The sequence below is a fragment of the Schistocerca serialis genome, chromosome 4, assembly GCF_023864345.2.
Source record: "Schistocerca serialis cubense isolate TAMUIC-IGC-003099 chromosome 4, iqSchSeri2.2, whole genome shotgun sequence".
In the NCBI taxonomy this organism is placed as follows: domain Eukaryota; kingdom Metazoa; phylum Arthropoda; class Insecta; order Orthoptera; family Acrididae; genus Schistocerca; species Schistocerca serialis.
In genome coordinates this window covers 90,243,989-90,371,074 of record NC_064641.1, presented here as the reverse complement: position 1 = coordinate 90,371,074, position 127,086 = coordinate 90,243,989, and the positions used below count along the sequence as shown (strand labels likewise).

The 127,086-nt window shown below is 42.4% G+C and overlaps 2 protein-coding genes and 1 pseudogene across 7 annotated transcripts; 1 reads left to right on the top strand and 2 right to left on the bottom strand.

Annotated features, from left to right (window-relative positions):
- Positions 1-26,596: 26,596 nt before the first annotated feature.
- On the bottom strand, positions 26,597-126,500 carry LOC126474091 (cuticle protein 65-like). Of its 6 annotated transcripts, none has more exons than XM_050101509.1 (3): positions 101,036-101,080; positions 96,054-96,260; positions 26,597-26,856 (listed from the first exon to the last, which is right to left on the bottom strand). In XM_050101509.1, exons 1-3 carry the CDS (start codon positions 101,045-101,047, stop codon positions 26,668-26,670), a joined length of 408 nt encoding a protein of 135 aa, XP_049957466.1. In that variant the 5' UTR covers positions 101,048-101,080; the 3' UTR covers positions 26,597-26,667. The 6 variants fall into 6 exon arrangements, with proteins under 6 accessions (XP_049957466.1, XP_049957464.1, XP_049957467.1 ...); XM_050101506.1 differs by lacking the exons at positions 26,597-26,856; positions 96,054-96,260; positions 101,036-101,080 and adding exons at positions 95,755-96,053; positions 123,504-123,692; positions 126,357-126,500; XM_050101507.1 differs by lacking the exons at positions 96,054-96,260; positions 101,036-101,080 and adding an exon at positions 126,357-126,403 and having other exon boundaries at positions 26,597-27,045.
- Positions 67,463-72,489, bottom strand: LOC126474097 (cuticle protein 65-like). Its single transcript, XM_050101517.1, has 2 exons — positions 72,415-72,489; positions 67,463-67,916 (listed from the first exon to the last, which is right to left on the bottom strand). Exons 1-2 carry the CDS (start codon positions 72,424-72,426, stop codon positions 67,539-67,541), a joined length of 390 nt encoding a protein of 129 aa, XP_049957474.1. The 5' UTR covers positions 72,427-72,489; the 3' UTR covers positions 67,463-67,538.
- LOC126475786 (5S ribosomal RNA) lies at positions 75,274-75,391 on the top strand (annotated as a pseudogene).
- Positions 126,501-127,086: the final 586 nt, after the last annotated feature.

Genomic DNA, 127,086 nt, shown 5'->3' with positions numbered 1-127,086 from the left:
TTAACTGTGTAAATGCAATTCTGTCAAAGATTTGATGTTCGACATGTGTATCAAGTAGTAGTGGCAGCAATGTATAACAGTCGATAAAAGTTAGTCAACGTCATAGTCATTATGTCAACACCAATGTTTGCCAAGCCAAATCAAATGTATGGTTGCTGAACAACTGTCAGTGTGCCAAGATATGCAAATACTTCCTCTCTCCAAAAAAATGTATATACTGCTTATTGATTTAAAAAAAGTGTGTGTGTAGACAATCTTCTTTCTACTTGAGTGTTCTAGTCTGCCATCTTCATCTTCCTTGTTCCATATAAACCAACAAAAAAACTATGCTCCTCACTTATTTTACCTCTTATCCACCAAAACTCCAATAACCATCAGCATCACATAATCTCAATACTTCAATAATACCTCTTACGTCGATACATATAAACCTTATCATCAATATCATTTACCTTACCTCTTGCCCACCAAAACTCCAATAATCATCAACTTTACACAATCTCAATACCTCAATAATACCTCTTCAATACGTCGATACATATAAACCTTATAGCCAATATCATTTCACTTCCATAACAACTCTTTCCTCTAGTCAGTCTCCTCAAACAAGTACAGATAAAATCCTAGTGCAAACTTCAATTCATCATCCCATACAATCCGAAGACACAATGTCCACACACAACCTCTGTGTAATCCATCTGACCCAAATCTTCTACTCATTATGAATTATAAAATACATTTTGGTTACCTTGTCCATCATTAAATAAAAGAAATGCATACATGACCTCTAACAGCCTTTAGTTTGAATAACTCTCAGTAAGTAAGTACGAGTACAGAGTGTGAATGATCGTAATATTTCACAGTGTGTACACCACTTTAAGAATCATGGCAATACAAAAGCAAACATGCCGAGTATTTCTTGTGTCAAGTGTCACTTTCTATTTCAATTGCTCATGAAGAATGCAGTGTAATAACTGTCAGTGGTCTAAACCTAGTGTTGGTATGTCATGTCGTTAGCTTCCTTTCTATTAGCACAAATTTATACAGCTTCCATAAGACCTCCAGCTCATGTGACTTCAATGAAGTTTCTTATACCAATGTCGTTCGTAGAATTACAGCAGTTCATTTTCTTATCTTAAAATATAAAGCACTGAGCGTAAGCAAAACATGCAATAGCGAGTAAATATACCAGTAGGAACAGAATGTCAATGTCAACAAGTGGATGCAGCACAATCCCTACAACGAGGCTCTGCCAAGCAAACAATCTATAATTAATACCATAGTGTGACTAAACTCCATGTTCGTACACAGTATATCAGCATTTCTATATACCAAATTAAAGAGTAGTTATGACAACAAACAGAAATGTATAAATATGCAATCCATACGCAAAGCAGGAAATATGTATCTTACATAATAAACAGGTCAATAGCATCATATCAGAGAAGCAAATAAATGTTCATATGTAATCTTAATAAGTAAACATGAAGGCGCAAGCAGATAAATCACAAAGTATAACCTACACATAACCATATCAGCACAATTAATCAGGTGACAATTATAATTTAAATAAATAAGCACAGCAGGCACATAATAAAAAAATGACATCAGTGAAAAAGCAGAGCAGCCAAGCGATGCATAATATACATAGTAACAACCCTGTCCATTAATCAATCATTGTCAAAATCAGTTAACACAAAGTATAAATCACGTATTCGCGAGCAGCAAATTACGTCTAAAGTACGTACCTAAGTGGAAATATGTTACCTGAAAAATAAACTCAATTAATAGTTACCTTTTTAATTTATTACTTTCGTCTTAGAAATTACATTCTTCCCGAAATTTTCTCGAAAGCAAGTCCTCTTAACGTCGGACACACACAGAATTTACCTGAAGTTCTTAAATATTTTATACAACTGTATCCTGAAAAATACTGAACGTTAATAACATAATTTATCAAGTCACTATAGCTTTATACTGAATTTAATCAGAGAAATTAGACTGTGTATTTGTTTACGGCTGTCAGCACTGAGCGCTCGATCAGCTATAGGTACGCGTGACGTAGGAAGTAATTGTTTGCGGTCAACGACTGCCTCGTGCGGCGCGCAGATTTGACTGTTGCTTTGAGTATGTGCCGCCGCCGGAACACGGCGCGGTATCCTTGTACTCTCCGTGTGTTTACGTATAACTGTTAGTTTCTCAAATGTATGCCATTCCACAAAAATTTTAACGTTCGATATATGATGTATTCCCTTAGAGCGCTGAGATTTAAGAGTTTCTACTTCGACAGTGTTATCATGAATAATTTTGCGAACTCTATATGGACCGTTATAAAGCAGAAAAAAATTTGCGACACAAGCCTTTTCCTTTGTGAGACAAAAGATGAAACTTAATTAACACCTTTTGACCAACTGACAAGGTTTTTAAACGAGCAGGACGTTTAGCTGATTTCTCTCTTCTAGCAGCCGCAGATGCAATATTTTGTAGAGCCAGGTTGACAACTTCAGAATGCCGCAGTTTCCGTGAAGGCGGAAAAGGAACGATTTCAGAATTGCGATTTGTCGGTGCTTTATTTTTTAATATCAATATAGGCGGTAAAGAAGTTGAATCATTAGGGAGTTCATTCAGAATTGGTTGGTTGGTTGGCTGGTTTGGGGAAGGAGACCATACAGCGTGGTCATCGGTCTCATCGGATTAGGGAAGGATGGGGAAGGAAGTCGGCCGTGCCCTTTCAGAGGAAACATCCCCGCATTTGCCTGCAGTGATTTAGGGAAATCACGGAAAACCTAAATCAGGATGGCCGGACGCGGGATTGAACCGTCGTCCTCCCGAATGCGAGTGCAGTGTCTAACCACTGCGCCACCCCGCTCGGTGTTCATTCAGAATGTTTTGAAAAATATGAAGATACTGATCCCATGTTCTGTGATTCTGATGACAATAAAGTCGACACAATTTATTGATTTCCTTCACCCATCTCTCTGAAGCGTTAGATTGAGGGTGAAAAAGTGAAATGAAAATTGGTTTAATCTTACGACGCCGTAGAGTATGAAGCCAAATTTTAGAGCGAAACTGAGATCCATTATGTGATATAACCTTATCAACATGACGCACTTCTTTAAGAAAATGTTTGATGAAAGCATTAGATACTGAACGAGCTGTTGCTTTGCGTAAAGGTGTAAAACACACATATTTTGATGTAAATTCCACTGCTACGAAAATGTACGCAAAACCATTAGTAGAACGAACCACTGGACCGAACAAATCGACTGAAGCCATGTCCTTTAATTTCACTGGAATGATAGGAAACAACTGTGCTCTGTGAGAAATAGTTGGCGGCTTAGCCTTTTGACAAAATTTGCATTTGGCAAGAACAGATCGGCAATAGTTTTCTGTTCTACAACGCCGTTTTCTTCTATCTCTTGAAATAAATGTGCACCTAGGCCTTTGTATGATGAGTCCGTCGCCAAACAAAAATCTTTAGATAAATCCGGATGTAAAAGAAGTGGAGCAGCAACTAAAGCATCACGAAGTTGTTCAAATTCTGATTGAGCTTCCTCATCGCAACACCAATTAGAATTCTTTCCGGATAGTTCACATAAACGAGGTGTGGCCAAATCGTCCAATCGAACAAAGCGTCTAAGAAAATTACAGACACCAAGGAAACTACGAACATCACGTTTTGTAGTAGGAACAGCATAATTACGAACACCGTCTAGTTTCTCTGGATCAGGAAGAATACCTTCTGTAGAAAAAATATGACCAAGAAATTTCAACTGAGAACGACCAAATTCAGATTTTTCCAAGTTCACTGTAATGCCAACTCTTGCAAAGATACATAATTATGAATCCAAAATTTTGTTATGCTCACTCCAAGAACGTTTAGCAATAAGAATATCGTCAACATATGAAGTAATATTGTCACGAAGATAAACAGGTAAAATTTCGTTTAAACTACGAATGAATGCTGCAGAAGATATAGTAAGTCCAAACGGTAATTTCCGAAATCACTTTTGGGTAAAACAGTCATATCCAGTTATTCTTTACCGAGTCCTTTTCTAGATAGATTGATAGTTCAAGAGTTTTTCTGATAGATACAAAGAATAGTAAAAGAGTAAGCAGCAGTGCAGAAAACTAAAAGGGAAATAGCACCACTACAGCTCGGGGCCCTGTGCATGCTACGGCACATATTCACTTAGTGTAGTGAATCCCCTGAGGACATAAATAGCCGCACATAAATTCCAGTTTGTGACTTAGTGGCCAACTTGGTGGAAGTGCGTACATAAATTGATCTAATCATGAACATGGATGTATGTCATTCTTAGAATTGCGAAAGATCTTAAATTTCCGAACAGTTAAAAAGTGTTTATAGTCAAAGTTTTCGCCTCGTGGCGACAAAGACCCACCGTGTCTATCCCAGTCCGAAAGTCGATTATTGTCAAGTTCGCGCCTGGCGCTCTCTTGTTGCATCTCGTAAATGAAACAAATAATTTTCTTCAAAACCCTCTGATATCTGAGTTTCTAAATTTCTTCTACTGTCTTTTCATACGATTTCGCCTTCAATTTGTTTGACTTGCTTTCATAATGCCTTAAATTCCCTTTTAACGCGTTCATTAAATTTTCCCTGATTTTCGACATGTTTATTTACGTTCTGGTACTCTTCGGTTTCTGCAAATGGCAATGGAGCTGTATCATCTGAATCTCTGTCCCCATTTAAACTAAGACTTGTCAGTTTATCTGAAATCTCCTCAACTCTTTCCGATAAGTCACCTATTTGTTCTTTCTGTTTATTTACGTCTTCCGTAAGTGTCGCGACTCTGGTTTCAGTATTGACATATTTAGTAGTTAACTGTTAATACTCTAGTGTTAGGTTATTTATTCTGTCATTTGGTACGGATTCCTCGATTCTCTCTAATATTTCTTCCTTATTGTGTGCGCGTTGTAAATTTAACTCTGAAAATTTTTGTACTAGCACGCTCTCTCTTTCTTCCTGTTCTCTATCCTGTTCCTTTTGTCTAATTTCTATTGAAATTAATCTATTATTGTGAGCAGTCCAAATCGGTTGTACTTCTTCTCTAATTTCTTTCTTTAATTCATCTTTCATATTTTTGAAGCATGTCCCTATTCGTGAGTCTAACTGTGTTTCCATTGTTTCCATCTCTGTTTTAATTGTTCCTATTTGTGAGTCTAACCATGTTGCCAAAGTTCCCATCTCTGTTTTTAATTCAGATCCTATCTGTGATCCCAGTGAGTCTAACCATGTTTCCATTGTTCCCATCTCAGTTTTAATTGTTCCTATTTGTGAGTCTGACCGTGATCCCTAATTTAATATTGCACTCATCAACTGCTCCATATTAACTTGTTCGAAATTCTTTTCGCCCCTAACATTTCCCATAAAACTAACTCCCTTCGTCATAGCAGTAAAGCTATCTGTGTTCGATACTATTCCGGAATCTTCTGTCGTTAATCTCGTATTCTGAAAATTTTTTGATTGTGAAAAATTTTGAACTGGTTCCGGACTATTTTCCCGACTTAAAAATTGTTTTCTACTTCATTATTCATCATACTGTGCTCCTGTGTTGGCGAGTTCGCCATGTTAACAATTTCGTCATTTTCACTATCCATCATTTTTGCCTTTTTCATCGATCGCGTAATCATTTACAAAACATACAAAACTCGTCACTATACGAAAATTACACACAATATAACGCTTTATCACCAACAATACCATTCACACGAAATGCTTCCCGACAAACACGCCTAACGAACAATTAAAACCTTCACAATTGCACAAAATTGTCAGACCCGTATAGAAGAAATCAAAAATTAAATTCTGGAAAAATACCATTAGAAGAAAGACAAGACAACTGCAAATGTTCAATTACCAAATCTACACATGCAATATAGACTACAATTACTAAACTGCAGATTACTACAACAATACTACTGTCTGCTATTTTTACTATCAAAAGAATTCCAAGGGACAATCCGAAGCAGCGGTCGCCGCGAGCATGGGGGCTTAATTATTTATAATGCAAATAATTTTTAATTTTAGTAGCTGTCTGTCCAGCTACGAAGTCTCGTAACCGGTTGGCCCTGAGTAGTATTAGTACGCAATCTGACTGCATAGAATAACAATAAGGAATGAAAGGAAATTTCTGTTAACACAGTTAATTAATTAAGTCCCCAGCAACTATAAAAGCTACGAAACAACAAGCTACAAAACAACAAAGCACAGGTGTAGCTGTTCTGTGTGTGGAAGTGTGATTCAACGTACACATCTGGCACGGTTCTTCATCAATAATACAAGGCATTTTAAACACCATTTACACTGCAGTAATTAAAAAAAAACAGAAATACTATAATTGCACATAGAAACCAGAATTACACTCTAATACATGAACACAAGCCAGATGCTTTGTTGACTGAACCTGTGACCAAGAGACATTGTTAGTTACGAAATTTGAAATAAAAAAAAGGTTTTTTTTACCTTCATATATATTGACGAAAAATACACTCTGATCATTACAACATCCCCATTCGAACAGCATCGGCTGTCTAGCCCATCAGAACAACTGCACACGACATGCTCACAACTAGTACTGCTATCGACATCCTCTCAACAAGCGCTGACTACGGCAACGTCAGAACTACCACTTCCCACAGCAACTTCTGAACAAGCACTGCCAGTGGAGGCGGCGGAATAAAACTCTCTGGCGCAATCTCTGGCGCTGTGACTCAGTGTAGCCACCTTTCAGCGTATAGGCCTCGTAAATTTGACACGGTTCAAACATACACTCCTGGAAATTGAAATAAGAACACCGTGAATTCATTGTCCCAGGAAGGGGAAACTTTATTGACACATTCCTGGGGTCAGATACATCACATGATCACACTGACAGAACCACAGGCACATAGACACAGGCAACAGAGCATGCACAATGTCGGCACTAGTACAGTGTATATCCACCTTGCAATGCAGGCTGCTATTCTCCCATGGAGACGATCGTAGAGATGCTGGATGTAGTCCTGTGGAACGGCTTGCCATGCCATTTCCACCTGGCGCCTCAGTTGGACCAGCGTTCGTGCTGGACGTGCAGACCGCGTGAGACGACGCTTCATCCAGTCCCAAACATGCTCAATGGGGGACAGATCCGGAGATCTTGCTGGCCAGGGTAGTTGACTTACACCTTCTAGAGCACGTTGGGTGGCACGGGATACATGCGGACGTGCATTGTCCTGTTGGAACAGCAAGTTCCCTTGCCGGTCTAGGAATGGTAGAACGATGGGTTCGATGACGGTTTGGATGTACCGTGCACTATTCAGTGTCCCCTCGACGATCACCAGTGGTGTACGGCCAGTGTAGGAGATCGCTCCCCACACCATGATGCCGGGTGTTGGCTCTGTGTGCCTCGGTCGTAAGCAGTCCTGATTGTGGCGCTCACCTGCACGGCGCCAAACACGCATACGACCATCATTGGCACCAAGGCAGAAGCGACTCTCATCGCTGAAGACGACACGTCTCCATTCGTCCCTCCATTCACGCCTGTCGCGACACCACTGGAGGCGGGCTGCACGATGTTGGGGCGTGAGCGGAAGACGGCCTAACGGTGTGCGGGACCGTAGCCCAGCTTCATGGAGACGGTTGCGAACGGTCCTCGCCGATACCCCAGGAGCAACAGTGTCCCTAATTTGCTGGGAAGTGGCGGTGCGGTCCCCTACGGCACTGCGTAGGATCCTACGGTCTTGGCGTGCATCCGTGCGTCGCTGCGGTCCGGTCCCAGGTCGACGGGCACGTGCACCTTCCGCCGACCACTGGCGACAACATCGATGTACTGTGGAGACCTCACGCCCCACGTGTTGAGCAATTCGGCGGTACGTCCACCCGGCCTCCCGCATGCCCACTATACGCCCTCGCTCGAAGTCCGTCAACTGCACATACGGTTCACGTCCACGCTGTCGCGGCATGCTACCAGTGTTAAAGACTGCGATGGAGCTCCGTATGCCACGGCAAACTGGCTGACACTGACGGCGGCGGTGCACAAATGCTGCGCAGCTAGCGCCATTCGACGGCCAACACCGCGGTTCCTGGTGTGTCCGCTGTGCACTATTTTAAAGATGTTGTAGCACTAATCAGTTAGTAGAGAAAAACGACATTTCAAAAACGTATTGAGCATTTTAGGTCTCTTCAAACAAATATATATTATTACAGTTATCACCACTAGTAATTAATTACTCATTTAAATATTATATAAGTTGCCAACGCCAAGCAGTGCACCACATCACGGCACCACTTTCCTCGCATCTTTAGTCCCACAACAGTAAGTATCTGACGACAACACCAATTGGAGAAAGAGGTTTATAGATACGAAATATTCAGACTTGTTTTGTCTTGCCACTAAAAATGTGCATACTGTACTTCCCTCACCCACTTTCCTCTTTGGGTGTCTAGGAAACACTTTTGCTTGGTCGACTAATGTCTGAACATAGACGTGGGAAGAAAATGGTTTAGGTCCAATACGTTATATCTTACACACAGTTCTTTGAAATAAAGTACTCCAAAAATTACCAAACTTTTTCAGTTCTAATATAGCACTTAGTTCAACCAAATTACCATAAATTTTACATAATATTCAATTTGGTCATAATACACATGAAAATAGCGAATACGTATTACGCAAATACAAGTTGTTGCAACACCCCGTTAAGTCAGGAAAATTATTTGTCTCCCTGATACAGGGTGGTCCATTGATAGTGCCCAGGCCAAATGTCTCAAGAAATAAGCATCAACCGAAAGAACTACAAAGAACGAAACTCGTCTAGCTAGAACGGAGGAACCAGATGGCGCTATGGTTTTCCCGCTAGATGGCGCTGCCATAGGTCAAACGGATATCAACTGCGTTTTTTTTTAAAATAGGAACCCCCATTTTTATTCCATATTCGTGTAGTACGTAAAGAAAAATGAATGTTTCAGTTGGACGACTTTTTTTGCTTTGTGATAGATGGCCCTGTAATAGTCACAAACGTATAAGTACGTGGTATCACAAAACACTCCGTCAGTGCGGACGGTATTTGCTTCGTGATACATTACCCGTTGTAAAATGGACCTTTTACCAATTGCGGAGAAGGTCGATATTGTGTTCATGTATGGCTATTGTGATCAAAATTCCCAGTGGGAGTGTGCTATGTATGCTGCTCGGTATCCTGGAAGACATCATCCAAGTGTCCGAACCGTTCGCCGGATAGTTACATTATTTAAGGAAACAGGAAGTGTTAAGCCACATGTGAAACGTCAACCACGAACTGCAACTAATGATGATGCCCAAGTATAGGTGTTTTAGCAGCTGTCGCGGCTAATCCGCACGTCAGTAGCAGACAAACTGCGCGAGAATCGGGAATCTCAAAAACGTCGGTGTTGAGAATGCTGCATCAACATCGATTGCACCCGTGCCATATTTATATGCACCAGGAATTGCATGGTGACGACGTGGAACGTCGTGTACAATTCTGCCACTGGGAACAAGAGAAATTACGGAACGATGACAGATTTTTTGCACGGGTTCTATTTAGCGACGAAGCGTCATCCACCAACAGCGCTAACGTAAACCAGCATAGTATGCACTATTGGGCAACGGAGAATTCACGACGGCTGCGACAAGTGGAACATCAACGACCTTGGCGGGTTAATGTATGGTGCGGCATTATGGTAGAAAGGATAGTTTAGCTCCCATTTTATCGATGTCAATATAAATGCTGCAATGTATGTTGATTTCCTACGTAATGTTCTACCGATGTTACTACAAGATGTTTCACCGCATGACAGAATGGCGATGTACTTCCAACATGATGGATGTCTGGCAAATAGTTCGCGTCCGGTTTAAGCGGTATTGAATAGCATATTTGATGACAGGTGGATTGGTCGTCGAATCACCATACCATGGCCCGCACGTTCACCAGATCTGACGTAGCCGGATTTCTTTCTGTGGGGAAAGTTGAAGGATATTTGCTATCGTGATTGACCGACAACGCCTGACAACATGCGTCAGCGCATTGTCAATGCATGTGCGAACATTACAGAAGGCGAAATACTCGCAGTTGATAGGAATGTCGTTATACGTATTGCCAAATGCAATAAAAGACCTATGTAAAGATTGTTTCTTCCAAAATACCAAATAATTTGGGAAAACAGGAGTAACTGCTGGCTACAGTTTTACGTTTCCGAAGTTGCAACTTGTCAGTATACACTGTGATCGCATCCTGGATCTCCTCCTTGCAGTGAGTTGAATTAGTCGAAATCATCTGACAGGTAAGCCAACACAACTTTCGTAGTTACAGACACAATTCAGTTTGCTTCTGAATTTAAAAAAAAAAAAATCTAGCAAGCATATTTCCTTTCTTGAGAGGCTGCGTACTTCCGTATGGCATAGCAATTTGCTGTGTCCTGCTCCTAAATCTGTACAAAGGGCGTAAAAAGACGAGTATTTAACGCACTATTTTTAATATCATTCACAATTTTTATGCATACAACACAGTGAACTGAAATAACATTTGGATTCTTTTTTCTGACCACTGCAGCCACATCCAAGCATTGACGGGGCGTCGTTTGTGCGCACTGTGGTCGGCGTATGCCACGACAGTTCATATTTGCAAAAGAATTCAAATATCGCTGTCACTGTTTGAACTGCTTTTGAAGTATCGTTAGCTCCGTAGAAAATAGCATCTCGTTTTTTATTGTTTCGTTTCATATGCATCGAACCAAAACTAACAGTTGACAATAATTTGCAACATCTGTACTATCGACTAACTGTATTGAGAAAATTTCTGACTCTTTCACGGCCTGCAGTAACCGATTGTTATGTCTTCGGTCATATCATCTATCCGACGTTTCACTACGTTGCCAGAAATCGGTATTTGTAAAGTTTTTGTTTACTTTCTTGTTCAAGAACAAAATCAGCTACTTTCAGAAAACAGGGTTTGACAATTATTTCGCCAACAACATGAACTCTCTTTGGCTTCGCTATCAGTAGCGATAACTCACAGGAAACTTGGATCGCTTTTTCAGAAGACTGTGTTATGGATCCAGTACTATCCAACTTCATCTGTTTCAAACTCACCAATTTTGCACCAAAAAAACTCCATCGGGTCACCGTCCGAGACGACAAGGTTTCGTCGTATCATTTCTCAATACTTCATAACAAATAAAACTTGACGGCCGGTTGACACCATTGTTCTGTACAGCAACAAACATCTACATCTACGTGATTACTCTGCTATTCACAATAAAGTGTCTGGCAGCACCACCTTCAAGCTGTCTCTCTACCGTTCCACTCTCGAACGGCGTGCACGAGAAACGATTACTTAAATTTTTCTGTGCGAGCTCTGATGTCTCTTCTTTCATCGTTTTGATCGTTTCTCCTTATGTAGATGGTTGCCAAGAGGATGTTTTCGCAATCGGAGGAGAAAACTGGTGATTGAAATTTCATGAGAAGATCCCGTCTCAACGGAAAACGCTTTTGTTATAATGATTGCCACTCCAGTTAACGTATCATGTCTGTGGCACTATCTCCCCTATATCGCATTAGTACAAAACGAGCCGCCCTTTTTTGAACTTTTTCGATGTCATCCTTCAGTCCCACTGATGCGGATCCTACACCGCACAGCAATACTACACAATAAGGCGGACAAGCGTGTTGTAAGCAGTCTCTTCAGTAGACCTGTTGCACCTTCTAAGTGTTCTGCCAAGGTATCTCAGTGTTTGGGTTGCTCTACCCACAACATTATCTATGTGATAATTCCAATTTAGGTTATTTGTCATTGTAATCTCTAAGTATTTCGTTGCATTTACAGCCTTCATATTTGTATGACTTATCGCGTAATGGAAATTTAGCGGGTTTCTTTTAGTACTCATGTGAATAACTTCACGCTTCTCTTTATTCAAGGTCAATTGCCACTTCTCGCGTCATTCAGATATCTTATCTGAATCATTTTGCAACTCTTTTTGGTCATCTGATCACTTTACAAGACTGTCAATGACAGCATCATCTGTAAACAATTTAATAGGACTACTCTGACTGTCTCCTATGTCGTTAATATAGATCAGGAACGATAGACGGCCTATAATACTTCCTTGGGGAACGCTGGACATAGCTTCTGTTTTACTTATGACTTTCCGTCTGTTACTACGAACTCGGACCTTTCTGACAGGAAATCAAGAATCCAGTCGCACAACCGAGGCAGTATTCCATAGGCACGCAGTTTTGTTAGAAGACGCTTGTGAAGAATGGTGTCGAAATCCTTATGGAAATCTAAAAATATGGAATCAATTGCCGGCCGGTGTGGCCGAGAGGTTCTTGGCGCTACGGTCGCAGGTTGGCATGCTGCCTCGGGCATGGATGTGTGTGAAGTCCTTAGGTTAGTTAGGTTTAAGTAGTACTAAGTTCTAGGGGACTGATGAGCTCAGATGTTAAGTCCCATAGTGCTCAGAGCCATTTGAACCATTTTTTGGAATCAATTTGACATCGCTGTCGATAGCACGCATTACTTCACGACTATAAAGAGCTAGCTGTGTTTCACAAGCACAATGTTTGAATGTCTGAATGTCTGAATCGATGCTGTGTCAATAAATCGTTTTCTTCGAGGTAATTCGTAACGTTTGAACACAGAACATGTTCCAAAACCCTACTGCAAATCGACGTTAGTGATATGGGCCTGTAATTCAGAGGATCACTCCTATTTCCCTTTTCGGGTATTTGTGTGTCTTGAGCAATCTTCCAGTCTTTAGGTAGGGAACAAAATCATATTTAGTGTAAACATCACTGTATTTGCGTTTAGTCGACAAAATCACGACTAAGTATTGCTCTAGAAGTCGACAGTTCACTTTCAGATCAAAAGTAGACCTGAATAAACTGCTTATTTGATCGATGCTGGCTGAACAACTCAGTCCAACTAAGAATCGAGTGCCAAAGAAAGTCACTTCTGGCAACAATTTCTATATCGTTGAAGCGGTGAGAAATCTTATACAGAAGACAGTTGGCACGAAGCGTTCCGAATCGGGCAGACCTTCGACGATCGGCCAGGTTTTCGCACGTCTATTGTGCTCATACGCTACGAATTCCAGAGGTCGGATTGGATACGGTCAGGTACTGGGCTTGCATTTAGGCTGATTATCTAAGACCTCGGAATATAAAGGAACTACTGGGTACCCAGTTGGCAGTTCGTCGTAAGTACTAACACATTTGTCTTGATTAAACAGCTAGCTTTTTAATAATATAATGCGTCAGTACCTCTCGCGCCGACTGCGCTCCGTGTTCTACGTCCCCACGCATCCGCCCGCATTCCCCCCACCCTCACTACACCCCTCTCCTTGGAGGGTGGGTGGCACCACTGCACGGTTTGAAACCCAATGCTGTACACAGAGAACCACGTCAAATTTGAATAGCTTATTGTTGACGCATGGCGAAACGCTTCAACAGTGAGGATGTGTGAGTAGGAGCATTTTCATGCAAGATGACACTGAACCGCACATTGCAGAGGCAGAGAAGCGGCAGCTGCAGACGCGTTCCCGAAATGCTAGAATTATCAGCCCTCCTTTCCTATTGTAAGCGTATTGTCATATCACTGGCTTAGTTGTGGAGTATCTTTGCGGGCAGCCACGTCTGCAGAGTCGATCACGGAACACGTAACTGTTATGTTGTGTAGTGTGTAGCTCTGCATGTGAGAGGCATTGTTAACAGGGAAGTTGAAGTGTTGCTACAAGTGTTATTACAGTAAAGTGATAAAATATTCAAGTGATTCAGAGGAAAGTGCGTCAAGAACTAATTTAAAAATGAGCAGTGCTGCTGATAACGTATTTGTGTATCCTCTCGTTGCATGTCGTACCGTACAGTATCAATTATCCGCGCCGTGTTCGGTCTCTCAGAATAGACTAATTTGAATCAGCAGAAATTAGTTACCATAAAAGAGTGCGAACAAATGCCAGTGTGTTGTAGCGAGTGTGAGAACGTGCGTTCGGTCATCTCGCTTCCGCATCATCAATAATCAGCCGCGCCGCGACGGTTACGCGCACGCTCGTACAACTGAGAATTGTGAACTGTAAATATAAATTCGTGAACAGTGTTAAAATTTATTACTAGTGTCAAGGAGGACTGGTACCAAATATCTGTGTATGACAGACGAGCGTAAGAACTTTCGTGCAATCATTCGGGTTCCGCAACATCAACAATCACCCGCGTCGTGTCGGTTACGCGTACGCTCGTCCGAATGATATTGTGGACTGGTAATCATACATTAACTGGGATAAACACTTGTGAATTAGAATGTAAACAGTGCAACCTGCGATTTTCTTTAATCGTCTCAGAATATAGTATTTCATACCAGACGTCGAATAGTGTTGTGTTTTGACGTTGAGTATCTCCCTTAAACCCGCTTGCATATATCGATAGATAATTTCAGGCAAGCCAGCAGCAGTGTGGAGCAGGACAATACGACCACCACGGGATTATCAGGTACGTGGTGTGGACAGCGTGCACGGTCAAGGAACGAAAACCACTTTAAGGTACCACCCCACCCAATTGTACCCCCGGGCGTGTTACACTATGGATTGGCCACCCACATCGTCTAAACTCAATGCGTCTGACTTCTAGCTTCACACAGAGTACTGTTTACGTGCCAAACTTGCAAACGAAATGTTGCTGCATGACGATGAAGATTTTGTGTATTGTGTCGTCTCCAGTGACTAACCGATACTTCATCTAAGAAGAAGTGTGAACGTACGTAATGTACGCGTCTGAAGGTCAACAAATCCCCACGAGGTGGTACAGATGCAACGAGACTCCCCTAAATTGACTGTTTTTTGTGTCACATCGCAGCGGAAAGTTCACGAACCTTTCTTTTTCAGTGAAGCAGCTGTAACAGGTGTCCTTACCTCGATGCGATAGTACTATAGGTCTTTCGCCAGTAATGGAAGAAGGTGAAGCACAGAACTTTATTTGGCGGCAAGGTGGCGGGTCGCCTAAGATATTAATTAAAGGACGCAAATGATTAAGGACGTCGTTCTCGACCACTGAGTTGGCCGCAAGGGGACGGACGATGTAGTTTGTATCGCAGGGCCTCCACGTCGACCCGATCTGACGCCATGCTAGGATTGTGTTTGGGGGTTCATAAAGGTTAATGTTTATATACCTCCGCTCTCAGGTGATCTGCCCAACTTAAGACACAGGATTGTAGCAGTTGTCCAAAAAATTACTCCAGATATACTGACCAAGGCTTGGGAAGAATCCACCAGTCGACTCGATGTGTGCTGTGTGAGGAATGGTGCTCACCCTGAACATTCATAACTGCTTGGGTTGCTCTTTCATTTGATTTATTATTTATAATTATGAGCTGACAGTAATAGATGCTACTAAGTTTTAAAATCCCGATATTCATTTCCAAACGCCCGGCATTTTGAGTTTTTTTTCTTTTTTTTGCGGCTTTTTATTCATCTGCAATCAAACAACGAAAATGAGTACACATTACTGTTGCAAGCGATGCGACTTCGTGCTGTACATTGGACCTTTTGCTGCGATTTGTGTCATATAAAAATAGCTGTTTAAAAGTGAACCATTTTGGCTTATTTAGTCCTATTGGTCGCAGTAAAGGAATAAAAAGGTAAAGCAGCGACGAGGATTAAACAAACAAATGGGGTAATCTCCATTATTATTATCCGGTCTGTTATGCCGTGGTCGGTTGATGAATTCTGTGTCAGTTTCCAACGTTTCGTCCCCGTCTGCGGGTGACATCTTCAAGGGGGTCTGTAGCTCGATGGAAGGTCCTACACACCCACTGCCATCCCTTGAAGATGTCTCCCGCAGACGGGGACGAAACGTTGGAAACTGACACAGGATTCATCAACCGACCACGGCATATCAGCCCGGATAATAATAATGGACATGACATTTCCGGCCGTGAAAGTCTACATTTTAGTAAATGGGGTAATGTCGGAATAGTGCGGAGGTGGGATGGGCGCAGAGTCGAAGTGTGGTCATGGCGGCAGTTATCCTAGTTACACCAGCGCTTCGGGTATCAGGTTATTTGTTCATCAGTTAACATTAAAGGGTAATATCTGACAGAATGTTATAGATTTATAGCTAACCCTGTAAGTGGAATAACGGAGATACCCGTCGATGACCAGCTCGCTCGTCAGCTTTTATGGCTTGCAGCTAATGGAAATGACGTGTTTCGCGGAGACACGTGTTATAACGCTCTAACTTGTAATTGATGTTTCCTCGACTAGTAGTTACCCCTCGTCAATCAAGATAATGTATTCTCGGCCAGTTACACCGATTTTAATTGTTTGAAATGGTAAGGACATAAATAATGTCAGTCATTATTGTGAAGAGAAAAATGCTAATGTTAATGATCTACTCTACACAGCAAATATCGTAATTAGGTCCCCCACGTCGAACAACTAAAGTGACTCGCGGTATAGGTAGGCATTGACCAGATATTTTTGCTAGTAACTACGAAGAACAGACCAACGAAGAAGTGTGGAGTGTGCTCGAAAAAACACATCTTACTGGTGTGCAGAACGTGAAGTCCCTCTCAGTGCGGGAGGACGACGGTTCAATCCCGCGTCCGGCCATCCAGATTTTGGTTTTCCGTGATTTCCATAAATCGCTCCAGGCAAATGTCGCGATGGTTCCTGTGAAAGGGCACGGCCGGCTTCCTTCCCCGTCCTTCCCTAATCCGATGAGACCAATGACCTCGCTGTCTGGTCTCCTCCCCCAGACAATCCAATCCAATCCCTCTCAGTGAAGCGTCATATTTTAAAATATTTTACTCAAAAAACGTCATATAGTTATGTTACAATTAAATTTCATCCTCTCTTTTAATGCGAATATAACAATAAATTTTTTAATGAGTGAGAAAGGCACGTAGCGCTATTTCGGCAGCCAAAACTACATACAAGTACCAACCGAAGCAGAAGAGAGCGCGCAGAAAGTAACTACTTAAGGGGTTAATGAAAATAATATAAAATCAAAACGATAAAAACAAAGTAGAACAATAAAGAATATAGAAAGGAAAGAAGAAGAGGAGGAAAAAGGGACACGCTGTTAAAACGTACCCATGTTTTCAGGTTAGAAAAGCCTAGAGACTGCAGATTGTACAAGTAGTACTGAGGTTAATTAGAGACAGGAACGCATGATCCACCCATTGGCGGTACAAGGGGCCAAGGAAAGTAATTTAGAATTGAAGATCGAAATGCTTCATGAATGTTTATGAGGAATCATAAGTTTGGGGAGGTTATTGGGATTATTATTGAAACGTACCCTTAGAAAAATTAATGAATTACTGTGCTGGTAAACCCATTACTTTATTTTATTTTCATTCAGCTGAGCAAAACTGCACGTACTCTGGCATTTCTCTCTATACTTCTTCTGATCAACACTAAACTGACACACAATATTTTTAGCGCAACGCAATATGACTTGAAATAATCCCTACAAAAGAATGGCCGTGACGAGAAATAACCCATACCTTTCATGAATCACTTACCTCACAAAAAATAATCTTCGTTTTTCGAACTACAGCAATACAGCGAGCGCCACTACTGCCAGCTAAATAAATGATTCTAACTACTGAAGGCACTAACTACTGATAGGCATAGTCAGCAAATGAAAGATTTTTATAGAGAACAAAGAATGTATTTACCTTAAGAAGGTTCAAAAGTCATTATATATATATATATATATATATATATATATATATATATATATATATATATATATATATATATCAGTTCATCATATCCAGTATTACAAATTTACTCTTTCTGGCGGACACACGTCCAGATCGTCTGCTCTTAAAATTCTGCCATCTCTCTCCCCACATCCACCACTGCTGGCGGCTCACCTCCAACTGCGCAACGCTACGCACTGTTCACATCCAACTGTCCAAGACTACAATAGCAAATATTCCAACAATGCGAACCAGCCACAGACTGCCCACAGCACAATCAATGATTTTCATAGAGAGCGCAATGTGACGTTACCAACGTAAAAACCTAAACAGCCTACTTACATTATTACTAACTAGATGACGGACAGAACATGTTGAGCTATCCTGCTGTCTTCCCTTTGTCCTGTATCGTTCGCACAATCGGCCGGAGAATATCCTATTTCGGACTCTTAGAATACCATAGTTCGCTTCAGATCCTAATATTTGCTTGCTGGAAAAACGGTTGCCAGTCCTTTGCTGCACATTTCTTTCTTTCGTGTTCCTATCGCAATGATTGCTCTCGTACTGCCATAAAAAATGAATTGTCTGCAAACTGTCAATGAACCATTGTCAATGAAAAGATTAGAAATGTATACGTGCGTTGGTTTCTGCCGCCGTTGGCTGCCACGATAAAAAGAAAATACCTCGCCTGCACGTCTGTTGTGGCTACAGCTTGTCCTTGCAGCTAGTGGTCTGTGTCAGCTCGGAACTTCATCCACTTGGCAGTGTAGTGGACTCAAGTCTTCCACGAGAGCAACAGCCCACATCCGATGTCTTCCGCCCTGTCAGCGCTGGTGTTCTATAACCGGTCAGGCCTTGGCTGCTAAAACGGAGCTTAATATGTAGCACCGTGTTAGCGGTGGAAAGTATCACTGTCTGTTCACTGCTCTTTGGTGTATCGGGCTATCAACAAAATTCTTACTGGTGTCATTATTCCCCAACTGTCTCAATACGTCGTAACACGACCGTCTGACATATAAGCGAGACTAGTTTCCGGACGCACCCGAGTGATTTAGTTCCACGTAAGTAAGTATTCACTCGCAAATGACTGGTTCAAATGGCTCTGAGCACTATGGGACTTAACAGCTATGGTCATCAGTCCCCTAGAACTTAGAACTACTTAAACCTAACTGACCTAAGGACAGCACACAACACCCAGCCATCACGAGGCAGAGAAAATCCCTGACCCCGCCGGGAATCGAACCCGGGAACCCAGGCGTGGGAAGCGAAAACGCTACCGCACTACCACGAGATGCGGGCTGATTCACCCGCACTAGCACTGCAGAAGTACAACTTAATATCACAATAACTCGACACTGTGATAGCTGATCTGCACTCAAGTTTTTAATGACTCTAAATTTTAAGATATGTTTTTAACCGTAGCCTAAAAGTGGTAGGTTAGTTACTAAGGCAACCGAGTTACACTACTCGCCATTAAAATTGCTACACCACGAAGATGACGTGCTACAGATGCGAAATTTACCCGACAGGAAGAAGATGCTGTGATACGCAAATGGTTAGCTTTTCAGAGCATTCACACAAGGTTGGCGCCGGTGGCGACACCTACAACGTGCTGACATGAGGAAAGTTTCCAACCGATTTCTCGTACACAAACAGCAGATGACTGGCGTTGCCTGCTGAAAAGTTGTTGTGATGTCTCGTGTAAGGAGGAGAAATGCGTACCATCACGTTTCCGACTTTGATACAAGTCGGATTGTAGCCTATCGCAATTGCGGTTTATCGTATCGCTACATTGCTGCACGCGTTGGTCCAGATCCTATGACAGTTAGCAGAATATGGAATCGGTGGGTTCAGGAGGGTAATAAGGAATGCCTTGCTGGATCCCAACGGTCTCGTATCACTAGCAGTCGAGATGACAGGCATCTTATCCGCATGGCTGTAACGCATCCTGCAGCCACGTCTCGATCCCTGAGTCAACAGATGGGGACATTTGCAAGATAACAACCATCTTCAAGAACAGTTCGACGGCGTTTGCAGCAGCATGGACTAGAAGCTCGGAGACCATGGCTGCGGTTACCCTTGACGCTGCATCACAGACAGGAGCGCCTGCGATGGTGTACTCAACGACGAACGTGGGTGCACGAATGGCAAAACGTCATTTTTTCGGATGAATCCCGGTTCTGTTTTCAGCATCACGATGGTTGCATCCGTATTTGGGAACATCGCGGTGAACGCACATTGGAAGCGTGTATTCGTCGCCGCCATACTGGCGTATCACCCGGCGTGATGGTATGGGGTGCCATTGGTTACACGTCTCGGCCACCTCTTGTTCTCATCGACGGCACTTTGAACAGTGGACGTTACATTTCAGATGTGTTACGACCCGTGGCTCTACCCCTCATTCGATCCCTCTGAATCCCTACATTTTAGCAGGATAATGCACGACCGCATATTGCAAGTCCTGTACGGGCCTTTCTGGATACAGGAAATGTTCGACTGCTGTCCTGGACAGCACATTCTCCAGATCTCTCACCAACTGAAAACGTTTGGTCAATGATGGCCGAGCAACTGGCTCGTCACAATACACCAGTGACTACTCTTGATGAGCAGTGGTATCGTGTTGAAGCTCCATGGGCAGCTGTACCTGTACACGCCATCCAAGCTCTGTTTGACTCATTGCCCACGCGTATCAAGGCCGTTATTGCGGCTAGAGGTGGTTGTTTTTGGTACTGATTTCTCAGGATCTATTCACCCAAATTGCGTGAAAATGTAATCACATGTCAGTTCTAGTATATTTGTCCAATGAATACCCGTTTATCATCTGCATTTCTTCTTGGTCTAGCAACTTTAATGGCCAGTAGTGTATTTTGAAGTGTCTACTTGATGTTAGTTTTGCTTGTTCTATAATACTTTACACACATTTCACTCTTTTACTTCAGTTATTATTCAGATGGCTTTGAAACATCCATTACACAACAATGCTTGTATTCACTACGGGGATGAGAAACAGCGAAACTTTGCCTTTTGCCTTTACCGTCTAAGAAAAAACATAGTGTTAGCAAAAGAATTAGGTCGTCAGCCCTGAAGGAACGAAACTGAGAATTGTTTTTAGTCTGTATTAAACTCATTAAAGGAATTTTTCTTGAAATCTTCCAATTCCGCTCCAATGAGAAAGCTAAACTAGGCAGCACAAACTTTTCTGCTTTCGCACACAGGATTTCCAAACTTATTCAAGGAGAAATGGTACCAATTGTTAATTTTCGTGTTTCACAATAATTTTGCAAGATCTTAATTGTCAAATTAACCACTGACTTTCGCAAAACGAGCAATTCTACACATAAGAAAACTTTTCTTTATCTCTAAACTAGGACTTTTTAATTCAAAAATGGTTCAAATGGCTCTGAGCGCTGTGTGACTAAACTTCTGAGATCATCAGTTCCCTAGAACTACTTAAACCTAACTAAACCTAAGGACACCACATACATCCATGCCCAAGGCAGGATTCGAACCTGCGACCGTAGCGGTAGGGAGATTCCAGACTGAAGCGCCTAGAACCGCTCGGCCACACCGGGCGGCCTTTTTAGTTACAGTTCATAGTAACTCAATAGCAATTTTCAATAAAAGATCAACTAACCATATTTTCTGGACGCTGAACAAGTTTAATTAAGAGTTCTATTAAGTCACTTTAGCAATAATGGACAAACATTGCTTTTTACATAAAAATATGACTCTGGAAAATGGTATGGGTGAAAGGAAACAATAAGCTTCCATATAATAGTAACTCACTTTATTAAAGATCAAATCAGTGTATTGATCAGAACCAAATAATAGCTTTATCACATATAACTAATGTTACAGTTATAATGCGAAAAGGAAACGTTCTTGCCTTTTAACAGAAGTACAGATGTTTAAGTAGTGAGAAGTTAATATTTTACTGTATCTTCACGTCTCATATCCATGCAGTAACCACTGCTCGCTATATTGCACTTCTTGAGCACAGTAATTGCTGCACTAATCTCCATCCAGTATTGTGGAATACTTTGCTGCACAAGACTGAATGTTTGTTGTGCACACTAGCCATCGACTGGACTGCACCACTGTCCAGCTACAGCTGACTCCCAGTTTCATTACGCATTCCGCGAAGAAAAAAGGCATCAAAGTAAAAGACTTCCTACCGCGTTCGGAAATTTATCAATCCCTCTGGAAGAGATCAGTTATTTGTAAACATATTTGTAAACATTTAAAATATAAAAAGCTTGATTAACTACACAGCTTCGACAAAGCAAATAATTAAACACATATTCCACAATTATTAATAGTTAGTCAATAGCCTCACAGTTAAGGCATACAAAACATAAGTGATATTAATTTATGATGGCAAAAATACACGATATAATAAGATAATGTAGTGAGCCGTGTGCGACTCGCGTTGATGCCGTTAATAACTTGGCATCTTGTAATAGCGATAGTGGCATCGCTTTTCCTTAGCGTGTTTAATGACGCCACTACGTCTGCTCGTCTTGTCTGTCTGTGAGTGGCAGCAGCAGCGCTTATCGATAGCGCGTACTCTGGTACCGTCTTTGGAGCGGTCTCTAGTATTTCCAGGTCGTCGTGTGTCGAGCGAATTGAGTTGGGACGGAGCAGCAGTGAGGGCTGGACAGACAGTATTCGCCCGACCGCCGGCCACACACATGCACTGTCCCACGGAAGGATGTGGTCGCGAGAATGCACGACCACGTCAAGGACCAGATTCAGAGAGTCTTAGTTGAATGGACAGTGATATTCGAGTGGTTCAACTTTTACTTGTGTGTGTACGTCTGCCCATCGAAGTGACCTCATGACAATAAGATGTCAGTCGACATTTATGCTGCGATCTTTCTGTAAGAGAAAGTCAGGGACCTGGAAGCCCAGTTAAACAGAATGGACAGTGTCTTGGAAGAAGGATATAAGATGGACATCAACGAAAACAAAACATTTATAAGGAAATGTAGTTGAATTAAGTGAGGTGATACTAAGGGAATTAGGTTAGGGAACGATGCACGTAAAGTAGTAGTTGAGGTTTACTATTTGGGAAGCAAAATAACTGATGATGGCCAAAATAGAAAGGATATACTATAAGACGGCAAAGGCAAGAAAAGCATTTCTAAATCAGAGAAATTTTTTAACAGCGAATATAGATTTAAGTGTTAGGAAGTCTTTTCTGAAGAAATTAGTCTGGAGTATTTCCATGTATTGAAATGAAACATGGACGATAGACAATTTAGACAAAAAGAGAATAGAAGCTTTCGAAATGTGGTGCTAGAGCAGAATGGCGAAGATTGGATGAATAGATGAAGTAACTAATGAGAAGGTACTGAACAGAATTGGGGAAAAAAGAAATTTTGGGGGCAATATGACTGCAAGAAGGGATCGGTTGATAGGCGATATTCTGCGACATCAAGGGTTCACCAGTTTAGTATTGGAGGGAAGTGTGGGGAGTAAAAATCGTAGAGGGAGATCAAGAGATTAACACAATAAGCAGATTCAAAAGGAACTAAGATGCAAATAGCATGGAGAGGTGCACCAAATCAGTCTTCGGATTGCAGATCGCAACAGCAACAACACTTACAATTTTACAATGCTTACTACGAATTAGTGGAGAGGATGTTATATAAATACCAATGAGGACTAAAATATGTTCGTCTCTATACAGTTGTTGCCCAACTCCACATCAATAACTGAAAACTTTTTTGGCTACTCTTGAGCACACGTAAGTGTGCCCAAGGGCTACGTTATGGTTGCAGTATGATACATCTTAGTATCCAAGGGCGCGCAGAACTAATGGAGGCAGTCTAATCCCAGAATGTGCCTATGATGGACAAACCGTCTGCATGGTTGGGCGTGTCGATATCCATTGACGATTAGGATGTCATAAGACTCCAGTTTCAAACAATAAATATTATTTTTATTTGTTTGACATTATATTTTTCATTTGACATGCTGTCTGTGTGAAAGCAGCATGTATATGACGTACCAATATTTTAGTTTGTTAATAACTCAAGATGAATGAGAGACCGAATGGCACTGTGTAATCGTGCAGTTATTCACATGCATGGTACCACATACTTAATGAAAACAAGCAACTTTTGGGATTCTAGAAATAAATTATTTACTTTTGTCCTTAAGGCAGAAGAAATTATTTTCGTTTTGGGAAGTACAAAGTTTGGTAAATGATTGACCTAAAATCGAAACTAAGGAACCGCTAGGAATTGATTGGCTACGTTACATTCCAGCCACTCAGAGAGGATAACTATCACGCGTTGTGGAAGCGAAAGCGTTTTGTGCGCTCCCGTCTCAAGTATTCACACTTCAGCTTTGGTAGCGATATAAAATATTGTTTGGTGTCCTAATAAGTTTGCAGAAATGTAATTTGCCTTCGCGAGAATTTGAGTGGTTCGAAAATGATTAGATCTGGTGAAAACAATATTTCCAGAACTTTTGAGATTTTTTTTTTTTTTGTCGGCAAAAATGAAAAAAATTTAGCGTGAGATACTACGTAGTTGTACTTAACAAACGTCAGATTACTGAACTGTGTAGTGTTGTACGAGAGTACTAAACTGACACCATCGCGTGAACCTTACAAGTGGTTCTCTGCTACTTTAAGTTGCCGTTCTACTGACAGCAGGTCGTTAATTCTGTACTTCCACTGGCTACTAGTGGGGCAGTGTGCTATGTTTTTATATTCCGTAAGATGCCCGGCGCCCAGGCAGTGCTTAGCTATAGCAGATTCTCCCGGCAGCCCATACACCGGTCCTCCACGCCCCCGATGGCCTGACAAGTGTATGACATTCCACGGCTGCAATCAGTACTGTAGAAACCTGCCTTGCGTAAATCAAAATCATCCTTCACAGTTGGATGGTGGCTAAAACGCACACTTCCTCAGAATACAGCCAATCTCCTAGTATGGGTTGCCTGTGAAGGGCAAGAAAGCCGTGGGCTTAGGTGCCATTTCGTTATTTGCGTCACTGACTCGTCTCACGGTTGGTAGGTAGCATAACGAGCCTATATTTGTCTTCCACTATGACCATTCTGGCGGAAGGTGGGTTAGCTCAGCTGACAACTTTCAGGGTCTAAAATGACATGGACCCCATGGACCAAGGTAGGAAATACCCCACCACGCTCAGTTCGACAGCCTTTTAGTTTTATATTCATATCTTTTTCTTAGGGTGGTTATTGTGCCTTGGATGTTTTTAGATTCCAATTTTGAAGATGTAGTGCTGCTGGTACCTTCGTCCTCGGCTGATACTTTCTGTTGTCATGCCGTTGGTCCGGCGGAAGAGATTTGATATTTTTAAGTTAAGGCCTTCACCCATCTTAAATAAAAATTTGAAGATTTATTTGTGTAGAACGAATTTTTTTTAAAAATTTGCTCTATCTGACCTTCAGCCGCGCGTATTCTTTAAAGCCATTTTTTTATAACTTGTGTTCAGGCCTTCAGACATTCTTTTTTTGGCGTGGTTTTGGGCCTTAGCCCAGGAGGTATCTCAAGTTTTCTTGACTAGGCCTTCAGCCATACTGTTTTATTTTGATCCTTTTAAAGCAATGTGTTATTAAGTGGTTCTTATTAAAATAAAAGTTAGTGTGTTTTGTGCAACTGACAGTAACTGATTACGGCCCGCTCCACAACCATAACTTGATCAGGTCTAACCTGCGAAACCAGATTTCACCCATCTTCGTCACCATCGTGAAGAGAATATCCAGGTAGTGTGAATTCAGATGTTCTAAACAGCAGTTCAAAATATCGCTTCCGACAAAAGCATCGGATATATTCAAAACAAGAGAAAAAGAAAAGACACGTGTGCCTTAATGTTTCCGGCTCCAGGGCGTTCATTTAAAAGCTTGCGACATTTTAATGAAGAGTGATTGTGTCATTTTTCTTGATATTTTGATTATAATCTTCATTATTCTTTCTGAACTGAATTTCGTACAACAATTTCGAGAGAGAATTGATAAGAATAATCACAATGCTAAACACTTTAAATCAGGGGTGTCCAACCCGCGGCCCATAGGCCACATTCGTCGCAAAGCAAGTACTGATGCAGCCCAAGAAGAGAGCATCTATCACACGACCGATAAAGAAAACTGTTTATATAAAGTTACGATAAATTGAGTATTTTCAATGTGACTCTTCCACCAGACGATACTACTCTCTCTCTCTCTCTCTCTCTCTCTTTCAATCTCTCTCTCCCTCTCTCTCTCTCTATCCCTCCCCTTCTTTTCACTCGGCGGTTTGTTAGTACTGCCAAGTATATTACGTGCCCAAAAGTATTCGTCTTATTTCAATGTGGTACAAGTAAGGTAAAAGTTGGGCACCACTGCTTAAAATCCGTAGATGTCTACAGGACATTTGCTGGAGACTACTACGCACTATTCGTACAGTGTGCTTTCCTGCAGTCAGTATTTTCTCCATTACGAACGAGTTACGTGCTCGTACTACAGTGCTAGCGACGTGCTTTTACCTTCTTGAATATGGCTATATGTTCTCGATATTTGAAACTGTTCTTGTGATTTCCCCTCACTTTAGGGAACGGTCCCATGTACATTCTAAATTATTAGTACTTGCCCACGACATGTATCACAGACTTGATACGAGGAATTGCCATTAATTTACAGATGTATTTTTGCTACCAGATAGTCAACAAGCATAAAAATCCATGCTAGTTACATGGGCATTCCTTCAGTTTAGCTGTCTACTTGATATTCTGGAATAGCACACAATGAAAATATTGCCATTCGTGTTTTTGTTATTGACGTACGTTTTCCAGTCAGCAGAGCCAAATTGCAGATTTTCATTTCAGCGATCGTTTATGGGTTCAGATGTAAGGTAAAAAGAAAAGAACTCTTGTCGGCGGTAGTGCTTTTATTTACAGAAAAAAACCTAACAGTGCAGCACAGCTAGCCTGCGAGCGCAGTTCAGCCGTGGTAGCCATGACCGTAAGCCAGGCCGTGTCCGTACGCCAGTCCGTGCGCTCCGAGCAGAGCGGGGGCGGCGAGGGCGGCGTGGGCGGCGGCGCCGTTGACGATGGCGTCGCGGGCCTGCGTCTGGGCGACGGCGGTCAGGTGGGCGGCCCTGGCGGCGGCCACGTCGTGGGTGTCGGCCAGGTAGCCGCCGGGTCCCACAGCCACGGGGGCGGGGCCGTAGGCGGCGTAGCCGGCGTGGACGGCGGGGGCGGCGACCACCGCGGGGGCAGCAACCACTGCGGGGGCGGCGCCGAGCAGGCCGTGGGCGGCGCCCAGGTAGCCGGGCGTCGGGGCGGCGGCGGCGGCGGCCAGAATGGCGCTCACAATGACCTGAGTGGACGACATTGCCGTCAATACATGAAAATAGATATTCCTACAATTTCTTCAAGAACCATACGAGATGTGATCAAAAAATAACTGGATATTTTTTAATTTCTTGGAATTTTCACGTACGATTTTCAATATTCTTTTTATCTTTTTGGTACACATGTTCGTGATGTATGTACTTTTTTTTCATTTTCGGCTGTCTTGAAAATTTAGTTTACTGTTGTCAATCGAAAAGGTTATACGTGTTTTCGAGTGTTCGGCGAATTTTTACTTTGTAAAATTGATGGGTCGTAGAATTTGCCCTATATTTTGCTTGAGAAATGAAATGAATTGCAGTAACGCATTCGAAACGTGGACTGTGGCTTTTGGTGATTCTGTTAAGAGTAAAACAAGGCTGTAAGACTGGTATGAACGTCTCAAAGATGGTCGAGACGCCACGGAAGGTGACGATCGTCCTGGAGTCCCTACCACACCATAAATTGGTTCAAATGGCTCTGAGCACTATGGGACTTAACTTCTGAGGTCATCAGTCGCCTAGAACTTAGAACTAATTAAACCTAACTAACCTAAGGACATCACACACATCCATGCCCGAGGCAGGATTCGAACCTGCGACCGTAGCGGTCGCTGTCGCTCGGTTACAGACTGTAGCGCCTAGAGCCGCACAGCAACTCCGGCCGGCCCTACCATACCAATTAGTATCGACATTGTGGAAGACGTAATGAAAATGATTCTGGAAAATCACCGAATCACGATCAGAGAGGTTGCTGATGATGTCAGCACATCCTTTCGTTCACGCCAAGCCATTTATCGAAAATTTGGGCGCGAAATGTCTAGCTGCAAAGTTTCTTCCGAAATTGTTGAATTTTGACCAAAATTGACGTCACGTAGTCATCGCTCTGGAATTGCTGATCCAGAACTTCTAAAGAAGGTTATAACAGGCCCATTCGTCCCCAATGGAAATCGCCTGAAGAACAAAAACCGAAATAAATTATACAAGTTCAATCGCATATGGAGATTTTTCGCAACGTTTTCTCCGATTACAGTGGGATAGTAGTGCATCATGAGTTTCTGCGTTACGTTCGTATGGTGAAGAGGGAATGCTACGTGGAAGCTATGCACTATTTACGTGACGCGATCCGAGGAAACGACCAGAGCTGTAGCAAAACCACCCGTGGAAATTGCATCACGATAATGCTCCTGCTCACGCCTCTCTGCTTGTTCGTGATTAAGCGGCAAAAACCAGAACCGCTACGTTGCCTGAACCACCTTACTCACCGGGTATGACCACCTGCGACTTCTTTCTATTGCCGAGGCGTCCGCAGTTCGTGGTCTAGTGGATAGCGATGCTGCCTCTGGACCACGGAGCCCCGGGTTCGATTCCCGACCGGCTTGGGCAATTTCTCAGTCCGGGGACAGGCTGTTTGTGCTGTCCTCATCATCTCATGATCATTCGGGTAGTCGCGAGACTGAAAATGGAAATACTGGAACTTGTAAGGGGCATTGATGACCACGATGTTCAGTGCCCGACAAATCATCATCATCTATTCCCGAGGCCGTTGTTTTGCCACCACTGATAAGATAAGAACAGAACTGCTGAAGAAACCATAACGAAAACTAAGTTAGAGATATTCTTCGAAAATTGGAAAACGCGCTGGCGCAAGTGTATTATATATTAAGAGAGTTACTTCGAAGGAGACAAAGTTGATGAATAAAGAAAGACTCTTTAAAAATAAAATTAACGTTATTTTCTGATCATACCTCGTACTACACTAATAATTATTCACGCTCGTATTCACGAAATCTCTCAGTCACTACTTCATTATCAATATCTCTACAAATTTCTCATTACATCGCAAAAGCAAGAATACCCTTGAAACAGAACCCTGACACGAAGTAGAGATGGCATGGGAGATCCACTGTACTGGGACGCACTCGTCCTAACTTTTTTTTTATTTTTGTTGTTCTCCATCGTTTCAAGTTTAAAGCGGGGAAAACTTTTTGTGTTACTGGTGTTCTTACGGGTGCTCTGCCGACTTGTTTCCGTTTCATACAAAATATTTCTACGACCGACCCAACCACTCTCTTCAGGTCCTGCGAGTTTTGCTGTTATCAGTTCTCACTGCCAGTCTGGTTGGAGTTCACGTAGCGAGTACACATAACAGCACAGCAAGCAGTATCTGATGAGGACGATGGGGTCGTTCGTCGAAATGCTATGCATGCAACGGAAACAACTCGACAAAACACTCTCAAGCACACCATTAATCAATGAAGCTGTTTTAGCCGGCTAGACCAAACCTATATTGATTTCACCATATTTACCTCAGTCGCTGCCCTTACTTCCTTTTTACAGTATTGTTATATAAAATTTACTGCAGAGTTATTTCCATTTTAATTTGTTCTGTAGTATTATCAATTAACACATCTAGTTACCTACTTCTTCGAACACGACTTTTCATCTACTTTGCTGTCACGTTTTGCCGATTTGGAAAATTTCTTTCACGTGTGTGCTTGGGTGAGGTTCTTTCTTCCTAGGGCTCAGTCCTTTGATGCACTTACCAATTCATAAACTGTCATTACGCTACAAACCTTCAAACGGTTCAAATGGCTCTAAGCACTGTGGGACTTGAGGTCGTCATTCCCCTAGAACTTAGAACTACTTAAACCTAACTGACCTAAGGACATCACACACATCCATGCCCGAGTCTGGATTCGAACCTGCGACAGTAGCAGCAGCGAGGTTCAGTACTGAAGCGCCTAGAACCGCTCGGCCACAGCGGCCGGCTACAGATCTTCACTTTGCCGTATTTTATAATACATATTCTTACGGAGAGGTCTTGCAGAAGTATCTCGAATTTCCGTTAACGGGTAGAAAAAGGCCGGCGATTGCTTTCTAGACAGCAGATGAACGATTTCGTAGGACTCAGTTACTTTACAGCAGTTCCCAAAGTCGATGTATTAGTCACGTTATCATGGGGGTGTGTCGCTTATGGGAGTCTTCTTGATGTCAATTTTGTGCCACCAGCGATCTAGCGAAGGCCACAGCTAGATTAGTGGACACATCAGTCTTTCAGGTAGTAACTTGGCAGTTTGACATCTTTCATAGATGCAAGGCCTTTCGACGCTTATCTCGACAGTTCTGCATCTCACTGCGATTTTGTTGTCACAGGATTACATGGTAATCAGGTTACTGATATTTCCAAGATCGGTAGCTGCACACACACATCATGTGGCCGGATACAAAGCAGATGTGTCCCCCAAGCGGTTGAAAGTGTAGCCTTTGCGCCAGTTTTAGAAATGAAGCACTATGTGTCGTTCCGAATGCGATGTTGTGCATTTCTTCAGACTATGCCATGAACCAGTCATCATCTGATGAATATCTCACGGCCCTGCGCTCAGGTATAGCTACCTGAGAAGGACATACCTTTATTTATTCCTCGCATAAACCGTCGAAACGATGCGGCAACGATTCTTATTTCTGAACACGTATTACATCCAACAAGTCAACATCGTTTGTCTGACTTTTCTCTATACACAACTAATTGTCACTATTTGTATTTCTTATAGTTTTGTTAGTGGACTCCTACGAAATCACTTTCCTATTTTCCTATATACTTATTATAGATTCATTTTCTATTTGTCTTCAACCTTGTCACGCCGTATACTGATAACAACAGCAATCATGTCTCACGCTTTTCAAGTATATATATTGATCTTTCTGAATGAAATTTTTATATTTTATATCGTGTTTCGTCTGTGAACAGCAGTCCTCCGTCCCGAATTACATTGTTCACACATGTAACGCGTTACTTTCAATATTTTAAGTGTATACCAGTAGCAGTTTGAGATGGTTAAAAGCAAATAATATGGAAATATCAGTGATACGTATATAACTATTGTTACACAGATCTGGATACACTGAAGATTGCGACTCATCTCGATAGTGTGATTGTTGAAGTTTCCCGGTGTAATCAGTATTTCATATGGTTCGGCAATGCACCCGCATGAAGTAGTCACTTGACAACGATTTCTCGGTTGAAAACTATTCAGCCATTTTCAAATGGGTGACCACCCACAAGACAATGAGGTGAAGGAGCTGTTCAGGTCCAGAACGCTCCTCCGATATGTGGAATATTTTGAGCCTAAACTAGACAGAATCATAAAGAAAGACAACGTTTAAGCAAGCTTTCGCCCACCTACAAAGACCTCTGCTCGTCTCTGCTCTGTAAGGGATCTGTTGGGTTTTCGTAAAGCTGAAATCAACAAACTACATTCCAGAGTGGCAAAGCGTACATTACTCGGACTTCAAGCACAGTACAGGAAAGATGCGTGGTGCGTGACTGCAACATTGGCCCTTGGCTTCTCGGTCAGTCAGCCAATGTTGAGTCTTGTATCTCCTGTGGGCACGAAACTCTTGGTCACGGCCAAATCCTTGTGAGATCCAACTATCAAGGGCTTTATGGAAATGCGTTTAGTAGAATATCTTATTGATTGTGGTGGCGTATTTTAACTAAATAAGGCATGGAACCTGATTAGTCTTTAATATTTTCAGAAAGACGAAACGTTACCGTCTTCGAATTATTGCTTCCGTGGGTCCAGTAATTCGAGAAAGAGCATGCATGTAATATCATTGTTATTCATGTGCCTCCGTGTCTGAAATGGAGCAATGTTCGACAGAGGACGCTGTACTAGTAAGAGGGTAGACACGCAGTGGTAACTCAAGCGCATGCGCATTTGCGCTGATTTTTCGGTATAAAAGTAACGACGCGTCACCTCCGACGTAAAAATCACCTGAAGCCAGCTGAACTGTTGTCATTCGAGATACAGTGGCAAAATGCCGAACTTATTCGGCTACGATCGTTGTGCCCGAGCGGTTCTAGGCGCTTCACTCCGGAATCGCGCTGCTGCTTCGGTCGCAGGTTCGAATACTGCCTCGGGCATGGATGTGTGTGATGGCCTTAGGTTAGTTAGGTTCAAGTAGTTCTAAGTTCTATGGGACAGATGACCTCAGATGTTAAGTCCCATAATGCTCAGAGCCATTTGAGCCATCCGGCTACAACCCTAAAACTTCATGGAATCTACATCTACATTTACATATCTACATATATACTCAGCTAGTCACGAAGCGGTGTGTGGCGGAGGGGACAATAAGCGCCAAAGTCATATTTCCGCTCCTCTGTTCCACTCGCGGATAGCAGGAGGAACAAACGACTGTCTGAACGCCTCAGTACGAGCCCTTATTTCCCTTATCCTTGAATGATGATCATTGCGCGATTTGAAAGTTGGTGGTAATGATATATGCTCTACATCCTCGGTGAAGATTGGATTTCAGAATTTAGTGAGCAGCCCCTTCTGTTCAGCGCGTCGTCTATCTGCAAGTGTGTCCCACTTCAAACTTTCTATGAGATTTGTAACGCTCTCGAGATGGCTAAATGTACCAGTCATGAATCTTGCCGCTCTACTTTGGACCTTACCAATCTCTTGAACCAAACCCAACTGGTAAGGGTCCCATACAGAGGAACTAACGTACTGTAAGCTATTTCCTTTGTTGAAGGACTGCATCGCTTCAGGATTCTACCAATAAACCGCAATCTAGAGCTCGCCTTACCCGTTACTTGTGTAATCTGATCACTCCATTTGAGATTATAGTCGCACCCAGATACTTGACTGATGTTACCGCTTCCAAAGACTGATCATTAATTTTGTACTCATACAATAACGCCGATTGGAAGCACACAGAGCATAAAGTAGGTCTTCCACGACAGTTTTAAAAATACGAAACACTCTGCCGTGCGATTTAAGATTATGCAACTGTTGGAAGGTAAAGGGTACGAAACATCAAGATGCTGATTATTAATATGAAGTGAACGAAAGTACTCCCACTTTTACGAGCCTATGAACTGGCGCAGCACTAGGCCACGCCCACAACACAGTAGCTCCGCCTTACTCACCAGGACCTTCATGGCTGTACGGTGGGCTGGTGGACTGTCGCGAGCTGACTAGCTGAGGACTGTGCCTCGGCGCCGTGTCCACCCCCATATATAGGACGGGCGGCGGTGAAAGGCCCAGCGTCCTTCCGGCCTATCGCAGGCCACGCCTGGCGGCGCAGGCTGCACTTTCCTACCACTGGACAATAGTCGGCTGTGACCGCGGCCTTCACTGAGGAGCATGTGTAAATCCACAGGATTTGGACGCACACACGTACTGAGATAGTTACTTGTTTATTCATCCATAAATTATCTACATAACGATATCAGATATGTCAACTTAGTTTGAGAAAGAACAATTACTTTTTAAAAAAGTAACAAATAATGGATATCGCATACTACCTTATCAAAAGTATTTCACTACTATTCATATGTATGCAATCACTCATCACTGGCCACACTACACGCAGACACACACTGCACTGCACTGCTCTGAGCAGCACACCAACCCATCCACCCACCCACCCACACACACACACACACACACACACACACACACACACAGGGAGAGAGAGAGACAGAGAGAGAGAGAGAAAGAAATTCGGTTGGCATCAGGACCACGAGGATACTTCCACCATTCTGCTGAATTCATCGCGCTGTCCCCTATGTAACACCACATCTCAGTGCTTCACGTATTTTTCAGCTACATGATTTCGCGAATCTGCAACCATTACCTTATTATCAAAAAGCCAGTATAAATTTGAAAACTGAGTAATCACGGAATAATGTAGGTAGGGAGGTACAAATTGACACACATGCTTGGAATGACGTGGGGTTTTATTAGAACCAAAAAATTACAAAAGTTCAAAAAATGGCCGACAGATGGCGCTTCATCTGATCAGAATAGCAATAATTAGCGTAGCAAAGTAAGACAAATCAAAGATGGTGTTCTTTACAGGATAAATTCAATATGTCCACCATCATTCCTCAACAATAGCTGTAGTCGAGGAATAATGTTGTGAACAGCACTGTAAAGCATGTCCGGAGTTATGGTGAGGCATTGGCGTCGGATGTTGTCTTTCAGCCTCCCTAGAGATGTCGGTCGATCACGATACACTTGCGGCTTCAGGTAACCCCAAAGCCAATAATCGCACGGACTGAGGTCTGGGGACCTGGGAGGCCAAGCATGACGAAAGTGGCGGCTGAGCACACTATCATCACCAAACGACGTGCGCAAGAGATCTTTCACGCGCCTATCAATATGGGGTGGAGCGCCTGGTTCTAATAAAACCCCATGTCATTCCAAGCATGTGTGTCAAATTTTACCTCTCTATTTACTTTATTCCGTGGTTTATTAAGTTTTCAAATTTATACTAACTTTTTGATCACCCGGTATATGGTGCAAATGGCTCTGAGCACTACGGGACTTAACTTCTGATGTCATCAGTTCCCTATAACTTAGAACTACTTAAACCTAACAAACCTAAGGACATCACACACATCCATTCCCGAGGCAGGATTCTAATCTCCGACCGTAGAAACATATGTATAGAGGAAGTTTGTTACCAATTGGTGTTTAGGCAAATGTATGTTGATAGCACATGTAAGAATTCTGTATGTCGCATCATTATAGCAGACATGCTGACCAGGTCAAGGAAGCTTTTTGTATAAAGCAGAGACCACATCCTCCGCGCGACACTTTAGTCGTTTGCTCGAGTGCGCACAGTCGTGGAAGTGAAGCCAGAGAAGTAGTTGTGAAGCATCTGGGGTGTCGAACTGACATAATGCGCAAGTGCCAGAGTATTTTGCGTCGAAAATGTAATATGTGGCCAGGCAATTATAAGTGGCTGAACAAGTATGTGGGCGTAGTATACAGTCGCAAGAGGAATTTGGAATTAATGAAGAATATTGGGCGGTGCAAAGATATTCAAGCTGCTTGCTAATAAAATAGAGATCGTTAATAATGAATCTCACAATAAGAACTGCTTCACACCACAAGCAAATCATCGCAAAGTGGTATCCAGTCAGTACTTTACAGCTGTGTAATTGTCATGCGAAGGTCGTAGCAACTTTTTGGACATTATAACGTCAAAGAACGAACTTGGTTATCCCCACTCGTTAACCATCAGCGGGGTCCTATCCTTCCATTATAAATTCCGAGAAAGTCACAAGTGAAAGAAATAGTTAAAACAGACAAATATAACAAAATTTACAGTTCGTTTTGAATCGACTGACTATTTTAATAAAGTGCAGTACTAATTATAATTGCTCATATAGTACTGCACTAGTACTAGAGAAAGTAAGTTCTAATCAAGAGTGGTTTAATGTGAAATTCACATTCTTTTCCAAAAGCATGATGGCTTTCACGTAGCCAAACTACGTTTTTGAATGTTATGTTGCATATTGTAAATGATACTACCTGCTTTAATCTATGTTACACTTTTCAGAGTGCGGCTTAACGAAAATGAAACACGTGAAAGGACTGAGCCTGGGTTTTAAGTACACATCATTTAACATTTGCCTAACCTTATTATCATTAAAAAAACACTGTATATATGCTCAGAGGAATTGTTTCTGAGTTCAGTAACTATTAAAAAGGAAACAACAGTTGGGATACCAACAACAGTTGTAAAATGAAACAGGGTCTTTTATCAAACTATAACCTGTTATAGACAAGTTCATAAACCGCAAATCTTTAATGTCAAATCACGACCAAATTTTAAGATAATTTCAACCACAGAGTGCATATATTTTAACAAAGGGCATAGTTTGATGACTCTGAACACTATGGGACTCAACATCTGAGGTCATCAGTCCCCTGGCACTTAGAACTACTTAAATCTAACTAACGTAAGGACATCACACAGATCCACGCGCGGTTCCGGACTGAAGCTCCTAGAACCGCTCGGCCACCGCGGCCGGCGGCATAGTTTGAGAAACAGTAACAGACGCAAATACGTTAAATACTGAAACACGTATGTAACGCAGCAGCGATGGCGAGGCATTGTAGCATCTGTGACCAGAGAGTATGCGCTTGACCGCGCGAGTGTTGCGAGCGGTTCTCAGTCAGTAGTAGTCTTTGCGAGTTAGTTGTCGCTATGCAGAGTAGCAGTCAGTCAGTCGTTCCGAGTCTGTCAGTTCAGTCGTTGCGAGTCTGTAGCTCTGTCTAGTTGAGAGCAGTACTCAGTCTGTAGTCGTCATGCAGAGCGGTCGGTCAGTAGTAGCAGCCCAGTGCGGTTGTGTGATGTAGGCGGTCGGCAACAATGGTCAAGATGAGGAATAAGGTATACTGTTAATTAATATAATCATTAGATAATGGAAAATTTTATTTATTGTAATGATTCTCCAACAAGTCTCCCAATAATAATTTTTTATTTCAAAAGCATTTTTTCAAAAATTTAATTTTTTATTGAACTCAAGATTTCGTTGCACTTCCCATTTCATTCCACTTCTTTTGAAGAAAAACTCCACTAAAATCACAAAAAAAGAGAATATTATTATTTGCAATGCAGTTCCTCCAAGCGGTGCGCAACAACAAGAGCAGATATGTGACATCCATTTATTCTGAGGTAAGACTTTAATTCTGATTGTTTTACACAGGGCCAAAGACCGATATTTCGGTTTAATTGAATTTTCTTGTCACTGAATGGACTTTAATTTTTTGAAGGATTTATATTTGAGTCAGATTGCGAATTTCACATTTTTTGTTGCCATTGTCAGTACATTTCATTGTGGGCAGGTTACGCATAGAGCCATGTCCATCAGCATTTCTAATTAGTATCGTTATTTTCTTTTAAAACTTTTGTGGGGAGGTTACGCTTGGCTCCCATTTCTATTAAGTATTGCTAAATTTTCTTTAAAAAATTGCGGTGGGGAGGTTACACTTGGCGACACCCAGTCCAGGATCGTATTTCGTTGAGAGTCTTTTGAGCGACAGTCAGATATCTGCTCTTATTTGCTTAGATAATTAGGATTTGGCGCAACGCTTTTAATAATATTGTGACTTTCTTTCTACAGGTCAACGGCAATTTGCTGCTTTGTTGTATTTGTGTGTTGCTTTTGCATTGTGCTTATTTGCTTTGTGAAAAATTTTGACTATTGTAAAAATGCCGCGAAAGACTGTGAATAGTGTATCGCGAAGTATTGTGAATGAAATTACCGACTTAAACAACGTGACCGATAGTAATTGTGATACGCAACGTAATGATGACAATCCTGCGTTCACTAACAATCAGTGCATTCCAACCACTAATGATGACTTTCACCTTAATGATGAACAAACGAACTCAATTGCCTCGTCTGTTAACTTGACGACAATTGATGACGCAGAATGCTCTATTGTAATGAGCGCTGCAGAGCTTAACACACCTGATTTGGAAAACCCAAGTGACGAACAGACAAATTTGTCTAATGAAAATGAACAGGATACACAAAGTACGACGGATTTATTTAATTCCGAAATAGTGAGTGACAGTGTAGGTCCGACTGATAAACCTTTTTGTAAATCTCAAAATGACCAAAGGGTTACAGAAAGTGAAACAATTCCAGATCCACTATTGAACAGCACAGAGAATAGAAATGCTGACCTTGAGTTGAATCCAATTATGGCTTTGTTGCGACAAATGAGTAAACAACTTAATGAAAATAGTGTAGATGTCAAACAACTAAATAAAAAACTTGACAATAATGACAAAAAACAAGACAAACTTAGTGAACAAATTAGAGACGTTGCCGCGCAGTGCCATGACACTAAGGAACAATTGCGCGTGGAAATTGAGGCTTATTCTCAAAAAAATAGCGAAGAAATTAAGTCTGTTGCGCAAGAATTAAGAGAAATGCAAACAGCCGCAACAGAAACACTCAGAGACGAAATTAGCGGAGTCGCTAAACAATGCTCTGAAAAAGCTGCACAATTACGGGACGAGTTTAAAGCAATGACGGTAGAACTTTCGCGCACTATGGACGCAAAGATAGACGCGAAATTCGAACAGCAGAACACTCAGATTAACGAGCGCTTTAGTCAGCACATACAGAACAGTGATACGCGTTTCCGCAGATTTATTCAAGATCAAAACAAAGTAAAACGACAAGTCATGGAAACAATCACTGCACAGAGACAAGAGGACAAACGTAAAATATTCGCGAAAGCGAAGACGTATGTAGACAATAATATTACTACAGTGTCCGACAAAATTAATACCATAGAACAATTGAACGCGGAATTACGGGATGAAATTTCTGATCTTAAAGCAAAAACGGATACACACACAGTAAATATTCAAACAGTGACAGATAGATTCGAACAACTAGATCTAACACAGGATTGTGATGTTATCAAAGCTGATGTTAAAAAACTGAGCGAAACTACGCGCAAGTTGCAAAAACAGATTAATGCGTCTGATTCTAAAACCGATGATCAGGTTAAAATACTGACTGAAAAATGTGATGAATTGGCCAGTCGTATTGATGTTATCGAAAATACTAATGACAATAAATCAGACGATACTGCACCGGTTTCTTTTATCAAAACACCTGAATTTCAAAATTTACAGCTGACAATTAATGAAATCGATTCATCTAACAACACGTTACGTAGGAAGTTATCAAATTTACAACAAGAAGTAACAGAAATGAAAAACACTTCTGTTAATAATACACAACAGACGCCACTTTATGAACATGTGTCAGAGTCACGCAGCGTGTATAATGTGAGCAATTTACAGCAACTACGCGACTTAAAATCCGAAAAGCCACGCGACTTAAAATCTGAAAAGCTACGCAACTTGAAATCCGAAATGACACAGACGAACAGATTCACACACAAACCTGAACGTGTTATCAAACTGAGTGACGAGAACGTAGATTTCGAGCAATTTGCATTTGTAAGCAAATGTAAAGAATTTAATAATGACAGAACACAGATACACGATTTGCACTGTATACGACAATTTATCTTTGTACATTCACCGCTATTATCTGTAATGGAGAAACTAGCTTTGAACCAGATGCGACAATTTATTTTTGTATTTACAACAGCATTGCCTGTAATGAAGAAATTTGAATTAGCACGAATACAACAATTTGCCTTTGAAATTTTACCGCTATTGCCTGTAACACAAAAGCTAAAATTTATTTGCAGTGCGTAAAAGACCTCAGGGGATTCATTACGCTTTAATGAATATGTGCCGTAGCGAGCATAGGGCCCCGAGCTGTAGTAGTGCTATTTCATCTTTAGTTTTCTGCACTGCTGCCTTTTCTTCTACTATCCTTTATATCTATCCAAACTGCTCTTTAACTATTGCTCTTTGTAGTATTAAGAAACATGTAATGAATATCCGATGTGACTAACTTTTACCGAATGTGACAATTTTCAGTAGGCACTCCCGTAATGACAACTACCGCCGTAATTTTAATTACAGATAAAATCGTAATCATCAGTATGTGTAAAAGTAAAATTAACAGCAAACGCATTTTTTGGTAACAATAGATGTTTTTCACCACAATAGCATGAAAGTCAGCCGCTTAGCATACCTAACCAACAATGCAGTCTACAAGGTCAACCAAACTTTAATGTTTCGCCGCGTGCACGTATAGTCCCAGCCCCAACAAATAGTAACGCATGGCAGCAAAGAAATAACTACGTACAGACAACACACTATTTCAACTCGCATCGCTATGCGCCGTATAGAAATTACTATCATGACAGACGTAAAAATGATGAGCACAATTTTCAGCGTACATTTAATAACAGTCGATCTTTTCAGCAGCAAGAACATCAGCAACAACAAATAATCATGAATGAAACAGACAATAGGTGTCATCCGTAGCGTAATACGTCAGTAAGAGTTAACAGAGCAGTTCAAATAGTGGATATGTCACAGCATCCTCCCGTAAATAATAACAAGTACGACAGAATTTAACCAGATACAGCACAGATTGCATACTACAGTAACGCAAACATTACTTTTGACAAGCAGAATTTTGCTCACGAGAATGTTATTTGAAGCATGCTTTGTTGAATGCTCCACTATTATCGCACCCAGATCTTACTAGAAATTTTTCCATTGCTACCGACAGTTCCAACACCGCTTTAGGCGTACACATTTTCCAGGAAATAGAAGAAGATGGTTCTACAGTAATTAAAAACATCGCATTTGCAAGTCGCATTTTGTCACCTGCTGAACGAAATTATTCCGTCACAGAACTTGAAACATTATGTGTTGTATGGGCTTTCACGAGATTTAGGCACTTTCTTTACGGCAGACATACCACCGTCTACACAGACCATAGAGCGATACAATTTTTACTTTCAGCTAAATTCACTCACGACAGGTTAAGCAGATGGAAACTATATTTACAGGAATTTAATTTTACAATTGTTCATATTCCCGGCACACAAAATGTTATAGCAGACGCACTATCGCGTTCTCTCGGCAACAATCAGCAAGACATAGCAACCAACTTCTGCAAAGCAAATTTCAGTGTCATGTACATTCAGCAGGTTGCATTTGAAAATTTTATTTCATCGTCATTACAGGACATAGCACAAGAACAAAATAAGGACAATGTGTGGAAAGAAATTAAACACCTTTGGCAAGATAGGAAAAATGTTACGATTAGGAACCACTACACTGTACGCAATGACATTCTGTTTCGCCGCTCTCATCCTGACAGCAACATTTGGTTATTATGCATTCCTGACGAACTGGTTAACAAACTAATTTGGTACACTCATTTAAGTTACGCACATTACGGAGCACGAAAATGTTTTCTTATACTGAGACAGAACTGTTATTTTACCAACATGGAAAAACGTATACGACGAGTTTTAGCGTCTTGTAAAATTTGCCAGAAAGCTAAATCAGACACCACTTCACATATTCCTCCTTTATATCCCATTATACCTGTTAAATTAAGACACATGGCCGCAGTAGATATTTTTGGTCCGATTCCGAGAACTAACAGAGGTTTTTGCTACATTTTTGTCGCTGTTGAGCTCACTTCAAAATTTGTTACTTTCACTCCGTTACGCAAAGCTACTGCTAAAACTGTTTCGAAAGCATTTGTAAAACATTTTCTATTTCATGTAGGGCATGTAATGAAAGTAATTTCTGATAATGGATCTCAATTTCGTAGTAGTGTATGGACACGCATGTTACGAGCTAGAAACATTTCTCCGATCTATATATCCAAGTACCACGCTTCTTCGAACCCTTGTGAAAGATTAATGAAGGAAATTGGTAAGCTGTGCAGAATATACTGCCACAAAAGACATATTGATTGGGATACACACATACTCTCATTCCAAGATGTAATTAATTCCATTCCAAATGAATCCACTATGCTATCTCCGACTGTTATACTGAAAAACGTTGAACCACCGAACAAAATTAAAGAATTAATAGAATTCCCCAAAAATCGTCGCCTACGACACCACGAAATAATTGACATTGCGCTGAACAACATCAAACGTGCCGCAGAGCGCCGGAGAAGACAGCAAAAACAGGTTTGTACACGCCGCGACTTTCACGTTGGACAGAAGATATTGATACGTACACACTATTTATCCAGCAAATTAAAAGGTAAGTGCAGTAAATTTGAACTTCTATACGCAGGTCCGTATCGGATTCGCAGTATCCCTCACCCCAATGTTGTACACGTCGAAACTTTGAGAACCAGAAAATCGAAAGGCAATCACCATATCTCAAACATTAAACCGTTTATTGAGTGAAACCACTGTATGATTCAACACACTATAATGCCATTTACTAATGCAATTAATTCACCTGACTAATTATTGATGATTATCGTATTTTTTTTTCTTGGCAAGTGCCCGGCAAGGTAAGGTTAGCAGGTCGCTCTTCTTGTCGTTACACATCAGACCGTGCACATTTTCCATTTTTTTGTGTATATGACTGTACTCCAGTTTTGTTTGTATGCACTATGAAATAGTTAAGATATAACACACACCAGTCGACTTTGACATTTTTTTTTGCCTTATGACATCTCAACATCGTGACTGTTTCACATTTTTTTTTGCTACTGCATTGTATTATTCTGTGTACATTTTTTCGCATCCGAACACTGTCAATGTCTTGGACATATTACGTTTTCTGTCATGTTATGCTGTATGGTTAATTGTGTCACCATAAACCAGTCATTATTTAGTGGGTATAGGATTTAAATGCAAGACATTAATCTTTGTTCATCAATTTCAGAAAGGAATGATGATTCTAAGAAATAAATTTAACATAAATGGGAATTTCACCTACGGAATAAACGAAAGGAGATGCAATAACTTTATGAGGAAGAGTAAATGGATCAGGATTAACAAACATTAACAAGAATATACTATACTCATCGAAGAATAGCAGTCTTAACTAATTTTTTCTTTCAGAATACAAGGTGATTGATGCAGGCTGTCAGAGAGAACTACACATCTTAGTTTTAGTGATGAAATATGGTAGAGATAAGGAATAGTTAGGTAATGAGTAATGAAGTGATTTTTTGCAGATGATAGTGAATACTGATGAATAATGATGAAGGATATGATGTTATGAATAATGAAGTTTTTCTTTACAGGTGACAGATGAGGATAATGTTGAAGTTATGTATTTATGCTACGTAGTTATTTAAGTATTTGTTGCAGTTTGCTTTGACAGCAGGTGTTACATTGCATAGTAGGATGACGGAAAGTTTTGGAAAGGACAGCTATGGAGCACATTTTATACACATTTCACTACCTGTTAATTTGAAGTTCACTACTTTTCAGCATAGTGTGCGTTTCTTCTTTCAGGTCAATAATCCGTTTTTGTATTTTTTCCAGGAGAAGTTTTTCATGACACTTACTAAACCTGTTACTTATTATACCTGTTCTAGTACTTGCATTTTTATATTTTTTACCCATTTGTGTTTATCATTTATAAATGTGATCACATGTACTGCCTTGTTACATAATCTTGCTACAGCTGACTCATGACGAATGACGTTACCTATCCTCATTTGCAGCAATAGGTCAAAAGCAAAAAGTATTATGCCTCAGCAATTAATTATCGATCCCAACGCAATGCATTGCTACCAAAAAAAAATGTATTACCAGTCCCACATAATGTCACTAGTTTATGATAATTCTGAATAATACTGATCAACTCTGAATAGCATGTCACTCGAGTAATGACCTCTTAATGAGACTATATTCAAAATAATGCTTTGTCACTAGCTAATAACTGCCACTGTTTATTGTAATGCCTGTGATTACTAATGATTTGACTGTAATTAACTGATTTTTAATAATGACTTTGTAATGATCTGAATAATACTGAATGATGAACTATGTTTTATTCTATTCAATACTTGATGGCCACTGAGTGCCAATAATTAATGTCAATCAACGAAATTGTTATTAATTATGCCATTAATTAGCTCTTGTTTCCAATGTTGATACTTTGTTGTTGGAAATGAATGTGACTGTTTCATAATGCTTTGTAATTAGGAAAAGACTAATGATTCTTAATAGATTGGAATGACACATAATTAATTAACTATGGTACTGTTTAATAATGCTTTGTAATTAATTAAGGCTAATAATTCTTAGTATATTGAAATGACAAATGATTAATTAATTAACTGTAATTAGACAAATGATTAATTAACGACAAATGATTAATTAACTGTAATTATACAAATGATTAATTAACTGTAATTAGACAAATGATTAATTAAAGACAAATGATTAATTAACTGTAATTAGGAGAAGGTTAATGATTCTTAATTATACTCTGTAACTGAAAAGAATGCGATTATTTCATAATATTTTGTAACCAGGAAAAGAAGGCTACTGATTCTATGTAAAACAATTAATGAACATTTTTCTGTAATACTACATACTTGGTACAGAAATGTTCAATAACTGGGCTATGAATGCCACGAACTATCAATGAAGACTGTAATTGTCAATATTATGTGACTTGATGTCCTTCACCTCATAAGCTGACTACCCTGAATTACTGCAATGTCCATTTGTCCTGTTTATCCCAGTGATCATGGAGCACTATATTTGGTTTTGCACTAATTCTACGTTGGTGTGCCTTGTAAGAGTGTGGTGTTGACACGACATGCTGTCCACCACCATGAGCGATGAAGACATTATTATGGTCCCACTGTTTGGTGTACCTAATGTACTGCCAAAATGAAAACATGGAACATTACTACGACAGTTCAGTGTCTTGGCTACACTGATAAATTCTGATGGGAAAAGAACTTCAAGTTGTGTCACTTGGTGTTGTACTACTGTGGAAAGATATGGACTTTCAGAGCAGCTGTGTGCAATCTAAAGTGCTACAACCATGATGCAATCCTTCCCTTTCCTATCCTGATTCTTGTCACATAAAGAAAAAATTTTTTTTGGTAACATCATTTATGTTCATAGGTTATACATTTTTCGATTCGCTAAACTCCAGTGTGAGTACACTTATGTCACTGGTCGACATGATGTTTGCCATTATGTTTATTTGTTGTGAAAATACTAAAGACATTTTTCAGTGCATGTGCACTTTGGACATGAATTTTTTTTGCCATTATGTTTATTTGTTGTGAAAATGCTAAAGACATTTTTCAGTACATGTACACTTGTCAACATAATATTTTTTGCCAGTCTGTTTATTTGTTCTGAATATGCTAAAGAATTTTTTCAGTGCCTCTGCACTTTATCTGTCAAAAAGTTTGTATATACTTTTCTGATTTGCTACTATGTTTTGTACTCACATTTTGTCTTTGTCTGATATATTTTGTACTTAGTGCGTGTGCACAACATTTAAATATTCTGTAAGTTGTAGGATTTTGTTAATTAAAGAAAAATTTTGCCGCGCTTGGCAAGTCCAAATGACTCACCATCGCTGCCAAATTTTTGCCCCCCGAGTGGAGGGTTATGAAACACGTATGTAACGCAGCAGCGATGGCGAGGCATTGTAGCATCTGTGACCAGAGAGTATGCGCTTGACCGCGCGAGTGTTGCGAGCGGTTCTCAGTCAGTAGTAGTCTTTGCGAGTTAGTTGTCGCTATGCAGAGTAGCAGTCAGTCAGTCGTTCCGAGTCTGTCAGTTCAGTCGTTGCGAGTCTGTAGCTCTGTCTAGTTGAGAGCAGTACTCAGTCTGTAGTCGTCATGCAGAGCGGTCGGTCAGTAGTAGCAGCCCAGTGCGGTTGTGTGATGTAGGCGGTCGGCAACAATGGTCAAGATGAGGAATAAGGTATACTGTTAATTAATATAATCATTAGATAATGGAAAATTTTATTTATTGTAATGATTCTCCAACAAGTCTCCCAATAATAATTTTTTATTTCAAAAGCATTTTTTCAAAAATTTAATTTTTTATTGAACTCAAGATTTCGTTGCACTTCCCATTTCATTCCACTTCTTTTGAAGAAAAACTCCACTAAAATCACAAAAAAAGAGAATATTATTATTTGCAATGCAGTTCCTCCAAGCGGTGCGCAACAACAAGAGCAGATATGTGACATCCATTTATTCTGAGGTAAGACTTTAATTCTGATTGTTTTACACAGGGCCAAAGACCGATATTTCGGTTTAATTGAATTTTCTTGTCACTGAATGGACTTTAATTTTTTGAAGGATTTATATTTGAGTCAGATTGCGAATTTCACATTTTTTGTTGCCATTGTCAGTACATTTCATTGTGGGCAGGTTACGCATAGAGCCATGTCCATCAGCATTTCTAATTAGTATCGTTATTTTCTTTTAAAACTTTTGTGGGGAGGTTACGCTTGGCTCCCATTTCTATTAAGTATTGCTAAATTTTCTTTAAAAAATTGCGGTGGGGAGGTTACAATACAAGTTCCCATTGTTTTTGACAAGAACGTTACAAAGTCGACCCACTGGCCTGACTCAACATTTAAACAACCATGAAGCTAAGGAGCAACGTCCTTAATTTTCGAAATAAAAAAAATGTAACTAATACGAAATGTCAGGACTACGTGCTGCCTCCATGTCTCCAGCCACAAAAAAGTTCTAACTTCGTAGCTAACCTTAGAATTCAATGATGGAAGAAACAAATTTCATAATTAACACTGTGGCCTTTTCTTTTCCCGTTATTTTTTCTAAAAGAGAAGAAAACGTTTAGTATCAAGGAAATCTACCGTGTGCAATATCGGTCACAGTTAACAATGCGCGGCCAAAATGTTTGGCAGAAATAAATCCCTTAACCACTAGATTTAAGCCACGCATTGCAGGTTATATGCTTTTCCTCTCACAAGATTGACTGGTAGCATCAAACACAATACACAGAACCCAACAGAGCGATGATTTGACAAAATGAGGAATAACTAAAATCAGCCTGTTTGCATCTCAGCACCGTGCCTTGAAATACAGTCAGCTGTGGCAAAACCAAACACAAGGTCCGTCAAGTCAGTGCCGTTACACCCCAGCATTAAAAGAAATGGGGTGAGGCTGACACATTTAAGAAACTGCTAAACCAAAATAAAAAGCAGTTTACAACAGGAGTAGCTTCCCATAGTAATTAAAAAAGCTTGGGCAAGTTTAAAAACGTATTCTAGCTTCCAGTAGTAATTAAAAAGGCTTGGCCAAGTTTAAAAACGTATTATACCGTTAAAACAAGAGATAGTAAACTTGCATAGAATACTGGCCGCCTAGGCCATTAGAATGAGAAAGCAGCAGTTACATAAAAGAACTAATTTATAGTTGCGAAAGTTAATTACTGGCGATCTCCACTGACCGCTTAGGCCTTTAGAATGAAGGAAACAGAAGTTACATGAAACAGCTAACAGATTACCATTACATGACTTGGCCAGCGGCGACGTCCTTGGTGAAGATGGTGCAGCCTGTAGAAACTCAGCTGCGATGGCACTGTCGCCCAAGGGTCACATGAAGTGTCTTATCACACTGTCTGTGACGGAAGAACAGACTAAAGGCGTGCCTAAAACCGGACCAACGCTGCACGCTCAACACTGCCGCAGTTATAGCTATCAGAACTGTGGATATCACAAAAGATGGTAGAACAGATAAAAAATACCAAAAGTACTGCCAAGCACGGACTAAGAAACCTAAACAACGAGAAATTTGAAACTTCCTGGCAGATTAAAACTGTGTGCCCGACAGAGACTCGAACTCGGGACCTTTGCCTTTCGCGGGCAAGAGCTCTACCAAGTGAGCTACCGAAGCACGACTCACGCCCGGTACTCACAGCTTTACTTCTGCCAGTACCTCGTCTCCTACCTTCCAAACTTTGCAGAAGTTCTTCTGCGAACCTTGCAGAACTAGCACTCCTGAAAGAAAGGATATTGCGGAGACATGGCTTAGCCACAGCCTGGGGGATGTTTTCAGAATGAGATTTTCACTCTGCAGCGGAGTGAGTACCGGGCGTCAGTCGCGCTTCGATAGCTCAGTTGGTAGAGCTCTTGCCCGCGAAAGGCAAAGGTCCCGAGTTCGAGTCTCGGTCGGGCACACAGTTTTAATCTGCCAGGAAGTATCATATCAGCGCACACTCCGCTGTAGAGTGAAAATCTCATTCTGGAAGCAGAAATTTGCAACTCCGCTCGGCTACAAAGACACCACGAACGAGGTAGGTTCAAATGGCTCTGAGCACTGTGGGACTTAACATCTCAGGTCATCAGCCCCCTAGAACTTAGAACTACTTAAACCTAACTAACCTAAGGACATCACGCACATCCATGCCCGAGGCAGGATTCGAACCTGCGACCGTAGCGGTCGCGCGGTTCCAGACTGTAGCACGAGGTAGGTGGGTCAGTGAGACTCTTACACGGTTGGAACAACCACGCTCACTTGTGAAAGTTCGATCTACACTTTCACAGGGAAGTAGGTTTCTTGGAGCCAAAATTCACACTAGAGGAGGAAGCAATAAGAGGGCTTCATTCTCTTGCCACAAATGAACTACCATGCACAATTAGATTACAGCAGAGTAAATTAACAAACTCCTAGCCGCGCGGGGTATCCATGTGTGGTACCCGCACGGTCTTGAGCACCTTGCCACGGTTCGCGGGGATCCACCCGTTGGACGATCGAGTCCTCCCTCGGGCATGGGTGTGTTTGTTGTCCTTAGCGTAAGTTAGTTTAAGTTAGATTAAGTAGGCAAGTGCTCTACCATCTGAGCTACCCAAGCACGACTCACGCCCTGTCTTCACAGCTTTACTTCTGCCAGTAACTTCCAGCTCAGATGGTAGAGCACTTGCTCGTGATAGGCAAAGGTCCCGAGTTCGAGAATCGGTCCGGCACACAGTTTTAATCTGCCAGGAAGTTTCGTATCAGCGCACTCCGTTACAGAATGAAAATCTCATTCTTAGATTAAGTAATTTGTTAGCCTAGGAACCGATTACCTCAGCAATTTGGTCCTGTAGGAACCCACCTTGATATGGAGGAAGCCGACAAAGGAACTGTGAACATTCTGAGAATTTCCGTGGGACAGGGCAACTGGCGTCCAGACGTCCAGACTCTTTCATATTTGTGAAAGCACGAGGCTTTTAGCGAGTTTATGGCCGTTCCTTGGAAACTTTGAAATGGACACAACAGGGGAGATAACAACCTATTTATGGAGGACTGTGCTTCCGTCCTGAGCATTTTGTTAGCAAAAGACACGGCAAATGCGTGGGAAAGAGGCTGCGAAGCTCAATCTCTTTTCCTTTTTCTCGCAATTAACTTTAAAGTCTCTGATTGGTCAAATCAGTGTTTGCAGAGAAAACGCCGCTCTCCCAGCTCGTGATTGGCTTGCGGAAAAGTTGGGGGAGTTTATAATGTAAAATGTGCTTCTGGTACTGAGCTGAGGAGGAAGCGAGCAGAAAGGAAGAAGTCACTCTTGTACTGCTGCTTCGCTAGTAAAGAACTGCAGGTCTCTACCTGAATGGTGAGACTTGTGTCCTTTGCTAGAGTGCCACTTAGAGGCTGTGCCAGTCACCTTCTGCACTGTCAGAGGTACTACTTACATCATCACGCTCACAATGAGCGAAGCGTGGGTGTACTTAGTTGTCTTGAGTCGGCCGTCTAAACATTTGACAAATTCCGTCACGCACAGTCGTGGCACGGAGTCAAATGGGTTTGACACACCAGTAAATGGGTCCACCTGCACACTGGAACCCACCGGGGTTTCCGAGGATCATAGGAAAGTTCCTGCATTCCAAATTAACCGGACGTGACACCTCAACTTACATTTTTTGGGAACGCGCCGTTAATAACAGATTGCCACCAGCCACGACTTCAATCGCCATACGCATCTCCGCTTCATGCTGTGCCGCCTTGATCAGCAGGAGGGTAAATTATTCGCTGCTGCCGCGTAGGGCTCTAACATATGTTTCTCAGCACCCTCTTCTTTCGAACCATATTTTTCTTTTCTGAATAGTAGAGTATAGATGCTTGGTGGTGGCGTAGTTTCGTGCCATAACCCGGATTCACGTGCATGAAGTCAGATAAAGTGATTAGTGTTCTGGTTAGTGTTGTGTGTCGATCCCCAGGTGATCACTTCGAACACCATAGTCCCCAGGTTAGTGAAAGCGTTTGTTAAACAGAAAACGTTTGTGTAAGATTTCTTTCGTCATTTTTGTTATGTTGTAGTGTTTATAATGAATAAATCTATTGTGATTTAGATCTCAACCTCTCCCTGATTTCTAATTAGCAGTTCTTTCCCATTATTTTTTATTACAGTCTAGATTAGATACGTAAGTAGCAGCTTTTCTTTTGGCGTCCCCTCCCAGGATCTCTTACTTTATCAACCAAACTTTCCAAGTTGTTGCAATTAGTGACAGTTTGTACTGCATTAATCTGAGGCACAGGTAGTTTCAAAGTAATAAGTAAAGAATGATAAATAGTTTTTATCATGATTAAGAATATTTTCAGACAGACGCTATTATGGTGAGTCAAGTAACATATTACAGTTTCCATAGAATGTTGCTAATCATTTATTATTATTGTACATCATTATGGTAAGTAACATCACTGAATTACAAACTACCATCTTTTGTGTTCACAGTACACGTGTCTTGTGCATGTAAGCTAGTGCCTATGTGTTTTGTCAAGCTTCTGTTTTTCCTTTAACTCACGATGTTCATGTCATTTCATAGTCATTACAGTCATTTACTAAATTTAAATTTTTGCTCGCTTTGCTGCTGGCGACAACCTCATTATGCAATATAAGTTCATTTAAACTAAATTATAGTGTACAAAATTACGACTAACTACAGTCATATTTTTAATTTATTACCGATTTTCTTTTTACATTTCAATCCCTGTTGGTAGTAAGAAACACACATCCGATAGCGATCAGCTAGTAAGTAACTATATTCTTCAGTGAGAAATGGCCTTCCGATTCAGTTGTTTGTTTCCACGAACAGTTGCACATTACGTACACGTGTCCTTACAAACAGCTTAGATACACCGTAGAGTGCTGGTACGTTATACCTTGATCAGTCTGAAAAATCCGAATCAGCACCTCACCACAATAAACGAGATGTTGAGCTCATCACAGATCCCGGGCATAAGATTTTCCAGTAACAATATCAAACTATGTCAGTTTACTGTAGAACGACTGCTGCTTACTCTTAATGACAATTGTTAACCTTTCACCAATTTATGTATCTAATAAATTGCTAAGATTTATTTATGAATATTGCTTGAACTTCCCAGATGTTTAGATGTTAGTTGTCTTTTTACTCTCGTCGGGCAATTTACACTCAAGTGACAAAAGTCGTGGGATAGCCATATGTAGATATACAGACGGCGGTAGTATTAAGTACACAAGGTGTAATTCATTTGAAAAGGTTTCCAACGTGATGATGGCCGCACGACGGGGGTCAACAGAGTTCGAACATGGAATTGGCAGTTGCCGATAGACGCATAGTACATTCCATTACGGAAACGTTAGGGAATTCAATACTCCGAAATCCACGGTGTTAAGGGCCTTCACTTAACGACCAAGAGCGGCAGCGTTTGCATAGAGTTGTCAGAGCTGATAGACAAGAAACTCTGCGTGAAGTAACCACGGAAATTTGTGTGGGACGTACAACGAATGTATCCGTTACGTCGGTGCGGCGAAATTTGGGCTTTAATAGATTATGGCGGCAGACAACTGACACGAGTGTCTTTGCTAAGGGCACGACATGACCTGCAGCGCCTCTCCTGAGCTCATGACCATATCAGTTGGACCCTAGACAACGGGTCAGACGAATCCCGATTTCAATTGGTAAGAGCTGTTGGTAGGGTTCGAATGTGACGTAGGCCCCACGAAGCCATGGACCCAGATTGTCAACAAGGCACTGTGCAAACTGATGATGGGTCAGTTATCGCGTGAGCTATGTTTACATGGAGTTTACCGAGTCTTTTGGTCCAAATGAACCGGTTATTGACTGGAAATGACTATGTTCGGCTCCCTGGAGACAGTCTACAGCCATTCATGGACTTCGTGTTCCCAATTAAGATGGAATTTTTGCAGAAGACAATGCACCACGTTACTGGGCCACAATTGTCCGCGACTGGTTGGCAGAACATTCAGGACAGCTCGAGGGAATGATTTGGCCCCCCAGGCCGCCCGACATGAATCCCATAGAACATTTATGGGACATAGTCGAGAGGCCAGTTCATGCACAATATCCTGCACCCGCGTAGTTTTCGCAGTTATGGACGACGATAGAGGCAGCACGGTTCAGTATTTCTGCAGGGACTTCCAACAACTTGTTGAGTCCTTACCACGCCGAGCTCTGTATGACACTGAGCAAATGGACGTCCAACATGCTATTAGGAGGAATCTCATTACTTTTATCTCCTAAGTGTAATGTGCAATATTAATCACTTGTAGAAAACGACGAGAGTTTAGTTGGCTCTTATTTCAAGGTCACGGATGCTTTTGTTTGTGAAATAACTGGTAATGTTCTTCTTGTTGCCGCGCAGGGTAGCCGTGCGGTCTGAGGCGTCTTGTTATGGCCTGCGCGGCTCCCCCCGTCGGAGGTTCGAGTCCCCTCTCGGGCATGGGTGTGTGTGTTGCACTTAGCGTAAGTTAGTTTAAGTTGGATTAAGTGGTGCGGAAGCTTAGGGACCAATGACCTCAGCAGTTTGGTCCCATAAGACGTTACCATAAATTTCCAAATTTTTCTTCTTGATGTGCGTACCAGGTCGTTAGATGTACTCACATGGTGCAGCTAGATTCCCAGCTGTTCTAACACATCTCCATCGGAAGCTTGATTATTATGTTACGTTATTATTCTAATTTCACTTTCTTCTAGTGTGAAAACTGTCTTCATTTTTGTGTGTAGGGCCCAAAAATTTATTCAATAGCTAAAGATGGAGAACGTATAGGAGTAATATGTAACTACAAGGCATTATGTGTTGCAGACTGACGACAGGACCTTACGGCCATAGCTAGTTTTCTTTGTTAGTGTATTTAGGTGTTCTTTCAACTTCTGGGGACTGTCAATATTAATTCCTAAAAGTATTCTGTTTGCCATGCGACCTCTGATATTTTCATCCGAATTTAATTTTACAGAATTATTTTACACCTTTGATAATAAATTCATGCTGTTCGTTTTCTTAATGTTCGGTGTAAGTTCACGCTTCACTTCAGAGCGCACTGTTGGGTATATTAGACACTGAGACTACTCCTGCTTCGTTTTATTTGCATAAAACTCGAGCCGTCTTCAGTAGGTATACAAATCCAAGACTCTGCTGGATATAGTCTTTTTGCAGTCGATTTTTACAGGGTTGGAGTTGCTTCATATATCTAAAGTCATTTGAAATGACTGAATAACAAAAAAAATTCTTTTCGGGATATTTGTTTTTACTATTTAGCACAAAAAAGTTTATTGTTCGTCATCAGTATGGCTCTCATTATTGTTGACGTCACAGTTTTACTCACAAGCCAGTACTCTGTGTGTCGTCCGCAACTGTCAATCCAGATCACCATCAGATCTCGTTACTCCGGTAATAACTACCGGAACGCGTTCAAAAACTGCCACTTTCGCTCCAGGCAGCTGCTTTTAGAATGGAGGTTTGTGCTGTCATTCGTGATGTCGGTCTAGCGCAACACCATACACTGATCAGGCAGAACAATACGACCAGCGACCTGCTATCGGTGTAAACCCGTCCAGGAGATACACTGCTGGTCACCGTAAATGCAACACCCTGAAGGAAGCATCCGAATCAAGTGACATTTACACCATGAGTTTGCAGCGATGAGATATGCAACTGATTAGAATTTCAGCGCAGACACACATCACGCGCGCCTGTGGCGCCACCTCATAGCGCCATTTAGGGCTTGGCGATTTCGACGAGTGTACGTTCGGCACGTGTGTTTACCTTGTGGTTGTTTCACAAGACGATCAGTTATGCCTCGTAGACAACAGCGAACATCTTTTGATCAAGTATCCAAGTTCGACAGAGGAAGGATAGTGGCTTACCGAGATTGTGGATTATCATACAGAGAAATCGCTAGTCGTGTTGGACGAAACCAAACAACTGTAATGCGGATATGTGACCGTTGGATGCAGGAGGGTACGACGGACCGACGTGGTCGATCGCATTCACCTCGGTGCACCACTGCACGTGCTGATAGGCAAATTGTGCGCATAGCAGTGACGGATCGCTCAGGGACATCCCGAACCATAGCACAGCACATTGCGTCTGTAACGCATCATCCAGTGTCTGCGCGTACCATTAGACGCCGTTTACAGCAGAGTGGTCTGTCCGCAAGACGTCTATTGCTGCGTCTACCATCGCCGCAGAACCACAGACGTCTCCGTGGCCAATGGTGTGATGACAGACGGATGTGGACGGCCGAATGGAATGACGTTGTCTTTACTGACGAGGCACGCTTCTGTCTGCAGCACCACGATGGTCGGATTCGAGTGTGGAGACACCGTGGAGAGAGGATGCTGGACAGCTGCATTATGCACCGCCACACTGGTCTTGCACCGGGTATTATGGTATGGGGCGGTATTGGATATTACTCTCGCACGCCTCTAGTACGCATTGCCGGTACTTTAAATAGCCGGCGCTACATATCCGAGGTGCTGGAGCCAGTTGTCCTTCCTTACCTTCAGGGCTCGGCCACAGCCATATTTCAACAGGATAATGCGCGACCACACGTGGCACGCATTGTCCAAAGGTTCTTCGTCAATAACCAGATTGAATTGCTTCCCCGGCCGGCTCGCTCTCCGGATCTTTCGCCGATAGAAAACATGTGGTCCATGGTTGCTCAACGAGTGACCCAGATTACATCCCCAGCTGCCACACCAGATGATCTTTGGCAACGTGTGGAAGCTGCTTGGGCTGCTGTACCCCAGGAACACATCCAACGTCTCTTTGACTCAATGCCGAGACGTGTGGCAGCGGTGATCTCCAACAATGGCGGCTACTCTGGCTATTGATTCTGGCAGGACCCACATGCCACAGACGTCTGTAAACGTAATCATTAGATACTTGGTCAACATGTTATCTATAAAATAAATTTTGTTGTGCTACCTCTTGTCTTTCTTGGTGTTGCATTTACGGTGGCCAGCAGTGTAGCAGCATCACATGACGAGAAATTACTGCTAGTCGGACACACGCAAAGTGCACGTATTATCAGTGATCGTGCTGTCCGTGTGTAGCAAGGGCAAGGCGCCGATCTATCTGAGTTTGACCGAGGCCAGGTTGTGATGGCCCACAGGCTGGGCGCGAGCATTTAGGAAACTGCACGACTTGTCTGGTGTTCGTGGAGTGCTGTGGTGAGTCTCTTCAACACGTGGCGAAACCAAAGTGAAACCACGTCTAGATGTCGTGGCGTTGGGCGCCCACCTTCCCCCCTCCCACCCTCTCCCTCATTACGTATGTCGAACGTCGTAGGCTGGTTAGACTGGTAAAACAGTCCCGGCTGTGAACTTTTACCGAATTAACGTCAGACTTTCATGATGGACAGCGTCATAATACGCAGTGCACCGAACACCCCTAACGATGGGCCAACGCAGATGACGACAAGTGCATGTGTCGATGTTAGCGCCACGATATCGGCAACGACGACTGAAATGGGCACGTGACCACCATCGGTACAGGACGTTGGTGCAGTGGCAGAGCGTTGCATAGTCTGATGAATCCCGATTCCTTCTTCATTATGCCGCTTGGAGGGCCCGAATGCGTCGTCTTCCAGGGGAACAGCTCGTTGACACCTGAACAGCGGGAAGGAGACAAGCTGGTGGCGGCTCCATTAAGTTCTGGGAAACATTTACGTAGGCTTCCAGGAGTCCAGTGGAGTTCGTGGAAGACACCACGATGGCCAAGCATTATCGTACACTGGTCGCACCCACGCACACCCACTTCTTGACGATGTTTCACGATGGCACTGGCATTTCTTAGCAAGATAAAGCGCCATGTCACGAGCACAAGGGTGTAATGGAGTGGTTCGAGGAACACAGTGACGTGTTCCAATTGACATGATGGTCTCAAATTCACCAGGTCTGAATCCGGTCGAACACAACTCGGATGTGATTGGACATGTTGTCAGAGCTTATCGCTTCCCTCCCAGGCTGGCATTAGGAGACTTGGTTGTGCGGTTGTGGTGCCAGCTGCCTCCAGCGACCTACCAAGGCATCGCTGCTTCCATGCCAGGACGCGTCGGCGATGTTATCCGTGCCTAGGGTGGTCATATCAGCTATTAGGTAAGAGGTCATAATGTTCTGGCTGATCAGTGTATTTACAAAGTATATATTGAATCAAATTATAGTATGCACAGTTTCAAGTGGTCGGTTCTAGGCGCTTCAGTCTGGAACCGCGCTACCGCTACAGTCGCAGGTTCAAATCCTGCCTCGGGCATGGATGTGTGTGATGTCCTTAGGTTAGTTAGGTTTAAGTAGTTCTAAGTTCTAGGGGACAGATGACCTCAGATGTTAAGTACCATAGTGCTCAGAGCCATTTGAACCATTTCAAATGGCACTTAGGCCAGTTTAAAATGAACATTTTAAGTGGATCGAAATTGAATTCTGAGACATTACCAATGCTAATCATGTTCAGCCGTGTTCGGCACTGTAGCCTAGAATGGCGGCACGTGATCTGTTATTCTAGGTTTATGAAGATGACATCTGTTCTTTCAGACATTTCCGAAAGAACAGACGCCATCTTAGTGTATATATTACTCTATATACTTCATTAAAATGTCCACAGCACATGCTTGCCTATTTCTTTGTTCATCGCACGCATATGCAGGGCGGATGCATCAGTCAAGTACTGCAGTACTTGTTTTTAACCATGATCTGTTTCTGGTACACTGTGAGATATTGGATTCTGTCTATATATGAAGATGGTATCTGTTCTTTCTGACATTTCTGAATGAACAGATACCATCGGTGACCGTGCAGCTCGTTAAAATGAAATTACAATTACATCAATACTATTAAATGAATATCCTTAGCGACATATAAGCGTTGACATACGTCAACGGGGACAGTTGAAAAAGTGTGCCCCGACCGGCATTCGAACCCGGGTTCTCCTGCTTACATGGCAGACGCTCTGTCCATCTGAGCCACCGCACTATCCTCTGTACCAACGGTGGCTCAGATGGACACAGCAACTGCCATGTACCATGTAAGCAGGAGAACCCGGGTTCGAGTGCCGGTCGGGGCACACTTTCTCAACTGTCCCCGTTGACGTATATCAACGTCTGCATGCAGACAAGGGCATTCATTTCATAGTATTGATTTAATTGTAATTGAATTCTATCTGACATGTGAAGGAACTCGGATGCTGCTGATCTAAATACTGGATATAATGGCGCAGCGCCTCAAACCTAAGGAAGATACGAATAGACGGAAGGAACCGTTCTAAATATTACTTCTACTCGACGTTCGCAAGTGAGTGCTGTGCCAAGCCATTTAGAATGTTTATTTATGATTTAAATAAAATCTGAAGAGCTCTGTGTAACTTACTGTTCTCCTTGTAGTGGTTTTGCTGACAGTACGAACTTCACCGCCAGAACATTGTTCCAGCAACAAATCAAAAATATTGTTTGGAATCACGAGATTCCAACAAGTTTTTCGGGCATTTTTCCTGGGATAAGAGGAGAATTTCGTAACAGGGTGTATTCAGGCTGATCCAGCTACTCCAACCGCTGTCGTTTCATGCAACATGCAATGTTATATCCGGCCAAACGAGACTGTCGGACTAATAGTTCCCGCGTAGCGAGAAAGAGGAAATCAAATTCTCGCTCGTTGTTTGTGAAGGCCAGCTAAAACATTGCGAGCTGCGTAAAACGACAATGGTAGGGGCCGTTATGTGCGCGTGCATGTAGGTGCTACAGGTAGCGATTGAAACACCGTTCTTAGAGAGCGTCGTTAACTGAAGTTAACGAGAGGTTCCATTTAGACAATCCATGGAAGTCACTTGTACGTCAAATTTTTCTATTAGCAGAATTTTTGTTCTCTGTCATCGTTGTGTACTTATCGTACTCCAGCCGCCAGTTTGGATGACATAACCATCGCGATCGTGCAGCTTCTATTGAGCAAGTATGTGTCTGTTTCCTAGACACCTACGTATTTGACGTTAAGCCACGTAAGTGTACCAGATACTCTGTCACATATCATCATGCACACTGAATTTCGCAGTGTGCAATTTCGAAATTTACGTACTGCGGTCTCAAGGAATAAGTAAGCGCAAATTTACACTTTGTGGCCAAGCAGCAACTTGTTCTTACAATTGCTGTAAGGTCTTCCATATGAAATATGAAGAGACTACTGCTTTGTAGCGTCTCGTACGACAAGTATGTCTATTACATCAAGATGCACTAAAGTGTTTCAATTGAGACATTCGAGGAATGTTACATACCGATAATAGAAGTTGTTTATCACACCTGATAAACACGAAAGCCCTGTCTTTGGCCGACGCGTCGGACGAGGTTCACGATGGAACAATGGTATTTCAAAATTGATCACGGTAATTTTTACGATGTACTAAACACTTAATAAAATGGGTGGGGATTGTTATGTATGAGGCGGAAATATGGGCCTCATGGGGAAAGGATTACCCGGCTGAATCACGAAATTTTACTTTTAGTCTGCCGGCTGCTGGTGGCCGAGCGGTTCTAGGCGCTTCAGTCTGGAACCGCGCGATCGCTACGGTCGCAGGTTCGAATCCTGCCCCGGGCATGGATGTGTGTGATGTCCTTAGGATAGGTAGGTTTAAGTACTTCTAAGTTCTAGGGGACTGATGACCTGAGATGTTAAGTCCCATAGTGCTCAGAGCCATTTGAACTTTTAGTCTGATCACGAGATTTGGCCATTAATTGCACGCGTTGATCAATAGGTTCACGTGAGGATCAATGAACTATACTTGACGGGATATACCTGGAACATCATAGGTGATTAGGAAGTTAGTAGACAGGAATACAATGAAATACTTAGCTGTAATTCGGCATCAGCGGTGAACATTGATCTTGACTTTGTACGATAACATTTACAAGTGCAGTTATAGAATGAACTGCGAATACTTCTTTACGATTCTGATTGCTTCACATATACACTCCTGGAAATTGAAATAAGAACACCGTGAATTCATTGTCCCAGGAAGGGGAAACTTTATTGACACATTCCTGGGGTCAGATACATCACATGATCACACTGACAGAACCACAGGCACATAGACACAGGCAACAGAGCATGCACAATGTCGGCACTAGTACAGTGTATATCCACCTTTCGCAGCAATGCAGGCTGCTGTTCTCCCATGGAGACGATCGTAGAGATGCTGGATGTAGTCCTGTGGAACGGCTTGCCATGCCATTTCCACCTGGCGCCTCAGTTGGACCAGCGTTCGTGCTGGACGTGCAGACCGCGTGAGACGACGCTTCATCCAGTCCCAAACATGCTCAATGGGGGACAGATCCGGATATCTTGCTGGCCAGGGTAGTTGACGTACACCTTCTAGAGCACGTTGGGTGGCACGGGATACATGTGGACGTGCATTGTCCTGTTGGAACAGCAAGTTCCCTTGCCGGTCTAGGAATGGTAGAACGATGGGTTAGATGACGGTTTGGATGTACCGTGCACTATTCAGTGTCCCCTCGACGATCACCAGTGGTGTACGGCCAGTGTAGGAGATCGCTCCCCACACCATGATGCAGGGTGTTGGCCCTGTGTGCCTCGGTCGTATGCAGTCCTGATTGTGGCGCTCACCTGCACGGCGCCAAACACACATACGACCATCATTGGCACCAAGGCAGAAGCGACTCTCATCGCTGAAGACGAAACGTCTCCATTCGTCCCTCCATTCACGCCTATCGCGACACCACTGGAGGCGGGCTGCACGATGTTGGGGCGTGAGCGGAAGACGGCCTAACGGTGTGCGGGACCGTAGCCCAGCTTCATGGAGACGGTTGCGAATGGTCCTCGCCGATACCCCAGGAGCAACAGTGTCCCTAATTTGCTGGGAAGTGGCGGTGCGGTCCCCTACAGCACTGCATAGGATCCTACGGTCTTGGCGTGCATCCGTGCGTCGCTGCGGTCCGGTCCCAGGTCGACGGGCACGTGCACCTTCCGCCGACCACTGGCGACAACATCGATGTACTGTGGAGACCTCACGCCCCACGTGTTGAGCAATTCGGCGGTACGTCCACCCGGCCTCCCGCATGCCCACTATACGCCCTCGCTCAAAGTCCGTCAACTGCACATACGGTTCACGTCCACGCTGTCGCGGCATGCTACCAGTGTTAAAGACTGCGATGGAGCTCCGTATGCCACGGCAAACTGGCTGACACTGACGGCGGCGGTGCACAAATGCTACGCAGCTAGCGCCATTCGACGGCCAACACCGCGGTTCCTGGTGTGTCCGCTGTGCCGTGCGTGTGACCATTGCTTGTACAGCCCTCTCGCAGTGTCCGGAGCAAGTATGGTGGGTCTGACACACCGGTGTCAATGTGTTCTTTTTTCCATTTCCAGGAGTGTATATATCAATTGTCAATGCATAAACTGTATGTGGCGCCTGGCCAGGTCGTAGCTACTGATTTAGCTGAAGGTTATGCTAACTAGCGTCAGTGCAAATGAGATCTCTGAAGCTATAACGAGTGAACCATTCCTGTTAAAGTCGGCTGTAGAACTGGCCAGTGCGTTAGCTAGCTTGTCTCGTTAAGACCAGCCGAGTGGCGGCGCTCGGTCTGCTGGCGTCGACAGTGGCGACTCGCGGGTCCGATGTGTACTGACGGACCGCCGCCGATTTGAAGCCTACTACCTAACCAGTGTAGTGCCTTGCGGTGACACCACAGGGATAATCTGCAATCTTCAGCCACACTTCATGCTGCTGCATTTTATAAAACCGAAGTACTAAGTCTTACTTCAGAATTGTTAGTTCCCTTATTCACATTGGCTTAAAAAAATAAAGCAGAGTGGCCACAACAAACACAATAATCATTCCCTACGTCATGTGAGGGATTAAATGGACGAAGGAAGTCTGACGACGGAGATAGAGAAACCCATGGTCATGCCACGATATTTCACTGCGTGTGAGGACAGACGGTGGAGACCATCACATGGTGACGAGAACTATTCACAGCTAAGAATTGTTTGGTAATGTTGTCTCAAAATTCTTTTGAATTCCCCTGTGTTTTTCTCTGTTTATTATCGAGAGGAAGTTCTCCATATAGATCTGATCCGTTGCTTTAGATAACAACCCAAATTTACACTTTTCTGTTGACGGGGCATCCGCAACTATTGTCTACGTGGTTACTCTGCTATTCACAGTTAAGTGCCTGGCACAGGGTTCAATGAACCACCTTCAAACTGTCTCTCTACAATTCCACGGTACGCGGGAATTACGAGCAATTAAATTTTTCTGTGCGAGCCCTGACATCTCTTATTTTATCTTGATGACCATTTCTCCCTATGTAGGTGGGTGCTAACAGAATGTTTTCGCAATCAAAGGAGAAAACTGATGATTGAAATGTCATGAAAAGATACCGTCGCAACGAAAAACGCCTTTGTTTTAATGATTGCCACTCCAATTCACATATCATGTCTGTGGCACAATCTCCCCTAATTCGCTATAGTACAAAACGAGCTGCCCTTCTTTGTACTTTTTCAATATCATCCGTCAGTCCCACCTGATACGGATCCCACACCGCAAAGCAGTACTCCGAATAGGGCGGACGAGTGTAGTGTAAGCAGTCTCTTTAGTAGATCTGTTGCATCTTCTAAGAGTTCTTTCAATGGTTTGCTCTACCCACAACATTATCTATGTGATCGTTCCAACTTAGGTTATTTGTAATTGTAATCCCTAAGTATTTAGTTGATTTACAGCCTTCAGATTTATGTGACTTATCGCGTAATCGAAATTTACCGAATTTCTTTTAGTACTCATGTGAATAATTTCACACTTTTCTTTATTCAGGGTCAATTGCCGCTTTTCACACCACACAGACATTTAATCTAAATCATTTTGCATTTAGTTTTGGTCGTCTGATGATTTTACAAGACGGTAAATGACAGCATCTTCTGCAAATAGTCTAACAGGGCTACTCAGATTGTCTCCTATGTCGTTAATATAGATCAGTAACAATAGAGGACCTATAACACTTCCTTGGGAAACGCCAGATTTTACTTCTGTTTTATTGTATGACTTCCGTCTATTACTACATTACTACGAACTGTGACCTTTCTGGCAGGAAATCACAACTCTAATCGCACAAATGAGGCGATATTCCATAGGCACACAGTTTGGTTAGAAGACGCTTGTGAGGAACGGTTTTGAAAGCCTTCTAAAAATCTTAGAATATGGAGTCAATTTGACATCCCCTGTCGATAGCACTCATTACTTTATGAGTATCAAGAGCTAGTGAATGACAAAATCCACCACAGCTGTAAAAATTATTTATCATCAAAAAAGAAAACACTACCCGGTTTCAAGACATGTGTGTCACCTTCAAGTGTAACCTATATGTACATTAAAATATGAGTCCACACATTTAATGAACGTAAAGGGATTCTTTTCTAAGAAATTCTGTTGGTTCTGTTTAGCTTTGATTATCTTAACCATATGGATAGGTATTATTATTCATTTAGATGTTGCAGATGCACTTGAAGATGAAATATATGACGTGAAACTGAGTAGTGCATTCCTTTAGTAATAAATAATTTTTAGAACTTCAGCGGATTTCATCATCGATAACTTAAATTGTGGCGTAACAAAAATTGGTTCTTTTGCAACATTACAGACAATTTTGGTAACGACATAAAATTTCTTGAAATTATTCGTGTCTTTCCATTTCAATTATTTTATTGAAACTTATTGTATCAGCTCTCATCGTGTAATTCATGTTTTTCATTTGGTTCCCTGTTGAGAAATTATCTTCAACTTTATTAATGTTTATTGTAAGTCCGAATGACTTCTTATTCACAGTGACATACTAAGTCCTAACCAAGAGCGCTGGTCAACCTGTTTTTGCGTTTTCCTTACAAAAAGAGTTTCAGGCATAAAGTCGATGTAAGAGGTCGAAACGCTTGGATAAACATAACCTGTGTAATTTAAATGATAATGTTGCAGTTAATATTAACTAATTTAAAGGCAAACAAAAACTTACGAAACAGTTTGTACTGTTTGATTCCAGATTTGTAGTCTGCTAATCAAAAGCAATCATTCTGTTAAATTTTTAGCTTCGGACTTCTGCATTAACTTTAGTTTTTGTAATTTAGTCTTCTATACTGAAACCTGCCTGATCTAATTAATATGTTATAAACATTGTAGCATTTGCAGGGGTCATATGATAAGAAAAGGTGGAAACGACTGATTGTGTCTCAGTTACAGTAACACATCGCATATTTATTAATATTCTCACAATTTCGACAAATTTATAACTTCTGCTCTATACAACAACCTTTCTTAGAATTTACATACAATCCAAACAATCACCAAATTAATAAAGCCAAACCATGATAATTATTCAGTACAGGAGTCCAGATGTAAATAACATTTCAACATTGCTCAAATAATTAAACCTAACACTTGCTCTAGAACCTAGCATATCTTCTCGTATTTGACCGCCACGACATTGTCGCAAATTAAAAATATTATTTGGAATCACCTGATTCCAACAAGGTATTCGGGAGGTTTCCTTAGGATAAAAGGAGAATGTAGTAACAGGAAATAACCTACGAAATATTCTGAAGTGGAATACATTTGCCCCACTCGCCACGTGCTGATGAACTAAATTACAACCCCTCCTGCAATCATAGGTCGGCGAAGAAAGAGAGAAGTAAAAGAAAAAAGTAAGATAACCGAAGCCAAGCAAGATGACGCTGTGCCAGGGTTATGAATGTTACAATATCTGACTTGTCCCATGGAAATATAATGCCCAGGCAAAGCAGATTTATTCTGTTGAGGGCAGAAAATGAGTGAATGGAAATATACAGTCTGTCTACTTTCGATATTTATCGGTATAAGCTGGTCGATTTCTCATTCGTCTTCTAAATGACGAGTAGAAGAGACAAAATTTATGTTTGAAAATATCATTCAGTCACAATATAAGCAATATACTAACAAATTTTCAGTAATTTAGTTCAAAAAATGTTCTTGGTGACAGCAACTTACGTGAGCTACACGAAAAGTTGTGAAGTGTGTGAAATACATAATTTCGTAATGAACTCACCGACAACAAAGAAAATTCTCATGAAAACAGTGACACAGCGCTATTATACGGACTTTCTATATGTGAGATAATCAGAAATAGTTCCCGCGAACTTTTTGTTGTGTTTGAGACACACAGTCAGCTATTTTCCATTCTTTGTCGAGTAAATGTCGTGCGGTGAAAGCTGTTCTCTGACACACCCACATTTTTTAACGGGAGACGCGGAATTTTCTGGAGACTACTTTAGAATGTTGCTGTCATTCCGTAACTTTACAACCCATAAGTCTCTACAAGTTCTTCCACAGTCCTACAACGAAGGCCACCTTTAGCATAAGGCTAGCAACATGTTATTACTGCGGCGACTACGAACCAGAGTACAGCGTAAATCGTAACAACGACGGTAACGGGGTAGGATACAGGGGAAAGCCGGAACAAGAACACATCCATACATTTTCATTCGTCTCAGCAGTGTCATACTCGCAATCAGCATGAAAATTCTGTACTGCGGTTTATAAGACACGATTCGAATTACGAGTGATGACTGTTACATGTCAGTTTCAAACTGCCCGAAATTTTTTTGCGTTTGAAGGGTCCCGTCTCTACTTATTCTCTAGCAACAACATTGCGTCAGTGTTATCACCTACACCCGAGGAACTTAATTGCCGGCAGGAGTGGCCGTGCGGTTCTAGGCGCTACAGACTGGAGCCGAGCGACCCCTCCGGTCGCAGGTTCGAATCCTGCCTCGGGCATGGGTGTGTGTGATGTCCTTAGGTTAGTTAGGTTTAATTAGTTGTAAGTTCTAGGCGACTGACGACCTCAGAAGTTAAGTCGCATAGTGCTCAGTCCCATTTGAACCATTTTTGAACTTAGTTATTTTGTCGCTGTTTCCAAATTATTCCTTACCTCTCCGATCTGCGTAGAACCGATCTAACAATTGCACCAGAAACTTGTCTTATATAGGCTCTGCCGACCGCACTCCGATCTGCGTAGAACCGATCTAACAATTGCACCAGAAACTTGTCTTATATAGGCTCTGCCGACCGCAGCACAGTATTCTGTCTGTTTATATATCACCGTATTTGAATACGCATGACTATGCCAGTTTCTTTGGCGCTTCGTTATACTAAGGTAGTGGTAATAGCTCTCTTTACAGTGAGCCAAATAAAACAAGCACGTTGTCAGACCTCTCTGGTGCTACACAGCCCAGAATACACAAATCTGTATCTGCTTCCCCAAATGCTTCCGGCAGTACGATTGGAATGAGGCATGTAGAAGCATTGTGACAGTTTAAGGAAGAAGATAAGAGTAAACATATAACTGTGAGCGTCTGCGTAGCTTTAGGTAAACTGACTTTATGTTTTCTTTGGTATAGCCGATCACCATTGAAGCTCAAATGATCGACTGCGTACGACATCTCTCAGAAAATATGGGCTATAGATGCTTGGCCAGATTGTTTCAGTCTTAAAAGTAATTGCGAATTTTCAGGCTGGGCTGGGAATTTATTTTTGATTTTGCCTTATAGTCAGTGATGCAGAAATCATCATTATTTGATGGCGATCGTGAAGGATGTTGGACGGCGATACTATAGCGGTTTCGGTGCGCGACCAATTAAGCGGATGACGGTAGTATATGACTCATGACTCGTGGGTCTTTGTCTTCATATTAAAAGACTGTGCGTGGCACCGGAGTAACTCAACCATGACAAGCAGTTACTTATGATATTATAATTCGGAAACCACGTCGTTCTTACAGAAGTGGCGTCAGTTTGTCTGCATTGTAAATACGTCACATAACGTTTTAAGACCTCAGAATGATTTACTTTGCTTCAGCTAGATGTAACGATAAAAGAAAAGCTGATGTCTGCTTCTGTAGGAAGTACGACAATTTTGTGTAATTTTCTTACGTGAATGGAAGTTCCACCTTTGACCAACTATAATTTGAAAGTACTTGCATCTCTCTATCAAGTCGAAGACCTTATATGTAATATTCTGGCACTTGTCAGCAACTACGAAGTCGTAATGCTATGTGCTGAAGACAACAGAGTGTAATAGAAGAGAAGTAGAGTTTCAATACCCGCTCAGCCTTCCAGATTTAAGGGTTTCACAGTTTCCTCAACGTATGCTGGCAGAGATGTCATTTATAAATTTCTCACCCAGTATTGTCCGATTCGACCTTGTAATAGGTCTCCGTAGAACCATGACGACGACGGCACTTTGAAAACTAAGCTACCTTTCCATGGCAGTAGGAAAGCCTTCCAAAGAAGCCGACAAAATAGTGAAAAGTGTGTGTGATAGTTTATGTGTGAATAGTAGGCAGTGACAGGGGTAATTCCGTGACGGCAAGGATGACGTTGAAGACGTAACAGTTGTACAATTGTATAAGTCGCAACGCATGAAAGTTGTAATATGAGGCATAAACACGCACATCACGTAGCTATTGTTCTAGACACCCCTTTGAGGAGCAGTTGTAAAAAGCAAAATCTGATATGATTTCTACCTATGATTTGCAACAATGAAATAGCTGATGTAATGCATGCATAGCGACGCACTGAGAAGTCGTGACATTGGAGTAATGCACAGAAATTTGTACTGAGTTGATCAAATAAGTACCGATATTTCAGAATAAACTGAATGTGGATCAGACACACTGTTCTCGGTGTGAACCTCTGACATCGTGACAGTATGCAACGCGGAAGCCCAAGAAAGCTGAATCCCTAGAATGTAAAAGTCAAAATTAAAGTGCTGTTTCCTTGATTCCAAAGAAATTGCTCAAAAGAAATTTCTATCAAAACTTCGAACAGTAAAGTCTGAATATTACCATGTGGTCTCAATTGCTTACTCTTAGTCGCCAAGAGTACCGATTCCATGAAAAAGTCTTCCACGGCAGCGACTCATCCCACTAGCAGACCGCTCTTTCGAGCAGAGGGAAAATCACAATATTTGATCATTCACTGAGTGTGCCCCAGAACAAATAAGGTGCTTGACAAAACACACTGCGAATATGCATTGGTACTTAAGCATAAAATGAGGTTGGTGCTGTCACATTCAAACAAAGGTCAGTGTGCGCACCAATATGGTACTTGTACCACTTAGCTGTGACCTGTTGTTCAATAGTATTACTACCAAATAAATAACTAAATGATCGTGAGAAAACAGAATTATGTCTACAGATATTGTAACTTGAAGTACTTGTGAGATGAGACATGCAGGACAACAAATTTATTATCCATCTGATGACGAATACGGAGTAAATAAAGGCACAACACATGTAAAAAATATGAAAATATACCATATACATCATTGTCTCATAAATTCACAAATAGGTAATAAACAATAAATTCATGGTCGCCCTTATCTCTTTAAGTCCTTTCTTGTTCTTACGAAGTCAACAATTGAAATTAAAACACTTTTATTTATCGTGAATCGTGTAGTGGCTGTGATCGAAATAGACAACAGGTATCACAAGGTTACCCTCGAATTTAAATTCCTATATTTGGTCTTCGTTTCATGCCGAATTCTGATCGTTCTTGAAGTCAGCAGTTTGTCCCAAATATTATTCTGAAAGATGTTATTAGTTCATTTGTAGTTATCCAAAAAATCTACTAACACTAAGAGCATGCCACCCTGTCTAAATCATACGATGTGATGCCTATTACTTAAATAGACTTTGCTGTTTTCTGCTCTCTTTAGATATCAATTAAAATCATTCGTTGCATCAGATTTCAGCCTGCAAATGATTCGCAAATCGAAACATCCTGTTTCGTCTCTTACAGCTGTTTAACAAATACATTATTTATTTTTCTTCCCAGCTCTACAATATCCAAGGCTCTTGACACGATTTATAATTTCAAAGGTTATTAGGAAATGAGAAGTTGGGGTGAAAGAAAGACAACTTGTCATTTGCACGCTATTTTGTATATAAATATAGAAATTATATCACATAACAGCTAGTGTTCTCCATCCATAATGTCAACCATGATATCCATGTCCGTACGCAAGACCGTGTCCATACGCCAGTCCGTGCGCTCCGAGCAGAGCGGGGGCGGCGAGGGCGGCGTGGGCGGCGGCGCCATTGATGTGGGCGTCGCGGACCTGCGTCTGGGCGACGGCGGTCAGGTGGGCGGCCCTCGTGGCAGCGACGTCAGGGGTGTCCAGCAGGTAGCCGTCAGAGCGGACGGCAATGTGGGCGGGGCCGTAGGCGGCGTAGCCAGGGTGCACGGCGTGGGCGGCGATCACTGCTGGGACGGCAAGCACAGCCGGGGCGGCGGCGACGACGCCGTGGGCTGCGCCCAGGTAGCCGGGCTTGGGGGCGGCTACAGCAGCGGCCAGGACGGTGCTCAACACGATCTGCAGAACACAGCGTGAAACGCGTCTTTGAATCCCATGATTAGCACAAACAAAATGCAACGGATTGTAGCGTATTATACGAGGGGCCGCTAAAAAGTTTCTGATTCGATAAGGTTACCGTAATGTCTCCCACAAACAGCAACACCTACTTTTATGGTGGCCATTTGTGGGTATGAAAGTCAAATTTCGCGGCTCCAGCTTCGTTAGTTTTGCCGCTAAGATGCGTTGTATACGTTAGTATAAGAAAACTGCGAATATCGAGAGACTCAGGAACTGTGCTGTGATTGAATATCTTCATTTATATGGAATGACGCCAAAGGGAATTGCGGAGGACGTGCGGAATACACTTACGGAAAGTGCTCCGTCTTACGCAACAGTGCAAAACCGTGTGTCCGACTTCAAACGTGAAAAACGAGTGCGCCTGTCACCGTAGCTACTGATGAAACAGTGGCTGCAATTCACGATACCATTTTTCAGGATCGTCGAACAACGTTACAGCACATTCTAACCACATTTGGAATCTCCCATGGGCGTGCTAATGACATTGTTGTGGATATTTTGGAAATGCGCGAAGTTTCATCTCTGTGGGTCCCGAAAGACTTGAATGCAGATCCGAGACAGGAGCGTGCGCGTTGTTGTGGCAGGCCGCGGTGGCCGAGCGGTTCTAGGCGCTTTATTCCGGAACCGCGCGACTGCTACGGTCACAGGTTCGAATCCGGCCTCGGGCATGGATGTGTGTGATGTCCTTAGGTTAGTTAGGTTTAAGTAGTTCTAAGTTCTAGGGGACTTATGACCTCAGATAAGTCCCATAGTGCTCAGAGCCATTTGAACCATTTTTACAGTGTTGTGAAGAAATCGTCCGCCAATTTGAAGAGGAGGAAGACAGCTTTCTTGGAAGGCATGTGACAATGGACGAAATATAGGTTCGCTTCTTTGATCCTGAGACAAAACAACAGTCACAACAATGAAAACATCCTTCATTCTTTACCCCATAAAATTACCGTTGCAAATAGCCGGTAAGATGAAGGCATCTCGGATGCAGAAGGGGTAATTACGGTGGATTACTTGCAAAAGTGCGTAACTATCAATTCATCATAATACTGTACGATACAGCGCCGTTTGAGAGAAGAGATAGGAAAAAAAAAACCTTTTGCATCATGGCAATGCACCAGCGCACGAAGCCCTCGCAACACTGGAAATTCTGCGTGACTGCGGGTTCGAATTGACGTCATCCGCCGCATTCTCCATATTTGGCTCGATCAGACTTTTTATCTTTGCCTAAACCTAAGAAAAGACCTCAAAGGACGACGATTTGACAATGATGATGCAGTGATTGATGCTGTGAACGGTTGGTTGGACTCGAGATCGAAGACCTTTTATTTGAATGGTTTGCAGAAGTTCTCAGAGCGTGCCGATAAGTGTATTAGTTTACACAGGTATTATACTCTAAAATAAATTGGTATTATGAAATTACTGAATTACTGTCAATCTTTATTTGTTAGGCTAAAATCTTTTCGACCCCCCCCCCCCCCCCCGCCCCTCATACATGTTGTTGTCTGTGTCATTCATGTGTGCTTATGCTTACTGCGTTTGGAACAAGAGCTCTTGGGAGCGATTCACCGCTTAAAATCAAGACTCTAAAAAGTAACATTACATAACATTAACACCAGGTTTCTACCGGTCTCATGCATGGGTAAAACTTTTCTCATGATTGTAAGAAATAAAACGCCTGCAGCTGTTCTTATGATCTTATTTATTGTCTAGCTGCCAGTTTTGGCTCTTCGATGAGCCATCTGCATGCCGTAGTTGATGCTGAAGGGGTCAACACGATTCACATATACACAGCATGAGTAGCCACGATAATTGTCTTACTCAGACTATCTGTAAACTTTGGTGACAGCACTCCAACCATCAACTATTTCACCAGTCAATTGGAAGTTGATGGTTGGAGTGCTGACACCAAAGTTTGCAGATGGTCTGCGTAACCAGTTACGCTGGCCACTGATGCGGTGTGTATATGGATCGTGTTACCCTTACAGGATTAACTACGGCCTGCAGATGGCGCACTGAAGCGCCGAAACTGATAGCTACACAATAAATAAGATCGTAAAGACGGTTGTAGAAGTTTCATTTTCTTACAACAGTCAACGGCTGTGGTCCCCAAGACCTCCAGTCAAAAGGATGGACATAAAAAACTTCTTTCATGATTGTTAAACAGAACGTTTTTTTGTGCAGAATTCTACCAGGCGGCTTCCTCTTCGTTGCTTTCCCCCAGCCTATGCTCTCCTACATATTTCACCCTTCTTCTTTTTGTAAAATCGAATCCCAAGCTTCTCTTACATTTAAATTGCCATGACTTCCAACATTCTGAATAATTTATTTTATCCTATCAAACATTCGTTCAGTAGTTCCACCATCTGTAGATTTAGTAGGAATGTGTGCATGTACTAATGTAGTTGGTTGTAGCTTTGTGTCTATTATCACCTGTGGTAATCCGTTTGATTGTAGTTCACCTGTGCTCCTATTTTCTTGTTCCTTATCAAATCAGCTCCACCAATAGCCATATTTAGAACTTCTGTTCATGATGTCATACTTCCTTGGTCAGAAATTCCGAGCTTCGTATCACCATACTTCATGATTTCTCATCAACCTTATGATCCATTCCTCTTCCTCCATTTTCTAACCCACCAAGATGGTGGAATGATCTAATATTTCGCGCACTGCCTCGCAGAACGTCTTACACATTTTTGCTTCTCACGACATAGTTCTGAGTAGTTACTGCTTATGATCTGGAGGACGGGGGAGGGGAATGGGGGAAATTGTTTCTTCAGATTATTTTATCCACATCGATACCATCATCATTACGCCATGCGACAGTGGTGAATGTAATGGGGGAATTTCACGGCGACAGTGTCGTCATAGTATATACCATGAGGTGTGATCAAAAAGCTTCCATTCGAAGGCTGTACAGTCCAGAATCGATATGCTAATCACCAAGCTAAGGGTGAGAATTTACGCAATCTCACCCACACACGAGGTTGAAGATAAAAGTTTGGTAAGAAACTATGTCTTGCTTTTTGAAAAAAACCGTAACTGCCAGCTGCACATTCTGGTCTCACAGAAATCGTCGACACTTCAAGACCTTTTTTAAGAGACCTAAAGCGTGGTAATCGCTTTGGAAGAGATCGGAACCGCAGGGCGGGTGCCTGAGTGTGTTCCACTTGTCTGTAATGGATGAGGCTGGCCTCTCAGATCGACCAGCTCTCGCGTCGAACCTTCATCACCACGGCGCACCATTCCACGGCGATCGTCTCCGACGGACGCTCTGTCCCACACACATTCATCATTCTCCGATGGATGTCTGCTGGTATTTGTCGTTTGGCATCGAAGAAAAAACTAGCTACAGCGTGGGGGTCCTCTTTGGATACATTTGGTAATGACGTCAACATAACTCACATTTCCACATTTGCCACTTGCGCTCGTATAGGTGAAAGCCACACTAACCGCTTGCCAAATTGTTGGTGCTTATATACCCGCACTGGAGTCGTGCTACGTTGCGCATACGCTGCAGCGAAGTCCTAAATGGATACTTTTCGATCGGCCCTAATATATTCCATGTAGGCTGATGTTACAAGACACGATCAGTCCTCCAGACTGTTGCACCGGAAACTATGCACTGTATTGCAGGCTTTTCATGATCAACATGTTACTCTGATCTCTCCAATGATTCTGCACTAACGCAACGGTTGTCTGTATTGCTTAAACATGCAAGCGTCAGTGTTGCGGCGAGGATCATGGTTTGCTGGCGACAATCGGTGGTATGATATCAAGTGGGATCTGAATAACTGTTTAGTACAATTCAGCACAGAAACAGAAAATAACAATGATGGCGTTAAAGATATCCACTAAACGACTAAAATTTGGGAAAGCAATGACTCTTTCTCTCAGACATGTACATCTGAAATAATAATTTAATTATGTTCAAGATTCATAATGTTTAGCATCTTGGTATGATATATAAAGTTAAATAATAATCAATGTTGCTCTTCACTTCATGTTGAATATCGTGAATGTAGCATGTGTTTCCCGTATTCACTACTATACTATCGCCTATATACTACCTATTTATTATAACCAAAGTTTGTGCCCGACTAGCAATGCCACTGCAGAGAAATGCCATTATTTAGTTCCAGACATTATAAAGTAATCCCTAAGTAAACTGTAATACCAGCTTTAGTTCAAATGTGTGTGAAATCTTATGGGGCTTAACTGTTAAGGTCATCAGTCCCTGAGCTTACACACTACTTAAACTAAATTATCCTGAGGACAAACACACACACCCATGCCCAAGGGAGGACTCGAACCTCCGCCGGATTTAGTACAATGTAAGACAGACTACAGAAGGTTTACTACAGTATGAATAACGTTTTAATTTAACTAAGACACAAGAGGGTGACAGACATGACATATCCATTACATAGAGCTAAGTGACACTCACCAGGAGTTTCATGGCTGCAATGTGGACTTTGGACGGTACCAACTGTCAACTGCGCCAGAACGACGCGCCCGTCAGCCATATATACCAGAAGCGACCGTGTGAAAGGACAGGACCAGTGTCCTTCCAGCAGCGACGTCCTTCAAGTGACACGCCCCGATAGTGACGGCGGGCAGTGAAGAATGGGACAGTATTCGCGTAATGGAATTTGACCTTGTTGTGAAATGAGGGAAACGCGTCCGCTCTAAGAGAATGTTCTTTTAGATAGTACTGTATTCATCCTATTTAGGCTGTAGTTTCATTCTACGTGTCTAATTCTCACCCTGCCTCTGTGTATGTGTGTGATTGTGTGTAGGTGTGTGTGTGTGTGTGTGTGTGTGTGTGTGTATGTGTGTGTGTGTGTGTGTGTAAGAGTAAGTGTGCTGTTTGGGTATGGTACCATGTTTAGAGTGATGCAAGTGCGACGCATAACGGATGGTTGTCAACAAGGAAAAAAACTGTCGTGTCGGAATGAGAACAGTTGAATTACATACAGAGTCTTAAGAATCACTAAAGTTCCTCAGTTTTCTTCCTTTTTCATTTCATCCGATGATAGAAGCACATTTTAAAGGCACATATGAGTGCTACGTTTAAGCAATAAAATTTCGATCACCTTTCGACTGTCCCTCTGTGATTTCTGTAATCGTTGAAATCACCATCGTTGGAAACAAGGATGACTTACTTTTTCCATTCGCTTTAGTTTTCTCATAGTTGATTTTCTGATGCACTCTGCAGCGAACAACAGCACCATGGGATTCGTATCGGGAGATCTGGGTGTCCACATCGTTTCACATCATTCCCTCGAAATGTCCAGAATATTACGACGTGGTCCACTGTCATCCATGAAAATTCCAATGTTGTTTGGGTATATGAAGTCCATGAACGGCTGCTAATGGTCTCCAAGTAGCCGAATATAACAATTTCCCGTCAATCATTGATTGAGCTGGACCAGAGGACCCAACACATTAAATGTAATCACAGTCTATACCATTATGTAGCCACCGTCAGCCTGCACAGTGCCTTATTGACAACTAGGGTCCATAGATTTGTCGTGTCTGCGTCAGACTTCAACACTATCATCAACTCTTGCCAATTGAAGTCGGGACTCATCTGTTCAGACCATGGTTTTCCATTCGCCTATGGTCCAACCGATATGGTCACAAGATCGGGAGAGGTGCTGCAAGCCATGTCATGCTGTGAGCAAAGGCACTCGCATCGGTCGTGAGCCGTAATACCCCATTAATTTTACATTTCGCCGCATTCTCATAATGAATACCATATTGGTTTCTGATGCTATTTCATGCAGTAATATTATTATGGCTGCCGGCCGGGGTGGCCGAGCGGGTCTAGGGGCTTCAGTCTGGAACCGCGCGACCGCTACGGTCGCAGGTTAGAATCCTGCCTTGGGCATGGATGTGTGTGATGTCCTTAGGTTAGTTAGGTTTAATTATTTCTAAGTTCTAGGGGACTGATGACCTTAGAAGTTAAGTCCCATAGTGCTCAGAGCCATTTGAACCGTATTAATATGGCTGCCAACGAGAGAAAAAGGTTTAGAGGTTCTTGGAGTGCAAAGCTGCCGCCGGTACTAGCACTGACTCGAATAGTAATGTAGTATTGATAAAACGCTAGCAGAAATTTAAAACAGTAAATGAAATGGATTGTACAACGAAATGGCAATTCTCTGTGACAGTAACCAGTGGCCTAAGTAGCAACATCGGGAGTAGTTCGGTAGAAGGGATGAACTGTAAGGAAGTAACTCATTAAGACAGAACAGGACATTGTAGGTATAGCGACAGCAGAGACGAAGAAATAATGGATAACTCGGGACATTCTCGAGCTTATAGAAGAAAATATAACGACCTTACCAATAGCACTCGTATAACCGGCTTAGAAATGAAATTAACTATCTATGCAAATAGGCTAAGTTAGAAAGGGCGAGAGAAAAAGTAAAGATATTTAAAAAACGTGTCATTGTAGTAAAAGCTGACACAGCTTACAGGAAGATTAAACTTAGATGTTCATCTAAAACTTTGGAAATCTCTATTATGTGCTGGAGAAATGTCGGGCAGATGAAAAGAGGGCCTGTACTCAAGAGTGGTCCTGACGCGTGACATATGAGCAGGAGAAGTTGTGGTGATCCATTAATGTAGCCCAACACTTACAAAGCACTGAATGATCAGCGGTCAGACAAGTCATAAGGAGTCGGCGATATAGCTCGGCAGTTACTTAGTTCTGCTGTAGCTGTAGGAACTAGACGAAATTAAAATAAATTGCACCTCCAGAGTTTTTCAGCCGTGTGATGCAAATCTTTCTATTTGATTCCACTTCGGTGACTTGTGATGAAATGGTTAGGACAAATCGAACACCAAGTCCCTGAAGGAAGAAAATCTACGAACACAGGGCCCTGCTGTCTAGAAACAGGTATCTGTGGCCTGGAGTCTAGATGATTAATTGATTTGTCGTCAGAAGTCTACCAAACAAGTGAGTACCTCAACTCTCCTGGTATCAGTTACTGATGTGGAACTGAGGATGAAGTTCCTAAAAGCTTAAGTCTGGAGCATAACGTCTTCTCCCCTTTCTTTTATTGGGTCATTAGTCTTCTGAATGGCTTGAAGCCGCCCGCCACGAATTCCCCTCCTGTGCACTTGCTGTCAAGGTCCTCAGTTATTTGTTGGATGTACTCCAGTCTCTGTCTTCCCCTACAGATTCTACATTCTACAGTTTCATAAAGTACTGTGGAAGTTATTCCCTGATATCTTCAAATAAGCCCTCTTTTCCTCTCCCTTCTTCTTGTCAATGGTTTACACATGACTTCATCCTCACTGCAACGGCCTTGCCGCAGTGGATACACCGGTTCCCGTCAGATCACCGAAGTTAAGCGCTGTCGGGCGTGGCCGGCACTTGGATGGGTGACCGTCCTGGCCGCCATTCGCTGTTGCCATTTTTCGGGGTGCACTCAGCCTCGTGACGCCAACTGAGGAGCTACTCGACCGAATAGTAGCGGCTCCGGTCAAAGGAAACCATCATAACGATCGGGAGAGCAGTGTGCTGACCACACGCTCCTCCTATCTGCTTCCCCAGCTGAGGATGACATGGCGGTCGGCTGGTCCCGATGGGCCTCTTGTGGCCTGAAGACGGAGGGCATTATTATTCCCATTGATTCTGAAAAAAAATCTCGTCATTCCGCAACTTATCACTCCACTTAATTGCAACATCTTTCCATACCACGACATATCAAAGGTTTCAATTCTCTTCTTATATATTTTTCCGACATTCCATGATTCACTTTCATATGATGCTGTCCTCAAACCGCACATTTGTTTTGTTTCCATCATTGCCTCTTCGATGTATAGATTGAACAGTAGTGAAAGAATATATTCTCGTCTTGCAGCCCTTTTGGTCGGAAGCCATCGCACTTGGTGCTCCATTCTTACTGCTCCCTCTTGGTTCTTGTACATATGTGAATTACCGGTCTTTCCCCATAGCTTACACCTATTTTCCTGAGGATTTCGAGCACTTTACACTATTTGTTACTGTCGAACACTGTTTCTATGTCGACAAAACCTATGAAGGTCAGAATTGCCTCTCTTGTGCCTTTATCTTTCCTAAAGCCGTTTGATTGTCACCGAACAGATTCTCAGTTTTCTGGTACTCAAGTGAAATATGGACCATCTGAAATCCGAGGAAAACACTGGAAGCACTTTATATATGGCGCTATCGCAGAATATTAAAAATTATCTAGACAGGGGAAATTCTAAAGGAAGAAGTGTTACACAGGAAAGATCAGGACAAAAGTACGTGGGAAAAATTTATCGGAAGAAGGGAGGCGTTATTAGGACATCCGCCACGTAACCCAGGATTAATTGTCCTGGAGCTCGAAGGATTGTACGACGAGAATATTACAGAGGCAGACCACGACTGCATTGTGTGAAGGAGATTATAGTGGATGTAGGATGTGAGCATTAAATGCATAAAAAATATAAGACAGAGAAAGATGGACAACATCAAACGAACTTAAAGATTGATCACTAATAATAATGGCCCCTGTAACACATGCACACATGACTTCACTTGATAATCATAATGATACAGAACAAAAATAAAAGAAATTCTCGAAATTTTGAAAGAGAACTGAGAACATGGTTGTCGTAGATACCTCGAATGGTTCTGTAGGACAGGAAACAAATGGCGAGACTGATCAACAAACTGGTATTTCCTTCATGTGGGCTTTGTCTTATGTCTGTTTACGGTATTATTTGTAGTGAACTGCAAAAACTTCTCAGGGTTCAATAGATCGTTTATAGTTACACCGATATGATTAAAATAAGTTGCGAGAGGTACAAGACAGTTTTCAGTAAGAACATAATCAATCCTATTTCGAAGAAGGAATGTGCCGAATGCTGTGAATACTACCGATTCATCAGTTCAATGAGTCATGGTTGCAAAATAATAACACAATTTATTTACAGAGAAATGAAAAAACTGGTAGAATCCGGCCTCAACGAAGGCCATCTGGCCTTCGGAAAAAATGAAGGAGCACACTAGGCAATACTGATATTACTACTTAATTTAGAAGATAGTTAAAGAGGTAAAACCTGTATGATATACAATAATACAATAGTATTATTAAGACAAACCTATGTTTACAGCATTTGTAGATTTAGAGAAGAATTTTTACGTCGTTGACTGTACTACACTGTTTGAAATTTTTATGGTATCAGCAATAAAATACGGGAAGCGAAAGGTTATTTAAAACTTGCACAGAAACCAGTCTGCACTTGAAAGAGTCAAAGGAGATGAAAAGGAAGCGGAGGTTGAGAAATAAGTAAGACAGGGTTGCAGCCTGTCCCGATGTTATTCAGTCTGTTGAAAGGTGGCTACACTGAGCAACTGCGCCAGAGATTGCGCCAAAGAGTATTATTAAGCCGCCTCCACAGTGCTTGTCGAGAGCTCGTAGTAGTCAGTGCTTGTCGAGAGCTCGTAGTAGTCAGTGCCTGTCGAGGACTCGGGGTAGTCTGTGCTGAGATGTTGTAGCAGAGAGTGTTTGTTGAGATGTGCTAGTAGGCAGTGCTTGCCGAGATGTGATATTGGAGAGTTCTGGTTGAGATGTGATAGTAGAGAGTAGGTGTGAGATATAATGTAAGGATTAGAGTGATTTTCATCAATATAAATGAGGTAATAAACTCCGTTTCTTTTTTTTCATTATTTCAGTATCCTAAATAATGCGTCATTACAGGTTCAGTCAACAAAACATCTGGCGTGTGTTCTTGTATTAGAGTCTAATTCTACTTTCCTTGAGCAATTATAGTATTTCTAATTTTCTTTTATCACGTCAGTATAATTGGTATTTAAAAATTCTTGTCTTGTTGGAGAAGAACCGTGCCAGATGTGTACGTTGAGTCACACTCCCACACACAGAACAATTACACTTGAGCTTTGGTTTAGTAGGTTTTATAGTTGCTGGGGACTTAATTAATTAACTGTGTTAACGAAAATTTTCATTTCATTCTTTGTTGTTGTTCTTTGCAGTCAGATAGCGTAATAATACTAGTCAGGGCCAACCGTTTGCGAGACATAGCGTAATCGGACATACCAAAAACCAAAAATATTCTCATTTTAAATAATTAAGCCCCCATGCACGTGGCGACCGCTGCTTCGGATCGTCCCTTGGAATCTTCTGATTGTAAAAATAGTAGACCGTAGTATTGTTGTAGTAATTTGTAGTTTAGTAATTGTAGTCTATATTGCATGTGTAGATTTGGTAATTGGCATTCTTCTAATGGTATTTTCAAAATTTTTTTTTTGTTGTCTTGTCGACGGGTTTGATAATTTAGTGCAATTATTTCAAAGGTTCGTTAATCGTGTTTGAGGGAAACATTTCGTGTGAATGGTATTGTTGGAGATAAGGAGGCATTGTGTGTAATTTTCGCACAGTGACGAGTTTTGTATGTTTTGCAAATGATTACGTGATCGATGAAAAAGGGGAAAATGATGGATAGTCAGAATGACGAAATTGTTGACATGGCGAACTCGCCAACACAGGACAACAGTATCATGAACAATGGTGTTGAAAACAATTTAATAAGTAGGGAAAATAGTCCGGAAACAGTTCAAAATTTTTCTCAATCAGAAAATTCACTGATTACGTGGTTAACGACAGAAGAAACGGAGCAGTTGATGAGTGCTATATTAAATTTGGGATCACGAATGGAAACACTGTTAGATTCACGGTTAGAAACCAGGATGGAAGCAATGACAACACGGTTATGCTCACAAATAAGGACGTGTTTCAAAAACGTGAAAGATGAATCAAAGAAAGAAAGTAGAGAAGAAGTCCAACCGATTCTGAATGCTCACAATAATAGTTTAATTTCAATAGAAATTAGACAAGAGGAACAGGACAGAGAACAGGAAGAAAGAGATCGCGTGATAGTACAAAAATTTTCAGAATTAAATTTACAACGTGCACACGATAAGGAAGAAATAATTGAAAGAATCGAGGAATCCGTACCAAATGACAGAATAAATAACTTAACGCAACAGTGTGAACAGTTAACTACTACACTCCTGGAAATGGAAAAAAGAACACATTGACACCGGTGTGTCAGACCCACCATACTTGCTCCGGACACTGCGAGAGGGCTGTACAAGCAATGATCACACGCACGGCACAGCGGACACACCAGGAACCGCGGTGTTGGCCGTCGAATGGCGCTAGCTGCGCAGCATTTGTGCACCGCCGCCGTCAGTGTCAGCCAGTTTGCCGTGGCATACGGAGCTCCATCGCAGTCTTTAACACTGGTAGCATGCCGCGACAGCGTGGACGTCAACCGTATGTGCAGTTGACGGACTTTGAGCGAGGGCGTATAGTGGGCATGCGGGAGGCCGGGTGGACGTACCGCCGAATTGCTCAACACGTGGGGCGTGAGGTCTCCACAGTACATCGATGTTGTCGCCAGTGGTCGGCGGAAGGTGCACGTGCCCGTCGACCTGGGACCGGACCGCAGCGACGCACGGATGCACGCCAAGACCGTAGGATCCTACGCAGTGCCGTAGGGGACCGCACCGCCACTTCCCAGCAAATTAGGGACACTGTTGCTCCTGGGGTATCGGCGAGGACCATTCGCAACCGTCTCCATGAAGCTGGGCTACGGTCCCGCACACCGTTAGGCCGTCTTCCGCTCACGCCCCAACATCGTGCAGCCCGCCTCCAGTGGTGTCGCGACAGGCGTGAATGGAGGGACGAATGGAGACGTGTCGTCTTCAGCGATGAGAGTCGCTTCTGCCTTGGTGCCAATGATGGTCGTATGCGTGTTTGGCGCCGTGCAGGTGAGCGCCACAATCAGGACTGCATACGACCGAGGCACACAGGGCCAACACCCGGCATCGTGGTGTGGGGAGCGATCTCCTACACTGGCCGTACACCACTGGTGATCGTCGAGGGGATACTGAATAGTGCACGGTACATCCAAACCGTCATCGAACCCATCGTTCTACCATTCCTAGACCGGCCAGGGAACTTGCTGTTCCAACAGGACAATGCACGTCCGCATGTATCCCGTGCCACCCAACGTGCTCTAGAAGGTGTAAGTCAACTACCCTGGCCAGCAAGATCTCCGGATCTGTCCCCCATTGAGCATGTTTGGGACTGGATGAAGCGTCGTCTCACGCGGTCTGCACGTCCAGCACGAACGCTGGTCCAACTGAGGCGCCAGGTGGAAATGGCATGGCAAGACGTTCCACAGGACTACATCCAGCATCTCTACGATCGTCTCCATGGGAGAATAGCAGCCTGCATTGCTGCGAAAGGTGGATATACACTGTACTAGTGCCGACATTGTGCATGCTCTGTTGCCTGTGTCTATGTGCCTGTGGTTCTGTCAGTGTGATCATGTGATGTATCTGACCCCAGGAATGTGTCAATAAAGTTTCCCCTTCCTGGGACAATGAGTTCACAGTGTTCTTATTTCAATTTCCAGGAGTGTATATGTGACAACACCGAAACCCGAGTCGCGACATTTACAGAAGACGTAAATAAACAGAAAGAACAATTAAGTGACTCACCGGAGAGAGTTGAGGAGATCTCAGATAAATTGACAAGTCTTAGTTTAAATGGGGATAGAGATTCAGATGATACAGCTCCATTACCATTTTCAGAAACCGAAGAGTACCAGAATATAAATAAGCATGTTGAAAATCAGGGAAAATTTAATGAACGCGTTAAAAGGGAAGTTGAGCCATTACGAAAGCAAGTCAAACAAATCGAAGGTGAAATTGTAGGGAAAGACGGCAAAAGAAATTTAGAATCACAGATACCAGAGAGGTTTGAAGAAAATAATTTGTTTCATTTACGGGATGCAACAAGAGAGCGCCAGGCGCGTGAATTTAACAATAATCGTCATTGTGACTGGGACAGACGCGGTAGGTCTTTGTCGCCACGAGGCGAAAACTTTGACTATAAACACTTTTTGACTGTTCGGAATTCTAAGAATGACATACATCCATGTTCATGGTTAGATCAATTTACGTACGCACTTCCGCCAGATTTGTCACAAAGTCACAAACTAGAAATTATGTGCGGCTATTAAAGTCCTCAGGGGATTCACTACTCTAAGTGAATATGTGCCGTAGCGAGCATAGGGCCCCGAGCTGTAGTGGTGCTATTTCCCTTTTAGTTTTCTGTACCGCTGCCTACTCTTTTACTATTCTTTGCATCTGTCAAAAGCAACTCTTCTACTATCAATCTATCTAGAGAGTAAGTAAACAATAACCGGATTTGACTAATTTACCCAAATGTGATTTCGGAAATTACTGTTTGGACTTACTATATTTTCTGCAGCATTCATTTGTAGTTTAAACGAAATTTTACCTGTTTATCTTCGTGACAATATTACTTCATATGTTGACGATATTCTTATTGCTAAACATTCTTGGAGTGAGCACAACAAAATTTTGGATTCATTATTACGTATCTTTGCAAGAGTTGGCATTACAGCGAACTTAGAAAAATCTGAATTTGGTCGTTCTCAGGTGAAATTTCTCGGTCACATTATTTCTACAGAAGGTATTCTTCCTGATCCAGAGAAACTAGATGCTATTTAGTTCGCAATGACATGCTTTTTAAACGAAAATCGCTCGACAACTCTGTTTGGTTAGTTTGTATTCCTGATGAGTGGGTTAATAAGCTGATTTGGTATACGCATTTCAGTTATGCACACTTTGGTGCCAGAAAATGCTTTCATAAATTACGGGAAAATTGCTACTTCAGTAATATGGAAAAACGTATTCGATCTGTTCTGGCCAAATGCAAATTATGTCAAAAGGCTAAGCCGCCAACAGTTTCTCACAGAGCACCGTTGTTTCTTATCATTCCAGCGAAATTAAAGGAGATGGCTGCAGTCGATTTGTTCGGTCCAGTGGTTCGATCTACTAGTGGTTTTGCGTACATTTTCGTAGCGGTGGAGTTGACGTCGAAATATGTGTGTTTTACACCTTTACGCAAAGCAACAGCTCGTTCAGTATCTAATGCTTTCATCAAACATTTTCTTAAAGAAGTTGGTCATGTTGATAAGGTTATATCAGATAATGGATCACAGTTTCGTTCTAAAATTTGGCTTCGTACTCTACAGCGTCGTAAAATTAAACCAATTTTCATTTCACTTTTTCACCCTCAATCTAACGCTTCAGAGAGATGGATGAAGGAAATCAATAAATTGTGTCGTCTTTATTGTCATCAGAATCACAGAACTTGGTATCAGTATCTTCATATTTTTCAAAACATTCTGAATAAACTCCCTAATGATTCAACTTCTTTACCGCCTTTATTGACATTAAAAAATAAAGCACCGACAAATCGCATTTCTGAAATAGTTCCTTTTCCGCCTTCACGGAAACTGCGGCATTCTGAAGTTGTCAATGGCTCTACGAAATATTGCATCTGCGGCTGCTAGAAGAGAGAGATCAGCTAAACGTCCTGGTCGTTTAAAAATCTTGTCAGTTGGTCAGAAGGTGTTAATTAAGTCCCACCGTTTGTCTCACAAAGGAAAAGGCTTGTGTCGCAAATTTTTTCTGCTTTATAACGGTCCATATAGAATTCGCAAAATTATACATGATAACACTGTTGAAGTAGAAACTCTTAAATCACGACGCTCTAAGGGAATACATCATATATCAAATGTTAAAATTTTTGTGGAATGACATACTTTAGAGAAACCAACAGCTACTTGTAAACATGCAGAGAATACAAGGATACCGCGCTGTGTTTTGGCGGCGGCACATGCTCAAAGCAACAGTCAAGTCTGCGCGCCGCACAAGGCAGTCGGTGACCGCAAACAATAGCTTCCTACGTCACGCGCCTACAGCTGATCGAGCGTTCAGTGCGAATGCACTGACAGCCGTAAACAAATACACAGTTTAATTTCTCCGATTAAATTCAGCATAAAGCTATAGTGACTTGATGAATTATGTTATTAACATTCAGTATTTTTCAGGATACGGTTGTATAAAATATTTAAGAACTTCAGGTAAATTCTGTGTCTCCGACGTTAAGAGGACTTGCTATAGAGAAAATTTCAGAAAGAATGTAATTTCGAAGAAGAAACTAATAAGCTAAAAAAGGTAACTAATAATTGAGTTTATTTTTTCAGGTAACATATTTCCACTTAGGTACGTACTTTAGACGTAATTTGCTGCTCGCATTTACGTGATTCATACTTTGTGCTAAATTTCATGTTCTATGAAATTACTTGTGAAGCGACGTGCTTGCGTACGTTAACTGATTTTGACAATGATTATTAATGAACTGGGTTGTTATTTGTATATATTATGCATCGCTTGGCTGCTATGCTTTTTCACTGATGTCATATTTTTTCTTTTTTAATTATGTTCCTGCTGTGCTTATTTATTTAAATTATAATTGTCACCTGATTAGTTGTGCTGATATGTATGTAAGTTATACTTTGTGATTTATCTGCTTGCGCCTTCATGTTTACTTATTAAGATGACATATGAACATTTATTTGCTTATGCTGATATGATGCTAATGACCTGTTTATTATGTTAGATAACATATGTTTGCTGCTATGCGTATGGATTGCATATTTATACATATCTGTTGTTGTCATAACTACTCTTTAATTTGGTGTATAGAAATGCTGATATACTGTGTACAAACAGAGAGTTTAGGTCACACTATTGGATTAATTATAGATTGTTCGCTTGGCAGAGCCTCGTTGTAAGGATTGTGCTGCATCCACTTGTTGACATTCTGTTCTCTACTGGTATATTTACTCGCTATTGCTTGTTTTGCTTACGCTCAGTGCCTTATATTTTTAAGATAAGAAAATGAACTGCTATAATTCGACGAACGACATTGGTACAAAGAACTTCGTTGATGTCACATGAGCTAGAGGTTTTATGGAAGCTGTATAACTTTATGCTAATAGGAAGGAAGCTAACGACATGACATACCATTACTAGGTTTAGACCATTAACAGTTATTACACTGCATTTTTCGTGAGCAATTGAAATAGGAAGTGACACTTGACACAAGAAATACTTCACATGTTTGCTTGTGTTTGCCATAATTCTTGAAATGGTGTACACACTGTGAAATATTATGATATTCACACTCCGTAATCGTACTTAATTACTGAGAGTTATTCGAACTAAGTCTGTTGGAGGTCATGTATGCATTTCTTTTGTTTATAATTCATAATGAGTAGAAGATTTGGGTCAGACGGATTACACAGAGGTTGTGTGTTGACAATGTGTCTTCAGATTGTATGGGATGATGAACTGAAGTTTGCACTAGGATTTTATCCGTACTTGTTCGCTGAGACTGACTAGAGGAAAGAGTTGTTATGGAACTGAAATGATATTGGCAATAAGGTTTATATGTATCGACGTATTGAAGAGGTATTATTGAGATTATGTGAAGTTGATGATTATTGGAGTTTTTGTGGACAAGAGGTAAGGTATATGATATTGATGATAAGGTTTATATGTATCAACATAAGAGGTATTATTGAAGTATTGAGATTATGTGATGCTGATGATTATTGGAGTTTTGGTATATAAGAGGTAAAGTAAGTGAGGAGCATTTTTTTTTTTTGTTGGTCTATATGGAACAAGGAGGATGAAGATAGCAGACTAGAACACTCAAGTAGAAGGAAGATAGTCTATACACACACTTTGTTAAATCACTAAGCAGTATATACTTTTTTTTGAAGAGAGGAAGTATTTGCATATCTTGGCTCACTGACAGTTGTTCAATAACAGTACATTTGATCTGGCTTGGCAAACATTGGTCTTGACATGATGACTATGACGTTGACTTAACTATTGTTGACTGTTATACATTGCTGCCACTACTACTTGATACACATGATGAACATCAGATTTTGACAGAATTGCATTTACACAGTTAACACTATTCAGTTACACAGTAGTACTTAATGTGGATGAAAGATGAGTGAGTGTGTTTTGTGTGTTTTCCTTTCCTAATCTTACCCACCTATCTCCTAAATATTATTTTATTTGTTTGTTGTGGCTTGCACTGACACCCATAAATATTATAGGTTTACTGATGTTTGTGTATTTGTGATAGTTAATATGACAATTATCTGATATCATTTGTGTGTTTATTAGAATTTGTATGTTTAGTGTAAGAGCATTGTAAAAGCATTTGTATGTGTATTCAAACTATTGTTCATGCTTGAACTGTCTGATTAGTGATGGTGAATATTATGAACTGTTACCTGCACATTTTCAACATAATGTGTGACACTTAGGAATGATTAATTTCTGCTGATGAACTGTGTGATCAGTGATAGTGATTGTTATGGACTGTTACTTGCACTTTTTCTACATGATTGGTGCCACTAGGACATGTTTAATTTCTGTTGATGAACAGTGTGATCAGTGATAGTGAATATCATGGACTGTTACTTGCACTTTTTCTATATCATTGGTGCCACTAGGACACGTTTAATTTCTGCTGATGAACAGTGTGATCAGTGATAGTGAATATTATGGACTGTTACTTGTACTTTTTCTACATGATTGGTGTCACTAGGACATGTTTAATTTCTGCTTATAAACTTTGATGAACAGTGTGATCAGTGATAGTGAATATTATGGACTGCTCTCTGGACCTATTCAACATTGCTGGGTGCCACTGTTAGAACTGTTTCTACTGAAATGATGTTACTTCTTGCTGTCTGCACCTACTCAACATTGCTGGGTGTCACTGATGGATTGCTTCTACTGAACTAATGTGACTTGTTGTTGTGTGTACCTCTTCAACATTGCTGGGTGCCACAGATGGAACTGCTTCTACTGAAATAATGTCACTTGTTGCTGTCTGCACCTACTCAACATTGCTGGGCGCCACTAATGGAACTGCTTCTACTGAAATGAAGTCACTTGTTGGTGTCTGCACCTGCTCAACATTACTGGGTGCACAGATGAAGCTACTTCTATGGAAATGGTGTCACTTGCCGGTGTCTGCACCTATTCAACATTGCTGGGTGCCACTGTTAGAACTGTTTCTACTGAAATGATGTTACTTCTTGCTGTCTGCACCTACTCAACATTGCTGGGTGCCACTGATGGATTGCTTCTACTGAACTAATGTGACTTGTTGCTGTGTGTACCTCTTCAACATTGCTGGGTGCCACAGATGGAACTGCTTCTACTGAAATAATGTCACTTGTTGCTGTCTGCACCTACTCAACATTGCTGGGTGCCACTGATGGATTGCTTCTACTGAACTAATGTGACTTGTTGCTGTGTGTACCTCTTCAACATTGCTGGGTGCCACAGATGGAACTGCTTCTACTGAAATAATGTCACTTGTTGCTGTCTGCACCTACTCAACATTGCTGGGAGCCACTAATCGAACTGCTTCTACTGAAATGAAGTCACTTGTTGGTGTCTGCACCTGCTCAACATTACTGGGTGCACAGATGAAGCTACTTCTATGGAAATGATGTCACTTGCCGGTGTCTGCACCTATTCAACATTGCTGGGTGCCACTGTTAGAACTGTTTCTACTGAAATGATGTTACTTCTTGCTGTCTGCACCTACTCAACATTGCTGGGTGCCACTAATGGAACTGCTTCTGCTGAGAAATGTGACTTGTTGCTGGGTGTACGTGCTCAACTTTACTGGGTGCCACTGATGGACTGCTTCTACTGAAAAGATGTCACCTGTTGGTGTCTTTTTTTATATAAACTAATCATTGAAAGCATTTTATGTGAACATTTGTATAAACTGATTTTTTGTGTATTGTGTGAACTCTTATGTAAAGTCACATGTATGAAAAGAAGTTGTATTGCTTACTGCATTTCATATATTAGGTTATTGAAAGGTCAGTGCAAAGCCAAAATTTTAACTAATTATGTGATATTTAGGTATTAATATTATCTTTTATTTTTGTCTGTATTTTTGTGGACGAATTTGGTGGTATTTTCACCACCAATGCTGGCAAAAATACCATCAAATTCTGACCTGTGGAGGAGGGGCATATGAAAGGTGGCTACACTGAGCCACTGCGCCAGAGATTGCGCCAAAGAGTATTATTAAGCCGCCTCCGCAGTGCTTGTCGAGAGCTCGTAGTAGTCAGTGCTTGTCGAGAGCTCGTAGTAGTCAGTGCCTGTCGAGGACTCGGGGTAGTCTGTGCTGAGATGTTGTAGCAGAGAGTGTTTGTTGAGATGTGCTAGTAGGCAGTGCTTGCCGAGATCTGATATTGGAGAGTTCTGGTTGAGATGTGATAGTAGAGAGTCGGTGTGAGATATAATGTAAGGATTAGAGTGATTTTCATCAATATAAATGAGGTAATAAACTGCGTTTCTATTTTTTCATTATTTCAGTATCCTAAATAATGCGTCATTACAGGTTCAGTCAACAAAGCATCTGGCGTGTGTTCTTGTATTAGAGTGTAATTCTACTTTCCTTGAGCAATTATAGTATTTCTAATTTTCTTTTATCACGTCAGTATAATTGGTATTTAAAAATTCTTGTCTTGTTGGAGAAGAACCGTGCCAGATGTGTACGTTGAGTCACACTCCCACACACAGAACAATTACACTTGTGCTTTGGTTTAGTAGGTTTTATAGTTGCTGGGGACTTAATTAATTAACTGTGTTAACGAAAATTTTCATTTCATTCTTTGTTGTTGTTCTTTGCAGTCAGATAGCGTAATAATACTAGTCAGGGCCAACCGTTTACGAGACATAGCGTAATCGGACATACAGCTACTAAAAACTAAAAATATTTTCAATCTTATTTAATTAAGCCCCCATGCACTGTACATTGAGCACGCATTAAAGAAAACCAAGGGGAAATGTGAAATGGTTTTGAAGTTGAGGGAGAAGAAATTAAGTAGCTGAAGTCCGTCGATGATGTTGTAATTCTGTCATAGACGGCAAAGAACTTGAATGAGTGGTTCAACGAAATCGATAGTGTCTTAAAATGATGTTACAAGATGAACATTAAAAAAAGTAAAACAAGGGAAATGGAACGGAGAGAAATTATGTAGACTGCTTCTCAGAGAACAGATAAGGAAATTAGAAACCATTATTTCTAGATAAATTTCGCTATTTGGACAGCCAAATTACTGATGATGAGCGAAGTAGAGAGGCTATACCATGCAGACTGGCAGTGCTAAGTATAGCTTTTGGGAAATGTGAAATAATATTAGCATCTAACGTAAACGGTAGGAAATCTCTGCTTGGCATAGGCCTTCTAGCAGTAGTAACACCGGTTCTCGTCAGAAGATCGAAGTTCATTGCTGTCCAGCTTCGCTAGCACTTGGATGGGTGACCGTTTGGATCTGCTGAGAGCTGTCGGCAAGCCGATTGTACTCATTTCTTGGAGGCCAATTGAGGAGCTACTTGCCTCAGAAGTAATGTCTCCAATCAGGAAAACTGACAACAGCCGGGAGAGTGGTGTGCTGACCGCACGCCCCTCTGTATCCGCATCCGGTGACGCCTGCGGTCTGTGGATGGCACAGTGGCCAGTCGGTACCATTGGGCCTTCGCGGCCTGTTCGGACGGTGTTTTTGTATTATTTCCTGACGCTTGATTCATCATCAGGAGTTGACTGACTATTGAAACCTTTCATTAAATAATACAGAACAGAGAGTGATATTGTGTGAAATACAATCACATTCTCCAGTCGTGAGCTTCATGTCAAATACACATTTCACAGGAAACCAAAAGGTCGCAGTTAAAATGATTTTACTCTTGCAGACACCGAATTTTATATATATTTTCATTAAATGGCGAGTAAAATTGAAAATGCCTTTTTCTGCATAAACTTAAGATTATACTCTGTGTGACATACATACTGATTTGTGATATTTCCAGTACTGTCATCTTTATCTTCCGTAACTATATGAAGAACATTACTTCAACCGATAAGTTCCCATTATCATTAGTTCGGCCAACGGCGAATCTGTCTTATTGCTTTCAACAGCTTTCCTCAAGCTCAGGAAAACTCATTATATGAAGATACCTGGAAGAACTCCATATAAAAATGATTCTGTAGACACCCTGGTGTGGCAAAAATATTTACTGTACGTTTTTGTATCGATACTGACAAACCTGCTGGAATCCGTCACTGAAAGATGTCGTAGTAATCAAACTGACGACATATTTCTTTGGGATTTCGGTACTTAGGGAAAAAGTGTGTCTGCAGATGCAGATGGAAAGGGTGGTGGAATTTTGGGGACCAAGACGCCGAGCTTCGTCTACAAGTAGCTCAGATCGATAGCAGACCTTTGGCGGACGTTGTCGTACAGTAGGCAGTACATAGGTGTGTATAACTATGGACAGACAAGAGGACTGCGTAACAGCAGTCATTTCAAATGATACGTCGGCCACATGGCGAATGGCGTGTTGCAACAGTATAAGTGGGGAAACATATGTGTGTGTGCCACAATGACAGAAGCTAAGAAACGAAGTAAAATTTGTGTCCTTTCTCCTGCTTACTTTTTTCTTTTTTTATCTTCCCCTGGGAAGTAAGAAAGGGATTTTAAAAAAAGGAGGAAGATTGCCATCGCCCATTTTTCACTAAGTCAAAAAAAATTACTACTTCAGGCGTTGGCCCCTATCTAATCCTATTCCCAGAATGACTAACCTAGAGTTAGAGAGTTAGGAGAGGGCGAGAAGGCATAAAGGGAAGCAAACTGTAGGGGAGCCAAGAAAATTAAACGAAATTAATTTCTGTGATATATATGAGGGCCTTGAGTAGCGGTTCCTGCGTCGGCCAGCACTTCCAAACATTCCTTCTCGTTGAGAGGGCTCAGGTTCCTTTATCGGCTATGTTCGGTTCCAGTACGTTCAGATCAGTTTTCAGCTTCTCATAGCTTGGACGTTCCAGCTCCAAGGCGGATCATTAAAGGCGTTCCGTAAGAAATTGGAGAATTATTGCTGATAGCGTGGTTTGCGTGTTAGGATTCAGTGTCGTTCGTTGAGATAATTCCGATATCCTGGCACTGACTTGCGGCCAGAATTAAAAAAGATAACGGATTGTGTGGCCACAGGTCCAGTTCACAGTGATGGGGTAAAAAGACCCCTCCGGGAACAAAGAGGTCCAGATGTCGATCTGAGTGGGTCTTTGGCGTGTTAGAAATGCCAAAAGACGCCGCACAAGCGTCCAGACATCGGACGCTGGATCACAGCGTAACCTATGGTCGTCTGTGACGTCCGCTCCACAATAGTTGCAGAGGAAGCGATGCAGTCGATGTCGGTTAACGTGTTTGCCATTCACTGTGATACACCACGCTGATTGAACATCAGATTCGAGAAAGCGGACGTGGGCTGCTTTCCGTTACTGGGCAGATGTGGCAGTCATTACACCACTGTAGCGGTGTAGGTAACAGAGGTGCACGGACTACCCTAGTCTAAAGGCCTCCCTAACACAAACTTCAATTTATGCCTTCTGTCTCTTTTCACCTTGTTAAATTTGTGTGTGATTTCTAGGGCTCAAAGATAGCTACAACAAGGAGCTGTGGGTCATAGAATAAAAGCCAGCTGTTCCATCAAAAATGCAGTCAGTGCAGACGTAATGCTGAACTGTATTGCATCAACTGAAGATAGGTAAAAACCAGTAACGTTTCCCTCTGAAGGCCACACTAACCACTTCTCTAAATGTGGGTTCTTATAAACCCGCATCGCCGCCGTGCTGGGTTGCACACATGTTTTAGCAATACCCTCAAACGGAAACTTTTTGATAGCCCCTTAAAGTAATAAAGTTACAGATGTGCCAACTGTGTTTAATATGCTGCTCTTCTGGCCATTCTGTAGCATTAGAGAGGATAGCAAGTAATGAAAGTTTAATTATTGTGCTCACAAAGAACTTTAGATAGAGTGCGTGGTTAAATGTGTTGGACATTTGGGGACATACAAATGCGAAATTTGGTATACAGAGCTACTTTGTCTGACAGCAGCAGGGTGTCTAACCCGGGAAGGCAACGAGTCGATCTGAGTCTGAACGGCGATTACAGATACCATAACGTCACAGCACCCTAATTCAACTCTGTGACAGACTTGAGCAGTCATACTGGCTGGTGGCGTGCCTGTATATCGGCGCTTCATGACCGTATTTTCCAGTGGGTGAGAGATCTGGAGAACGTGCTAACCAGGGCAACTGTTCATCACCCACTGTATCATTATGGGTCTGCGAAGCAAAGAAACTGGTAGTTTCCATTATCTTGTTAAAATTTCACAAATATCTCAAATGTACGGATCAGGCGATGACCTTAGCACGTCTTAAATGTAACGGATGTTGTCCAGATGACTGTTTATACGAGGTGCATTCAAGTTCTAAGGCCTAAGATTTTTTTTCTAATTAACTACTCACCCGAAATCGATGAAACTGGCGTTATTTCTCGACGTAGTCGCCCTGCAGACGTACACATTTTTCACAACGCTGAGGCCATGATTCCATGGCAGCGGCGAAGGCTTCTTTAGGAGTCTGTTTTGACCGCTGGAAAATCGCTGAGGCAATAGCAGCACGGCTGGTGAATGTGCGGCCACGGAGAGTGTCTTTCATTATTGGAAAAAGCCAAAAGTCACTAGGAGCCAGGTGAGGTGAGTAGGGAGCATGAGGAATCACTTCAAAGTTGTTATCACGAAGAAACTGTTGCGTAACGTTAGCTCGATGTGCGGGTGTGTCTTGGCGAAACAGCACACGCGCAGCCCTTCCCGGACGTTTTTGTAGCAGTGCAGGAAGGAATTTGTTCTTCAAAACTTTTCGTAGGATGCACCTGTTACCGTAGTGCCCTTTGGAACGCAATGGGTAAGGATTACGCCCTCGCTGTCCCAGAACATGGACACCATCATTTTTTCAGCAGTTACCCGAAATTTTTTTGGTGGCGGTGAATCTGTGTGCTTCCATCCAGCTGACTGGCGCTTTGTTTCTGGATTGAAAAATGGCATCCACATCTCATCCATTGTCACAACCAACGAAAAGAAAGTCCCATTCATGCTGTTGTGGCGCGTCAACATTGCTAGGCAACATGCCATACAGGCAGCCATGTGGTCGTCCGACAGCATTCGTGGCACACACCTGGATGACACTTTTCGCATTTTCAGGTCGTAATGCAGGATTGTGTGCACAGAACCCACAGAAATGCCAACTCTGGAGGCGATCTGTTCAACAGTCATTCGGCGATCCCCCAAAACAATTCTCTCCACTTTCTCGATCATGTCGTCAGACCGGCTTGTGCAAGCCCGAGGTTGTTTCGGTTTGTTGTCACATGATGTTCTGCCTTTATTAAACTGTCGCACCCACGAACGCACTTTCGACATATCCATAACTCCATCACCACATGTCTCCTTCAACTGTCGATGAATTTCAATTGGTTTCACACCACGAAAATTCAGAAAACGAATGATTGCATGCTGTTCAAGTAAGGAAAACGTCGCCATTTTAAGTATTTAAAACAGTTCTCATTCTCGCCGCTGGCGGTAAAATTCCATCTGCCGTACGGTGCTACCATCTCTCGGACGTATGGACAATGAACGCGGCCTCATTTTAAAAAAAATGCGCATGTTTCTATCTCTTTCCAGTCCGGAGAAAAAAAAATCGGAGGCCTTAGAACTTGAATGCACCTCGTAAGAACCCCATACCTTCACGCCAGATGCTAGTCCCCTGTGACGACGACGAATACTACGTGAAAACGTTCCTTCTCCTCGGAGACCGCGCACGTGGATACTTGCATCGTAATGCTGTACACGGCACCGGACATTCCTGTGTGCAGTGCTGTCGTTAGCGACACCACTGCCGGTACGTCTCTCTCTGTGTTGCCGCCTTTCTGGAAGGCAGAACAGTAGTGGTCGTGCACGCAGTCCGTCACTGTTCCAGTAGTCTTCGTACTGTCCATGCATATACTTGTGTTTCAGCAACCAAGACCATTTCTTAGCTGAAGGTACATGTCGTGGCTGTACCACCCTCCAGAGCACGGGTGGGCAATAGATGGCCCGCGATTAGTTTCAGACCAACCCGTTGCGATGATTCGGGCGGTCGAGCATTCTCTAGTGCGGTTTCATACTGTCGTGGATGCAAATCGTCATCACACTGAGCAGTGTTTGCAACCTTGAATATAAACAGTTCACAAATCTTACCCTCTCAAGCGGAAATTACAATGTGTTTCTTTCAGTGGTTTACTCATTGTTTCTCTTCCGGAGGTCCTTACAAATGGTTCCACAAAGTTTCATGGTCCTACGACCACTCGTTTCTCATGGGGGCCATCTCAGTTAGCGAAAGTTAAGTTATAACTACGTTGTAAATTTGCACGTTCACTACAAAACCGCTACGGACAGAAATGAGTTGCATGCGGCTAATTCCAGAGGCTAATTGCCGATAGCCTGGTCAGATATTTTCATCTACTTACGGGCACCACGTTACAACTATTTAATTTCAGAACATTTTAGAATCAACTGCCAAACGTCGTTGTTTCCGAGAAAGACAACTTTTTTGATTGAATTCTGAAGCAACTGTTTCGGATTTCAAATCGACATGGCACCTCAAAGTCTAATGCTGTGAGCTAATGGTTTGCAGAGGAGGTGGATGTCGTTCCTAGGTACCAGTGAAACATGCAGCAACTTTCATGTGTGCTACATTTTATTAGTTATGGTTTGACCCAGAGTCAGTGACAGCTTCTCTCGCAATTACTTTATGTCACTCATCAGGCTTTTTGAAAGAGGCCACAAACTTGGTGCATCGTCAGCTGTTTCCTTCTCGAACGCTTTTAATCAGTAGTGAAGCTATTTTCTACTTACTGTTTATTTTGTGTACTTGTTGTTGTGCATATCTCGTTACGCGTTTTTAGAGATTTGTAAAGGAGTTAAGTTTTTGTACGTTATTCCTTCGCACCATGAATCGAGTCACACAAACCACATTCGAGTGGCCTCATCAAACTTGTCTGTCTAGGTTTATCGTTCTCGACGGTAAGTGGAGCGCCTCGAGAAGTCACAATATGCACATCTGTACTTCAGTGCGTATTGACCTTTAGATATAATCCAGTCACAGAACATTTTTCAACGTGGGTTATTACAATTTTATGAATATGCCTCATTCCTCAAAACTTAATTTTCGTTTTCTTTGTAACTACAATTATGTACATTTCTTCATAACTCCAATTCTGTCTATATTTATTTCCTTCCTCACAGTTTCTCGTATGTTGTCGTTGTTCTCTTTAGACCAAATGCTATTTTGGTTTACAAGTCTCTGCATAACTACTACAATCGATATTCATTTAAAGCTGTTTATTGTAGTCAAATATAGATCTCGTTCTACAGTTATTACTCTTCACACTTTCTTACCGAATTAATTGCTTCATGACTCACGATGTGGCATGTCAACCAATCCCTTCTATTAGTCAAGTATACTACGACGATATTTCGCCCACTACTAGAATCAGTACCTCTTCATTGGTTATCCGATCTGTCTAATCTTGAGCGTTCTTCTGTGACATCACATTTCAGTCATGTTGCCTATACTGCCACTTGTCCACATTTCACTTACATACATTGCTACTCTCCACATAAGTACTTTCAGAAAAAAAATGATTCCTAACATTTAAATTTATATTATATGTTAAGGTACTTCAATTTTTAGAGAAGTTTTACAACTACTACTAATAATAATATCTTCTTCGTTACGGGAACTGTCAATTATTGAGCTGGGATAACAGAAAAATTAATCTACTGTCTTTAGTGTTTCTTTCCTAATCTAATTCCACCATCATATGATTTAGTTCGACTGCAATCCATCACCCTTGTTTTACCTTCGTTTATTTTACTCTTATCCCCATTTTCAAGACAATATGTATCCTGATTAACTGATAATTCAGTTTCCGCTTGCTCTTTGCCGAATCTCACAAAACTGAAATGTCGACAGCAAGCTTGAAAATTGTTAGGTCTTTCATTGCTTTGCTATATTTCTCTTAATTTCCTATATTGTTTGTTCCATGAATAAATTTAATAAAATGTGTAATAGACTTCAAACCCAGTTTCACTCTCTTGTCAGTTATTGCTTTCCTTTCATGTCTTTTCAATTGCTGTTACACCAATTGGGTTTTTGTAAATGTTTTCGGTAATCCTTCGCTTTCTGTATTTCAAATCCGATAATCTAAGAATGTATTTCAGCTGACACTGCCAAAAGACTTTAATAATTTCCAGATGCTGTAAATGTAGCTCAAGTACAGCAATAAAACATAAGTTCTCTAATGATAAGCCGCATTTTTAGTCTTACACACACTAACAAATGGCTCTGAGCACTTTGGGACTTAACATCTGACGACATCAGTCACCTACTAGAACTTAGAACTACTTAAACCTAACAAACCTAAGGACATCACACACATCCATGCCCGAGGCAGGATTCGAACCTGCGACCGTAGCAACAGCGCGGTTCCGGACTGCAGCGCCTAGAACCGCTCGGCCACAGCGCCCGGCTCATACCACTTGAAACCGTTCTACAAATCACTACTATAGAGTATTTGTGTTATTTAAAATGTGTCTATAACACTTTTACCCATTTTAAAACGAAACTTAATATTCGCACGTTTCTCTGCTGCTTTCCCGAACGAAGTTCAAAACTAGTGTTTAAGATTCAGTTATTACGAGCAATGTGTGAAGCTGCCAAATTTAAAACGGAAGGTAATCGAAATACTACATGCATCCGTTCACAGGTGGCAACAGTAATTACACAAATACAAAATAAGTCACCTGTACTGTGAGACGGACTGTATATGCACACAGTACCAAAACGCAAACACTTATATAAAACTGGGGAAAGAAAAACGAGTTTTTTTGTTGCTTGCTACTTTTTATTTATAAATAATTCAAATTAAAAACATAACAGCTGGTGTCCTTGCAACCCATCAACCATGATAAGCGTGTCCATAAGCCAGACCGTGACCGTAAGCCAGGCCGTGTCCGTACGCCAGTCCGTGCGCTCCGAGCAGAGCGGGGGCGGCGAGGGCGGCGTGGGCGGCGGCGCCGTTGATGTGGGCGTCGCGAGCCTGCGTCTGGGCGACGGCGGTCAGGTGGGCAGCCCTGGCGGCGGCCACGTCGTGTGTGTCGGCCAGGTAGCCGCCGGGTCCCACAGCCACGGGGGCGGGGCCGTACGCGGCGTAGCCTGGGTGCACGCCGTGGGCGGCAATCACTGCTGGGGCGGTGACCACAGCGGGGGCAGCGGCGACGACGCCGTGGGCGGCGACGACCCCGTGGGCGGCGCCCAGGTAGCCGGGCTTGGGGGCGGCGACGGCCGCTGCCAGGACGGCGCTCAAGACGATCTGGAGAAAATGGAATGAAAGCTGCTACTAAAGTGGTATTATTTTAAGTGAGAGCGCTAATGTGCAAGTTTTTCACTGATAGAGGAAAAATTAATTATTCTGTGTACACTGTGTTGGCGTCTTCCCTCAATGAACATCAATTCCAAAATTTAGAGAAAGAAGAAGAACCCAGTACATTGTCCTCGATGGTGAGTGTTCATCGGAGGTGAGGGTATCATCTGGAGTGCCCCAGGGAAGTGTGGTAGGTCCACTGTTGTTTTCCATCTACATAAATGATCTTTTGGATAGGGTGGATAGCAATGTGCGGCTGTTTGCTGATGATGCTGTGGTGTACGGGAAGGTGTCGTCGTTGAGTGACTGTAGGAGGATACAAGATGACTTGGACAGGATTTGTGATTGGTGTAATGAATGGCAGCTAACTCTAAATATAGATAAATGTAAATCAATGCAGATGAATAGGAAAAAGAATCCCGTAATGTTTGAATACTCCATTAGTAGTGTAGCGCTTGACACAGTCACGTCGATTAAATATTGGGGCGTAACATTGCAGAGCGATATGAAGTGGGACAAGCATGTAATGGCAGTTGTGGGGAAGGCGGATAGTCGTCTTCGGTTCATCGGTAGAATTTTGGGAAGATGTAGTTCATCTGTAAAGGAGACCGCTTATAAAACACTAGTACGACCTATTCTTGAGTACTGCCCGAGCGTTTGGGATCCCTGTCAGGTCGAATTGAGGGAGGACATAGAAGCCATTCAGAGGCGAGCTGCTAGATTTGTTACTGGTAGGTTTTATCATCACGCGAGTGTTACGGAAATGCCTCAGGAACTCGGGTGGGAGTGTCTAGAGGAAAGGAGGCGTTCTTTTCGTGAATCGCTGCTGAGGAAATTTAGAGAGCCAGCATTTGAGGCTGACTGCAGTACAATTTTATTGCTGCCAACTTATACTTCGCGGAAAGACCACAAAGATAAGTTAAGAGAGATTAGGGCTCCCACAGAGGCATATAGGCGGTCATTTTTCCCTCGTTCTCTTTGGGAGTGGAACAGGGAGAGAATATGTTAGTTGTGGTACGAGGTACCCTTCGCCACGCACCGTATGGTGGATTGCGGAGTATGTATGTAGATGTAGATGTAAGGCAAAGTAGTACATATGTCTTAGCTTTTACATTTATTGAAAACACTGTAGCTCCTGAAATATTCTTTTCCATACCTTTACCCCTTCTTCAGAAATATCAAAGATGGCACACTGGCATTTGCTACGTATCCTTTCTTTTACTGAACAATAGTTCAACAGTTTGTGAGTGAAAAGCATGGGAGTCGAGTTTACTAATGTGGGGCGGTATGCTCGGAACTGTGATTTTCATTTATTTAATATGCTACAATATACTACGCAGGACTTAGACAATGTGAATAATGATCATACAATGTAGGCTTCATAGCCGGTACTGACTTCACTTAAAACTTCCGGCCTGACACGCAGTGGTCGATGCATAAAACTTTCCCCTAACGTTTCATCACCGACTTTGGGAGACGTCTTCAGAGATAAGTTTCTTGTCTTACTTCTGAAGATGTCTCCAGCCGTCGGAGATTAAACGTTAGGGGGAAGTCTTATGAATCGAACACGACCCGCCGGCCGCGGTGGTCTCGCGGTTAAGGCGCTCAGTCCGGAACCGCGCGACTGCTACGGTCGCAGGTTCGAATTCTGCCTCGGGCATGGACGTGTGTGATGTCCTTAGGTTAGTTAGGTTTAAGTAGTTCTAAGTTCTAGGGGACTGATGACCACAGATGTTAAGTCCCATAGTGCTCACAGCCATTTGAACCATTTTTTTGAACACGACCCATCAGCCCGGAAGTTCTAGGTGAAGACTGCAAATGATGCCAAGAGAAATTTCGTATAACCGTAGTTCACGTGTCGTCATTTGGTCTTAGTTTGTAAGTAACATGCGCAGTCTCGTACAAAATGATAGATTTTTTCTCATAGTGTTACTAAGCTAGGTTATGGACGACATCGAGGAGTTTTCTCTTCGTGTTAGAGTACAACTGACATTCCAGAAATTTCGAGAAGTAAGTAGAAAGAGGGTTGTGGCACAGAACAGAGTCGCATGAGACGTCTTAGTTAGGCCCGCATAGTGGTCCCTTTGTAACTCGCAAAAATGTAACAAAAACATCGGATGGCGAACCTGTACATTGTGTCATTTGTGAATTTTTTCTCTTTTCCTGCACTTTCACATTACAGAGACAACTGCAAGATTGCTGGTTTTGTTATTCCTTCTAAACACGTTCCGTAATGTAGCCTATGGAATTATTATTATTATGGTATTATTATTATTACTTTTAATTTATTTTGTGATGCTAGGCGCTTACGCATTTATTAACAAGTTACTTTGGAATAAAGTATTTCTACGCGCACAAAACTATGTTAGTCTGAAAAGTTTGAAGGATTATAATTTATATAATATTTTGTGAAAGAAACGAGCTTTGGAATATTTCGATAGTTCGCTGTGTGAACAGCTAACAAAGCTGTGTGTAGTGGTGAGGAAATTCGTTACGAGTGACTGAGTTATGGTCCGTGAAACAGAGAATGTTCGTTTTTATTTAAATGTAAAGTACAGAATGACGTGTGGACAATTAAATAGGTTTATGCGTTGATTGTCATACGCAATTCTTGCTTGAAGTACTATGAACAGGCTAAGACCAAGACACGTATTTTAAGTAGCCGTTTTTCCACGGTGCGACGAACTGTATACTCACTTGTGCTCTGGTTGCTGTTTTAAAAGTTCCCGCTGAACTGACATATAGAGCGCCACGTACGAGTACAGTATGCAAGAAGTTTGAAATAACCTACTATCCACGGTCCTTGAACAGTGATTGAGGAATATAGCGCGTGTTTCGTCCTCTCGCTACTACTACGCAAGCCCCGTACAGTGGTTGCCATTATTTCTCGCTGCTGAATTAATACGCAGAATGTCACATTCAAGCTGTGAACCAAACGACATTGTAAAGAAAAATATTTTCGGTAGTTAACGAACTGTGGATCAGATAAACCAAAGTGTTTTGTGTGCGCTTTAACTCTCGCCGCCTGTAGTTGTAGTGGTTTTTGGTACGTCACTCCAGAATAAACGAATTACCTTCCTTTTGATGTGGTACTTAGACAATGAGTTCTGGGAGTAGAGGAGAAAAAGTGTTTAATGGTGAAAACTAATCTTTGGAAACAGTTCGTTATTCGCACCAACCTAATAAGTTCCTTGTTATAAAGAGCGACGAATGTAACTTACCAGAAGTTACAAATAATTTTTTTTACCACGTCCTGACATGTCAAATTTCGGAGAGTACAGCTACGATTGCACATCGGCCACGGATATCGCCATAGGATTACGAGATGCAGTTCGCTGACATAGGACAGCGCCACGCTGGCTACGCCAACTCAGTGATTTGAAGTGAATATTTTGGCTACAAAAAACGTTCTCGCTACAAACAGATGTTCTCTGTTTAAACGCTCTCTCTCTCTCTTCATGTAATCCGTTTCGTTACAAATTTAATTAATAAGTATCTTATTATTTTGCTACAATTGTAGGACTTACTACAACCTACTACACGTATTGTTTGTTCCACGAGCCTTAAAATCACTTCCTTTAAGTTCCAACATTGTACAAAAGTGGAAACGTGTTCTGAAGTGCAAATACTTTTCAAAGTAATGTTTAAATTCGCGAAATGATAACTTAGCGATGTACTTAGTTTCCTACGTCATTTACTTTCTGGAAATATCTTGCAATATTCACGTAATATTCAGCTTCGGTTACTCTTCAGTTAATTTTCCCGTTGAAGTCTCCTTAATTCGACTGACATTTCGTCACAAATTCGAAGCGCGAAATATTTATTGGTTCGTTTCAAATTCTTGACCATCGTCAGTATCGAATTTTGTTAATAAGCAAGGAGTGGCTTCAGTCTGATCCGATGCAATCCACATATGAATGGCGAGTACTACTAATGCAAGGAACTCTATTTACCTCGTGTAATTCATGTTTTATTATATCAATAAAATGAATTCCACATCACCAAGGAACTGCATTTAGGATCCTAGACTTATTGATAAAGATGTTAGTAGTAGCTCTCCAAATATATGGACGAAAGTAGAAACTCTTTCCTGCACACAGATCTCTTCAATAATATAATGAATGATGTGTATAACATGCGCAGGTTTACACAAATTGAGGTAGGGAAGCGAAATACACATACACTGATTGATACAGTTCCAGACATGGCTCATATACTAGCGTGTGACACAACTTTTACTGTTTCAGAGGAACACCTTCTCTTTTGTCTTACAAGGTAGAACGAACTAATTTTCACATCTGTGCACTTCAACTAAAAATAGAAATAAAATCGACCTATCTGCTGCAGCGATTACAGACTGTAGTTAAAAGTCCGTGATGATCGTCGCAGACTTCCGTAGCTTAAATACGCTCAGAAATTAATAAGAGATGACCTTCTCAAACTATTTTGCACTTCGAGAATAACTCGCGCTAGGCCAGTTCAGTGACTTTAAAGAGTAGTTCTTTCTGAGGAGTCGTTACACAATACTCTCGTTCTCAGTGGATATTGTGACAAGGATATCTCTAACTTGAATGCTAGAGGATATTTCTCGCGATCATCAAACTAACATGACACCTTTGTATCGTAAGATATAAAAGCAGTCCAAAGAACTCTGAAGACATAATACACAGAATGTAGTATAAGGGTTTCTACCCCCAGAGGACGCACGTTTAATCGATACGTACCAGGACCTTCATGGCTGTGAGATGGGCTGTTCGGAGCTCTACCAGCTGTGAACTGTGCCGAAACTCGCGTCGGACCGCTATATATACTGCCGGGGGAGAGTGTGAAAGGACCACGTCCTTCCGCGCGTGTCGTCCTTCAAAGGACACGCCCTGTCGGTGGCTGCAGTCAATAGAGAATGGTCAAGTACGTCAATAACAAAGTCTAACCTCGTAACCGATGTGGAAGAATCGGTGCTACATAGGTCACTAGACGATACACATCAGCAAAGTCATTCCAGCACCACTGTTATGCACGGAGATTACCATTTTCACAGTATTTGTTGCCCTATGACAGGATCTTACGCTTTGTTTTTAGGATTCTTCAGGACTTCAATGATTCCAGACTTATTACTGAACTATTCACTGACTCACATGTTGTTTGCGGACAACTATTTCAAGTTAATTATAGTCGACACAAAGGTGTGGGAGATTCAGCAACTGTATAAATGTTTAAGGTAATTCCCATTTATTATTCCATCCCAATTGCACATTTGTAATTAGATCACATGTGTCAATCACTCTGAATCACTTTCATCCCTAAGTAGTTGCGTCAGTAACCCACTGTGTCTTCTTAGAACACAGCACACTTGTATGTGGTTCTGAGTAGACAAAAAGGGTTGCTGAGGCAACTATTTAGATCTTAAGATGATCCAAAGTGATCTAAACATATAATCTAATTAAAAATGTGCAACTGAAACGGAAAAATAAATGAGAACTATCTTAAATTTCAAGTTAATGTCAATTCAATTTTTACTCTCTCGAAATGTTTTCAGTATCACAGATGAAGGTGATATCATTGCAGCACATCATCATAATTTTGGAAGTTGTTATTTCGTTTGACTGCGATAAAACTGCTCTCACTCGGAAGTATGGGCATTGTAAATGTGAAATCTATATCCTGTTGTATTTGTCATCGTTGGATACATTTTGCATAATCTCCCAACTGCTTCCCTTTATTGCCGATGTTCTAATGAAGGTAAATAGATGATTGAGATTGGTTATCAAAAAAAACTTTTACTGTACTTCATAATATGCTGTTATGGTCATCATTTTTTTTAGATTATTTTCCATAGAAAACGCACAGTGTTTGTGCCACATAGAGCAGATAAACATCTTACTTAGACTGTGAACTGGCACCACTTAGTACCAGTAAGATGGATGTAGAGGAATGACGGGCAAAGTTTACGCAGATTGATATCGTGGTCTGGAGAGTTGCGTGCCTAGGAAGTGGATGAATGATGGAGAAGACTCCCCCCCCCCCCTCCCCCCATGGTTTAAAAACTAAATTCGTAGATCCTGAGCAAGCAGAGGCTGTTGCATTCTTTGTTCAAAAGGGACGCACAAAGGTCAAAGCGAAGGTTAGGAGAGATTCGTGCGTCTGTAAAAAGATCTATGCACGAAGCTTACAACTACCACCACCACACAGCAAAAGATCAGGCAGAAAACCCGAGAAAATTTTGATCGTATGTAAAATCGCTAAGCGGGTCTAAGGCTTCCATTCGGCCCTTTGTTGACCAGTCTGGTGTGGCAGTTGAAGACAGCAAAATGAAAGCCAAAATTTTAAATTTCACTTTCAAGAAATCGTTCACACAGCAGACTCGTACAAACATATGGTCATTTGACCATCGGACAGACTCCCCTATGGACGACCTAGTAATAAGCATACCTGGTGTACAGAAACAACTGAAAGATTTGAAAACAAATAAATCATCAGTTCCGGATGGATCCCCATTTCGATTTCACAAAGTGTACTCTACTGCAGCCCGTTACCTAGCTTGCATTTATCGCAATTCTCACGCCCAGCACATAGTTTCAAGTGACTGGAAAAAATCGCAGGTGACTTCAGTATATACGAAAGGTAAAAGAACGTACCCGAAAAATTACAGGCCAGTCTCCCTGACTTCCATTTGCTACAGAATCATGGAACATATTCCCAGTTCGAATATAATAAACTTTCTTGAGGCTAGGAAACTGATGACCACGAATCAGCATTGTTTTAGAAAGCATCGCTCGTGCGGAACTCGTCTTGCCCTTTTCTCACGTGATATATTGAGAACTATGGATGAAGAGCAACAGGAAGATCCCATATTTCTAGATATCCGGAAAGCATTTGACACGGTGCCTCATTGCAGTCTCTTAACGAAGGTACGAGCATATGGAATAAGTTCCCATGTGGTAGGTCGCTCAAAGACTTCTTAAACAGTAGAAGCTGGAAGCGGTTGTCAGGGACGATAGAAGGACCACACAAAGGCAAGTGACTTAATTTACATATCGGATTACAATACTATAAAGTTTCTTCAAAGTACATGAACAGTGGCGCTGTTTACTGACTATGCTGATCACTGTCTGACAATTACTGGCAGGAGGCGAAACACGGATTCACACTTACCAACCACAGAGTAAATGTCAATGCCTGCTAACCCTGTAATGAAAAAAAGCTCATGTAACAGCCAGGATCTAGGAAAATTGCAAAGATGTCATTTTGGGATGTAGGGAAACTGAGCCCCGTGCAGTTCCGCATATGTGGCGAAAGGGACCAAACTGCTGAGATCTTCAGTCCGTGCACTTACACATTATGTCAACTAACTTAAGCTAAGAACAACACACACACCCATGTCCGAGGGAGGACCGAACCTCAGGCGGGAGGGGCCGCGCAATCCGCCTCAAACCGCGCGGCCAGTGAATGGTGCCAAAACTTGTATACGATTGGTAGATAAAGCTAAACCTGAAGTTCGTTAAACAAATTTTGATTGCCCTCGACTTAAACGTTGATTCCAATATATATACAGCAAGGACCGAGGTATTCTAGGTGGGTTCAAGTGGCTTCCCCTTGCAACCCTTGATCTGGTGTCATAGATTTACCACATCTTTGACCCTTTGAAGAAGGCGGGCCCGCATCTCGTGGTCGTGCGGTAGCGTTCTCCCTTCCCACGCCCGGGTTCCCGGGTTCGATTCCCGGCGGGGTCAGGGATTTTCTCTGCCTCGTGATGGCTGGGTGTTGTGTGCTGTCCTTAGGTTAGTTAGGTTTAAGTAGTTCTAAGTTCTAGGGGACTTATGACCACAGCAGTTGAGTCCCATAGTGCTCAGAGCCATTTGAACCATTTTTGAAGAAGGCGGTTCGTGGTCAACGCTTCATGTAGATATGTGAGTTCAAACAGGAGGTGGAAAAGTGGCTTCAAGAGCAACAAAACTCTGCATTCTCAGAATTTTCATAAAATAAATACTAAACGTTATGTACGTTGTTGTTGTTGTTGTTGATGTTGTTGCCAGCCGGTGTGGCCGAGCGGTTCTGGGCGCTTCAGTCTGGAACCGCGCGACCGCTACGGTCGCAGGTTCGAATCCTGCCTCGGGCATAGATGTGTGTGATCTCCTTAGGTTAGTTACGTTTAAGTAGTTCTAAGTTCGAGGGGACTGATGTCCTCAGAAGTTAAGTCCCATAGTGCTCAGAACCATTTGAACCATTTTTTGATGTTGTTGTTGTTGTTCTTCTTCTTCTTCTTCTTCTTCTTGTGTGGAAGAAAACATGTATGTGTCTTAAACTGTATGTTTACCATCGAAGACCAAATTCACCTCCATGCTGATAATAAAAACTAAAATGTAACACTCGGAGTTAAACGTTAAAAAACACATAATTTTCGCTACAAGTCAGGTAATACCAATATTATTTTCTGTAGGCAGCTAAGGCATGCAAACCAAAATATATCCTAAACGGGTTAATATGTGATATGTCCAGAGGGTAAACGCTATAAACTCAATTCGACTCACGTGCGGTAATCGCTTTGAGTCATAGAGGAACTAATTACACCACTTTGAGTTCTCTGTATGTTGTTTACGCTGTAAAGTGCTTGTTTGGAACTGCGAAGATGACGGAAAATCAAGCAGCTTGTGAGATTAGATCTGAAATACGTTTTGTGAATGTGAAGAACACTAAAGTAGTCGACATACATGGTCAAATTTGCAAGATTTACGGGGAAAATGCGATGAATGATTCAGTCTAAGATAGCTCCAGAAAGAGCTCTGTAAGAGCACGTCAAATTAAACACCTTTCAGTCGTCAATTTTGAACCTTATTTTGTTAGGCAACCAGTTTCAGCGTTTTGCTGCGTAATCTTGAGGCCATTGCCCGACCGATTGGAATAATCTACGCAACGCGGGGTAGCCGCGCGGTCTAGGCCGCCCTGTCACGGCCCGCGTGGCTCCCCGCGTCGGAGGTTCGAGTCCTCCCTCGGGCATGGGTGTGTGTGTGTGTGTCGTCCATAGCGTAAGTTAGTTTTAGTTAGATTAAGTAGTGTGTAAGCTTAGGGACCGATGACTTCAGCAGTTTGCTACCTTAAGAAATACCGCAATTAAAAAAAAAAAAAAAAAAAAAAAAAGAGAGAGAGAGAGAAATCTACCTCGCTGTGATCGAAGCGTGTGGTTGTCGGGTGATGCTTGAAGTGCTCACTGTAGCAGATATCTACTAATATCAGTACTACTGGCCCATACTTCGTCGCAAGCGAGATAGTTATAACTACACATCGGTCAGGGACCTGAAGATGGCGTAGTAAAACGATGAAGCTGGTTGCCTAGCAAAATAAGGTTGAAAATTGAGGCTAAAATGTGTTTAATTTGACATACTCTTACAGATCTCTCTCTGGAGCTAGTCTGACCAAGCTGCGTACATCTCTGACCTCATCTCTAGCAGCTGGCACCTCTTATAGTACCTGAGAATGTTCCTCTTTAGTCGAAACTTCAACACGGAATACAATCTCAAAGAACATGTTATCTCCAACTCAAGTCTTCGAAGAAAGCACTTGAGAATTCACGACATCCAGAAACAGATACCTCTAGTATGCCTATATCGATATTATTTTAGAGGTGTATATGGGGTCTGAAGATGGCTTATTCAATTACCACAACTGGTAGTAAAAATGAAATAAGTTCTCAATTTTCAGAGATTTTTGGTGAATGTCTTCGTTAAATAAGAAGTTAAGCACTGTCCGGCTTGACTAGCACTTGGATGGTTCCCATCCCGTTCTGCCGAGTGCTGTTGGCAAGCGAGGTGCACTCTACCCTTGTGAGGCCAATTGAGGCTCTATTGGACTGAGAAGTGTCGACACTGATCACAGACAATGGCCAGGAGGGCGGTGTTCTGACTACATGCCCCTCCGTATCCGCATGCGGTGACGCCTTAGAGTGAGGATGACATGGCGGCCGGTCGGTAACGTTGGGACTTAAAGGCCTGTTCGGACGGTGTTTGTTTGAAAGGACACGATCATTGGGCTTTCGGGCCAAGCGTAGAAGAATTACCGAAATGACTAAATTTGTTAACTATTCGTGTTCCGCCGTGGTTGAAGTGTACTGTACATGGCAAAATGGCGCCATCGAAAATCAGGCAACTGCAATGTACCATGGGCCGTAGATGACATGTGTGAACGGCGGCTGCGAAGATGTTACGGGAGAGCAGATGTACAACTATTGAAGCTGGCCGTTGTGGCCGAGCGGTTCTAGGCGCTTTAGTCCGGAACCGCGCTGCTGCTACGGTCACAGGTTCGAATCCTGCCTCGGGTATGCATGTGTGTGATGTCCTTATGTTAGTTAGGTTTAAATAGTTCTAAGTCAAGGGGACTGAAGACCTCAGATGTTAAGTCCTATAGTGCTTAGAGCCATTTCACCATTTTTACAACTACTGAGCAACTGACAGCCCAGCTAAACCAAGGGTCTTCCAACAATGAATCCTCAACGACCATATAGCGAACGTTGCTGCGTGTGGCTATCCCCTGCAGGCACCTGGATCATGCACCCAAGTTGGCTGTTGTTCATCGACGACTAAGGCTGGAAACTGGCGGCCAGTACAGCAGCAGGACATCCAGTGAGAGGCGACAGGTGGTCCTCTCAGGTGAATCACGTTTTATGCTCCATGAGACAGATGGCCGTTGTGGTCTACGGCGTCAAACATCTGAAAGCAATTGCCCTATAACATTCGTCGGAAGGGCCCAGAACGGAACAGGCAGCATTATTGTCTGCGGAGTGTTTTCGTGGCATTCCCTGTGTAGTGTAACGACGTAAGTTTTGTATAAATGATTTTCTTTTGCCACATGACCATGTGTAGACTTCGTCACGAACGTCAGTTCCAAAACACTTCAAACTTATTTAAACTCTTTTTAAAGTTGTCTCTGAATGGTTCTTGAACGAAACTGTAAGTAAAACATCAACATTTGAGTCGTATGCGCAGAATTACGTCACTCAGTCCAATTGGTTTGCGCAAACTTTTTTTTCAATTTAGATGTCGTTTGTTTCTTCTCAGAAATTATATTAATGCAAGTTATCAGCTTTAATAAAAATTAAAACCACATTGAATAAACTTTTAAGACTCAAACTCGTGATGAACGTTGTCAAAAATTAATAATCTTGTCAAATAAATCAGCAATACTTCTTCCTGAATATAATTCTTCATAAATAAATTCTCTGAACACGTATTTAAACTTTTGTAGTATACACTACTTTATTATCTTCATATGTACTACATATAGACGTGAACCTGAGCCTTGACAAGATAGGACTGAACATTTACAACATAATTAAACTTTCTATGACGTCATTGTTGTAGAAACATTACAAATTCTTATTTTTCAGTTTTCAGAAGCATGACGCAACAACTCGGTTTCAGGATCTTCTGTTGCTCTTTGGCTGTCGACCCGCGACGTATAGTGGCCAGCAATTTTCTCTCTGGTCCCGGCAGTGGAGATGCTGTGTCCGTTCGTTGCGCCGCCCTCTCCGTACATGAAACATAAAAATAAATACAAAACTTTAGACAATTCACAAACATTACAAATATTACAAAATACACAAACAAAACACTAAAGTAAGCTTATATTCACCTGCAAACTGGGCTGACACCGGTGGATGGGTGACGCTTCAATTTCGCGTCCCGCTACACCTGGCAGATCTCGTCATTCTGCTGGAAGGCACAATGGATTAACACAAGTATGCATCTACCCTGTAGACGATGACCAACCCTACATTTACTTTCTTTTTCCTCAGCACGGTGGTATCTACCAGCAGGACAATGTAACGAAACTTCCTGGCAGATTGTGTGCCCGACCGAGACTCGAACTGGCGATCTTTGCCTTTCGCGGGCAAATGCTCTACCAACTGACCAACTGAGTTACCCAAGCACGACTCACGACCCCTCCTCACAGCTTTACTTCTGGCAGTACCTCGTCTCCTACCTTCCAAACTTCACAGAAGCTCTCCTGTGAAACTTGCAGGACTAGCACCGCTGGAAGAAAGGATATTGCGGAGATACAGCTGAGCCACAGCCTGGGGTATGTTTCCAGTATGAGTTCGAGTGTCGGTCCGGCACACACTTTTAATCTTCCAGGAAGTTACAAAAGCACCGTACACTCCGCTGCAGAGTGAAAATTTCATTCAGGACAACGTAACGTGTCAGACAGTTCGCACTGTATGTGCGTGGTTCGAAAAGCACAAAGGATAGATTTATCGTACTACCATGAAACTCTTCGGATTTAAGCCCAATCGCGACTCACTGTTCGCGCCATTGATCCGCAATCGAGAAACCTTGCGCCATTGGCCACGGAATTGGAAACAGCGTGGCTCCACATCCCTGTCGCTACCTTCCATAGCCTCAGTGACTCTCATCCTCCATATCTAGCGGTGGTGCGCACTGCAAAAGGTAGTTATTCAGACTATTGAGGGTGGTCACATTAATGTGATCGGACAGAGTAGAGTGCTATTAGTACAAAAGACATTGCTTTCTCATAAGATGTTGGTTCATGTCTTATGAAAGCCTAAAGGCAAATACGCTAATGTTTCATAAATTACACGGCTTGTGAGAAGTTGTGGCGAAGAACAAATGATAAATGGAATAATTCACACCCTCAATGTTTTATGAGCGACAAGGAGAATATTCAGTGAAATGATCAATGCAAATGAAATCAGAAAAGCAGATTCACTTGCTAATGGAAATTCTTCACATCTGTCAACCATTGTGAGTCTTTGTTTGTTGACTTCAAGTAAGAAATCATTACAATAATTCTTCAAGTGCAGGAGAATATCTTTAGAATAATGTTGCCACTAGAATGATTGTATGAAACAGAATATAAATTTTATTGGAACAAACTGAAGTCTGGAGAAATATTTTTTCTTTTGTAGGCTTCCTTTGCAACATTTTCTTTGCCTCCTGGGCTATTATCTGGATATTCATTACCACAGTTTGGGTTTGACATTTTATTTTCTGCCACAGTGGCACCGGTTGTCTTTTTTCTTGATATGGACCAATTTCACCTTAGCAGTAACATCAGCAGTATCTTGCGACTGTGCGGACGAAGACTATTTCATATATCAGCGAAACTGTTTACTGTACACACAGGAAACGGCTACACGGGTAGCGGGGGCTGTGTGGAAGGGACTGCTCGGTTTTTAGGTTGGATGGTCTCAGGAAACCACAGAAAGGTGTCCGTCTGAAAGGGGGTAGGTAAAACAAAGTAAGGAAGTTGTAGCAACAACCGGTATTGTATAAGTAAATTCTTGTAGCTGTGCTGGGAAAGAACCAAAGCTCCAACCCCTAATACAAAGCACTGAAGCTCAAATACACTCCTGGAAATGGAAAAAAGAACACATTGACACCGGTGTGTCAGACCCACCATACTTGCTCCGGACACTGCGAGAGGGCTGTACAAGCAATGATCACACGCACGGCACAGCGGACACACCAGGAACCGCGGTGTTGGCCGTCGAATGGCGCTAGCTGCGCAGCATTTGTGCACCGCCGCCGTCAGTGTCAGCCAGTTTGCCGTGGCATACGGAGCTCCATCGCAGTCTTTAACACTGGTAGCATGCCACGACAGCGTGGACGTGAACCGTATGTGCAGTTGACGGACTTTGAGCGAGGGCGTATAGTGGGCATGCGGGAGGCCGGGTGGACGTACCGCCGAATTGCTCAACACGTGGGGCGTGAGGTCTCCACAGTACATCGATGTTGTCGCCAGTGGTCGGCGGAAGGTGCACGTGCCCGTCGACCTGGGACCGGATCGCAGCGACGCACGGATGCACGCCAAGACCGTAGGATCCTACGCAGGGCCGTAGGGGACCGCACCGCCACTTCCCAGCAAATTAGGGACACTGTTGCTCCTGGGGTATTGGCGAGGACCATTCGCAACCGTCTCCATGAAGCTGGGCTACGGTCCCGCACACCGTTAGGCCGTCTTCCGCTCACGCCCCAACATCGTGCAGCCCGCCTCCAGTGGTGTCGCGACAGGCGTGAATGGAGGGACGAATGGAGACGTGTCGTCTTCAGCGATGAGAGTCGCTTCTGCCTTGGTGCCAATGATGGTCGTATGCGTGTTTGGCGCCGTGCAGGTGAGCGCCACAATCAGGACTGCATACGACCGAGGCACACAGGGCCAACACCCGGCATCATGGTGTGGGGAGCGATCTCCTACACTGGCCGTACACCACTGGTGATCGTCGAGGGGACACTGAATAGTGCACGGTACATCCAAACCGTCATCGAACCCATCGTTCTACCATTCCTAGACCGGCAAGGGAACTTGCTGTTCCAACAGGACAATGCACATCCGCATGTATCCCGTGCCACCCAACGTGCTCTAGAAGGTGTAAGTCAACTACCCTGGCCAGCAAGATCTCCGGATCTGTCCCCCATTGAGCATGTTTGGGACTGGATGAAGCGTCGTCTCACGCGGTCTGCACGTCCAGCACGAACGCTGGTCCAACTGAGGCGCCAGGTGGAAATGGCATGGCAAGCCGTTCCACAGGACTACATCCAGCATCTCTACGATCGTCTCCATGGGAGAATAGCAGCCTGCATTGCTGCGAAAGGTGGATATACACTGTACTAGTGCCGACATTGTGCATGCTCTGTTGCCTGTGTCTATGTGCCTGTGGTTCTGTCAGTGTGATCATGTGATGTATCTGACCCCAGGAATGTGTCAATAAAGTTTCCCCTTCCTGGGACAATGAATTCACGGTGTTCTTATTTCAATTTCCAGGAGTGTAGTTATATGTACGGAAAGCTGGCTAAAGCTGGAAATAACTTCAGCCGACATTTTTTAAACGACCTAATAGTGTTAAGAAAGGATGGATTAAATACAGTTGGTGGTGGAGTATTTAGTTGCTGAACAATTCAAAGAAAACTTGAGTCTCATTTCAAATAGGTTCCCCACTTACACAATTATAGTCAGTGGTGACTTCAATTTACCCTGGATATGCTGTAAAAATTATACGTTTAAAGCCGGCGGCAGGCATAAAACGTCATCGGAAATTGTAGTGACTGCTTTCTCAGAAAATTGTTTTTGACAATTAGTTCATGAGCCCACTCGAAGCGTAAGTGCTTGCCAAAGCATACTTGACCTCTTAGTAACAAATAATCCTGGACAAATAGGGAGTATCGTGACGAATACAGGGATTAGCGACCACAAGGCAGTTGCTGCTAGGATGAATACCGTAACACCTACAACCATTAAAAAGAAACGCCAAGTATATCTAGTTAAAAACCTGATAAAAATGCTCGTAAAGCATTTTTAAGAGACAGTCTTCACTCCTTCTGATGTGATCATACAAGCATAGAAAAGATGTGAAATAATTTCAAAGAAACAGTAATGGCGGCAGTTGAGAGATATATACCACATAAATTAATAAGTGATGGTATTGATCCCCCATAACACAAAAAACGGGTCAGATCGCTGTTGCAGAAGCAGCGAAAAAAAGCACGCCAAATTTAAAACAACGGAAAATCCCCAAGATAGGGAACGTTTTGCAGAAGTTCGAAATATAGCGTTTACTTCAATGCGAGATGCTTTTTATAATTTCCACAACGAAACTCTGTCTCGAAATCTGGCAGAAAACCCAAAGAGATTCCCAAATACATTCTGGTCATAAATAAAGCACACCAGCTGCAGGACGCAAGCAATACCTTCTCTGCGCGATAACAACAGTGCCACTAAAGCAGAGTTATGAAACACGGTTTTCCGAAACTCCTTCACCAAAGAAGACGAAGAAAATATTGCTGAATTCCAATCAAGAACAACTGCCAAGATGAGAAACATTGAAGTAGATATCCTCGGTATAGCAAAGCAACTTAAATCACTCAATGAAGGCAGGGCCTCCGGTCCAGATTGTTAGCATTTAGGTTCCTTTCGGAGTATGCTCCATATTTAGGAGTTATATACAATCGCTCGCTCACAGAAAGACCCATACCTAAAGACTGGAAAATTGCTCAAGTCACACCAAACCCAACAAGGGAATTAGAAGTAAGACGCTGAATTACAAATGGTTCAAATGGCTCTGAGCACTATGGGACTCAACAGCTATGGTCATCAGTCCCCTAGAACTTAGAACTACTTAAACCTAACTAACCTAAGGACATCACACAACACCCAGTCATCACGAGGCAGAGAAAATCCCTGACCCCGCCTGGAATCGAACCCTGGAACCCGGGCGCGGGCGCTGAATTACAGACCCATATAACTAACGTCGATTGGCAGTGGGGTTTTGAAACATATACTGTGTTCGAACGTTTTGATTACCTCGAAGAAAATGATTTATTGACATAGTCAACACGGATTCAAAAAATATCGCTCTTGTGAAAGGCAACTAGCTCTTTACACTCATGAAGTAAAGAGTGCTATGGACAAGGGATGTCAAATTGATTCCATATTTTTAGATTTCCAGAATCTCACAAGTGTCTTCTAAACAAACTGCGTGCCTATGGAATATCGCCTCAGTTCTGCGACTGGATTCGTGATTTCCTGCCAGAAAGATCACTGTTCGTAGTAAGAGACGGAAAGCCATGGAGTAAAACAAAAGTAATATCCAGAGTTCTCCACGGAAGTGTTACAGGCCATCTGTTGTTCCTGATCTATATTAACGACATATGAGACAATCTGAGTAGCCGTCTTAGATTGTGTGCAGATGATGCTGTCGTTTACCATCCTGTTAATTCATCAGATGACCAAAACGAACTGCAAAATGATTTAGATAAGATATCTGGATGGTGCGAAAAGTGGCAATTGACCCTAAATAAAGTACTAAAAAAACCGCTAAATTTCAATTACGCGATAAGTCACAAAAAAACCGGAGATTGTGAATTTAACTGAATACTTAGGGATTACAATAACAAATAACCTTAATTGGAACGATCACATAGATAGTGTGGTGGGTAGAGCGAACCAAAGAGTGCGATTTATTGGCAGAACTCTTAGAAGGTGCAACAGGTCTACTAAAGAGACTGCTTACGCCGCGCTTGTACGCCATATTCTGTGGTATTGTTGTACGGTGTTGGATCCGCGTGAGGTGTGACTGACGGATGACATCGAAAAAGTACAAAGAAGGGCTGTTCGTTGTATATTATCGCGAAATAGGGGAGGTAGTGCCACAGACATGATACGTAAATTGAAGTGGCAGTCATTATAACAAAGGCGTTTTTCGTTGCGACGGGATCTTCACACGAAATTTCAATCACCAGTTCTCTCCTCCGATTTCGAAAACATTCTGTTGGCACTCACCTACAGAGGGAGAAATGATCATCACGATAAGACAAATCTGGGCTCGCAGAGAAAAGTGCCTCTTTTCCCCGGGCGCCGTTCGGCACCGGAACGGTAGAGAGACAGCTTGAAGGTGGTTCAATGAAGCCTCTGACAGGCACTTCACCGTGAATACCAGAGTAACCACGTAGATGTGGATGTAAACCAGTGGTTTAACATCTAAATCTCGTCCAGTTTTCATAAGTTTGTAATGATGCACTCTATGTTCAACAGACTGATCGGCTTAACGATCTTTGTATTGTCATGGGTTTAAAGTGAACATATATCACGAGGCGGCGTGTTTCGCCTGGGCGAGCGAAATGTTTGTTCCTTGACTTAGCGGTGCTCCATGGCGAGCGAAGAAAAGTAATTAAATCGATATGTGGGAGGACTTTGTTACAAGATAGCATAACGAGAGGACGTGTAGGAAGTGTGTTCGATGAAACAGACATTGTTAGCCGCCATATTGCATTATTATTATTATTATTATTATTATTATTATTATTATTATTATTATTATTATTTTAGATTCATAATCGATATGCAATATTAATGTGGATTTTAGTAACGTCCGTAATACAGTCTGTTGCTTTTCAAAGGTAGTTGGGGGTATTTAATTTTGATCAAAGAATTCTGTAATGAACTATTATGTACTACAAGCTTGTATAGGACTTCGAACATTTGGTGATCCTTGTATGCTGTAGAACCTGCTTGAATAACACTGTCAAATGAATAGAGAAGGTTTTCTCTGCTAAAAGGATTTCACTCGCAGGCAATCATCGACCGACCAAATGCGAATGGCAGTGTTCCCGTTCGAGAAGATAATATAGAAGTTTTCTTTCTCTTACATTTCAAGAATATTACAGGCAAACGTCGGAGTCGGCAGCTGCTTCTACACAATGAGAGTAATTTGTCTACCTTTACGAAATTACGTATGCTGTGGGAGGAGTCAACGCCTATAGAGACAGCTTCCTTCACAGACATACCAACAGAGACACTACACACACTAGTTCGATAACAGCGAGTTTAATATAACCAGCAAGGAAAACGTTAAATTCTTCTCTAAAGCAACAATAACATAGTAAAACTGTGTCGTTTAGTACAACAATGACGACTGCCGATGTTATTTAGCATATTATTAATATGTATTCACGAACTACTGTTACCTCTGCCCGCAGCAAGACTGAATGCCACTTGGTGGCGTTAAGGAAAATAAATTAGCTGAAGAGAGACGACTACGAAATCATTGTAGCGACGATGTTGGTCGCAAACAGGGAAATTCATACGCAAGAGCGACTTTGACAAAAGGCGGATAGTTATGGATCAGTGACTGGGAAAGAGCATATTGGGAAAGGTGAAACTGGTGGGCTGTTTGCAAGATACGGTCTGATTCATCTGTGGAATGTCGTGCAAGGACGGTAAAACCGTGAGTGGGTGACAACGTGTCGGACGTCCACGCCTCCTCACTGAACATGGTCGAATACTTGCGCTTCTTGTAAGACAAGACAGGCGGTGATCTGTAGCCGACCATGCAAGGGATGATCGAAGGGCTCGCGTTGTTAAAAAGATGTCTGTGGATATCAGTGACCGTATGCTGGCCGCTATTTCGATTGTGTCGGAGGTGGTTTTCTTCTTAAACTCACTTAGGGGCCTAAAGATGGCGTAGTATAACGCTGAAACAGGTAACAAAATAAAATAAAACTGGAAATATAGAGGGGTGAAGACAGTTTTGATTCGACATTTTATACTTGAAAGTCGACGTTCCGTAGCCATCCTGTATAAAGATGGACGTACAGAGAGTTGTTAGGTTTATGATGATGGTGTGTGGTTCGTGGGGCGCCCCACTGCGCGGTCATCAGCGCCCGTACAAAGTCCCAATTTTTACACAGTCCAATCTGGCCACTGTCACGAATGATGATGATGAAATGATGAGGGCAACACAAACACCCAGTCCCCCGGCAGAGACAATCCGCAAACCGACCTGAAATCGAACCCGGGACCCTGTGATCCCGAGACGTCAATGCTAGCCATTAGATCACGAGCTGCGAACCTGTTAATATTTTGTCAGCCTGATATGTAAAACTATTTCTTGAGAGAATTTTGTCTTCATGTTCCCACTTATTCTTTGTTATGTATATAGAATGAATCACCTAAAACTTGCACCGCAAATATCGCGGAAATGGGAAGTGCTATTGACGTGCGGTTTTCACAGAATGGACTCGTAGTTAAGGGCTTGTACTGCTAGCCAAGACACAGATTGTAATAATACTTTGCACTTGTATTTTTATGCAAGCATACAATTTTTAAATAGCACAGTGCCTATCCGACTTCACCAAACTAAAAGAAGGTAAATTAGAATGTCAGTAGTGTTTGTGGCAGGAGTCCATTGCGAGATATCGTATTTCAAACAGTTTCCATAACGACACATGTTTGTACTATTCAACCAGTGTGGTTGCTAGGTACGATGCTGCTATGTTTGATTACAGTGTGCTTGCTAGTCAGTTAGCGTGTGACAGACGAAATAGTAGGTCGTGAGTGGACGATGGGATTTACCAATGCATAAAAAACCGACATAGCCGTAGAGTATGGAGAGTGTAGGAATAATGCAGTTCGTTCTCATACGGTATATGCGGCATGATTCCCCAATAGACGTCAACCATCTTGGCAGTTATTTATAAACCTCTCGAATCAGTTACATGGAAGTAGTAGTGTGATACCTAGACAACGTAAAAGAAGGAACCAAGTGACCACAGAAGAGGAGGAAATGAATGTTCTTACTGCTGTTGCAGCTGATACGCACGTTAGCTCCCTCGCAATTGCTCGAAGAAGTGGCGTGAGTCAGGCAAGTGGCCTATGCATTCTCCATCGACATCGATTACATTCCTGTCACTACCCTCTTCATCAAGAGCAGCATGGAAACGATTATGAGAATTGATAACTTCTGTACATAAACATTACGATAGGGTAGTCCAAATGTACCATATATCTTGCTGAGTGATGAAGCCACATTCACCAATAATGGCCAGGTAAACCACCGAAACATGCACTATTGTTCTGTTGATAATCACCTTTGGCTTCGTCATGTGGAACGCCATCGTCCATAGGGTGTAAACGTGTGGTATGGGATGGTGAACAATCATCTTATTGGCTCGTTTTTCATAGATGGAATAGTGAATGCGCTCTAGCATCGCTGCCGCCTAACGGACCATTTTCCACGGATACTAGAAGACGTTCCTCCCCTCACTAGGAGAAATCTTTAGTGCCAGGCCATAGTGCACGAAGTACTACGGCATACCTTCACTAATTGCTTCCAAATCGTTGGATTGGCGGACCTGTGCCTTAGCCGGCCATTTCACCGATTGAACGCCTGTACACCTTTTTATGTGGGAAAAGGCAAAGAGGTTGCGTACAAGGGTATACCAACTTTTACTCAATTATATGCAACGATGTAGTGCTGCAGCCTGCTCGGCCACGTCCGATGAAATGTTAGCACTTGTGCATCAGTAGTCGTTCCATACCAGACTGGAAGTGTGTATTGGCGCTGTCGGTGGTCATTTTGAAAGCAACCTGTGATGCGTAATATTTCTGGCTTATTCAGTCATCATATTAGGCTCCAGGAAGCTATTCCCAGGGCAGTGGAGATGCAAGAAGCGTAGAGATGACGCAATGTGGGATGAGGTACCGGTGACAGATGTTAGATTCGGTACCATTCCCGTGAGAAAGACTGCCTGCATGATGCTGCCGCTCTGTGATTGGCTGCTGTGTTCGGCGGTAGGGCGCCAAAACGTTAAACTTCAGGTGCTATTATTAATTAAACCTGTCATCCAAATTACTTCATTTTTTTAAATAAACATCTCTCAACAGCCAGCTATCAATCAGTCATTTCAAAATTATTAAAATCAAAGTATTACTAAAACAAAAGACAGACGATTTTACTGTCGGTGTACTTCGGTGGCGTTGGGGTCACGCCTTGCTGGCTTGGCGCGCGAAGTGTCTCGGGCAGTCCGGCTCTTCAGTTCTGACCGTTCCAGTAGACAGATATGTTGTCTGTTATAGCAGTATTTGTTTCATGCAATTTTATTTACTACAGTTCCGACCGTCGCTAGGTAAGACATGTGGTCTGTAATAGTAGTATTTGATTCATGTAATTTTATTCTCCAGTTCTGACGGTTCCAGTACACAGACATGTTGTCTGTGGCAGGATGCATTTCATGTTATTTTAGACAGATATAATGACTGTGGAAAGATATGTTCAATACATTGTGATCAAGAACAGTTTCTCGTGTCTATATCAATAAAAACGCGAGTTATAGTTTATTCGTAGCAGCAGTTCCTTGCGAAGTTAATTTCAGCCTCAAGGAAAAGAATCCACGACCTGCGTGCTGTTTTCTGCTCTGGGGACATCATCATCATGAAGGCAGCAGGTTAGTGAAGTGTACAAGAACTTATGTATTCCACACAGGCAGTGGACACAACTAAGCACCTCACGTGTACTGCATGCACAGTACAAATGTGCTCAGTGACAACGTCATCTGCAGTAATGCAGAGGAGGTAAAAAAGGGTGAAAGTATTAACAGTATCTCACTTTTATTCCTTTTTCTTCCGTAGATGGTCAACTGCCTCGTTACTGGTCAGAATCCACATAACTAGTGTATACACTTCCGTTGTTATTTAGTGTGTGCTGTCACAGGTATTGTACAAGTGTTGGTGGGGAAATTTTCAAAACACGATATCTGGTAAACGACTCACACTAGAATCCTGCAACAAACACAACTGACATCCCAATTTACCTTATTTTTCGTTTTGCAGAAACATACACTTTCTAAGTATTATTACAACCTGTTCATTGGCTAACAGTACGACTCCCTGACTGTAAAAACGGCACATCAGCAGAACTTTCCATTTCTACAATATTTGTGGGGCAAATTTTAAGCGATTCACCCTGTATATATTGAGCCATGGTGCGCCTCTCCTGGCACACCAGCTCTTTGGCAGTACTACCGATTACCCGGCTGTACTATTATCTCTGCCACCGTTGTGGTCTGGCGGTGGGTATTTGCGGTAGGCGAGTTGGTCGCCGGACTCGCTACGAGGGCTAGGACGTGCTTGAGGGGCGGACGGAGCAAACACGCGGGCTCGGGCAGCGGTGGCGCGGCCCGTCTACCTTGCAAGGCGGTCGCGTGTTTGTGGTGGACCTGTCTGGTGTCAGCTTCGGGCGCTGCTCGTCGCATTGTTTTGGGGCCTGTTTTGTCAGAGAGACCCATCCCTCCAGACCATCTCGAACAACCCTCTCCATCGTACGTGTAAGTGGTTTCGGTGCCTCCGTTTCGTCAACGAGTGAACTTTTTGGTCGGTTGGCAGCCGGCAGAGTGTGTGAATGTATGCAGACCAGCACTTACTATTTGCTTTAAAATCTGCTGGTTGGATGACTATTAAAAGGCAGATTAGCACGAAGGTGTGCGTGTGATTTTGGGTTTATTGCCATCAAGCGACGTCCCTGGTATATTGCTGTAAAAGAAAAAAAATGTGCAACCAGTTATTCTGTTATTAGTAAAACTTGTATTTAGTAAAGCTAGTCATTTATCTGTACTTTCTTATATACGTGCCTTTATTGAATGCACTCACTCAACATTAATTGGTTTGTGTATTTTATCGGTTTCTTAACGTATATTGCCCGCATCTCGTGGTCGTGCGGTAGCGTTCTCGCTTCCCACGCCCGGGTTCCCGGGTTCGATTCCCGGCGGGGTCAGGGATTTTCTCTGCCTCGTGACGGCTGGGTGTTGTGTGCTGTCCTTAGGTTAGTTAGGTTTAAGTAGTTATAAGTTCTAGGGGACTGATGACCATAGATGTTAAGTCCCATAGTGCTCAGAGCCATTTGAACCATTTCTTAACGTATATTGATTGATGTTTGGTTGGAGTTTTCCGTGTCTTCTGCGGTCTGTTTGTGTTCCAGTTCCTGGGAGTTGGGGTGCGTGGGTACGTCACCATGTCCCGCTTCGGTGCACAAAAGCTGTGTCGTACCGTCTAATGGGAAGTGACTCCTGGTTTAGCCCCGACGTTTAGGTGTTGTTTGGACGGCTTGTCTGCTGCTTCCGGCATTTTAAGTCACCCTTTGCCCAGGGGAGCCTGGCGTTACTGCCCGTTTGATAAATATAACCATGTGTTGTTCGTTTTTTCTTTTAAAGAAAGGGGTTTTAAATTCGTTGAATATGAATTGTTCTTATAGTTAAGTGTTGTGCTGGTTGGGTTTTTGAGGGGTTTGGTAAATTACATTCATATTGTAAATTAAAAAAAAAATGTTGTGCCATTTGTTTTAAATCAGCTTCATATTGTAATTTATTTGAAATCTCTGTGGGTCATCTCTTCGTTGTTTATTATCTGCTGTCTTGCTCAAGAAGCAACATATCTGTAATATTTTGTAAAAAGATGCCCACGTTGACTGTCTCTTACCTGTTTTGAATAAACAGTGAATTTGGTAGTTGTTGTTTAAGGAGTGACATTACAGGGGCCTTGGAATTCCATCCTAAGTGTACCCCTCATCCCCACATCCTAAGTAACATATATGACGATGTAAAATAACATTCCCCTTTAAACAATGTTGTAATCTGAAGTGATCAGACGTAATATCTGAAATAATTAATGTCTTTATGTCTTCCACTTATTCTTTATATATTATCTTTGGGTTAGTAACATTAATGTACCATTAGGTCGAGTGTTAGTTGTGATTTAAAAATATGACTGCTCTTTGATGCGGTGCAGGATATTTTGCTACGAGTCCAACATCTTTAACAATGCGTTCTATACTGAGGGTCGCTTCTTATTTCAGTTCTGCCATGTGCTTCATCACGAAACTTCGAGACGCTTTTCTGATTTGATTTTTGAGTTAAATAGCTAGGTTGATGATTTGTGTTGGTTGTACTACATTGATTACGATTTCAGAGTCTTAGTTCTCAATAATTAGTATATGTTGTCTATTATATTTTGAGTTTCTTTTGTGATGCCGCATTGTGCCTTGTCATGTATGCAGACACCAGAAGATGACCTACCAACAATTGAAACAAGTTGTGCAGTAAATTTTGGAGTAATACAGCTGTCAGTAGTCGTTTCCATTTGAGCTGCTGAAGCATTTCGCGTACTGATCGAACCTACCGGCATCAAATCAAGCAACAGGCCTCTCAATTACATTATCGTCTTTCTTTAACCCGAGGTGGTCGGAATCCTAAACACTAGAGCTGTACTCGAGAATGGGTCCCACTTAATTCTTCGTGCAGTTTAGTTTAAACATGATATACCCTTTCCAAGAATTATCCCGGTAAATTTTACTTCTGTCTTCTCTACTATCTAAATTACGCCTAGATATTAAATCGACAGAATGTTCAGGTCTTCAGATTTACTTTACATCCAAACGGTACGTTTCCAGACATTTGCTAAGTATGAAAACTTTGTCAACTAAGTCCCCTTTACAAGCTACTGAAGGCTGTAATGAGAACTGCGTGACAGCCAGTGTGGTCGTAAAATGATCATATATCTTTGGAAGTGACAATCTCGTACAGGTGGAAGCTCCCGCTCATGTTCCGTAGACTGTCTTATGTTGCCTGATGGTGCCCTAGGAACCTGAAAGCCGGTTCACAACGAATTATAAAGTACATATTATTCCGGAACATTAATACAGAATATTTCAGTTTCGTATATACGAGGATTGGAATTTAAATAGTGGCATCTATTTATTCACAACCGATACAAGAGAGTTACATGTCTGCACCTGTTACTGCTCTACAAAGTAGTCACCAGCGTTGTGTAGAACCCGTTTCAAGCGATGTGGAAAGCATAATATACCGTTAGAAGAGCCTGCTGTTTTGATGCTGCTGATTGAGCGGTCCACTGCCTGTAGAATCGCTGGAACAGTTCTGAAGCGAATGCCACGAAGTGGATCCTTCATCTTCTGAATCAAATCAAAGTCACGAGGACTTAAGTCCGAGGAATATGGTGGATGATACAGTACTTCCCAGTCCCATCGACCGAAGAGAGCAACCACAGCTTGCGCTGTATACGCCCGCTCATTGTCGTGTAAAATGATGGGTGGGTTGCGCAGAAATTGTCGCCGCTTCTTTCGTAAATCTGGTGGCAGGTGACGCTCCAAAAACGATCAGTAATACTCTACATTGACGGTCTGCCGTGGAGAAACATGAAGCGTTAGGATAACACCATCACAGTCATGCACGAGAATCACCACAACTTTAGACCGCTCCATTCGCACCATGAACAGAGGAGGCTCTGCTAACGGTATACTATGCCTTTCACATCGCTGGCAACGGGTTCTGCACAACGCTGGTGACTATCTTGAAGAACCGTATCAGGTGCAAACATGTAACTGTAACTCTTTTGTATCGGTGCCGCGCGGGATTAGCCGAGCGGTCTCAGGCGCTGCAGTCATGGACTGTGCGGTTGGTCCCGGCGGAGGTTAGAGTCCTCCCTCGGGCATGGTTGTGTGTGTTTGTCCTTAGGATAATTTAGGTTAAGTAGTGTGTAAGCTTAGGGACTGATGACCTTACCAGTTAAGTCCCATAAGATTTCACACACATTTGAACATTGTTTTCTTTTTGTATCGGTTGTGAATAAATACTTGCCGCTATTTAAGTTCAAGCCCTCGGATGTTCCTCCACGTACCGACGGAATATTCCATGAATATTAATGAGCAGTTTTCAGATGTACTGATCGATATGGCACCGCTATTATCCAGTAGTAGGTTTTTCGTGCTTCAGTTGCATCGATTGATGTGAATGTTGTAACGGCTATGACTCTTGTGGTACTGACAAAGGCAATGTCTTATTAAATGAAACAACAAGTTTACTGTAACCAGTCACTGTTTATTTATCTCGACGACGCGTTTCAAATGTTTAAATCTCCATGATCAGGTGGATTTACATTTGTTGGTATGACATTCGTGTTTGTCGTGTTACGATTTTTTTTTTACTAACAAATGTAAATCCGCCTGATGATCGAGGTTTAAACCTTTGGAACCCGTCGTGGTGATAAATAAATGGTGACTGGTTACAGTAAAGGTGTTGTTTCATTTAAAGTCAGTAACAGTCATGGTAAAGCCTAACCATAAAATGCTCGCATTTAAAGGCAACGTATTATCCTATCCTTGCTCTGCCGAGCTTATGCTCCATCACATCTAGTTGTCGACAGAATATCAAATTATCAGTATCCTCAATACAGATATCTCAGTATCACCCAGTGTCGAATATTTACATGAAATGTAGTGCCAAAGAAATCTTTCATGGAATTTTCTGACACATTAAAACTTCACAGGAGTTATTCTGCGTATCAGGTGGTACTAGCACCCCTGGAAGAAAAGAAAGAGTGGAGAATTCGCTTGAGTACAGTGCTGAGTATTGTTCCAAGAACATGAATTTCGAGAGTGGGCCGCGTTCTGAATCGTCCTGGATAGCTGCGTCAGCAAAAAAACGCCCACATAATAAATGGTTATGGTTCTCAGTCCTATTCAGGGACGTAGTATTAATCTGCTAGGAAATTTCAGAACAGCTCTGATTCAATGGTCAGAACCATTCTATAACTGGACACAGTGGAATGCAATGACAAACAGATACTCAGGCATCAGTTTTATTTATAAATAGTACAAAGTGAAAATGTAACAGCTGGTGTCCTCACAGCCTCCTAACCATGATAGGCGGCGCCATGGGCCAAACCGTGACCGTAAGCCAGGCCGTGTCCGTACGCCAGTCCGTGCGCTCCGAGCAGAGCGGGGGCGGCGAGGGCGGCGTGGGCGGCGGCGCCGTTGATGTGGGCGTCGCGGGCCTGCGTCTGGGCGACGGCGGTCAGGTGGGCAGCCCTGGCGGCGGCCACGTCGTGGGTGTCGGCCAGGTAGCCGCCGGGTCCCACAGCCACTGGGGCGGGGCCGTACGCGGCGTAGCCTGGGTGCACGCCGTGGGCGGCGATCACTGCCGGTGCAGCCACCACCGCGGGGGCGGCGGCGACGACGCCGTGGGTGGCGCCCAGGTAGCCGGGCTTGGGGGCGGCGACGGCCGCTGCCAGAATGGCGCTCATCACGATCTGGTGAAGGAGGCAGACGTGAAACTCGATAATTTGAGAAGCAGATGAGAAAACATTATAATGAAGTCATGTCAAAAAGCATATAAATGTTTACACCGATTTTTTTTTCAAAATATTGTATTCTTGCATAAACACATACAGAATGGCGAAACAGAAGGACTTGCACGAACTTTGCTTACGAAATTCAGAGGAAGAAAAATAGAACAAATTGACACCTTTTAGTGGCATGGACCCCCATTCGTTAAGAGTAGGTGATAGTTGTGTTACCAGCCAAAGATTTCCTTCAGTTCCGTAAGTCGTAATCTGGTACGATAAGTTTGAGACTAGGTACTGATGATTTTCTCCACTGGCTTGTTCCCCGTCTCTAGTGGCCTAATAATCGACAAGTTTTTAAAAACTCGTTTCTGCCTTTCTTCCACCATTAGCGCTGCATTTAACTCTACTTGGAGTCACTGCTAAGAAATTACTGGGAGCACTTCTCGTGGAGAAATGGCTCTGAGCACTATCGGACTTAACGTCTGAGGTCATCAGTCCCCTAGAACTTAGAGTTACTTAAACTTAACTAACCTAAGGAGATCACACACATCCATGCCCGATGCAGGATTCGAACCTGCGACCGTAGCGGTCGCGAGGTTCCAGACTGAAGCTCGTACAACCGCTCGGCCACACCGGCCGGCGTGGAGAAACAGCCGTCTGGCAAAAACAGTCTTGATCGCAGCAAAACATTTATTTACAATGATTATCGGTTTTCGTGAGAACGTGACCATCTTCAGACCATTTATACAATGATGGTAGGCGTTGTCGGTGAACGGAGCAGGTGTTTTGACTCCACGAACGGCAGCTACTGTTTTCAATCCATTTCTGTAATCACCGATAAGAGTCGCACGCATGACTCTGGTTGTGATTATACCGACCGATAAGTGCTTTCGGCATTTATTGAAAAACTGTGACCGTGAACTAGACCTGAACGTCATTCTTATAGTCCTTTCTGAGCTTTGGTGAGCCGTTGACGGGAACCCTGTACCATTCCAGCCAGTACTTAACATCAATTCAGTCACTGTCATACATCTGTTATCTAATTCTCCGGCTAAGTGTTTTCTATCCAAACGGGAGCAACAAGGTGAAACAAACTGCCATTCCTTTAGAGGTTCTCCAAACTGTTTTCTCTGATTTCAGTGACATGTGAGTGAAGGTGCCACTGACCGTGAACTATCGTTTCGTTTCGCCACAGTTTGCCGCTTTATTACCGGTGGCTGCTCAAATGCCCTAGTCAGCAGGAGGGGTTAAGCTCTCTTGGATAAACACACTGAGTGCTTAATGTAGTCTGTATTCTTTCTTGTCAATCCATTTGTTAATCATTCTATTACACAGCTTATGGAGTAGTGTGTCGGAGTTGCTCGAAATCGGCTCTGATTAAGACACCATTATGAAGTTTATAGCAAGAGGACATGCACTGAATATCTTCTGCTATACTACTCATGCAATTGCCTTTCTGCACAATGCATTTAAAAGTAACTCCCATTGCAAAGTCATATGATTATGTAGTACAAATACTAGTATTTCTGAACAGAAACCAGAGATTTGAACTGAATACTATTTTGTCCTATCGTCTCCATGGCGTCTTCCGAGGGAGGAAAATGACGTACCAAACCGTAAACTTATTACTGTTCGTACTTCTGTACAGTAATTGTTTCCTCGCAACGAGTATAAGGTGAAACTTCTGAAATGTTTCTGTATTGAACAAAGTGATTTCGAAATACTGCGTAAAAGCATGACACAGGATGTTAGAGCACATGAGATTTGGTCCCAGATCTAAGGTCGTATCAGTCTCGTAAGAATTCGCTTTGCACATTACTGTGTCCAATTGGCTCAACACCAACTCGATAGCACGCATCGGTATAACTGTATTCCAAACCATCCCCGATGGGAAACTTCACTCTACGTAAGTTAAAGTAAGTTGCCTTTAACGTGTGTTTCGGTGTCGCAAGTATTAACGGAGATGATCTTAGATGTAAAACAGTTTCCTATTCATGTGATATCAGATTTGTAAAAAAATGTACATACAATTAGATGCACTTGTTGCCCAATGCTAGTACCCTTCATTCCGCATGATAGTCGTTGCCTGAAGCGCATTTCTCTGGGTGTAAAACTATTTGTGAGACTTTTGAACCCTAATGAATAGTGTCTCACAACTAATGGTCCAAAGGTTCGTCAATTTGTAGTTTAAATATTATGGATAAATATTTTTACTGAAAATGTTATTTGTACCATCTGAGTGGTTTGGGATTATCCATTCCCTGTTCTCCTCCGCGAGCGTAAATATCCTGCTCCCCTACGTTTTTCCATAGCACTATTAGGATTCACAAGCATTGCACAATCTACGTTTTGGTTACATTGCACTGGTGGAGACCGGATTTTATATGCCCTTAAGATGGTTTTTGCAAACATTTGAAGCGATCCTCTAAATATTTTTCATCTGAATTTATTTAGTTGTAGAGGGAAACAAAGAATGAAAATGCCTGTTGATGACATATGTGTGCTGTTCGTTCTTGAACGAGGAGTTAATGTTCAGTAATGACACAACAGTAGTTCATGTAGAGCTGTTGAAAATTACAGGTCTACGAACGCTACTGTACTAGATCGCTCTGAGGGCGTGATACTCACCAGGACCTTCATGGCTGTACGGTGGGCTGTTCGGGGCTGTACCAGCTGTGAACTGTGCAGAATGCGACAGCAGGCCGCCATATATAGCTGGGACCACGGCGTGAAAGGGCGCACGTCCTTCCGTGCGCAGCGCCTGCAGGGGACCACGCCTGTCGCCGTAGATCTCGGACACGGCCTATACAATACATTCCGGTAGAAAGTGCTCAAGACACGGCCGCGTCCAAACTCTGACCTTGCTACTGTGCAGACGCGGTTAACTCTCTGGCGAAAGCGAAGAAAAACAGAGCCTGTGGTTTTACGTTGACGATGCTGATCTTTACTTACAAGGGTCGTACCGACAGTTGACAGCAACAATTTTTAAAACTTTTAATATTTATTCTTTAGCGAAGCCAAGCACAACAGTGTAATTTACAGACTTTTCTGTAACTTTTCAAAATTGTCTCCATTTCCTTGCATACATAGTTTCTATCGTTCTGTAAGTTCCAGAAAGCCCTTACGACAGAACTCCGTACCAGCTGCACAGAGACACTGACGCACAGCTTTCTGGACCCCCTCTACCGTCTCGTAGAGTTGGCTCCCCACATGTTCCTTTACAGGGAAAAAGATGATAGCTGGAGGGAGATTGTGGAAGGTGGGGAGAATGTGGAAGAATTTCTCATCCAAAATTTTTTTCTCACAAGTTTGTGCTCTTCCGTCAATAAACATGGGACCCAACAGGCACAAACTTTTC

Bases quoted from the DNA above. Each gene is read 5' to 3' on its own strand.
- LOC126474091 (XM_050101506.1), bottom strand. From the start codon at position 126,437: ATGGCGGCCTGCTGTCGCATTCTGCACAGTTCACAGCTGGTACAGCCC. The intron at 123,693-126,356 runs GTGAGTATCACG...CTCCTTCACCAG, and splicing joins GTACAGCCATGAAGGTCCTG to ATCGTGATGAGCGCCATTCT. The intron at 96,054-123,503 runs CTGGCCGACACC...CCCGGCGGCTAC, and splicing joins CTGTGGGACCCGGCGGCTAC to CTGGCCGACACACACGACGT.